At 38.6% G+C, this 116,563-nt stretch overlaps 7 protein-coding genes across 8 annotated transcripts; 6 read left to right on the forward strand and 1 right to left on the reverse strand.

Annotated features, from left to right (window-relative positions):
* Window positions 1-7,799: 7,799 nt before the first annotated feature.
* On the forward strand, window positions 7,800-18,938 carry notum1b (notum, palmitoleoyl-protein carboxylesterase b). The gene is made up of 11 exons (XM_038284774.1): window positions 7,800-8,456; window positions 9,754-9,806; window positions 9,885-9,980; window positions 10,355-10,415; window positions 11,590-11,648; window positions 13,628-13,730; window positions 13,812-14,003; window positions 14,085-14,182; window positions 14,266-14,413; window positions 14,499-14,546; window positions 17,368-18,938. The coding sequence occupies exons 1-11, from the start codon at window positions 8,101-8,103 to the stop codon at window positions 17,699-17,701; spliced, it is 1,548 nt and encodes a 515-aa protein (XP_038140702.1). The 5' UTR covers window positions 7,800-8,100; the 3' UTR covers window positions 17,702-18,938.
* A 154-nt stretch (window positions 18,939-19,092) lies between these two features.
* Window positions 19,093-42,282, reverse strand: tmc6b (transmembrane channel-like 6b). Of its 2 annotated transcripts, XM_038284773.1 has the most exons (21): window positions 42,215-42,282; window positions 34,869-35,146; window positions 34,221-34,348; window positions 32,350-32,511; window positions 31,009-31,164; window positions 30,797-30,905; window positions 30,622-30,703; window positions 29,260-29,517; window positions 27,148-27,353; window positions 26,925-27,069; window positions 26,568-26,723; window positions 24,185-24,357; window positions 23,987-24,086; window positions 23,505-23,614; window positions 23,138-23,233; window positions 22,972-23,047; window positions 22,549-22,682; window positions 21,256-21,432; window positions 21,082-21,160; window positions 20,522-20,608; window positions 19,093-19,629 (listed from the first exon to the last, which is right to left on the reverse strand). In XM_038284773.1, the coding sequence occupies exons 2-21, from the start codon at window positions 34,922-34,924 to the stop codon at window positions 19,618-19,620; spliced, it is 2,502 nt and encodes an 833-aa protein (XP_038140701.1). In that variant the 5' UTR covers window positions 34,925-35,146; window positions 42,215-42,282; the 3' UTR covers window positions 19,093-19,617. The 2 variants fall into 2 exon arrangements, with proteins under 2 accessions (XP_038140701.1, XP_038140700.1); XM_038284772.1 differs by lacking the exon at window positions 42,215-42,282 and having other exon boundaries at window positions 24,185-24,354; window positions 34,869-34,939.
* Window positions 42,283-46,733: 4,451 nt separating this feature from the next.
* On the forward strand, window positions 46,734-67,836 carry tmc8 (transmembrane channel-like 8). The gene is made up of 16 exons (XM_038284689.1): window positions 46,734-47,021; window positions 48,610-48,838; window positions 49,831-49,979; window positions 50,074-50,205; window positions 50,293-50,345; window positions 50,484-50,623; window positions 52,748-52,895; window positions 53,239-53,403; window positions 53,493-53,644; window positions 53,730-53,808; window positions 59,225-59,328; window positions 59,501-59,687; window positions 62,119-62,270; window positions 62,414-62,563; window positions 64,624-64,702; window positions 67,414-67,836. Exons 1-16 carry the CDS (start codon window positions 46,979-46,981, stop codon window positions 67,543-67,545), a joined length of 2,094 nt encoding a protein of 697 aa, XP_038140617.1. The 5' UTR covers window positions 46,734-46,978; the 3' UTR covers window positions 67,546-67,836.
* Window positions 67,837-68,940: 1,104 nt separating this feature from the next.
* LOC119783258 (gastrula zinc finger protein XlCGF57.1-like) lies at window positions 68,941-72,536 on the forward strand. Its single transcript, XM_038284676.1, has 2 exons — window positions 68,941-69,183; window positions 70,444-72,536. The coding sequence occupies exons 1-2, from the start codon at window positions 69,153-69,155 to the stop codon at window positions 71,751-71,753; spliced, it is 1,341 nt and encodes a 446-aa protein (XP_038140604.1). The 5' UTR covers window positions 68,941-69,152; the 3' UTR covers window positions 71,754-72,536.
* Window positions 72,537-77,371: 4,835 nt separating this feature from the next.
* Window positions 77,372-89,146, forward strand: LOC119783315 (Fc receptor-like protein 5). Its single transcript, XM_038284768.1, has 11 exons — window positions 77,372-77,528; window positions 77,609-77,635; window positions 80,561-80,842; window positions 80,924-81,217; window positions 83,636-83,908; window positions 84,011-84,328; window positions 85,970-86,026; window positions 86,109-86,210; window positions 86,300-86,324; window positions 86,419-86,503; window positions 88,906-89,146. Exons 1-11 carry the CDS (start codon window positions 77,489-77,491, stop codon window positions 88,924-88,926), a joined length of 1,524 nt encoding a protein of 507 aa, XP_038140696.1. The 5' UTR covers window positions 77,372-77,488; the 3' UTR covers window positions 88,927-89,146.
* Window positions 89,147-89,293: 147 nt separating this feature from the next.
* si:dkey-93h22.7 (Fc receptor-like protein 5) lies at window positions 89,294-106,068 on the forward strand. The gene is made up of 15 exons (XM_038284767.1): window positions 89,294-89,423; window positions 89,506-89,532; window positions 89,610-89,736; window positions 89,824-90,002; window positions 91,196-91,376; window positions 93,380-93,483; window positions 98,796-98,979; window positions 100,024-100,130; window positions 102,278-102,550; window positions 103,999-104,304; window positions 104,378-104,479; window positions 104,576-104,603; window positions 105,246-105,300; window positions 105,429-105,494; window positions 105,584-106,068. Exons 1-15 carry the CDS (start codon window positions 89,393-89,395, stop codon window positions 105,647-105,649), a joined length of 1,836 nt encoding a protein of 611 aa, XP_038140695.1. The 5' UTR covers window positions 89,294-89,392; the 3' UTR covers window positions 105,650-106,068.
* Window positions 96,003-97,156, forward strand: LOC119783316. Its single transcript, XM_038284769.1, has 2 exons — window positions 96,003-96,764; window positions 96,963-97,156. The coding sequence occupies exons 1-2, from the start codon at window positions 96,217-96,219 to the stop codon at window positions 97,120-97,122; spliced, it is 708 nt and encodes a 235-aa protein (XP_038140697.1). The 5' UTR covers window positions 96,003-96,216; the 3' UTR covers window positions 97,123-97,156.
* Window positions 106,069-116,563: the final 10,495 nt, after the last annotated feature.

The raw sequence follows: 116,563 nt of genomic DNA on the forward strand, positions 1-116,563 counted from the left end.
TCTAGTTCTATAGGCTACACAATCATGGGGAAGACTGCTGACTTGACAGTTGTCCAAAAGACGACCATCGACACCTTGCACAAGGAGGGCAAGACACAAAAAGGTCATCGCTAAAGAGGCTGGCTGTTCACAGAGCTCAGTGTCCAAGCACATTAATAGAGAGGCGAAGGGAAGGAAAAGATGTGGTCGAAAAAAGTGTACAAGCAAGAGAGATAACCGCACCCTGGAGAGGATTGTGAAACAAAACCCATTCAAAAATGTGGGGGAGATTCACAAAGAGTGGACTGCAGCTGGAGTGAGTGCTTCAAGAACCACCACACACAGACGTATGAAAGACATGGGTTTCTGCTGTCGCATTCCTTGTGTCAAGCCACTCTTGAACCACAGACAGCGTCAGAAGCGTCTTGCCTGGGCTAAAGAGAAACAGGACTGGACTGCTGGTGAGTGGTCCAAAGTCATGTTCTCTGATGAAAGTAAATTTTGCATTTCCTTTGGAAATCAAGGTCCCAGAGTCTGGAGGAAAAGAAGAGAGGCACTTCATCCACGTTGCTTGAAGTCCAGTGTAAAGTTTCCACAGTCAGTGATGGTTTGGGGTGCCATGTCATCTGCTGGTGTTGGTCCATTGTGTTTTCTGAGGTCCAGGGTCAACGCAGCCACATACCAGGAAGTTTTAGAGCACTTCATGCTTCCTGCAGCTGACCAACTTTTTGGAGATGCAGATTTCATTTTCCAACAGGACTTGGCACCTGCACACAGTGCCAAAGCTACCAGTACCTGGATGAAGGACCATGGTATCCCTGTTCTTAATTGGCCAGCAAACTCTCCTGACCTTAACCCCATAGAAAATCTATGGGGTATTGTGAAGAAGAAGATGCAATACACCAGACCCAACAATTCAGAAGAGCTAAAAGCCACTATTAGAGCAACCTGGGCTATCATAACACCTGAGCAGTGCCACAGACTGATCGACTCCATGCCACGCCGCATTGCTGCAGTAATACAGGCCAAAGGAGGCCCAACTAAATACTGAGTGCTGTACATGCTCATACTTTTCATGTTCATACTTTTCAGTTGGCCAACATTTCTATAAATCCTTTGTTTTTATTGGTCTTCAGTAATATTCTAATTTTCTGATATGATGAATTTGAGATTTTCATTTGTTGTCATTTGTAATCATCAAAATTAAACAAAATAAACATCTGAAATATATGAGTTTGTATGTAATGTATGAATATAAAATATACAAGTTTCACTTTTTAAATGGAATTACTGAAATCAATCTACTTTTTCATGATATTCTCATTTTATGACCAGCACCTGTATATATATACAGAGATGGCAAAAGTACTCACTTTCCGTACTTGAGTAAAAGTACAGATACTTGTGTTAAAAAATACTCTAGTAAAAGTGTAAGTACTGATTAAACTTCTTTACTCAAGTAAAAGTAACAAAGTACAGGCTTGTAAATTTACCTAAAGTATAAAAGTAAAAGTAGAAACCACTTTTCATGCCGTTGCCTACATTTTAAATGGATGTCTGCCAGTAGGACTAGATCTCCGTTGTGTTCATTTTCAATCATCTCGTCGTCCATACTACTATACTAACGCCACCGCCACCAAGCTGCAATGATTTGCCGCGAACGAATACCGCCAAATCTGTCGATTCATCTTGTAGTGGTGCGTCAAATGCAACGTAGATTCCCATCCAATTAGATTGAATTTGGTATTGATGACGTGAAAAATAAAAATAAAGAAAAAATAGAAAAATAAAAACGGTAACTCCATTGAAATGATTCAAAACTAAAGTAACGAGCCAATTTTTCAAAACGTAAGGAGTAGAAAGTCCAGATATTTGTGTAAAAATGTAAGGAGTAGAAGTAAAAAGTCACCATAAAAATAAGTAGTAAAGTAAAGTAAAAATATCAGAAAAATCTACTTGAGTACAGTAACGAAGTATTTGTACTTCGTTATTTCCCATCTCTGTATATATATATATATATATATATATATATATACATCTATATGTATATATAGATGTATATATATATATATATATATAGATGTATATATATATATATATATACATCTATATGTATATATAGATGTATATATCTATATATCAGTTTATAGGTCTAAAAGGAGAAAAAATAATGACATGGCCCCCTCGTTCACCTGATCTGAACCCCATCGAGAACCTGTGGTCCTTCATGAAATGTTAGATCTACAGGGACGGAAAACAGTACACCTCTCTGAACAGTGTCTGGGAGGCTGTGGTGGCTGCTGCACGCAATGTGGATCCCAAACAGATCAAGACACTGACAGAATCTATGGATGGAGGGCTTTTGAATTTCATGGTGAAGAAAGGTGGCTATATTGGACACTGATTTGGTTATTTTTTGTTTTTGAATGTAGCAAATATTTATTTCTGAATTTTGAGTTGTTATGTTGGTTTACCTTGTTAAAATAAACAAGGAAGATGGGTATATATTTGTTTTTTTTATTATGTTCCCTAATAATTCTGCACAGTAATATTTACCTGCTGATGAAGCTCTGGTAGAAGATTGTTCTTCCTAAGTGGAAGAATCAGATGTCATCTGACACATTAGGAGTTCCTCAGATGGATCCACTGTGGTGAGGTCGTCTGTGAAGGGAGAGATGATGAGCAGGCAAAGAACAAACCATTGAGGGATCCAGGTGGTAATTGTTCCCCAAGCAGGAGTAGATGCTCCGCCGCCTCGCCTGCTTCTGCCAGACGGTCAGGAAGATGATGATGATGCTCTAACAAGTGGGGCTGACACTGTGTAGAATGCATTTTGAAATGCTATTTTCTTCACAATTTCATAGCTATCAATACACTGGCAAGTCCCAAACACGCTGTTTTGGTTTGTGGAAAACATTGATATTTCAATGTTTCTAGCACATTGCTGAATATACAGTATCTATAGACCAAAGGATTAGAATATAGAAAAAAAGGAGGATGAATGGACTTAACAATGAAATTAGTTCCATTATAAAATAGTATTGCTGATGGAAAGCCCCAAAGGTACAGTGCCATTGCTAAAGCACTCATACCACTTTCATAATTTAGGAGGTGAGATCCCGTCATCCATCAAGTCTTTAATCCCTTGTCTTCACTGAGCAAAAATCTACCTGGAAGTCATGTTTCTGGACTGTGGAGGAAGAATGGAGTGCACAAGCATGTACAGGGAGAATATGCTTCCTCCATGGAGAAAGATCCGGATACGCAACCAGGACTTTATTGCAGGGATTTAGCAGATGTACCAACTGCTCCACAGTACATCTCAACATTAGATCCACAGACTTCCATTCATTTTGAAGAGCTTTTCGGTGACAGACAGAAAGAAACAAGTGCATGACAGTAAAGTGGGTGGAAAATAATCCTTTTTCAATACTTTTAACAAACCAAAAATTTGACAATTTTGACTTGTATTGCATTCATCCCCATTTACTGTGTTCATTGTAAAAAAAAAATCAAATACATGGTTTTAGGCTATAAGATTAGCAGCTGTAATTACAGCAAAAGCTGTTTCAACTCAAAAGGGCTTATGAAGCACAACAATACGTCAACCTGGGGATTTTATGGCTTGGGGGGTTCTCCCGCATTTCAGCTTTTGGGCTCGTCTTGTTCTACAAATTTCTTTTGTCCCTTTATAAGACTGAAGGCAAAGTGAGAACCAGACTGCTTTAACCATGAAATGGATGTTTATTAAATATGTTATTGAGTAATCAGTCCATATTAAAGACCACCAACACAATGGAAGGGACTAATTTTGGTAGATTGATAACTTTTTCTCATTCGTATTGTGTTGAAAGCTGAAAATAAGGGTTTGATGTAAATCAAACAAAACAAAAAATTCTTTGATGGCTAAATGGCTGCAACAACTTCTTTAAAACTGCAGGTCTTTCAAGGTGTTGTTTGTCTGATCACATCAACACTGAACCGTCCAAGACTTTAATCAACCACCAAACCCTCATTCGTCTTCTATTTAGGAAAATTACAACAAAAGTCCCAAAGCTAGTAGAGTCCAACTGAATGTAATTTAGCAATATCATGACAGCTGTTTTCTGCACAATGTTTGCCTGCATTCTTAACTCATACCGCCCAAAAACACGTATGTTACATCAGTTGGCTACCTTAAAATACTCTGTGGAATGAGTGTGTGATTTCACAGTGCTCACCACAGTATTTGTGGACTAACAACCTGTCCAGGATGTGCTTATTGGACACTCACAAGAATTGCAGCTGTAATTGCAGCAAAAGCTGACTCAGCACACAAAGGGCTTGATAAAAATGCACCCCACACTTTCCAGATTGTTATGAATTTTGCTTTTTATTTGCACCTTTCATTATTCCTTTCCGCTTCATATTGAAGTATTACTTTAGCATTGATCTATTATATATTTCTATGACATAAAATCTCAATAAGATACTTTAAAGTTTGTGGTTGTGAAGTGACAAAATGTGTAAAGATTCAAAGGAGATGTTTACTTTTGCAAGGCACCATATAAGTCACCACATTAAAGCTGTTTAAAAACAGATTACTCAGAAACCATGAAGTTTCCCCCCTAACCAAGAGAAAATTGTCTTTCTAAATGTTGAACACATTTTGCAATGGCTTTAAGACACATGGGTCTTTTGAATATATAAAAAAGCCAAATGTTTGTTTAATTTATCTCTGTAAATGTAAACCCTCCACTTGCTGATTTATGACGCCACGATACTCTTTAAAAATGTCAACAACACTTAGAGCCATGTCGCTGATGTGAGGGTGCTAATATTTATCCTATTGTTTGGTTAATTCCCAAGTTCATCTGCAAGGCATTAGATCGTCAACAGTATAAAGCTCTTTTATATTTTCGAACATTTAAAAGCAAGATGAAAAAAAATGATAAAGAGGTTGGAAATTATTTGCAGTGGTCTTCTAAGAAGAGGAAGATTGATCCCGTCAGTGGACCGACCACAACACAGCCAATCTGTTACCCACATGACTTCATGTATGTTCCCCAAGAAGTCTGACAGAAGACCTGAGGAGATAATGGAGAATCAAGGCTATATTCTGTCAGCAAGGATCAAATCAGATCAAAGCTAAAGTCAGACCTAAAAGACAACAGGACACGTGGCACTGACAGATGGAGAGGTGTGAGGAGAAGGGCTTCAGAGCCCCTATGACTGGCTGACCGGCAGCTACACCCAAACACAAGGCCAACACAAGAAAGGGAGAAAATACTTCTTGTCGGAAACTGTCACCATCTGAATAAACAACTAAACAACTGGCTTCCTTCCTAACTCAACAGGACAGAGGCTTTAAAATTTACTGGATGGAGAAGGCTTTATTTTTTTCTGTATCAAGGTGCTTAAAAAAAAAAAGTAAAATTAATCAATTTAAGCTTCTTAGGTACTTTTCTACTTCCTCCTTTCAGCTAAACACATCATAATGTTAACAGTTTACAATCTTCACTCTAGTTATTTTCCTTTTGCAAATTCTTGAATGGCAGACACTGTCTTTGCAGAAACATTCCTCTCTTACAATCCTCATTTTGTGTTCTGTTTGGATTTTGAGAACCAGAGCAACACAAAGTAAAGCCTAAATGTTGAAAATATATTTGAAATGGTTTTTAAAATAAAACATAAAACTATGCGGTGACTCAATGCTTTATTGACAATAGAAGTTATATTATTTATTGGCAATGTTATCAACCATCTTTATAGATCAAGGAAGATACATTTTTAGCCCCTTTGTATTTTAAAAAATACCATAGATCATCTGACCATCTCTCCTGCTTCCTTTTGATGCTGCTTCTATCGTGCTTCAACCTGGGTTTTTAAGTACTTCATGTTTTAACCTTGTGTTGTTGTGTTGGAAAAATGAAAACCACACCGCTTTAACCATGAAAGGGATGTTTATTACATATGCTAGTTACTCATCAGGCTATACTAAAGACCGCCAAAAGAACATGAGGGAACGTTGGTTATGGATTTGATTTTTGCTCCAGTTTGTGGATTGAGTGTATTTGGCAGATTGATAACTTTTCCTTATTGGTATCGTGTTCAAAGCTGAAAATAAGGTGAAGTCTAAGAATTTTATGTGAATTTGAAAATCTGTAATTGGCTAATTGACTGTGACAGCTTCTCCAAAGCTGCAGCTCTTTCAAGGTGTTGCCTTTCTGATCATATCAACACTGAACCTCCCAATACTTTAATCAGCACCAAACCTTCATCCTTGCTCTATTAAGGAAAAATAATGATTAACATATTGTGTTTTTTTATAATGATAAATGAACACTTTAAAACATTTAACCTTTTAAAGGCATTTAAAAGATTTCACTTATGACAGGGATTAAATGTAGGGTAGTTTTTATGAAAACTTAAGTATTTTACAATCAGAAAATATGTGGAAGAAAATTTAGCTATTTGGATTTATTGTATTTTTGTGGTAAAATGACTCAGGGTGCCTCTCTGTTACAGGGCATCTCAAGCATTTAGGCTCAATCTGAACCCAACAAATCACTTGGAATTTTTTAGCAAGAGTGCCAAGTGCATCAGCATGATAAGTGCTGTCTGAATAGTGCTGGATGAAGAGAAGGAAATAGTTAAAATCACCTGTATCCTCCCTATTGCTACCTTTAGCAAAGGGAGCTCATCAGATTCCCACCTGGTGCCAAGGAGCTATACGGATTCCGAGTCCTTTGCTTGAGAGGGCGTATAAACACAGCCCCCTTCAAGGAAATTACATTAATGCTTCAAGTGTACTATGTGTGACACATGAAGATGAACAAACCATCATACAGTTTTGGTTTTATACAGTTTCAGCCTTTTGCTACTGTTGAATACCTTTATTTTTAGTTGTTCATGTCCTGAAGGTTGTAGTCCCAATTTGGCTGGCATGCTGCATGTGCGGTTCTGTTGATGTCTGACAAGCTAAAGGCTTATATGGCACAGCAGTCCAGAGTTCCTTTCCTACCCACATCATTCTACTGTTGACCCCATGAAAGGTGAAGGAACACCTACACCGTTTGCAGTTTTAAAACTGAACCTTGGAGATTATAGGTTAGTTGTCCCTGACTTTTCTCATGTTTATTGTCATAATTGTTTTTTTAGGGACTGGATGCTAGGGAAGGAAATGGAGAATCTAGTTTGAGATTCATTAAACTGTATGATTTTCATCGCAGTTTTTATTTTTAGGATCATGACTATAAAGTTAGATCAAGAACGACATAAAAACTAGAGTGAAGGCCTCACCCAGGAACCAACGTTGGTTTTAAATCTGCTTGCCTTTCCAGGAAAAATAAGACATTTTATTTTTAGTTTAAATGATTAGTAAGTCATGCAGGAATGACCGATTGAGTAGAGATCCATTCATGTCTCATATTCCCATGTTTGCACTTACTGACATGATTTAAACTCTATCAGTGACCTTTTAACCCCTAGAAGCACAAAGTCATCCTCACAAACAACTTGAAAAGTCAGGTTTTCGTTTCCAGCTCATATAAAGAGTAAAAACGTGTGCGTGAAGCTGCATAGCTATATGACCTTCTCCACCCCTCATACACAGCTCTCAATCAACACTTCAAAGGCTGGGTGGTCATGTGATGACACAACATCAAAGGGACGGAGTGCATGACTAAACCTAGCCGATGGGCGTGCCATGGCTATAGCTAGAGCGCGCTCAGGTTATGGGGACCGAATCCCCGCAAGGATCATCGGCCAACCACAACATAACCTGATTGGCCCACGGGAATGAGAGGAAGGAGCGGGTGGGAGGGAAGTCACTGATAAAAACCTTCTTATTCTGGGAATCAGGAGCGTTTAGAGCAGGAGGGCAAAAAGTGCGCAGAGGTTTTCCCTGCGCGCGTAACCGAATCTGTGCGTAAATCGGGTTATTCTAAAAAAACTGCTGTTTCCCTCCTAATGGAGAATGGAGATCCACGATCTGCCCTCATTCGGTCCACCGTGATTGATCGATCGCTTCCAGGAGGACTTCATGTGCTTTAACAAGACTTCCCATCTCTCCATATCCCATAAGGAATGCTGGGTTTGATTCGGGCCCGGCTCACCTAGACTCCCCTGTAACAGCAAGAGATGAGGAGCCGAGGGGGTTTAAGAAAGTCAGCCGGGCTGTCAGCGGTGCGCTCCTGCCTGCTGCTGCTCTTCATCCATATGGGCTCTCCGGTGGAAGCGCGCAGGGTGCGCGGCGGCCGTGCGCAGCCCAGGCGGGTGCAGCTGCAGCAAGCGGAGCAGCAGCAGCGGGCGGAGGGTCCGGAGAGCTTCCCATTAGACTTCACAGCCGTGGAGAGCAACATGGACAACTTTATGGTGCAGGTTAAGAATCTGGCGCAGTCCCTGTATCCGTGCTCTGCGCAGAAGCTGGAGCAAAACATGAAGCTGCACCTCCTGAATAATGCGTCTGTGACCTGTAACGACGGGTCACCTGCGGGGTAAGCGCGCTGCTGGAGCTTATCTTTCATTAATGATGAAAGGATTTTATATCCCATCTGTGGATGTGAGCAAAGTGAATCATCTGAACTAAAACTACATCTGAGAAAATCAAAGAAAATTAATTGAAATGTTTATATTTACTGGGATTTTATTTGATGGATCAACACAATTTGCAGTCTCGATTTCAGTTTTCCACCACATATACTACAATGAAAAAAATAATGCAACTGGTTTTGGCATTTACTTAATTATATTAAGTTACTTTAACACAATTGTAGGGCAAAAAATAATTGTGTTGAAGTAACTAGATATGATTAAGTAAAGGCCAAAAGCGGGTGCTTATTTTTTTTTCAGTGTATTTCAGTGTGGCAAATTTTTAATGAAGCTTTCTTCTTGTCAGTCATCCAGATCTGTGGAGTGCAGAACTAACAGGTGTCTGTTTAATATAAAGCACCTGAGATTTGGATCTCTGCATCTGTGTCTCTGCATCTGACTCTCTTTCCTGTCATTTTATGTTAACATTTTATTTTGCTGTACCCTGTGGGATGTTTAAAGGTTCCAATGTTTTTATTTTTAATCTAACACTGTTTCCACATATTTTGTCCCAAGCTGAATGCTCCTCCATTTGTTCCCTGATGTTCTCCAACAGAGCTTTAAGTCCCCCGTAAAGCGGCTGCATTCATAATCACATTAAATCAAACACTGACAGGCTCTGTCAATAATTAGGAGTCCCTGAAGGCACCAGATTTTATTTGGGGGATCAGATTAATTGGAGCTAAAATCAAATATATGCCATAATTTTAGATTATTCTTATTTGTAAACCATATATCAGTATTTCTCTGTGTTTTGTAATATTACATAAAATCCCAATAGAATTTATTAATACTTGAGCTTGCAAGTGCTGTATATAAATATATGACCATGTTGCTCTCCAAAATAACCATGGCAACGAGTTTCAATATGACAATCATTTTCACCTGCATAGGTTAGTCGTTTGCTGTCTAACATTTTGCATACTTAGTCCTGGTGCTTTGGATTGTTAGATAACTGTACACATATCAGGTGAATTTATTTATCTATTATTGAGTTTTGTAAGATGAATAACTTTGATTAATATATCAGTGAGGATGGTGATTAAGTTGCAGCTTTAGGTCATGCAAATGTTAAAAATGTGGCTATATTTAATTTCAATATAAAAAAAAAACAACTATTATTAACGCTGCAGTATCAATAGAAGGGGGGGCTCTATATGGCTAAAAAGGATTACATGGTTGACATTTAATGTTCATGTTCAGGTTCTACATCAAGGAATCCAAAGGCAGCAGGCGGTGGCTCCTGTTCCTGGAAGGTGAGGATGGACCCTTGAAATAATGTCAGCTTTGTGGAGTTTATTGAGGAGCTCATTGTGTTTATGTGTTTGGTGCAGGTGGATGGTACTGCTTCAACAAACAGACCTGCAACAGCAGATATGAGACCATGAGGAGTCTGATGAGCTCCACCCAGTGGCCTCAGAGCAGAAGAGGTACGATTCTGTCACTGCACATCAGTGCCTTACCCAGTTTGTTGTGTTTTATAAGCCCCTAAGCACTCGCATAGCTTTTCCCTTCAAAGAGAGGGAAGAAAAACTTCCTCGGCATGGTCAGGATTCATGCTGGTGTTAATCTTAAAAGCCAAACTCTAGACAAACTCCTTCTGTTTTTCGAGCTTTTTCCAGGAGCATAGTTCTCCAAACAGATACATCTTCCAACTCCTTCATGTTTTTATTAGCCCAAGCTTCAAAAATCTGTTGACTTACCTGCTGCAATAAAGATATATTCATAGGGTCCACAAAGATGAACATGATCAACGATATGAGCTTTATCCTCCTCCTACTAATGGTACTGTGTGTTTTCACAGGAACAGGTATTTTGTCTCCAGAGCCAGAGGAAAACCCTCACTGGTGGAATGCCAACATGGTGTAAGAATTTAACTTTTACTCATTTTGTCCATTTCCAAGTTCTCAAAAAAAAAAAAAAAAAAAAAAAAAGAACAAACAAACAAAACAAAACTTCATACACAAAAAATGACATCTAGCGAACAAAAAAAAACCTCCAGGAAGATATCTGCCTTAAAACAGAGACTAAGATTGTCAAGTCCATCTTTTCCTGCAAGATGATTTTTTTTTTATCATTAAAGCCATAAAAAATGCATTATGCATATTTAAAAAAGGCCTTTTGTTTTTATAATGAAAAACGTGTGATCATTTTAGGATCAAGGCAGATAAACATTATTTCAATTAACATATTTATCTCTTTGCAGCTGAGAAAAGCTTTCCTTTGGAAAGCAGAAGCTTAATCAGATTGAAAACATTTCAGAAAAGAAAATGACATAAAAGGCTAAAACCATAACATTTTATGATTAGTAGTAATGAGTTCCTACATTCTGGGGAGATGGAAGAAGGGGTCAGTCATAGATTGGAACTGGCTAACTTTCTATGACCGATTTGTAATCAGCACGTCAAAAACTACAAAACAACAACAAAAAATACGTTCATCCTACCAATTTTAGTCAATAAATACATCAACACCTGCATGCACTTTGTGTGATGTTAATTAAAATCAGATTAGACATGCTTTCATGCAAAAGATTAATCTGGATTTTTTTTTTTAAATCTTCTGTTAGATCTAAAAGCACCTTCCTCAATCCAAAATATGCAGCACTTGTTTTTTATCCCCTTCTATAAATTCTAGCTCATTGAAATAACACCCTGAAAGAGTCAAAATTGAAATTAGACCAGGAGAAGAGTAATTTGTGCATCTCACAATTATTGTTATAATGATGATGATTTTGCAGCTTTAACAAACAATATAGTGAGTCTGGTTGCCTTTACTGTGTCAGAGCAGATTTGCTCAACTAAAGGAGGGTTTAAGGTACAAAAGCAGTGAAGTGCAAAAGGTATAGAGATAAAAAAGACAAAGAAGTTTCCCATAACAAAATACAGCCCTTAGCTCTAAAATAAAAACATATTCTCTGTTCTTTATTCACTCTACTGTCATACAGCCACATTAGATTAAATTGAATATTTATCAGTATCAACAAACTGCTGTGAGTCTGGTTTTAACCTCGGCTGCCTTATTTACTGTTTCCTGCAGTTTTATTCCTTACTGCTCCAGCGATGTGTGGAGTGGAGCCACGCCAAAGACAGAGCAAAGTAAGGCTCACAAAATCAGATCAATCACCATGTTCTGAGGTATACCGTTTGATTTTTTTTTTTTTTTTTTTCATATGTGGGTTTTTGGAAGCCGCAACAAGAAACAAAAGTAGATCTAATTATTTTTGATCAGTTTCAGAGAGAGGGATGTTTGTACATATGTGAGACAGGATTCTGCAGAGGCACATATCTGGGAAAGGAAACTTCTGTTACTTTGAGGAAACGGGGAAGCATGAACACTGCAGTATTTAGGCCTTCATTGACCATATTGGAGACATTTTCTCATTAAAGCGGAAATTAAAGTCCTTTAAAAGACTGCCAAAAAGCAGCAGAGTGACTTGTAGACTATAAGATACAAAATCATGTGAGAGAAACTTGAACTTTTTAGCCCCTTATCCCAGCTGTGTGAAAGCCATCCAGAGGGAAGCGACCACCCACCTATTAATGCCATCCCTGCTGCTATGAAGCACAGCAGCGTTTTGCAGCAGTCTTTGTGTCTTTCACACAAGCCTCCCAACAGTTTTCAGGGTGAAGGCGATCATGGACGCAGATAAGTCAAGTACAAGCCAAAGTGAAAAGTTGTTTCAGCGTGCTTGGAAGCAAAACCTGGCGCTTTTCATTTTAACAAGATTACAATTTGAAGCAAGAAACTAGGAAAGAAATCAAAGAAGAATCTGCAAACAAACAGGAAAGACTAGACCGAGTAGAGGAATTTTGGAGGGATCTGAATCCTAATGATCAAATCTGGTTTGATTTAATCATTAAATAAACAACCATGGAAGAAAAAAAAACCTTTGAGGAAAGGCCTAAAAAACCTTTTGGCTCCTCTGTGAAGAAAGTTGCATTGCTGCCAAAGGTGCATTTCACCGATAGTGATTTAACAATGTATCACATGCAGTTTAGGTTTGAAGTTCACTTGGTCTCGTCACAGACAAGTTTCTTCAGTGGATTTTGCCATTTATCTTAACCATTATTTCAGATCAGTGCCAATTTAAACATTTTTTATTTATTTTTCTTTTTTTTCTGCTCCTTCGAGACTCAAATATATACATACACCTCCACTAATGTTTGGTTAAATGCAGATTCACTAGCGAGCACTACACCACAAAGATATAGTATGGAATTTAGGATTTACTGAAGGAAAAGGCAGAAAGGGGTTGGATTGGATGTGATTATGAGTCATCTGGGGAGACTTGGTGATGAAGGCTATTCCTGAGCCACATTAGAATAGAAAGTAGAGATAAAAGAAACAGGATGAGGAAGAGGAAGAAGAATGAGGTTGAAGGGTGAGGGAGTTTGGGGTTGAAAGAGCGTAATAGGCTGTGAAGGATTGCTGCACCGAGTTAAAGTACATTACTGAGTAGTTAGAGGTTTGGTTGATGCATTGACCTAATCTTGGACTGAAGATATTTTGTTAGCCTTTTTACAGAACAGACCACAGATAAATTTCTACCACCTATTTGAGACTGTCACCCTCACCTGAAAGAGATCTAGTTAAAGAGAGCAGAAGAAACCCGGGAACCATCAGGGGTTCAAGCTTCTTGTAGGCTAATCTAGAAACTGTAGGTACAGCGGAATCACAATCCTCAGCAAAACTTGTTTTATTTCCATGGACTGTGCGCTGACCAGGAATTAGAACTCAGTCCTACAGCAGATATCTGTTGAGGTTGCAAACTGAACTGATTGAAATCCCACATTCCCCCTGGAGATAACTCGAGTAAAAAAAAACAAAAAAAAAAACAATAACACTTTGAAGAGTCTTTAAACCTTAAAAATACCTTCATAAATGTCAAGCACAGTGGCGGTAGTGTCATGCTGAGGTTATGTTTCACTGACAGTGGATGCATTGAGCAGTGAAGTTGAAATCATGAAAGAGAACTACTTACTAGCGCCCCTACTGCCAGATGGTTCATGCTTGGACACAGTGTAATGTCCCAGGTTGCGTCTGACAGCCAGCAGATTAATATTTCTATTCTCAGGTGATTACGCCTTCATGGGCTCTCTGATCATCAAAGAAGTGGTGAAGGACCTGCTGACTAAAGGTCTGGACAAAGCCAAGGTTCTGCTCCTGGCAGGCAGCAGGTAAGTTGACCAGAAGCATGTTTTCTGTTTTTTCTTTCTTCCTCTAGTTTCTCCTTCTGAATGCACTCTTGGTGTCTCCAGCGCTGGTGGTACAGGCGTTCTGCTGAATGTGGACCACGTGGCAGAGCAGCTGCAGTTGGCTGGCCACAGGGGAGTGCAGGTCAGGGGCCTGGCCGACTCTGGATGGTTTTTGGACAACAAACAGTACAAATTCACTGACTGCTTGGACACCATCAGCTGTGCCCCCACTGAGGCCATTAAGAGAGGCATCAGGTCAGCCATTGACAGAGCTGGGAAAGAAAGAGTGTCTGAACAGAGGAAGTTTTAACATGCTGATAACTTTGGGTTTTTCAGGTACTGGGGTGGACTGGTACCAGAGAGCTGCAGACAGGCTCACGTGGGTGAGGAATGGAACTGTTTCTTTGGATATAAAGTGTACCCAACATTGAAAAGTGAGTCACAAACATTCCTAAAGCCTCTGTAGAAAACACTAGAAGGACATGCTGGGTTCTTATCCTTGGTCCGTACCGTTCAGGTCCAGTGTTTGTGGTGCAGTGGCTGTTTGACGAGGCACAGCTGACCGCTGATAATGTCCACCTGACCGGACAGCCTGTTCACGAGGGCCAGTGGAGGTACATACAGAACCTTGGTCAGGAGCTGAGGAGCACACTCCAGGACATACCGTAAGGTTTACTGATGTTCCCAAACCAACATACAGCCAAAGATAGTGACAGCTTTCTGATACGCTGCTGTGTCTTTGATTGGCAGAGCCATGTTTGCTCCAGCTTGTCTGTCACACGAACTCATAACCAGAACGTAAGTAAAAACATTGATTCCTTCAAGATCCAATGATATACTGACTCATAACTAATAGTCATCGGTGAAACATGAAACATCAGATATATTTTCCTTTTCAGTGCAAAAAAAAAACAGATTTCCCTAAAATGAAAAACTATTCATTTATTTTTTTTTATAAACTTAAGAGGCTTCTCTTTTGACAAAAACCCACAACTTGCATGGCTTGACAGTTCTGCCAAAGGTTCACATAAACCCATTGAGGGGTTCATTGTTTTACATTTACATACAGCCCCAACGATATCAGGTTTACTGCTACCTAAGCAAGCCGAGCCTCACACATCTTGTAGCCATTAGCAAGCTTCTTGCACATTTCTGGCTGGATATGGGACTGCTCTTCACAAATTCAGTTAAACTAGTTGGTTCCAGTCCAGACATTTCGCATGCTCTTAACGTTACCCAGCTTTTTCAGTTTTGGTGTAAGCTTAGTAACACTGCCCTGTTGGAAGATCAAGGTGTTTGTTTGCGGAGAGATTGAAGAACTTTGAGAAGATCATCTCCATTTATATTATTCCACCCTTTTGTGCAGTACAACCACCACCACTGGCAGTATACCAAAACCCTCAGCATGATGCTACCACCACCATGCTGGACAGTTGATTGAGTGTACTTTAGATTGAAGAAGCTCACCAGCTCTCCTCCAAACATTCCTCATGTCATTGTAAAAACCTGATAGTTTAATCGGATTTGTCCAACCATTAAACCTTTCCAGAGAAAGAGAAAATGTCTCTGATTGTAAGCACTCTCCCAGTTCACAACAATGCAAAATCTGCACTTGTGTTTCTACAGTTTCAAGTTTATAAGCACAAATCTTAGTTTTCCTTGAGTCGAAACTTAAAACCCTGACCTATTCCCATTACACCTAAGGGAGTCCAATTAGGATCATATGGTTGAAACCTGGACAACATGAGGATCTTACGGGAGGATGTCCCCAAACATTGGTTTTAAAATGGATGAAATGGGATAATATCAAGTTTCCAGGAAGGGCACGACTTCAACCCTTATGAAAAGATACAACGCTCATAAGCCAGCATATTGTTAGAAAGAAGCTCATTTTAAAATAACTTTCTCATAAGAACAGCTACCAAATATCAATGCAGAATTATGCCGGAAGCTTGGAGATGACCGATTAGAAGAAATTAATTCCCTGCACATTGCTAAGGGACACTTACTCAAATGATGTAAGCGTCTGTGTGGATAGATTGATAGATCAGCCTAACCATAAATAAAAAATATAAATTCCAATTGATGAATTCTTGTGTTTGAAATGACCCTGACAGAGAGGAACAGGGCGAATACAGATTGAAAGGCCACAGATGAGACATTAGCGCCCTCCTGTAGCAACACTTGGTAGAAGCACTAATGAGAGCAGAGACAAAAGACATGAGGAAAGATGGAAAGTTGTTTTTATTCATAGATGTGCAGACAAAAAATTGGTGAACTGTGAGGATTTACCACAAACACCCAATCACACATGAAGAATGGATTTATTAACCCTGTTCTGTGGTTGGATATCAGTAAAGAAGTATTTCAAATCTTTGTGTATCCAGAATGGCTGAGGTTAAATGAACGTGTTCTGAAGTATCGTGGATTACAGAAACACCAAGGTGGATGCATTCATATCGTCCTCAATCCCCAAACACAAAATCATAATTCCACTAAACTTGTTAAAAGGATTAGTCCTCACAATGAGGGATTTTTAAGCCTCTGACAAAAAAGTACCCATAAAACCAAACCTATTCACTGCAAAAATTGAAATCTAAGTAAGTTATTATTTCTTAAAATTAGTGCATTTTTTTCTTGAATTAAGGAGGTGAGACACTTTCCCAATGGAACAAAAAAAATTTACCTTCAAAATTAGAAAAAACAATTACATTGTCTTATTTCAAGTACGTATTATCTAATTATCTCATTTTAAGAGTAAAAATTCTCATTCCATTGGCAAATCATCTTATTTACCTACTTAAATTAAGGCTAAATATACCAATTTTTAACATATTTCTAGATTGTTTTTGCAGTGTTGACCTTTGATGTTGCAAACAAACCCTGTAGCAGCAAATGCAGACCCATCCACTGATAAAAGTTGTCCCTGGATAAGTCTTTGGAGCTTGAATACAGCTGGAGTTGGATTTATTTAATCTGTTCAGTGGGGCTGGGCGATATGGCTATAAAACCCATCTCTGATTGTTTTCATACATAATCAGATTGGGGAGTTTTTTCCTCACTTAAGTTCCACAATAAAAACTACAAATCACATATAATGCTTTCTAAAACTAGCTTTAATTTCAATCATCCCCACCTAGTGGTAATAATTCAAAGTGCTAACAGGAAAACAACATACATTTTTTTTTTTTTTTGATTTTGATATACTCTAATAATCCCAGAGGGAAATTACTTCTCTGCATTTAACCCATCCCCTTGGGGAGCAGTGAGCTGCCATTGTGAGGCGCCCGGGGAGCAGTGTGAGGTTAAGGGTCTTGCTCAGGGACCCAGAGTGGCAGTCTGTGGGAGTGGGGGATCGAACTCACAATCTCAGGATTGAAAGCCCTATACCCTAACCACTAGGCTGCCACTCCCCAACATACATACAATACTCTTTGGTGATCTGTTGAGGTTATGGTCCCTCATGTTGTTTACTAACTAAAGTTTCATTTGTCATGTCCTCCTATTTTTGTAAAATAACACTTCAGGGCACACTTTGTTAATGTAAAGATTTTAAAGGGTTAATATAAGAGTTGATGACATCTTGGACAATGTTTTCACCTCATATATCAATGTGCAGGTACTGGATGGACGTCCAGGTGAAAGGCACCTCTTTGCCCAGAGCACTCCACTGCTGGGACCGCAGCCTGCAGAGCAACCTGCACCTCAACAGCAGCCACAGCCTTAAAAAACCCAGGACCCCTCCGCTGAGGGGATGCCCCCTGCATCTGATCGACAGCTGCCCATGGCCGCACTGCAACCCGTCCTGTCCGACCATCAGAGATCAGCTGACCGGACAGGAGATGAGCGTGGTCCAGTTCCTGAAGCACATGGGCTTTGACGTGCAGAAGATGGCTGAGCAGCAGGGATTGGACCCCAAAAGGCTGCTGGACATGCTAAGTAATGGGAGTTGAGCTGCTTCTGTTTACCGACATGAGTCCTGTTGTAGTTTCCAGTCTTTAAAAGCAAATGGACGACATGAAGAGGAAAACCCTTTTAACCCTGATGGTTCAGTAACTTAACTATGTGAACATGAAATGCCTCATATATTTGAAAGACTGAATTATATACAACCAAACCAGAAAGTTAGAGCTGGTTAAAAGCTTTATATGGGATCAACATAGATATACTATAAGTGAGGAGGTGGCTACAGACAGTATAACACAGGAGCATCTCAGTATGATGGAATGTAAAGTTAATTTATTTCAATAAGTCAAAACTGAAAGATTTTTCTTTTCTTTCTTAAGTTTGATTACAGTTAGTAGATAATAAAAAAAAACTAAAGATCAGTATCTTCTAGAATGTGAAAAATACATAACGTTTTTTTTTGCATGAGCTGCTGTATCAGTGGAGGTTTGAATGGAGGATATCAGCCTATGGTTTTGCTAAGGTGTAATGGCCAAATTAGTTTACTGGTACATCGGACATGGTGGCACCATGGTCACTGATCCAGCTTCTGGAAGATTCAGCAGGTACCAAGTTCTGCTGAAAAATGTCTGTAAAGTTTGCCAGCTGCAGTAAGAGTTCTAAAACAGGGAAGACACCTGATTAGAGATTATGTGTCTCTAGTCTTCCTCCAGAGTCAAACCTTGATTTTCTAATTAAATGCACAACAAACTTTCACCCCAAAGGGCTTCAGACCACTGAGAAACGGCTCAGTTATTTTCTTCTTATCCCTGATAAGACACTTCTAATACTATAACCCATCCCCAGGTTAATTCTGGGTTGGGTATATAACTCTTGAACAGGCTTAGCTTCATCAGAAATACAAAGCTGCAGTTTGGTCTTCCAGTAAACTTTTCATGAAATCTGAATGGAGCACTCCAGCACATTTTTCTAGTAATTTTGTGGCTCCTTGTGAAGTTAAGAAGTTCCGTCATTGGTTCACCACAATGATTCAAACAGTCTATATTTATGCCTCAATAAGCAAAACGAAAACAAATCTATGCTTGGAATACAGCCCTTTGTATGATAACTCCATATAGGCAAATTTCACTTTTTTTTATGATATTAATTTTTTACAATTGAGTGGATGGATAAAAGTCTCATCTATGGTGCTGAATTATCTATTCACCACATATGCTGCTTTTTAAACCAATTATATGGGTGTTTACTAAAAAAATAAAATGCAACTCTGTTCTAGTGCCTACAGTTCAGTGTTTTATTTATTTTCAAGACCAGTTGTACTTTTTACTTGCATGCTTGTAATAAATACCTGTATGCTTGTGGAACCATTTGTGTTTATAGAATTTTCATATACCAAATGGTTCTCATCTTATTAAACAAAATAAGTACAGAGACCGGGTGATATAGTAAAATGTAATTTACTTACAAAAGAATAGTGATGATTTCACTATTTAAAAAAAAACAAATATTTACACTATACATTTACACCAACACACCCCGGAAAATAAAAAGTTTTACCTATGGTGCAACTAATGAAATATTTAATTTACACAATTTGTAAAACTTCACAGTTAGCATCAAAGTGCTCATTTGAGAAATAAAATCAAAACAGATCAACCATACATACAGACTGATCTGCTTGATACTTGTTTAGCTTCTAAAAAAATATCACATTTAATCCTATGATGCTTAATTTTGTTGTTCTTTGATCTTAAGCAGAAGCTTAACGTAGTTGAGTCATTAAAAAATAAAAACACACATGTATAAAAGCTTTTTATATTGCTGTATAGAAAAACAGACAAGCACCTCAACCGCTTCAAGTTCATGATGGCTTTACTCTGAGCTTTTCCAGTTACAAACCAAGTGGTGGAAGACTTCTCAGACAATTGAGGAGGTTTATTTTCCAGAAGCTGCAGCTGCCTCATCATCCAGAGTCCTGCAGCAATAAAAACAGAAGAAATGTTTAAAAACTACAGAGAAATAAAAGGCTTGTTTCTTTTTCCAGCAGAATCTCTGCAAGCAGATAGTAGGACAGTAGGTATTACAGTATGCAGCTGTTTAATCCTCGCAAATAAATATATCGAAATTCCATTAAAACATTAAATTGTATCCTTCAATCATATTTACTCTGCTACAGCACTCACTAAATTTGTGAAAAGGACAAACCCAACATGACACCATCACAGCACAGATTTAATATCACAATAAAAAAACCTAAAGCATATCTTAAACATTTATATTACTACAAACGTTTTGAAGTATGTGGCCATTTTAATAGCCTACTTATTAAAAAAATTAATTAACAGCCACATTTTAGCAGTGCTGCTTTTGGGTTCTGACAGCTATCGGACCCAGATCAGATCATCACGCAGCAAAAACCCAAATTAAATCCAACAGTCCAGCTTAATAATATGCAGAACTACATGCCAAAATGAAGAAAAACTCATTCTGTAGAGTTTTTAAGGCTCATCCAAATCAAATATCTCTCTTTAGTGGCAGCAGATTGAATCCATACATCACCTGTGTATGAATGTACTCCCCCCTTATCGTCTTGTGCTTAGTTCTGCCCTTTTCAGGTTAAGGAATGCAGGATTTCCCTGATTGACTAATAAAACATCCTTGATTAATTCTATAAACAGATTCTACAACTGCAGAAGATAGGGTTAAGAAAGGGAAAAGCTAATAGACGATGACGTAGATACTTCTTCCTAGAATCTGCCTTCCTAAGCTTCTAGGAAACTTACAGCTAAACACTCAGGAACCCAGTCAAAAAGTGCCCAAATTCAGCAACAATAACAATAACTAAATTTATTTGGATTAAGACTGACCTGACTTGTGAGCCTTCTTGCTGGAGTCCGTTTCTTCTCATGGATGGACTGAAGTTTAGAAATTAGGAACTTTTTATCCTCTCCCTCCTACAAGGAGAAATGAAATGTCAGTTTGGGAAATGTGACAATCTTGCTGAGGCCCGGCGTACGCGTTTTTTTCTGGGCAATTTCCTGCGATTAGTCGTACAGTGTGAACAGTAGCTGCGTGCAACGACTGAAAAAAAAAATTGCACAGTGTACGTACGGCTTAATGAATTAGACTGGGGACACAGGTGCGTGTGCATTTTTGTTTATCTCAGGACCATTTTTTGTATATTTACTAAACCTGAGGATCAGAGGGGACTAAAAGCCTGTTGGTCATGTCTATATAGGTCTATCTAATGTGGAGAAGCCCCATTTTTAATGTTAAGGAGTCAATTTGTAGGTGTAGTGTGAAATATAATGGTAATGATTGAGGTAAATGTTAGGCATAAATGCAGTAACTAAAATGGATATAAGTCAATGTAAATTCCTAATATGGATAGAAATAAAACATGTGTACAGCCAAAGCAATGTCTTACATTTTCTATCTGCTCCTGCAGCAAAGTGATAATCTTCCGTTGACCGTCAACAACCTGACTTTGGAAGTAGATGACTATCCTGAGGAAAATAATAAAAACAGAATGGTCAAAGCCTGCAGGGTGTAATTAGACAAGCTGCAATTTGAGGGTGTTTCTGTATGAGTGTTTGCTCACAGAAAGATGCCTGCCCCCACAAAAAGGAAGAAAGGATTCTCCACTAGATAGGTGTGAGCCCTGGCCAGCAGGGACAAGTGGGGGTTTTCTTTTTCCAGTTTATCCATCCAGTTTTTTCCAGCCTTGAACATGGATTCATTGCCTCGGAAGGGGCCGCACGATCCTGAGGGCTTGATACTGTAAACCACAAAACAATGCAAATGTTTACAAAAAGAAATGGCCAAAAAGAAATATCAGAACTGGTAAACTTTGGGCAGTAGGCTGTTTATTTGACCAGAGGCCTTTTCCCTCCAGCCAAGTAGAGAAATAAGGCCACTTTACCTGGTTCGTCTACTTTAAGCCTTTTCTAATTATTAGAGTAAAGGGCCTATTTCAGGCATAAATGCATTTTTTGAGCTTTAAACCATTTTATGATATTACTCCATTAAAATCCTGCTCAAAGTTGTATTTTTCTTGAACCATGAATTAATCCTGGCGAGTTCTGGTCTCTGAGCAGAACCACCTATCTTCTCCTGAAAAACCAGGTGACCATCATCGCCCTCAGTACAGCAGTGATGAACTGCTTTCTCCTCGTAGATTGACTGTGCCGCCCCTGCCCTATAAACACTCCCCATTTCTCTGATCAGCAGGAGGGACGACAGGCAGAGGGCTATCATTTCTGCACTAAGTGAAGACGAATTGGCCTATTTAGCAGCTAATCTGCAAAGTCACACCAGCTGCTTTTTATTTAGCTAATGTCTGTCTTAAAATTGTGTTTAATGGCCGTAAGAGGTCCTAGACTTTGTTAAGCCTTCATAAAGAAGAGCCTAAAAGCTAGAACTGGAGTGATACACCGACATCCTGAACTAGGCCACACCCACATGGCCAGAGGTGCATCTTTCTCACAGGTTGGAAGAAAACAACAAATATTTTATAACAAATGAATATCTTTGAAATTTAATCAATCTTTGAAAACTAAAGAATATCACTTCATCATACATATACACATACACACACACATATATCTTTAACACTTTCCCCTGATGTAACCTTAACATCCAACTGGGAGATCCAACATTTTGTGGCAACTAATTGTCTTTTAAATGCATTTTCAACTGCCTGGCAACCAGGACCTTAATAAAATACCTGCATCAGATTTGAAAGCTCTCAGTGACTCTCAGTGTTTACTTAGATAATCATTAGTAGGTAAATAAGTAGAAATCATATTGTCAGGTTACTCGCCTCCTTATTGGTGTTACTGTGTGTCAGACTATACATGCTATTGACAAGGATGACTGAGATGTATTGAAGTACCTCCACATGGTGTATGTGACGCAGACAGAGGCACCGAGGAAGGAGGGGAAGCACAGGAGGGTGATGAAGATGGTGGTCATCTGACTGACTCTGTATGGCCTCCTGGGGGCCTGACAGTTCATCATTACACTGCTCTGAAAAAGGGAAACACACACACATGGCTAAAGGGGTCGGAGGTCATTGCATCTGCAAAACTGAGAAAGGAAACCCCAGAGTGCTTCGAGGGGTGCGAAAATACCTGATTTTTGTTTTAAGATGACAAAATAAACAAATATTTATCACACAGGCTAGAGATTTCAATGCTTAGAAGCTGCATCAAGTCAAAGGAAAAACGATTCTGTCAGTGGAAACATGGAGGCTATAATGCCCAACAAACATGAAAAGTATCAAAGGTGTAAAAGAGATGGAGTTGAATTTAAATACCGTCTTAATATAGAAGAGCAGCAGCAGTTTCAGAATCTGCACAGCAGGCAGGAGAGGAGTGAAAAGGACCCCTAACCTGAAGAGAATAAAACACATAATCATCATGGTTTCTCCCATTATGGCTGTGTGTATATATATATATACAAACTAAAAACATGGCACACACCAGGCTAACGTCTGTCCATAGATGAGGTGCAGGACATTCTTGGCAATATCAAACCCTGGTCTTCTTTTTCGCCTCAGCACTTTGTCAGAAAATAACCTGCAGAATGGTCAAGACACAATAAAGTGAAGGGAAGGAGTATTTTCTTCAGTTGTGATAGATTTAACGTGAGAATCAGGGGTTGAGATTCCAACCAGGGCCTAGGTTGGTTCTGGCAGCCCAAAGCTACACTGGAAGCTTTGGGCTGGATTGAGACAAAGGCCACCGGTTTTTTAAACTTTGCAATTTAAGACAAAAAGCATACTGAGTGGTATTAAAACAAGTTTAAAAAGAACCATTTTAAAATACTGACACTACACGAGGGACCCACCTCCACAGCAGCTCCCCAAACAAAGTATCCAGCAGAGTGAAGATGAAGTCGATGATTAGGAAGCGATAAAGCTCCTGACCAACAAAACTCTCCCAGCACTCACATGTTGGCTGCAAGAACAAAACACGTGATGATGGGCAATGGACGCACCTGCATGAAGGAACATCCTGCAGTACATATATACACAAATACATAGACAAATATCTATCCATCTACCTATAGATATGTTTATAGATATTCATAAATGCAAACAGCTCATTCTGAAACGGAGCCAGCCATTTGTGGATCCTTTCAAATCTCCATATGACCACGCCCCCTGCCTCTAAAGGCGTTTTTTTTTCTTCAGGTTTGGGGTTTCAACAAAGAGAAAGTAGATGAGCAACCATGTACGAGTCACCACGGGATACAAATAATCAAGATGCGATCTGATATTATCTAAAGATACTTATAAAAGCAATTTACAGTGAAAGAATAATAATTACGTCTTGGTCTTTGGATGATGGGCAGTCAGACTCAGCAGGCACCCGACTCAACCAATGGTAGCAGAGGATTCCAAGCACGCTCACTTTTAACATCAGGTTTCTATAAAATAAAGACAAAAGAGCAAACAAGGGATACTTCATGGTCTCTTAATGGAACAGTTTTCACATGAGCTTTAAAAAGCATCCTGCTGCTCTTACCGACTCAGTGCTACATATGTCCGTATAGATGGAGAGTTGTAATTCTCCATATCGGCCACAAGGTTAAACAGGCCCGGCAACACCAGGTTGATAAAGGAGACGAGCACAGGCAGAGCCAAGAGGCTGGCTTCTTTCAGCAGTCGACCCTTGGAGACATCATGCAGTCTTTCCTGCTGGTTTTGTAGAACCCCCCAAAAAAGAGACAAAATGAAAGCTGCTGCTAGGGATTTGTTTCATGAATATTTCAGATGCATTCAGCATCTTCTGTTGAAAACAGCGAAAAAAAAATAGATTTATAAATTTTTTTTAAATGTTAACAGTCCTTTAGTTCCATTTTTAATTATACATTTCATTCTTTTTTTGTGCATGTTTTTGCCACGGTGTTAACTACAATGACAATAATGACTATTTTATTCTAGATTAAATGGAAACACATAACTTTAAATATTTTATGCCTCATAACCTTGTTCACGTTTGTTACATTGAAACTTATTGAAAAATATTTTTGTTGTGGTGTTTCCTGAAAAAAATAAACATTAATTTGGTGCATAAAAGGAAAAAAAATCGTTCTGTTTTGCTCCCACCAATAATTTGAAAGTTTGACAAGTATAAACGTAGGGATGTCCTTCTTTAAAGGCAATGATCTGTAAACACAATCCTCCTGTAAATCATTTATTCTCATTAAAGATCTGTGAACAGACAGCATCATAAAAAAAGTCAAAGAGAAAGATATGGTGAAGTTCAAACAGGGTTAAATTATAAACAATATTAAAAGCTTCAATCATCTCCCATTGTTCAATCCATCGTCTGACAATGGAAGAGAACGGAACAACTAGTAACCCAACAAACTATTTGTTTGTACACTCCACAAATCTATATATACCTTGCAAGCAAGATGTACTATTGCCAATATGTGAATTCAAAAACTCCTTGTTTTCTTTTTCGAAAAAAACAAAAAGACGCATTTTGCTTCTTTGTGGATGGAAAAAGATGTTTGTGCGCTCCTCCCAACCGGATTTGTTAAGAGTTTGATTTATCAGCTGCAGAGGGATCCTATTGTTATAATCGTGTCTCCTTTAATTGCTCTCATTGACGACTAAGTTGCTGAAGCTGAAAAGCTGTGCATTACTGCTGTAACATGAAAAAGTTCTCAGTGGTGATTACCAGCCGTTATTTGGAAGCCCGGAGTCATGGCTGCTTAACTAATTGGAAAAACATTCTTTTATAAGAGCGGTTCCAGGAAAACATAGTTGGAATTGTCATGGATGAAGTACACACCACAGACAAATGTAAGTGATGCTAAAACACACATATGTTTCACAGGTGCTACGACATAGGTGCCATTTGGTGATTTACCCGATCAGCTTGAAGAATTAACATGAACGTCCCTCCCTTTTGTGAACATTTTCTACAGGAGCCTTTCCAGTTGGATACTGTGTAAAATTCAAACTGAACTCCAGGTATCAATCTGGCTTATGCCAGGTTAACAATTCTAGGTCTTTATAGACAAAGAGGATAAAAGAAAGTTTATTGGAAGCTTTCTTTAGAAGTTTCCACAAGCCATTAAGGAGAAACAACAAACCTGTGGTGATCAGGTCAGATGAGACAAAACTGGACTTCTTATTCTTCACATGTTAAATTATTTGTAGAAGCTAACTAGTATTGAACAGATCAACCAGATGTTGGCAGCATTATCTGTGGGGACGCTGTTCCTTAGCACGGACAATGAAGATAGTAAGACTTAACGGGGAGATGGACAGAGCTAAAAAATAAAACACTAATAATGAGACATGAGGCAACCGGTTAGACTCTGCTTTAGAGGCGGGACTGGAGCTGAGGTTTTCCTTCCAGCAGAGAACGTCCCTGTCAAAGGCCTTAATATCAGCTTGAAAGCTTAAAAAGTAAAGAAAATAAACATTTACAGATTTGCTTTATCAGTCTGATGGAGTTCAGGATATTCTACAGGGAAAAAAGTTCAGATGCAACAGAGACAAACACCAAAAGAGTTGCACCTGTAGCTGAAATCAAAAGCAGTTGAATAAATCAGCTCAAATTAATGCCAAACTTCAGAATTGTATCTTTAAAGGAAATCAAAAATTGATTTCCTCTAGTTTGTGTTGGCCTATCACTTAAAACCTCGAAGAAACATATCAGAAACTGTTATGCAACAAAATGTGAACATTATGTTCAGTTTAACAGTCTTGGTAAACCACTGGGGACATCTTCATTAAGACTGCTTTAAATGATTTAAGATAATTATCAGGGTTGTGTGCAAAGTTGCTACTTTGCCAAGTGGCAAAGTGAAAAAAAAACATAAACAAACTAAACATCCTGTTTGTAAGACCAAGTGCAAAAAATAAAAGAACAAACCACTCAGCCTTACTTCGTGCATATAATCTGAAAAGTAGTAAATGCCGACCAGGCATCCCGTGGTAGCGGCAATGCAGATCGTCCAAGCCAGGCCATGAACCAACAGTTTGTGCAACTTCTGCTTCAGGGTATTCTGAAATTTCCTGTGATTTACTTCAGCCAAAAGCTCCTAGACAGAGTGAAAGGATAGAAATGGTGAAATACGTCAAAGAAAACAGAAAAACCAAACATGATGGAAGACTAAGCAAGGAATGCAGAGGGACAGGAATGCATCAGATCATCACATTCCTGGCTTCTCTAAACACGACAGAGTGGGAAAGGAGGACCAAGGAGGGTGGGGAATTTTTAGGCTATGCGAGTTTACACCTACCTTGAGCTGGGTACAGATGTTTTCTGACATGAGCTTGACTGGGTTTTTCTTGATGACCTTAAAGTCCCATGAGCAAAAAGCCTTCATGGCCAGCATAGCATGAGACTTATCTATCCTGAAGCTCTGGCCGAACGATTTCGACATGCTTTAAGAAAATAACATGTAAATATTTGACTTTTTTGGGTTAATCTAAGATTCTACATTTCATTTAAAAACAATTCACCTGTACACAAGGATGATGCATGTGATGAAGAAGGCCATTCCTATTGTGAAGAAATATGCAAGAGGCATGTTGTAGGAGGGGTAGTTGGAGTCACACTGCGGACTGGCTGAACTAGAGATGTTTCCCTCTATGCAGTTCTCCCTGTTTCTTTGCAGTGTGTCATTACTGTAGTACCCATAGTACATCAGCGTATCAGAGAAGTAGCCCTGAGACAGAAACAATGTATTGGAGAAGAAGATCTATGTTTGCACAGATTGTTTAAGCTCATTAAACCCTACAACAGGGGTCTTCAATGTTTCGCAGTTTGAGACTGGCAGATTGCTAGAGACAGAGTATGGACCCATATCGTTGGTTTAAAAGCACCAATCACCATTTAAGGTGCTGTTTTATGAACAATTGTCCAAGAAAATATGCAAATACTTTACAAATTAGGTAGGGCCTACTTTTTTACTAAAGTATACCCTTAGATGTAGCTACCCGTCTCTAGCGGAGCAACATTGCTCTAGCTGTTTTGTTTTAAAAACATTATCTTGATAGCACTTTTCTCCATGTACCGGTCCTAATTCTCTTCCTGTTGGAGGTGAGCACTAAGGGGCACTGGCATTAACATACAAAGGCTGTCATTAATTAAAAATGCACAATGATGCCCAAGCAAAGATTAAATTGATCAAAATGCCACTCATTCTATGACCCAATGGTTTGTTAGATTTGTTGTTGGTCTGTAATAAAGAGTTGCCATGGCAGCAACAAAAAACTTTTTCATGCCCAGTAAAATTAGTAATGGTGTTAAAGGCATAGTAGGATATCTTTTCTGACTCATTTCTTACCATGTGGCTTAAAGATCTCCCCACAGCCGCTTGGCAAGCAGTGAAATAGAAGGTCTGGAAGGGAAACCAAAATAAATGGTCCCTGCTACAGTGAGAAATCAATTAATAACCCCAACCAATCACAAAAGACGGTCCCTAGTACACGATTGGTTCCTGACACGTCAATCATGGTCGTCTGCTTGTCCCTCCCCCCTGTGCGCGCACCCTGACACATGAACGAATCGACTCCCCAATGCTCGTGCAGAACGCCATGGCTGGAAGCTAGCCACTGTTATGCTACGTTCACACTTAGAGCAGCAAGATCAGCAAAAACTGCTGCTTCCTTTTTGATGCTTTTACAAGTTTAGTTCTGATGCACGGCTGAAGCATCTTAGTTGCTCTGGCTGCGCAATGGAAAAAGTGGGTCTGATGCGCGGAACTATCCTTTCTTTGCCTGTAACAATGGCAGCTATACTGCTCTGATCAGGGGGTAAAAAGTAGTTTTGAATTTATTTTGAAGTGAGAAAGTCCACTTGAAAACATTGTCAGTTTAGTCAGTTCATCCAGATTAGGATCCTGCCTTCAAATATTATTTCTGTCGGAGCCGCTCAGACCTCCGTACACCGGCAGTGCGCTGTCACTGGGAATCCCATTCAACAGCAGCCTCTGGCCCGGTCGCCTCCTCATGGTTTGCAGCTGTGGCTGGGAGGCGTTTTTCATATACATAATCCAAACTGCAGGCACCAGGATAATAAAAGCGAACATGTTTTGCCGCTAGATTTCAGCATTTTAAGTCAATTTAGGCGTTAATAAACTGTTTCAGAGGAGTGATCATAGCGCTCTGCATCATCAGTGCTGCCTGTCTCCCTGCCAGCTCCCAGATCAGTGATGCGGTGCTTCAGCTGCTCAGACGCACTGTTCCTGCTGCTTTAGACGCGCTGCAGACAGCATGCACGATCATGTGTTTTGAGGCGTGGTCTGAAGGGAGAGGCATGGTTGTGTATGTTTAAAAATATAGCTTGCTAGAACCGTTTAGCACCTTTAATTAAAAGCTGTGCTTTTGCTGGGGTGCTGAACTCCTAAGCGTGAGTATTTTATTTATTTATTTAACCCGTCAAGCAGAGAGAGAGTTTTAGAGCATTTCCACCTGAAAAATTTTTTAATAACCCCTAAGCTATAACGGTCTCAAAGCATATTTACCACCCCCATGCTGTACCTCTGCACAAGGGAGTCAACAAGGGGGAACTTTGCTGATCCTGAATCAGTGAACCTATTGATGGTTTAGTCAGCATCATTAGCTGCTTACCGCTCCAGTCAGGAGTTCAAGCCCAGTGAAGGACCTCCTCATTGCATGCAGCTTTGGCGGATACAGGGCCTGAGGAAGCACTAAGAATGCACCGGTGACCAGCAGCAAAAAGACATTGAAGAAAAGAAGATACTTGAGGAACAAGAAGTATGAGAGGACCCCGCTGCCGAAGCGCCCGCTGATCTTCTTGAGCCGTGTTTGCCACAGATGGAGGGAGTGCAAGAAGGATAACAAGCTGTACCAGCTATGCCTCAAAGCCTGAAAAGATAAGGATAGACAGAACAAATAATACAATCACTGTTGTAATTGAAGACAGAGGACAAGCCTCTGTGGGTTTTTATGAGTCAAAGATCATAACTGTTCAAGCAGCAGAGCAAATGAACTAGTGTTATAACAACTACAGGAAACTGAGGTCTAATTGCAAACAACAGAACAGAGTGCTGCAAAGCCCCAGAGGGATAGATGACTGGAAGTTCATTTATTAACTATGGTGTAGTTTTTAAGAGCAGCTCGCAGCTGAATTTTTTTAAACATTTTACTTCATTTAGGCCTTGAAAGAGCAAGATGGAGAAACGTGTTCTACAAATATATTCTGTAATCTAAAAATTGTTGCAGTGTGCGGAGGAGGCAGCTGGAGAGCAGCAACTCATTTTGTGCTGTTAGAGATGGTGCTGTGGTTGAACTAACTCTTCAAAGAGAATTATCCCCTGTGGGTGTAAACAGCACCATTTCTGCAGCAGCTCTTTCACAAACATCCTTTTAGAATGCCCATATTGTTTATTTAGTCATTTTTAAAATTAATTATTAAGATCTCCATGCTATGCTTGGATTAGTCCTACTGTGCATTATTCATGTATAGGTATGCGAATCATCTTTGAGAGTTTTACTCTAAACGTCTGTCGTTGATAAGAAAACTTTGGTTGACAAACACAACCCTTAGTGTAGCAGAAAACAACCACTTCACATCCATCGCCACAGTAAACACTGCTGGCAGCATGAAGCTGCTGTCGCTTTAGCAGACAGGAAAGCTGCTCAAGCTTAATGGGAAGAGGACCCTTTTAACATTTTAACCTTAAAATTACAGTCATTTCCAATCATTTTGCAAAGCCAAAAGGATAAAATGTCCATCTCCAGATGTGCAAGGTTCCTACAGACATGTCAAAAACACTTACAGCTGTAACTGGAGGGAAATAGGTAAAACCTTTACATACATTCTATTTTCACAATGATACCCTACAATAGGTTAGTGAGACAAAGTAAGGTTTGTGGATAGCTAAAAAATGTGATAGAGGCTGTTTGTGCTCCGTCATGGATTAATGAAGTGAATGAAGTTTGAACTATTACATTCTATGCGTTACTTACTATGATGATGTAAAATTTCAGACGACTGCAGCAGGTGAGCTTACTGCTGGAGTGTGTTTTAGTCTTTTTCAGCGTCAAGCTCCTGATGATGAGAGACACAAACAGAATTACCAACAATATTTGCTTTTTCCAAATGTAGTAATAAAACATAAAAACTAACCACAAAGAAATTTACCTTAGTTCTTTTTTCTCTGACAAATTCAGCGGCATTGCTCGGAGCATCCTCTCTCTGTCACCCACTGAAAGGATCTGCAGGTTGTTTACCAGGCGCTCCTTCTTACTTTCTATAAAACATCCAGTTTACATTACAAAGCTGTCTGAAAATATTAGCTTGTATTTCTGTCATTTTATTCAGCAATGTCTTTTTTTCCGCCTTGCTTTCTGCACCTGCTGAGTCTGTAGTGTCTACCTCCACGCCATAACCCCGGATGCTGGGTCTGGCAGAGCGAGAGAAGTCTTTGATAGCCGGTCTGCTCTGCCGGCGCCTCCGTAGCTGCATGGTCTTGTTGTAGTACTGAGAGATGATGGCTCCTCTGCTACGGCCTGGATCGCAGAAATCATAAGATTGGTCAGCGTAGGTATAAATCTGAATCTGAACCAAAGCTGTCTCCCATCCGCATACAAAGCCTATTTGGTACCCCACTTGATTGTTTGGTTAAAATAATTTAAAGCATTAGAATGGAAGCAATAGCCTTGACGTCCATAGACATGCACCCATCTAGTGTTTTCCTATCCATTTCCTACTGTTGAATGAATGAACCGTATACCATACCATGTGAGTGAAGACGATATCATAGTATATCGGATCTGGTTTATTAGTCAGTATCAGTTGATATCTGATTTGGTTATCAGAACCTACCGATGCACCTCAATAAATCTGAATGTTATTGAAAAGCAACCCAATTCACTAAGTTATCTGTTTTCTGTTTATGATACTTCAAGACACTCAAGGTTAAATAACCACAGCAGAACACTGATGAAAAAATTATAATAATGGTCCACACAACGATCAGATATTAATGCTAGAAATATAACTCTTAACAAATTTATGCTGATAATCTAAGTTCAACATTTTCGGTGAAATTCCTGAACTTCTGATTTATTGAGATGTAGATGTAGAACGCTATGCTGGAGAAACCAAACAATTGAGTAACTCAACAGTGACACAAGGAGGTTTTTATATTTGGTTGGTTTTTGGGGAAAAAAAAACAAACAAAACAAAAAGAAAAACAGATCAACACATTTAATCAAGGCATTCATAACTGCATGCTGTACCACCCAAATTTTCTCAGAGAGGAAGATGATGAAAAGCTTCCTCCTGAAACCCTGATCAGTTGCAACACATCCGTCTTTATGTAACATGACGCTAGGTTTAGTGCTTACATCCAACTGGGTTAAACAGCGATTCTTATCACATGTTGGGTTGGGCAATAAATACAGCACTCCGTGTATGTTTACAAATTGTAGCCATTTGATCGCCACCAGGTTTACCACAGTGAGGCTGGGTGTGGTGACAAACTACAATAGGAAACAGATGTTTTACAGCATTTAAATGCTGCAGATGGGAGAAGTTTTCAGAAAGGTTATTTAAATCAGCAATGTAGGGAACAGTGTGTTCTCATTTTCTTAGAGGAACTAAATGTCAAGCAACACAGGACCAAATATGAAATAAATCCACCTCTATCATTAGCTTTTGGTCTATTCCAAAGAGATCTAAGCAGTACTAACCAATAGTACGGCTAGGCATGGAGGAGAGGATCCTCAGGGTGGCTGAAGACAACTTATCCTGGAGAAGGCGGTCTGTTTGTCTTTCATTGTCGTCCTCTTCTGTCTCATCACTGCCTAACCTCCATCCTCGATACGCAGGGCCTGACAGACCTGCAAGGCTGTCTGTCAAAGTAAACAACAAATCAACATACAGTACAGCTAGATAAGGAAACTTTTCTTTAAAGTCTGTGTAGGAGCAGATTATGAATTTCTGTATTCCAAATGGTTTGGATCACATGATCTGTCAGCTGTCTATATAGGTAGGATCCGGTGTTGATGAGGACAGGTGCGTTCCACCCGAAAGGGGGAACAAATTTTTGACCGCAACGCAATACTAACGTGACGCAATGCTACCGCTATTCAAGTGAATGCTATGTGGATCGCTAAAACTATGTATGCGGTGTTATTGTCAACATGTTAGAGGAATGACTTGTGGTACAAAGGAAATATGACAATTATTGCCGAGTCATGGAAATAAATGGATTACCGGCACTAACATCAAAGAAGGCTCTCATTTCAATTAAGCTACTAAGTAAATGGCGTGTCAACTTTACCCCGGTGTACCACCTCAGGGGCTTAAAGCTTTGGCTTAGCCTCTTCAGTCTGAATTCAGCCTTTTTTAGTCAGATAACCTTTAAATACTGAAAGCGTGAAATGCAAATCTGAATGATGGAAAAGTAATTAAAACAAAAACCTTTTTTCTTCGCATCACATCCTAAAAAACAGGTATCCTATGCAGAGGAGTAAATTTATATCAGCATTTATAAATCTGACAAGCTCAACAACAAAAGATTATTTCATTTCTGCTTAAAAAGAAAATTTTTTTTTACTAACATTTGTTGAATGGATGCTTTTTTGCAACAGAAAAAAAAGATGGGATGGTTTGGAAAACATCATGGATTGATAAAACAAGGCGAACAGGTAAGAAGGATTAAACTCTGCTTATCAAAAACTGTCGAAAAGGAAACTCTTTGTGTATCAAGCATGTAAAACAATTACAATCCTGGATTTAACAACACAAATTCCAAGGGGCTATGACAGATAAATTAAGCAGAAGGTCAACAGGCAGAACATTTTTGTCTGTCAATCTGCTCGATCCACAACTCCAAGAGGAAAAGTTTTAGTTTCACCTGGTATCATTTTGTTAAAACTGTTCTTTAAAGAACCTTTTTCTATCCGATTACTAATCAATTAATTAAAAACAATTATCGAAAGATTAATCAATTTGCAAATTGTTAGTTGCAGACCTACTTATCAGAAACTACAAGTAAGTCAATTCTTCCAGATCTTTTAATTTGGTTTTTTGGTTGCTCTTTTTATCACATGCAAAAAACTAGTTTCTGTTTATGTTGCGGGAGAGCAAACATACCCTTACAATGAGTGAACATGGAGCTAAACGCGGAGCTGAAGGTTGCGAAACTGATGCCAGGCAGGATTTGGAAAGATCATGTCATCTTTAGTGGATCCACAGTGTATGTACAGCATTTCCAGAGGAGATAAAATACCACATAAACACAGTTGCCTTTTGTCTGACACAACCGATAAACCCTGTTGAGAAAGATGGATTTAAGCCTTAAAATATTGAGGTAATCTCTAGTTTCTTTAGTTTTCATTACAGATGCTCTTAAACTGAAGATGGAGAACAAATAAATTTTTTTTTAAAATTTGATCAAAATCAGAATTGGATGAAATGGGAAAATAAAGGATGATAATTTTTTCTGCCATCTTGCTAGACCCTAATACAGATCACTGGATTTTTTGGACAAACTGAAACGCATTAAAGCCTCTTTTCATCGCTTTCATTCCCATCCATAGATCTCAAAGGGGAGTACCTCGTCCTTCTTCATCAAGGTCCTGCTGCAGATCCTGCAGCTCGATAGCAGACAGTCGGTTGTTCTCACTCTGTTCTTCGATCAGCCGGCTGAACGAATCATGAACAACATCTTCATCCGCTGGGCTTCTAACAGAGGAATACATAGACATGACAGTAGATCAGTACAAGCCAGAAGTTTCAGGAAACACCAAGGGTTCCTTTGAGAGAGAAGGAACCAACCAGCAGACTAAAAACAATGAATCAGAAACCCCATGAATCATAATTGCAACCTGTGGTTAAAGTTGGATTAGTTTGCATGATTCTTCTTCCAAGCATGCAGGGTTTTACTATATGTTGTCACAGCAGACAATAAGTCGATTCCGTCTTGACCCCTATACAGATACCACAGGAAGGAAATGCTCAAGCATTTTTAAAAGACAATGACCTACATGTTAACAGCAGGTCAACTGATGTAAAAACATAAGCACAGACATAAAAAGAGACAGACAGAGTTCAATATATTCCACCTTTCCATTTAGGCTTTCCCTCCTCCTCTCCCTCTGACAGCAGGCATGAACAAGACCAGACATGAGAAACCAGAATAAAAAACAAAACAAAACAGAAACTCATTGATAAACTCTACAAAAACTGAAACATTTAGACTTACTCCAGTCCAATCTCCACGTCAGGTTGACTCAGGTCAAAGTTAACACTCCGGGCCATTCTGACCAGCTCTCCCCCTCATGGAGCGATCACACCCTCACCTGCTAAGGCCTGCGCTCCACTCCCACCATGATGTTGATTCCTTCCTAACTCGCAGAAGGAGGAGAGCAGCTAGAGGAGGCGGTGCAATGAGGGCGAAGTGAGGTGGAGGGGAAAATGCCAACAGTTTCCTCTCTGATCCACTGCTTCTGTCGTGTCTCTGCTTGTCCTGAACTGTTCTCACTAAAAAACACACAGAAAGAGACTGAATGTACATCAACCAGCTGAGGCTTTCTGGGTTTCTGTGTAATTTATACTGTACGTCCGTATGGAAGAACACTAACAACAAATAATTAGGAAGTAGTTATCAGTTTAAAGCTTTAAATATGATCATTCCTTTGTCCAAAGTCAGACATCCCTGCAATAAGCATAACATGACAATGACTCATGTTGTTGCCTTGTCATGAGGGAATACGTCATTTTTCCCTGAGCTATAAGAGCTCTATTGTGACAATGGAAGGGGGTGAGAGTCAGCTGTCACCACTGAAGTGAATATTCATGAGACACAGCATGATAACGAGTAATTGTAAAGAAAAGTTGGACAAAATGATTTTTTTTCTGCTCTAAATATGCTTTTATTGATGTGCTACAGCTGGATAAAGTGAGCAATAAAACTTTTTTTTTTTTTTTTTTTTTTTTTAAGAAACATCCAGAAATGCTTTTAAAAATATGAAAAAAGGCTTGGATGGATCTGCATAACTGATGAGTAACCATTAAAGTTTCTGATTACTTCTTTGGTCTTAATGAAGATGTTTGAAGGTAGATTTTAACTTGCACGGGACTTTATGCAGGGGTATCAGAGTAAAGACGTAGAAAATGTTGACGTGCATTTATTGTGGAGGATTTCTTACAATAATAGTTATTTATTGTGACGGTAGAACAAATGAAAACCGTCTAACCAAAAACTGATGGTTTTGTCAGGATTATTATTGAAACTGTTTTCTTCAGTTTGTTCCATGTGAGCACCAGTTAATGCAGCTTAGTGATGGGAATCAAACTTTTCCATGTTACTTGTGTACTGAAGAGGTCCAAATGGATGTTTTTTATGAGCCGTATTTGTGCTTGTGGGGCTTGGGCAGCGGTGATATGCAGAAATGCACGTGTGTACAAATATACAAGTGCCCTAAACGGACTGGAGTTTTCTATCACACTGAAATTTTACATCCTCCCCTATTCCGTAAAAATTCAAAAAATATCCACTGGACTTGGTTTTCAAGATTTGAAGACGTTTCGCCACCTCTCCAGGAAGCTTTCTCAATTCAAATGTCATTTGAATTGAGAAAGCTTGAGAAAGCTTCCTGGAGAGGTGGCGAAACGTCTTCAAATCTTGAAAACCAAGTCCAGCAGTGGCGGCTGGTGAAAAATATTTTTGGTGGGGCTGATATAGCCTAGTGTATGTCTCCAACTAATCCGGAATAAGAATTCGATTAAACAATTGGACAATACATACAATTTAACAGTAATGATTTAATTTACTATATAATAACAGTAACAGTGATGATTTTGGTCACTGTGACGGGGTTCTTTGGCCTCCAAGAATCCAGGCTCAGTCGGGTCACCGGTGTTGGTGATTTATTGAGCTCAAAAACTCAAAACAGGGTGCAAAAGAAACTAAACATGTACAAGATACTCTGGGCCTCAGCCTCCCTCCAGTTACCAGCAATGTAACAAAGAAACAGACAACAAAAATTGCCGCTTTTCTTCCCACAGCCCTCATTAAATAGTTTAAGCCCCTCACCTCAGGCTCTCTTATTTCTGATTTCTTCTCATTAATCAGTTTTGTCCATATATTACCTCCACAAACAATTGATTTACAAAAACAAATAATTTTTACAACTTAATTCTTTTACACAGATTCATTGACTTATTCAATTACACCAAACTGGATTTGAACCCAGCAAAGACGCAGCCAGACTGAAGATGACAAGTCCCCATAGCATAAACACGTACACACACACACCCACCACACACACACACACACACACCCCACACACACACACGGCTAACCCCACTGAAATATTAAGTGTGCACCCTCAATACGCCAGCAGGTAACCAGGAACAGCTTGTGTGTTTTAAGTTCATGGAGCTACTGGTCTCAGCGCGAGTGTATTGGTCCTCACAAACACAGTATAACAGGAATGTGTGTGTGGCGCGCAAAGTTAGAGAGGTTGTTTTAAGCGACGAGGTGGATTCGTCACAGTCACAATAACCATGACAGGAAATGTTCATATCCTACAACAGGGATGTTCTTCTGGCAAACGGGTAGATAAATAAGGATCTCACCGAATTTGGTGGAAGCTGCATCTCGTTCGTTACATTCGCCATCGTCCCTCTCATTGTCTGTACCTGCGCTTGGGTTCAGAAGCCTGTAAAAGTGCAGTATTTTCAGAGCCCCAAGACCATAAAGTTCCGAGACGCTGATTGGCCATTAAATTCACCTAGCAAAAGTACATGATTGACAGATTCTCTGCAAATGTGGGGCTGTCTGATAGGCGCCCCCAGAACAGAGACGGTAGGAGTCTGTCTGTGGAAATCCACAAATTAATGACAGTAGGTAGGGAAATGTAGTTTATATAATTTGTTTTGCTTATAGGTACACAGTCTAGAGAGTAAAACTGACATTTATGATTTAATTTCTAAAAATATATTTTACGTTTCTCTCTTCTTATCAGGGAGGGCGGTGCCCCAGCGCCCCCTATGGGCCGGCCGCCACTGAAGTCCAGTGGATATTTATTTAACTTTTACGGAATGACTTTGACCTGGATGACTGAGAACCTTCATCAGCATCCTCCCCTATTAGCATACAAACTTATTATTACATATAAAAAATAGATTTTTATAAATATAGTAGATAATTTTCCTTCTACATCACAATGAAATATTTTGTACACTTTTAAGACTTTTAAGTTTGTAGCTGTACAATTACAAAATGTATTGGTGTATAAAAGAGCTTCTTGATGCTTTGAATGAGCATTAGAAATACAGTCTTTTTTGAAAAGTTGAAAAGTTTAGTATCGTGACAACCCTACCTCTGGCATGTATGTGTCCTTCTCCGTGTCTTAAAGTGTGCATGAGTCAGGGGTTATGGGATGGACTCTGTGATGATAGGATGTGGCTACATGACCGGGCGGGTCCAGCTGTACAGTTGCAGCCGGTAATCCAACTCTTCATCGGCTGTAACTACCACCCCAGCATCATAGCAAGAATCATTCAGACACTGGTTGAACAAATGTATGCGTTCGTGTATCAGCACACAGCTAAATTTGACTCTATGGAAGTATTGACAAGCTTTCAAGCTATTAAGATTGTCCTGGTGTTTGTCTACCACCGTGAAGTCAATAAACAACAAAAATATTGGTCTTTTACAGAAATGGTGGTGAAGCCTGCAGTTGAGAAACTCCAGTTGCATACAGAGATTTTCAGAGAAAATACCACATTATGCTAAAAAGGCATTCATTGCTTTCTGTTTTGTTTGTTTTTTAATGGGCGCTCAGGAGCGCTGTGAGGCCGAGCAAGAAAAATTTTGCAATTCTAGCTATATCTATGGCACCTTTTTGGTAAATACAGCAAAGCAAGAATGCTGCAGGACCTGCCCGTACGGGAAGCATAAATTGCAGGAGTTAAAAAATCTGAACTTGTATTTGCATTAACATCCTAAAAAAAAAAACAATCAGGGCCTAGATGTGACTGACGTAGAGTGAAGGAGCACAACAGACAACATTTTTTCAATCAAAAGAGGAACATAAAGTTGGTTAAGGATAATGTAGGGAATGCTCTTAGGATATTTGTAGGTGTCTTTTATAAAAGCTGCTTTAAGTTAGCCCTAGAGACTGTTCATTATCCTTCCTTAGCTCCAGCACAGACACCAGCATCTCCCCGCTCTGGCGCTCTCTACCTGCCAGACTTCTCTAATGTACATTTGTCCTTCTTCAATCTCCCACTGTTAGCCTACAGATCAAGTCTCAGCCATTTACCACCTCTCCCACATCCTGACTGGCCGGTGGGTTTTTCTGAGGTTCCTTAGCTCTGGTGCTCTTTCTGCTGGGGGTCTTGCTCCAATTTCACTCCCTCTCTTGTCTGAACTCAAGAATACCTTCTCTACTTAGCTCTGCAGTGATCCAGCGGCTCCTGGACTCCCTAAACTGGGAGCCTCTCTGTAGGATCTGCTTGCCCGAGGGATGTTGACGGCTTGGCTTTCCACAGGAAATATGGTAAAACAACTCGCTGCATAAAATCTTTGTCTGGTACCAAACTGAGCATGTGTGCAATGGGTAAACAATAAAGTAGTGGCTAAGCAAGTTTACACCTCCCAGCAAAGTTGTGAAAATAATGATGAAAATCCCAGAATCCAGCGGGAGAAAGCACCAAAAAATGTTTAATTCCCAGAGGGATAAGACTCCAATAGCTTTTGGAATACAGCATGAAAGTTGGCGTTCTCTGAAGTGGGAGCTAAAGCTGCAGAAGCATTTAGATGTGGCTGCCGAATTGATGGATGCGCGAGTAAAAGTCCTGATATGAACAATTAGTACTGATAGCTATGCTATTCTTGTTCTCTGCAGTATAAGTGCAAATGATTATTATAAAGAGATTGACATGTTTTTTTGGTGTGGGGAATTTCAGGGCAATTTTCTGTAACAGCAGCTAAAATCAGAGATATCCTCAAGATCAGATTAAATTCTAGCTCTGTAGCATTTTATTGTGTTAAACTTGTGTTCATTCCAAATAAAAGGTTTTAGCCTTTGACCTTTTTGTTTTTCCATGAGGCATTGCAGGACAGTAGGGCTCTATTAAGTAGCTGCCTCAGTTGTTTGGCTTTCTGATAGTTTTGTGGTGCTCTTAGCAGATAGCGCCACATCTGTTTATGTCTGTTAATAAGCACCAAGGTGTTAGAACACTATTTAGGGCCAAAGAGGAATATCTTATTTTATCAAGACCAAATGGTTTTAGGTATTTTTAAGAACTAGATAATGATAAGCATATTACCTAGTGATGGAACCAGCATATCTTAGCTGGAAAAGGGCCAGCTTCCGCCTTAAGAGTTAGTCTAACCACAAACAGAATGAAAGTATCTCTTTCTACAGAACTCCCTGGCAAAATAGTTACATCAAATAACACCTCTACATCCTGTTTACGTGCATTACCAACAAGGCATATAGCTTCAGACCCAGGGACATCCTTGTAAGAAATGAATCTTAAAAAAAAAAAACTCATCCTATGGATTTTGGAGGCATCTGTTGTCCACAGTTAATATTTGTCATTATGTCTAAACTTCTGAAGGAGGTTATAGTTTTAAGCTATTTAGTTCTTGTCCAGTCAAACCTCAGAACAACATTCAAAAGAAAAAGATTCATAAGAAAGGGTAGGGTACCAAATAAAAGACACCAATCATATGATAGATATGGTGTCCAATATAAGGCAGAGTTGATGTGACCTGTATACAACAACTGGCTTCCACACCACTAAAGCAAACAAAACTATTTTATACAATGAAAAAACTTTTTCAAAGTCTAATCACATGCTGTTTCGTAAAAATAAACAAACAGTGTCATTTTTCCAAAATAAAAACACACACACAGAACTTAGTTAGGTCCATGCATGGGAAGTATGTTCCAAAACAGGAGATAAGACAAAGACCCCTACCCTTTTCTAAGGGCGGAGGTATTTCTAGTCTTATTCCCAAGTGAATACAGTTCCAGCAAGACACATATATGGATGGAGCTCTGACTATCAGCCAGAAAACTGAGAGTTTGAACATGTATTTCTATATGCTGTCTTCTTCTCCTCAGTGAAAACAACCTTCTCCTCACAGATTTTCCTTTCTCATTACAAGACATTTCCAGGATCGTGTTACACTGGTTTCATCATCTGCTCTCTTCATATTCTGCGTGTTGTGTTTTCTTAATGTGCAGCTTTAGTACTTTATACATAACAATCCCCTGAGAATCTAAAGATGAGGGAGGAAATGCTGGGAGGGGGACATGGAGAGTAGATCAGAGCTGAGTTGTTCTGCTGCCAAATAAAATATACTTGAAAAAATAAAGAGGATCGTCTCCACCATACAGATTTGTTGCATTTGAGGATGGATTCAGACCAAGCTGATCAAAAAGAAACCCTTTCAGGAAGTTGCAAAACATCCATGACAACAGATTAACTATACAGAAAAGACCAAAGATCAAACACTAGGATGACAAACATGGGCGTTTATGATCCAGAACAGAAACCAAAGGAGTTCAATCAGCAGACATAAAATTATAGCTGTAAAGAAGAGGAAGGGGACTGATTTTTGCTCTCCTGTTCAGTAACTTCAGACAACTGGAAGGCATTATTGCCTTCCATTATTGCCTAGTGCTGAGAAAAATCCCATAAGAGCTGCAGAAGCAAAAGTCCTTTAGCTCACGTCACAACCCTAAAGCAGGGCATTTAAATCCATCCAGTGCTTTATATAAAAGCAACTTCTTTTAGTCAAAGCCCTCAACAAGCTAAAACCTGCAACTGATTCTGTATGAGGGCTAGTATTACTGTTGGAATGGCTCCCACCCACCATTCAGCTGATAACACAAAGAAAACGTGTAGATTATAAAAAGGGAAGATCTGAAAACAGAACAGTGACATTTGCATAACTACTGTGCATCCTCTAAATTAGGCCATAGATTACATTTTCAAACTAAATGTAAATGAAAGCATTAACACCTTCTGTATTCTACAGTGATAGGAACCAGTGACTATCAATTGAAGCTCCAGCAGATTGATTTTCTACTAAGCTGAGACCATATGAGAAAAATATCTCTTAGTGAGCTCTCATTCTGAGGAAGCATGTGTTGACACCACAAAACAAAGCTTTTCATGACTGTGCAGGAATCCAGCTACAGTGTAATCTCATTCTGAAGTCTGCCCCCTTGTGCTGCTCATGGAGCAAATTAACCTGCATTCAGAGCAGGAAAACTCCCTGTTCACCCCTCTAATCGTGATTCCGACCCCCTCTCCTCCGCTAATGAGCTCCAGGCTGTGAGCAACAACATTAACCTCCTTCAGTTTAAACTTTCCTCTAACCTGCTTGTTAAAGTTGCCGACTAGCTTAATCTTTAACTGACCAACAAAGGCGAGTTACAAGTCAACACGTTAAAGAGGCATTGTTAAAGTGACGCGGGTTTTATTTAGCAGAATGTATCTCTTCTATAAGTAAGCTAATCAATAAGCTATTAATTAATAGGCGGAGATAATATTTCCACCTTATTTACGTAGTTTACTTACCCCGCCGCTAACTTGGCAAACCAGTTTAACCTCTCCGTCTGTCAGTCAAATCAGCAGTATGTGCAGGCAGCGGGGAGAAACCATTAACACGTTTTCTTTAAAATATTAAAATAACGAATAAGTTTTAATCCCAGCCTGAAATCCACGGCTTTTATTTAACTGTATAATTTAGTCAGTAGGGGGTTCAATTCAAATTTTTTTTATTGATGTCTTATTTTGTTAACATATCAATTTAATGTAAAGTTGACCCCCACAGAGCTGGCGTTGTTGGTTCGGTCCAGCTCTGACAAGTCAGTCTTTTTGATGAAACAATGGAAATCACAGGCTCGTAAGATAGCGCACATAGGACATAAAATAGAAACACTTCTAGGAAATATAAACGTATTTTAAAGACACCTAGTAAAAATACATTAAAAACAACCTGAAAGTGAGGCGAAATTAAGGTTTTCACAGACTGAAAAACAGTGATAGCACTGTTGTGATATTAGGTTCAATGTCTATCCAGGTAAGATGCCACATTAATGTTGTGATTTTATTTTCTATCCAGCCAGCTGGGAATTTATATTTCTGATACTTTAAGATGTTTATTTTTTATTATCTTTTCATTAATTTAGAGAAATTGTAATGTTTTCAGGCCAACTCACAATGCAAATAATGAATAAAATATTATTTTGCCAAATAATGTGTTATTAATTAATTTGCTTAATCAGGAACCAATAACCTTTAGTTAAGGATTCTTTACTCTCTTTGAAATAGCTAGCAGCAAATAGACATCAGGATTCCATTAAATGACTCTTGGTCATACTTGGTAATCAAAATCTAATGAGCATATGAGGAACATGATAACACTAATGTTATATCAGTGTTTAAACCCTTAGTAAAATAAAGCTTGTCCAAGCTTCAACAACAGCTCAAAGCATATTAAAATAGCATAGCATGCAGTCCATCCTGTTAGCTTGTCTCTACTCATCATAAAAAGACATACAGTATTGTTTGTTCTGTCCCTAATCATGCCAGGCCTGCAAACCTTTTTGTCCATGTCCGTTTGTTGGGTTTAGTTTCATCTAGCTGCAGCTCAGCAATCAGGCCAGCAACAACCAGGGGTTCTTTGTCTCACAGCAGTGGTCCTCTTTTGTCTCAGTGGTTTATCAAGGCAGGTTTCTCATCCAGTCTGGCTGTATAAGTTCTGAAACTCAAGAGAAATGTGCTGCAAAAGATCTGTTTTAAGTTACCACAATGACCCATCCTTCATGATTCTGGAGATAAAGGTCCCCTTGGGCCTTGGATCTCCATCCTGGCCGTGACCCTTCCGAAGAGGAATCCAGCTTCATTGGCAAGAGAGTAGGAAAAGAGGAAGAATGTCTGTGCTTTTCTTGTCCTGACAGATAGCGGGTTGGTTCATCACACCTCTGTGGGAGTTCCTGTGACAGGAAAAGTGGGGGCCCCAGCAGAGGTCCCCCAGCTGTTATTCACCAAAGCTGCGTCCTCTTCTCTGGTCATCATGTCAAGATGAAATATGGACACTGGTTCCCAATGTCCAAAAACCATGATCATGGTATATGGCACAACAGCACGCAAATAATATTAGTAACAACCCAAGGTTGTGGGGCCTTAGAGTATGATTTGAGCCCTCCTTTAGATAGAAGATCACATCTATCAGAGTTTTAAAAAAATGAAATCGTTTTGGAAAAGGGGAAAAGTTTAACTCACTTAATTTCAAAGTGAACAAAGATTATTTGAGAGACTGCTGTTTAATCCTTATTTAAATGGTCCCTCATGCCTCCACCTGTAACTGGTGGGACCACTGGGAGATGACCTTGGGTCACTCCTTTGGGGTCCTGCAACGAGGAACCCAACCACCAGGAGTACTATGAGGAACAGTGGGGTCTCAGCTCTGTTGTACTGTCTGACGTCACATGCCTCAATTACCGGTAATCTCAAAAAGCATTCTTTATTAATGTTTTTTTGTGAAATCTAAGCATTTGTGTAAGGCCCTGATGATCTGAGGGCCTTAAGCAACAGCTTGGTTTGTTCATCCCTAAAGGGTCAGCTCTGAAATAAACTAACATCTACCACTGTAACTTTACCAATACTAAGATACACACACACACAAAAAAAATCATACATCTCAACATGTTTGTACATTTATATATTCTTGTTCAATAACTTTCACCATTATCTTCATATAAAACTTGCATTCTACAAGTGATTTTAATCCTGAATTTATTTATGGCAACTACATGTTTGCTCGTCTATGTGTAGCAACTAATTACCAAAATAAATTTCTTTGTAAAACACTAATTACAATAAAGTGCAAATAAGATCAAATGATCATAGGTAGATCACAAATTCAGTAAACAATTCCTTATCTGATCTGCTCTGACTTTCAAGCAGAACCTTCCTGTTCCTGTTTCCTGTTCCTGGCTGAATTATTTTAACTGCTGGGTTTTTGCTCTCAGTTTATTGTAAATCATCATTGTTGTCTTTTACCTTATTGACTCAGTTGAGAAACTTGGTTTGCAACAGATTTTATTTTTTAGACATACCCACCAATAAAAGAAGAGGAGAAATTCAACTTTAGCTTTCCAGGGAGCAGTGGGCTGCCATTGTGTGGCCCCCGGGGCGCAGTGTGGGGCAAGGGTCTTGCTCAGGGACCCAGAGTGGCAGTCTGTGGGAATATGTGAGGCTTAAACCCAACCGCAATGCTCTCACCACTAGGCCACCACTCCCCCCTAAAAGACCCAGCTCACATCCAAAATCCCATATAATTCAAAGTCATTACACGATATCAAAAAAATATATATATTGAAAAGATGAGTTAGATCACATGCAGTTATCCTAAACAGGGAACAAAGAGACGTTCCATGATATTTCTCCTCACCTGCATGATTCTGTTTCCAGAGCGTAAGGGAAGCAGTTCCAACTAGTTGTACTGAGCATTCTCTGGCCTCTGGTGATTAAAACCTGCATTCAATCACCAGATTGAAAGCTTCATACATAGCTGATAGTGTGTTTCTGTAACAGAGCTTACTTTTACCAACCAATGTAGTTTAATCCTTAGCACAAGATAAAAAATAAAATTAAAAAAATTACCCCGTCAAAGCCCCAATAACATAAAGTAAAGCATAATAAGGAGGAAGATTGATAGATAAATTTTTTTAATAGGATTTGGCAAATGTGGGATGTATATGTTTAAAAGTATTCATTTATTATTGAACAATAGGTCTAGAACAGCCAAAATGGACGAAAAAAATCAATATGTATGTGTTTTGGATAAATATTGATTTTAAAGTTTTGCCACAGATATTTAGCTATATTCAGCTACTTACACACAATTATGCTATGATCTAAACCATATTTGCTCTGGCTCTCAGGGTCGTTATCTATTCTAAAGCTAACCCATACTGCAGTATGATGTCTCTTGCAGCATCTAACAGATTTTCGTCCAATATCACCCTATATTCAGCTGACTCCATCTGCCATAAAGTCTGACTAGCTACCCTGTTGCTACAAACAAAACCATTCACCCAGGTGATGCAACCATCACTATGTTTTCCAAGCTGTACTGACATGTTTTAAATTTGATGGGCAATATGAAAGGAGATGGTTGTCATTTTATTGTAAACACACTAATGTAAATATTGTTGACTTAGCCTGGAACAAATTCATAGATGCGTTTTTGGGTTTAGATTTATTTCAGAAATGTTTTTGAAGGGTTGAAACAGCTTGCAGTGGGTTGAAATGACAAGTAACTCCTTTCCACAAATTTAAAATGAAGTTTTCAATCTTCTTTTTTAAATGCAAAAACATTCAAAATCTTTCTTTGCCAACTCTCTGCACCTGGGTTTGGTGTTTCTGTTCGCTCTGATCTGATCTTTAGCATTCCTCTCTTTCTGATTGAGTGTATTGCTAAACGCTTCTGCTGAATGGAAACAAATCATGTTTAAACAGCCCCTAAGAAATGACGTTGCTCTTTAAACTTCCATGTAAAAAGTCACTGACTGGAAGCCTCAGATGTCTTTGTGGTCTCCTGAGTGTGGGTGTAAAAGGTCTTCTAGTTTCATCATCTTCTTCATTTCAAACACTTATTGGTTTAAAATGCAAGCGAGCTTCCCTATGATGATAAAGTAACTAAGTAGCCTGGATTTAAACTATTCAGCATGACAGTACCTTTCTAGGACTAATGCTGAATAACTTAGGTCAAGGTAAATAATTGAAATCACATTTTGATGGATTTAACTTGAATTGCAAAGTAGGGTCAAGGTACTTTAAAAGCAAAATAAGACAAAAAAATTTAATGGAACTGATGTTTTATCTTTTTTAAAAGAAGGAGAAAATAAATCCACCCATCCATGTCAGAGTTTATGCATTTTTAACCAATTACTTTTTTGATTAGTGTTACAATTTGTTTATCATCCCTGCTGTGTTTGTACATTTCTTATCAAATGTAACCATTGCCCATGTCTGCATCCTGTCATATGACTTCCTGCAATCAGTCAAACTTCAGATGTCATGTATGCTCCACCTTCCGAAACAAAGAAGAAAATGTCCAACAGCGTCAAGCAGAAGTGGTCCGCCACTGCATGGCCTCTGATGTGTGATGCCAGGTGTTAGGCAGGGTATTTTGGTGCAGCACTCGGAAGTGACTCTTCCCCTTTTCATAACTTTAAGTTGCAGCTCAAGTGGAGAGGGCATCGATATGTGTTACATATGAAGACAGAAGACGAACAACTCAGTTAATAAAAGAGGAAGCGCAGGAAGAAAATGGAGGACCACAAAACGGTGCAGTTCATGAGACTCTTGTCAGGTATTGAAAATCAGAATTACTAATTTTTCAACTCCCTGTATGTCAAAGTTAGAGTTCAGTTTTTTTATTTAACAGGAACCTTGTATCTTCTATAAATGCATGTCAGGAAAGCAGAAATATTAACTCACAGCCCTAATTTAGAGTAAACCTGTCTTTTTTTTAATGAATAAAAAGGTATGCTTTTTGATCTCCATAAGCTGATTAATCCGTGTTAACATGACTTACCTCTAAATGGGGACTTCTAATTAATTACCCATAGAATGTTTTTATCATTAAGGGAACATTTTAGATTACTTTTTTTTTTTTACCAAACTTCAGCTTGTGGACAGAGAGAGACTGGCATTAGAACTCGTATACAGAGAAGTTTGTTGTTTATTTAGTGAATAAAGAGTGGTCAGCAACTTAGCACAGCATCTCATATTATTAGACTCCCAGCACCTTGCTCAACGTCCAGATGTGTGTTTGCCGATTGTTTTGTCACGGATTGGTACTTTCCATCACACACAACTTTGTCCACTTTGGAACACTTGTGCATTCATTTAACATGAAAACTGAGGGCTGTTTTTTTGTTTTATTTATTTGTAAGTAGTCTGTAAACATTAAAGAGGTGGATAATTCAGATAACATTTCTGTGCCATTTCTGGGGAAACTCTGAAATATAAGCCACAGCATATTTTGGTTGTTTTCTGTTTTGGGGAATAATTAAACATATTTCAGTGCATTTGATTATTTTTTAGGTTTACAACATTACAACCACATGGTTTAATACATTTTTAAACAATCGATGTAATGAATCAACACACAGATGATCCATGGATGTGGAGAAAATGGACAGAGACATCATACTGTACCTATGCTTGGTTCAATAATCTGTAGGATCTCCTTTTGCTTGAATTAAATCTGCCTTGTTTTTCTTTTTCCACTCCCCTCTCAACTCCAGCCTTATGTATGGAGAAGCATTCGTGCAACATGATACTACCACCACCATGTTTGCTGGTGTACTGTTTTCACCACACATGCTGATTTTTATGAAGGTCTAAAAATCAAACGTTGGTCTAATCTGAACGGCACCCTTACCTCCACACCTTTAAGAACGGGACTTTAAATGACTTTTGATACATAGATATGTTTTAACAGTTTATTTGTAAAGTGCACTGCTACTACAGTAGCTTTACTTTCAATGTATTTTCTTACCTGTGCTGTGAATCTCTGCCCTGCAATGCACTTTGATCAGTTTAGCGTCTTTCTTTTTGTGATTGTATTCTTACCATTTTTAGGTGAAATAATGTTTTAAGTGAATAAACAAGACCCTCCAAGATGTGCAAAGTTTAATATATTATTTCATGACACAGCACTGTTTTCATATTCTCCTTCCACCTCACAATCATGGTCGTCTTCGTGTTGGTCTTCATAGAACATGACTGAAAAGTATGCAGAGGTTTTGGTTTTAATGTAAAGTATTTGGAAGGGGTTTTAAATAACTTTATATTTTCAACATGACATAAAGGAAAAGGAGTCCTTATCGGTTTAAAAAACAGTGAAGTCAAGGAACATATGTTGTGCTGATTCCATTTTACTCTCCCAACAGAAGACAGCATTGGATCTACCTTGTCCTCAGACTCATGTGAGTACTATCAGAACGAGATATATGACCTGCTGCCCAGTGTCCAGGCTGTACGGTCCCTGCATGGCGGCTATGATACACAGGAAAGCCATGGTGGTCCAGAGCCTGAGGAGTCAAGAGGACCAAGAGATAAGATGTCTCAACATCCCCTCAGGAACCTGGCCATGTCTATGCACGGAAAGAGAGATGCAAGGTGGGAAATTTTATAAAATATAAAAATATTTAATATTTGTCTGATATTTAAGCAAAAAAAAAAAAACTAAAGAAGAATAAACTCTCCTAAATGGGGATCTTCTATGTAAAATATTTCGCAAAAACAGGGGTCAGGATTGACAGGTTTTTTTGACCAATTATATCAATTGTTTGTATATATGGAAAGAAAGAAAGAAAGAAACAAACAAACAACAAAAAATAAGAAATATCTGATAGAGTGTTTTGAAGTAAAAGAAAGTTATTATTTTTTGGAAAATATTTAATCACTGGTACATCAGAGATGCAAAACTTATCTGAATCTGTTTTTTTTTGTTTTTTCGTCACTGTGATGGATGAGATCTGGAAATTGCCCTTATGAAAAGTTTGGGAAAACAACCCGTAGACCCTTTAGCTCCCTGTAGACAGTTTGACTTGGATCATAGATTTGGGGTTTGGCTTTAATGTCTTGGCTGATGACCTGTGATCTTGCTTCAGCATTTTTACATGTTGACATTCATTTTCTGAAAATGTACCATGTCCTCCTTATGCAAAACAGTCACGCCATATGTAGCTGCCAATTTGCCGAGTTTTAATGATGCTATCATGCTTGCAAAGTTCCTCCTTTTACCTCCATGTGTTATGATGGCCAGTATGGTTAAACACCTTAGCTTTACTATAATACAATTATAAACACAATGTAGTCAAAACTTTCTGTCTTTGTACTTTAAAGCATCTGCAGGTTTTATGATGCTTTTTAGATATCTATGTTCTAGTCTAACTTATGGTTGTTATTTATGGATCATAACTGAAAGAACAAGAATCCAGAGACAAGCTGCTGAAACTCATCTTTAGGCTCAGTTGTTTAAATCTAACCAGCTTTAATCTCTTTAGTAAAACCATACATTTTTTAAACCTTAATTTGTGTCTGTTTAGATCTTGATTAATGACACGTTGAGTGTGTGAATAATAATATATGTATTTGCTGCTGTTTAGGGAAAGGAGGAAAATGCAGATTAGTAATAATGGTTTTATAAAGTCATGGAGTCGGAGCCAGAGCATCAACTGGAAGAGGATCCAAGCTCAGGTGCGAGAGATGGGGTTCAGCCTGTTGCCATGGCGACACATACTCCTCAAGATTCAAGGTAACACAGAAGAACAGAAATGTTTCTGCGTTCAAAGCCGTAGACAACTTTCATAATTTCAACTATAATTCCATTTCTTTTTCTTGTTTCTCAGCGAGGTTTGGGGTCGGAGTCAAGTCCTACTTTGTTTTCCTCAGATATCTGATCTGCCTGAATCTGCTACACTGTGCTCTAATCGGAGGCTTCATTCTGGGGCCCACAGCATTTTATGGCAGAAACAGGACTGGTGTGTTCAATCTAACAACAAAAAGTATTACATTTAATTGAAATCCAATTGAGCTACGTGTAAAGGAAAATCTCTTCTGTTTTACAGAATCGTTGAGGTTTAACAAAAATGACTCAGTGTTAGATTTCTTCCTGGGATCGGTAGGAGTTTATATTCATTTTATCAGTAATAGTTGTCTGTATGCATGAAGCAAAGCTACGGTTTGTTCAAAATGCAACAACACAGATTTGTTCTAAAACAATACTTGGCATAAGATGGATAAATCTTCTTATAAACAGGGATTTCTTGATCGTTCTCCTGTTTTCATTGGTTTTTACACCCCTGGCTCTCTGGATCTAAGCTGCCTGAACACTCCCCTGCTGTACCTTGCCGGGATCCTCAGTATCTTTGCCTTTAGTCTCATCATAGCGGCCCGCAGGTTAGTGATCAACTCCAATACACCATAAGAGATTAGTCATCCTCTGTTTACAAGGGATCACAAAAGTGTATCTGTCAATCAAAAATGCAGTTGTTTAATCTAGCAGAAATGGGACTCTGAAAATTCAGATCATCTAAATAGTCTCACTGTTCAAAAGTATTACACAGGAGAAGATAGCAAAAAAAAAAAATCAATGCAAAATCAATCTTAACATGAGTACAAAAATTCTTAAACCAGGTGTGTTTACCATTGGTTTGAGCAGGTAAATAATATGATCTGCCAATGGACTGAGTATGTTCAGTCTTAAAGTAATATAATTATATATTTTTCACTTGAAATAAGAGATTACAGTTGCTTTGTGTTGTTTTAAATGTAAATCGTCTTGTTCCATTGTCTCCCACCTGCTCAATCAAGAAAAAATGCAACCAATTTAAGAAAAATGAATTTACCTAGATTTTAATGTTTTGGAGTGTAATGCTGCTGAGAGGAGGCAGTCATCAATAATAATTTGACAAAATATAGGAGAACAGCAAGACAAGTAAGACATTTATCCCCAAAAAAAAATCCCCAAAAGAACAGGAACCAGAGAGAGAAGCTGAGAAGATAATAAGGCTTCCTACAGTAAAGATGCTGCAAGAATAATGGAACACTGAATAGTTGTGTTTTATATGACGTGGCAAAAATCTCCAGTGTGTCCCTTCTTGCTTGACTAAAGGGCAGTAATAAAGACAGAAGTCTTCCTTCCAAATAAAATATCCATTGTTGGATTATTTTAAACCAATTAAGTAAATGTATTATCTGAGAGCCTACAGTGCCAGAAGTTTCTGTGTGGCAAGAAAACAATAGTACACTTGAGTTAGGCCCCTTTCCCACTGGCTTCCTAACATGTTGCTCTCCATCTTCTGTATTTCTGTCACGCTGGTGACATCATCAACACCAACCATAGTGTTGGACCTAGTTAGACCCAGCTATTTTTGCCAGTGGGAAGGGAGCCAAATGCGGATTGTCAGCAGGTCAACCCATGTTTGAAAAACATGCTTTGGTATTTTCAGTGGGAAAGGGGCTGTGACAATTTGGCTTAAAGGTGGAAATATCATGCTTTGGGTTATATCTCTTTAGATAGAACTAAAGAACAAGGCAAAGAAGCCATTTTCAAAGACTTGTTAGTTTGACCCAAGACCTTCAATGTTCTTCAAGAAAGCTGCCAATAATGGAATGAGCATACATCAAAATCAACATAATAATGTCCTCAACAGAAGGTTTATTTTTCAAAATCTTGTTTATCCAAGTAAAGAATACAAAAGTACAACAACTATATACAAATAACAAATATGCCAGGTGGTATGCCACAATAAGTAATTATATATTAAGGGGAAAGAAATAACAAAATGATAAACATGTGCTGAGGAGTGTCAGATATATATATTCTACTAAACATGTATTCTACAACATGAAGAATTTTGAGTTGGGAACAGATTGATATGTTGTGCTTTTTTGCCTTTTGGTGAGTGGAGGATCAAATATTTCACATATTACAAAAATATTTCTTAAGTTCAATTAAATAATCATTAAAGTCAGCCTTTTTCTTTAGACATTTTAAATTATGCAAGTAAAATTTGGCTAATTATAATTCAGAGATTGATAAGGAAAATTTTGGGATACATTTTACTTTGCAACTGAAAACCAAAGAGAATTTTTTTTCCCATAGAAGTTGAAAATCTTTTAAAATAGTTACTAAGGTGTTGCCAGAAAGTCTTAGAAAGATTACTTAGGTAGTCTTGGGCAGGATAGATCCTGTGAATTGCTTTGTATGAAACTTCCTTCACCTTGTAAGTGAGTAGAAAGTGATTAGGTAACAACCAAGTATGTTTCCAGGACACATCAGTTGAAGAGAGGAAATTAATTGTTTTCAAATGTCTAACTTTTCCCAGGTTGAGTGGTCAAACATTGTCAGGCGGAGCTTCTTTGTTTATCATTTGTCTGCAAAGAATATATGCAGCTTTGAAGGTTGTGAAGTTACCTGTAATGGCGTCATTTTACCACATCATAGAAACGTTTTAGATATTTATTTATTCCAGGGTGTGAATACTTTTTAGACCCATTACATCTGCTCTGCTGTTACAGAACAACTGTTGGCTACAAGCACACATGGATGCTTGAGAAGCGTACTAGTGTGAATGTAAGCTTTAAGATCTTCTGTGGCTGGGACTTTAACATCCAGGATCCAGCAGCTGCAATGCTCAAGCACAGCTTCATTAGAAACGATCTCAAGGTGAGAAAGATACTCTATACCTGAAGATTGCAGCTTAGTTTTCTGCCATATTGGATCATGAGTTTGTTACAGTAGATGGCCTAACCAAATGTATCTGGGGCAATGAAACAGTATATTAAAACATTATTTTTTTCTTGAAAAAAAAAAAGAAGCTAAAAATGCAGGCAAAATTAGGTAAAATGATCTATAGGTCCCTTAAGATATTGTACAATAAGCAGAAAAGATAGACATGAGTATTATTTTGAAGAATGTATTATCACATATATAAAAAAATGATTAAAATTGTTTGGATTATATCCATTTAGTTTGCTAAAAATGCTGTGTTGTAAAATCTGTCTCTCAGCTTTTTCTGGAGGAGCAGAGCTTCTCCTTGAGGAAAGCTCAGAGGACTCTTGGGCAAAAGGTGCGTCTCTACCTGCTTAGGTTCATCCTAAACCTGGTTGTTTTATCACTGCTCGGTGGAGCTTTTTACCTCATCTACTTTTCCACAATGCTATCACTCACTGAGGTAAGGTGTGGGCCTGAAGTTTTTTTTTTTTTTTCCAGTGCAAACATGATTAATTATTCATTTGTTTCATTTGTGACTGTTTTCCTTAGAGTTCAGACGGATGGTTTCTTAACCTGGTCCTTCAGTATCTTTCACCCATAACCATCACTTTTGTGAACCTAATCCTCCCTCACATGTTCCGTAAGGTCTCGTCTTTTGAGGACTATTCTTTAACTGTTCAAGTAAATGCAACACTTGTAAGGTATGAAGCAGAAGGAGACGTTTAGCTTCTGCAGATTACACACAAATAAGCATTACTGATAGAACTTAATCTGTGTTTTACTCAGGAGCATCTTCTTGAAGCTGGCTTCCCTTGGAATTTATTTGTTTTTCGTCTTCAAAACGCGACAAACACAGCAAGAAAAAGTAAGTGAGAGGAATTATAGCACTTTATTTTTATTTAAGATCTATAAATGTTGCTATCATGAGGTGATTTCACCCAAGTTCCAGGTTCCCATCCATCTGAAAAGTAGACATTATTTTCCAATGTCAGTGTTAAAACAAAATTTTTAATTGTCTATTCTTTATTCCTGCTCATGTCTTTGTCTTTAAAGGCACACCGTGTAACTTTTGGCCACTACGGGCACTATACCTGTAACTGCCAGTATTTTGCTTTTACTAAACATCGAAAATAATAAAAAAGATATAGGACTGTATACTAGGAGCAAAATGTTAACTTACCATTCTAATAATAATGTTGAGAAAAGAGAATCGGTTTTACATCCAGCTTCTTCTTTCAGCCTGCGCCAACGAACAAACAGCTTTCTAAGATCGACTCCTTTTTCCTCGCTCATGATGCCTTTCACGCTTTCTCCTTTCAGCCTGCTCAGAAGGTTTAAACTTTTCCTTGCCTCAGCCATGACTAGTAGTCCAACAGGCAAAAATAGTAGAGCTCCATGACTATATAAGAGCCTGTGGATATAAAGAGATACGTTCTTCCAGGTCATTGACGGTCCGTCATCTCCCAACTTACTTAGTTGGTATTTCAAGAGGGCAGCGTCCGTTCTGCAAATGCGCCATCAGCTCATTTGCGCATGCGCATCCAGATATACATCCTGGTCGTATTGTTAAAAATACCTAAATGATGTTTTCCCTCCCCCAAAATAGTAAACGTACTAAAATATAATGTTTTAAAGGTTAATAATGTATTTCCTGAGAAAATAAATGCCATAAAATCCTTTCTGTTTTATCACTTGTCTGTACCCGATCTGCACTGGAAATGGGATCCTTCGCTACTTCAGGTGGCTAACTTTTTCAGCTTTGGATTTAAACATAAATCTGGTCTTCTTGAGTTTTATGTTTTTGTTTCTTTTTAACCTCATGCTATATAGTATGTAATGTAAAGAAAGAAACAACTAAAATGCATTTAAACATGCTTTAATCATATTTTGCCAGACTGCTCTGAGCATGTCCGAATTCTACTTATCAACCACAACTGAAAGTCTCAATGACCCTAAAAAGTTTTGGAAAACAATTAAAACTTTGACTGTTGAAAATAATTCACAGACTTTGCCAAATTTTATTGTTCATAAGTCAACAAATAAAAAAAGTCGAAATGTTAAATTGTTTTAATCAACACTTTATATCCTCCAAACCCTCTAACACAGGGGTGTCAAAGTGGTTCCAGAAAGGGCCGTGTGGCTGCAGGTTTTCTTTCCAGCCAAGCAATAGCACATCAGACTCATTCATCTCATGAAGTCATCATGTTCACATTGGACTCACTTGATTAGATGACTGGAGTCTGGTGTGATATTGCTTGGTTGGAAAGAAAACCTGCAGCCACACGGCCCTTTCTGGAACCACTTTGACACCCCTGCTCGTGTCAACCACACGTGTAACAACACCTGCACCAGTTTCTGATGTGTCAAAATTCAGTTTTCAGCCTTTTACGTTGTGTCAAGTCTATAATGCATTGAAATCATTAGATGCTCGAAAATCTCAAGGACCTGACCTAATTGATTCCTACTTTTTAAAAATATCAGCAGATTACATAGCTCAACCCTTGACTTACATTTTTAAATTAAGTCTGAGCACTATGCAAATTCCCAAAATTTGGAAGTCTGCTTTTGTCACTCCACTATTCAAAGGTGGTGATCCAGCAATCTTAAATAGCTATCTGCCTATATCAAAGCTCTGCATCCTATCAAAGGTTTTAGAATCTTTAATCAATGAACAGTTGAAAGAATATCTGTACTCTAATAATCTGTTGTGTAAATTTCAGTTAGGTTTTAGAAAAGGTCATGGTACCATCACAGCGACTTTGAAAGTGATTAACGATAGCCCCATTTACACTACCCTTGAAAAACCGATCCAGGCCGAGACCGGTCCGAGCTTGGATCGGTAACCAGGCCAAGCTCAGTTTTGACGACCGTTCACACGTCACACTTATCTCGGTTATCTCGACTCCTCGACTCCTCGCCTCCTAGTGACGATGTGCGGTATTACTGCTAGGATTGAAGGAGGGACTCAAGCAGCTGGTGGCGGTAATGCACCAAACGCTGTTTGTCAACCGCCGTAAAACCCAAGAAGAAGAAGACGAAGGAGGAGGGAATCAAGCAAATCAAAATGGCGGCGCCCGTCACATTCAGAAAGTTATGCTTGATTATTATTGCTGTACTTCCGTGTTTGCGGTGGGACAGGCGAAGACGGCAACCTTGCGCGGATGTACTTGAGTACTCTGGAATGGAGTGTGAATCGGCATGTTCAGCCAGTCGGCGATGACGCGTTCTGCTCATGCGCTCTTGTTATCAGAGAACCGAGCCAGGAAAAAACCGAGCCGAACCCACCTCGGGAACTGGTCTGCAGTTAGCGCGGTCCGGTTATGTCTATCTCGGTTCAGTTCAGGTTGTTTCCGTTCACACACGACAAGTTATCTCAGTTACTGAGCTCGGACCGGTCTCGGCTCAGTTTTTTAAGGGTAGTGTAAACGGGGTAAATGTTGGCCAGGATCTTATAGACACTAACTACCATTTTTATGCTGATGACATGGTTTTTTACAGTTTTAGAAAAAACCCTAGTGCGTGTCTCTCTACTTTACAAATTGCTTTTAATTCAGTTCAGCACAGGCTTTTAAAACTAGATCTTTCTTTAAATTCAAATAAAACTAAAATTATGTTATTTTCAAAAACAAAGACAAAATTGCAAAATAGCTATCCTCTTATCACCTTGGATGGGTCAGAAATTGAAAGGGTTCAATCTTTTAAATATTTAGGAATTTTAATTGATGAAAGTCTAAATTTTAAACCTCATGTTGAACAATTGATTAAGAAACTCAGACTGAAAATTGGCTTCTTCTTTAGGAATAGGCCTTTTTTCTCTTTTAATTCGAAGAAGAGACTGGTAGCTGCAACGTTTTACCCATTCTGGACTATGGTGACCCAATCTATATCAATGCCCCAGATCAAGTTCTAAAAATTTTTGACTCAGTTTACCATGCCTCCCTACGATTTATCAGAAATTGTAAGCCTCGCACACACCACTGTGAACTTAACATACGTGTGGGCTGGCTAGCATGAGAGACTCGTAGACTCACTCACTGGTATATGATCATTTATGAGGGTATTCTGCGTCTGCTCCCCTCATACCTCTGTGAGTACATTCAACCAAGAGCAGCTGGACTGTATTCTCTACGTTCTCAAGAGTCTTTGCTTCTGTCTGTACCTAGTGTCTGCACTGAAGCTGGAAAGACAGCTTTTCAGTACTCTGCCCCCACAGCATGGAACAATCTCCAGAAAGACTGGAAGTTGAAGGATTTGATCCCATTCGGACATTTTAAACGATTGCTCAAAGGTTTGGAAATGAGATCTATGGTTTGTAACTGTTTTATGAATTTCTAATTATAGATAGATGTAATTTTAAACTGTAATGTAATTTGTAATGTAATCTTTTGCCGCTGTCTTGGCCAGGACTCCCTTGAAAAAGAGATTGTTGATCTCAATGGGACTTTGCCTGGTTAAATAAAGGAATAAAAAAAATAAAAATGTCTGATGATGATGTCAGAAAAGCAGTTTAGCGAAGAAAATGTAAAAAGCTTAAAAATTGTCTCACAAATGTCATGAAACATTTTTACAGATGTTTATTAGTATTCTTTATTGAGTTAAGGATAGAAATAAGTAGTTTTAGTACCACAATTACATTATTTATGGACACCCGGATGTATATCTATTCACACATGCGCAGAACGGATCATACTTCTGGGACGGATTGCATAGTGACAGGCAGCCCCGCTCTTAGCATTGATAGTGTCAAGCGCTGTATATTTGCTTGAGGAATCATTTAAAACAACTCATATGTGTCAACTCTTTAGGTCACAAAGTCTGCGGTGTGCCTTTAAATCGTTTCTATTAACCTTTTTGTAATGTAAACTTTTTAAAGAGAAAATTACAATTTACCACATTATCTCACATGTTATAATGATTCCTTGTATTTCCCTTTTTCTGTGCATGTTAATTTTTTTCTTTCCTTCGGCCTGTATAGATTCAATAAATACAACCAAGCCACTGTAGAAAAGTCTTTAGAAATAAAATTAGAGATCTGATGGCTGAATCTTAGAAAAAAATCTCAGATTTCTACCCAAACCCACTGTTGGGGAAAAAAGTCTGCGATTTAAACTTTATTTTCACATACACTACCGTTTAAGTGTTTTGGGTCACATTGAAATGTCCTTATTTTTGAAGGAAAAGCACTGTACATGTGCTAATGTGATAAACGACTATTCTAGCTGCAAATGTCTGGTTTTTGGTGCAATATTTACATAGGTGTATAGAGGCCCATTTCCAGCAACTATCACTCGTGTTCCAATGGTACAATGTGTTTGCTCATTGGCTCAGAAGACTAATTGATGATTAGAAAACCCTTGTGCAATCATGTTCACAAATTTGAAAACAGTTTAGCTCATTACAGAAGCTACAAAAACGACCTTCCTTTGAGTAGATTGAGTTTCTGGAACATCACACTTGTGGGGTCAAATAAACGCTAAAATGGCCAGAAAAAGAGAAATTTAATCTGAAACTCGACAGTCTATTCTTGTTCTTAGAAATGAAGGCTATTCCATGCGAGAAATTAATAGGAAATTTAAGGTTTCCTAGAACGGTGTGTACTACTCCCTTCAGAGGACAGCACAAACAAGCTACTGCGGGTACTATTTAATGAAGATGCCAGTTGGGGACCTGTGAGGCGTCTGTTTCTTAAACCAGAGACTCTAATGTACTTATCTACTTGTTCAGTTGTGCAACGTGGCTTCCCACTTCTTTTTCTACTCTGGTTAGAGCCTGTTTGTGCTGTCCTCTGAAGGGAGTAGTGTATTTCTTTAAAGTTAAGACTAGTTTAAAGTTATCTTCATTGAAATGCACAGTGCTTTTCCTTAAAAACTAAGGACATACGGTAGTGTATTTAATCAAGTCTGCTGCTTCTGTCTGTTTGATGCACATCTTTTTGAAACTATTTACAGTAATTAAAAAAAGCACTTATTTCCTCTTTTTTTTTAAGTGTTGCACTTAGCTGCCAGAGCAAACGAGTCAGTCAGAGAAAGGACTTTGTCTGTTTAATTCTGGACCAACTCTGCTCTGACTAAAGTTTTAAATCATGACACAAATTCCTTATACAAATTTCACATAATTGGAGATGCAGTGCACATGAAAGTTAGGATAGACATTTTGCCTGATTAAAGCGTAACAATGGTTCAAGGTTCCTAAAGGGTTTGTATCAACCACATAAATTTTTTTATATTAAACATTAGCCGTTTTTGACATGTTTTTTTGTTGTTGTCTGTGTTTCTTTTTAGTCTGGGTGCAGAGAAAACCAGCTTGGCAGAGAAATGTACAAACTGTGTATCTTCAACTTCATCGCCACTTTCTGCAGCACTTTCTTTGTGAACTACCCGAGGAAGTGGGTGTAGTTGAGATAACCACTCTACTTCTTTTTTTGAAGTGTTGTTTTTGAGACCCTTAGTGAAAGATTATACCTGTTTTTTTTATCCTGAATACATTCTATAGCTATAATTATGATACTGTTATTATATAAAGTTGGTAAATATGCTTGTGTTCCTGCTATTTCACAGGCTTTTGCAGGAGATGTATCCAACATCCTTGCTTGCACGTCTATTAGGCAAACAGAGATTCCTGATTCCTTTTAATGTGCTGGATCTGGTTTATGTGCAAACTGTATCTTGGGTGGGAGTCTACTACTGCCCTCTGCTGCCGCTGATTGGAGTAGTCACGCTGGTGGCCACATTCTACATCAAAAAGGTTGTACACTGGAACGGAGATCAATGTTCACTCCCACCTGTATTTATGAGCTTTGATGACTTATGTATCCAGGGGAGGATTTAGGAAATTAGGGGCCCTAGGCAAAGACAGGGGCCACTGAACTGAGAAGACAACACATTATACAGATACAGAAATTTTAATACAATGGACTATAATTATTTATTTTACGTTTTGTTCCTCTCTTCTTGTCCCTTTTCTTGTTGTTTTCCTGTCTATGATTTGCACTAAGCTTACTTTTCATGCTGTCTCAAAATGAATGAAAATATTTTCCTTTCACTAAGCTCACTTAGCTCCTTCCTGTGTTTCCAAAAAAGCGACGGCAAAAGTAAATAACAGTCCTTTTCACTGTAGACAAGACATGATCTGCTTATCTGTTCTCCATTTTTCTTTTATATGAAATAATAGCTGCATGAATCATGACAGTAGACAAAATAAAGGAGATCAGGAGGCAGGGTTACGAATCTACTTGCTCTGGAGAGCAGAGTCCTGTGCTTTTTATGTTGTCGCCAAAGTCTTCAGTAACAGAAAAAAGTTGCTAGATCAGGCGCTTTTTTGAAATAAAAGTCCCAAAGGGGTCTAAAAAGTCACTAAATACAGCAACATAAGCGCTAAGTTAGAGACACTTCTCCTTGCACTTTTTGTTTTCAAATTGTTTGCTGCTGTCGGTTTGGACCTTTATAAACATGTGCAGCAAATGGACTGATCCAATTTGGTGGACACAGAAGGGCCTGAGACACACTTAATGTTATAAGGATTCTGATGGCATTTTAGAGAAAGGATTTTTTTTCAAAAACATAATTAATGTACACAAAAAGGAAAAGCTGTATCAACCATACATGTAAACAGAGTTTTATGCCCCCCCCCCCCAAGAACTTGGGACCATAGGCAACTGCCTAGTATTGCCTAATGTTAATCCCCCCCTGTATGGCTCTATCCCTGTTTGCCAGTTGTGGACCACTTTTAAGTGACCACTGGAGACAGGGAACTGCTCACAGAGCATCATCTGAGAAGAGAGGCTGACATAAGGGCTGGTCATTGATGATTTATCATATTTGATCTAATCCTTGTTGTTTCCCTTTATTCTGCTTTTCCAACATGTAAAAAAGTGTTAATTTGCTGCCCAACTCATCCAAACTACTAACATAATTCCATCATTAATAGATATTGAATGATACCACTGTTCTGATTTCTCTCATTATAACTCTTAGTGGTTATAATCTTATGCCTGATTGATGTTTTCTACTATTTCATTAATGTTCCTTTTTGAAGTTTTTAAATCTAAAATAATGAGCAGATGGCATGGCAGGTAACTAGATTATAGTCAATATTTTCATTAATATAGAGATGTTATTCATCAATTCAATGAAAATAATTACAACTCAATAAAGATTATATTATTAATGATGATAATGATTAAAAATCAATATTTTTTAACCAGTTTTTTATCAGCTCCAAAGCTGCCTGATTAGTTCCATAAAATTAGCAACCAGTTAGTCTTCATTAACATTAGAGAGGGATTTTTAATTCTGTTGCTCTTTTTTTTTAAATTATTTATAGAACATTTCATCATTTTAATCATACAGAGTTTAAGCATTTATAGAGATTTCAAAATGGCAAAATCATAAAGAAAATTAAAAGAAACAATAGAAATATGTTTATTAAGTATGAAGTTAAGGTGAACGCTGATCTTCCTTCCTTCCTTCCTTCCTTCCTTCCTTCCTTCCTTCCTTCCTTCCTTCCTTCCTTCCTTCCTTCCTTCCTTCCTTCCTTCCTTCCTTCCTTCCTTCCTTCCTTCCTTCCTCTTTCCTCTTTGCTTCCTTCTGCCCTCCCAATAAAAATATGTGTGTTATGTATGAAGTTAAGGGGAACGCTGATCTGTCCACTTCATAACTCAGTATTGGTAGTCCTTCCTATGACTCAGTACCCATGAAGTGGCCCTCGGCCTTAAAAAGGTTGGCAACCCCTGATATAAGGCATCCAGAATTCATGTTGTCACCATGAAGTGTAAACATAAATGAGTTAAAATGCGTAAATGTGATATTTACGGGGAAATACGTGATTTAGCTTAAATTTTTCCAATGTGTTCTTACTGCTGTTGTTCTTATTGCTAATGTAAGCTAAGCTTAGCTAAGCTAGCTACCTCCAAAGCAGCTGGGTTTACATGCATTAAGTAAATTATACTCTATCGTTTGTACTATCCACACAGATGTGTTCAAATGAATCTTAACATTCAGCAAAAGTATTTAAAAGTCCGTTTTGTAGTTGAATTCCAACATTTTCATTGGGAGCATTAAAGTTTGAACTCATTTTTGGCACAAATAGGACCTCGTATTAAAGCACAGGCAGCTATGAAATTAGCCTTAAATTGGTTCAATAGTGTTTATATCGCTGTCTGATTGTGTGTCTTCAGTTCAGTGTCCTGCGGTGTTGTGTGGCAGAACAGCGGATGTTTCGAGCCTCCAACTCTTCAGTTTTATTCCATTTCATGTTGCTGTTGGGTCTCCTAATGGCTGCAGCCGCACCAGTCTTGGACTATTACCAGTCTAAGCAACCAAACACCATGTACGTATTTTCCACGTTACTCTTTCACTCAGCATTTACAATCCAGATATTTTTAAGTCAAATATTTTTAATAGCTGGATGTCTGGTTAACCCTTTGTTGCAATTAATCACATTTATGAAGCTCTTCCTTTTTTGTTTTATAGCTCTAGGATCTCCTGTGGTCCATTTTTAAATCAAGAAAGTGTGTTTAATGTGACCAACAAATGTGTGAAAAGACTTCCCAGTTCAGCCCAGACTGCTATACGCTACCTGTCTTCTGAAGCCTTTGCTCTGCCTCTCCTGCTAGCCGAAATGTAAGTTATATTGGGTTAAATCACAAAGAGAACATCACTTTTACCTGTTTTAAAATTGGCTTGAGGGGGATAGAATCAATAAATACCACCTGTACCTCTTAATGTTTTTTTTTTCCCTCCACACATTTTTTATAATATAACCACAAACTTCAATTCAATTTAAATTCAGTTTATTTATATAGCGCCAATTCACAACACTTGTCATTTCATGGCACTTTACAGTTCACCAGATCATAAAGTCAAACTGGTTCAAAGTTTTCTGTCTAAGGAAAACCAGTTGATTGCATCGACTCATTGACTCGAAGGCAATCACTCACACTAAGCATGCTTGTAGTGACAGTGGAGAGGAAACACTCTGTTTTAACAGGAAGAACCCCCCAGCAGAACCAGGCTCAGTGTGAGCGGGGTTCAAGGAGATAGGAGCAGACATAAAGAAAGAAGCAGAGATACAAAAGGCAGCTGTAAAAGGCGGCCCCATCCAGGAAACACACAGCAAGGCAAATGAGCTCCGAGCCAGCTGCCATTTCAGAGGATGAAGAGAGCCAATCCAGTTAGTCACAGTCAGAGAAACAGGACTACACTGAAAAACAGGCCGATTTCCAACATCTATAAAGAAATTTGTTGATGGCAGTACTCAGATTATCTGCAGTCATTGGGTGGATCAAAGATGGACAAGAAGCTGAGTACAGAAAGATGGTGAGCTGGTTTGTGGCATAGTGTGGAATCAGTCCTCTCATTCTGAATATCAACAAAATAAAGGACATGATTGTAGATTTCAGAAAAAACATGAATAAGTTGAAACCTATTAACATCAAAGGAGAAGAAGTGGAGGTGGTGGAGGAGTGTAAATACCTTGGTGTTCACTTGCACAACAAGCTAGACTGGAGACAACTGTGAAGCCATCTACAAGAAGGGACAGAGCAGATTGTACTTCCTATGTAAGCTTAGGTTCTTCGGCATTTGCTACAAAATGCTACATATCTTCTGTAAGTCTGTTACGGAGAGTGTGATCTCTTCTTCCATGGGGTAGCAGCATCAGGGCTAATGACAAAAATAACAACTCAGCAAGCTAATTAAGAAGGCCAGCTTTGGAACTCCTCTATAACCTCTGGAGAATATTTCAGAAGAATTCCTTATAAAGTTAAGGAAATTATGGAAAACAGTGAGCGTCCTCTTAGGATGAACAACAACAGAGTGTCTTCAGTAAGAAGCTTCTCCAGATCCGGGGCAAGACAGATCGCAACCGAAGATCCTTCCCGCCAACAGCTATCATACAACACTTGTTTAAAAAAGAAAAACGTATGAGTTACTGCAACATTTGATTTCCCTTTGGGATTAATAAAGTATTTTTGAATTGAATTGAATTGGAAAAAAAACAAAAAGCCCATGGTAAGTCTAGAGCAACGTTATTTATCCAAACATCAGGCTGGAGATTTGTCAACCCGAAAACAACTGTCCTCCTGTGTAAGGAATACTGAATTATGTTCTTTTTACATTTCCGCACAAGTGAGGCGGTATACATGGCAAACGTGACAGAAACAGCTCTAGTCAGATAACACCAGAACTAAACCTTTGGGCTACATATATTATGCATTGTATGGAAGCAAGCTAATACTACACAGCTGCCAGATTAAAATATAGAGGTGGGATTATCAGGGAAAATCACCCATCATAGATGCTCTGCATCCAATCTGGGCTTGAAATGTTTTTGCAAAGAATAAAAAAAAACAGTTGTTGTATGAAGGCAGTGGACACATGTACTCCAATAGATCTGCAGCTCTACTAGCAGAGAAAGTGTATTCCGCAAAGTATTGCCAGTGGTCACACTTTGATGATCATATGCAAAGAATTTTGAAAACCCTTTTTCTTTTTCCTTGTACTTCCAAAGTAGGTGCTACTTTATGGTTATCAGATAAAATCACAATCCTATACAAAAAAGTTTAAGGCTCCAAAGGCACCTCCTTTGTTTATAAAGATGAATAAGGCCTGTGCAACAGCTATTCTCTATTCTGACTGGATCCACTAGTAAATAACCATGAAATGATGTTGTGTGTCCTCAGCATTCTCCTAACGTCATACGTGTCACGGGGACGCGCCAACCAGAGGGCAATTGAACGGCTTAAAGACATGCTGGTTATGGTAAGCACATAAATGGTGCTCTTTAGTTTGTTTAGCAATATCAAGGTTCCTACAGAGTCTTTAAATGTTAGAAGTGCATAGCATTGGACGTCATTTTACATTTTCAAACAAAATTGTGTTTTGAGCACGGATTTAAGAGTCTAGACAGTCTGTGGTCCATATATGAAAAGGTAAACTGTTCCCAACTATAGGGGGAGAAATACAAACGCCTCTGCATTTATTTTCAATCTACAGCAGGAACAGCTAAGATAAACTAGCTGGTTGTGGATGTAAAGAAGATTTATGATAGGGTCAGACATTTTAATAATTTAAAAGCAAGCAGTGAAATCCAAATATCAGTCTAGAATATAGAAAGTGCGGGACAGAAACTGGAACTAGAGATACAGCATTTGTTAATGTTTTTTAGTTCTTGGTAAAAGAAGAGCTGCTGCCTTCTGCGCAATTTGTAAATCACAAAAAAAGACGTTATACATGCATATCAAATAAGGTAATCGTGGTTATGTATTTATTGAGTTATTAAAGGAAAACAAATGTGCTTGATGCTTTCTTTTATTTGTATTAATTATGAATTAAAGCAGCCAGCTCATCAGCTTTCAATGTTCTGAGAACCTTTCCAATGCCTTCGTGTGTTGCCCAAAAACCTTCTTTATTTTTCACCTCCTTAGACAATCATATGAATCAGATCACACCCATCGCACACCTGTTCATGTTGATCTATTTATAAAAATGGCCAAAACACAGTCACATGGTGTTTCATTTACATGGCTTTCAAAATGTCTAAAACATATTTCAAAATTATTTTTTCACAAATACTTTTTGTTTTATTGCTGTGAAAACAAATAAAAATAGATTTAAAATTCCACCTGACATGTCTGACTCTGCGGGAGTAATGCAACAGCAGCTATTCAGTTTTAGCCACACTCCCTAATGGCTGTCCTCATTGGAAACTCGAGGCTCAAACCTTTTCAAGGAGGAGTCGGAGGTAATTCTGCGACCATTTCAGGTGATGTAACCACTGTGCCAAAATCACATTTCCTCCTTGCACACTGCCCACTAAAACCTTTTTGAAACAAACATGCTTCAACTTATTTAGTCCAAATTTGATTGTGTTATAGCCAAGATACGGATCTATACAGTCCGAGGGTTCATCCGGAGTTTTAAATAGGGTTTCATGGTGCTTTGCAGTGTTTATTTTGGAAAAAACTTTGGTGAGACAAAAAAAAATTTCTCTTTTTTTTTGTGTCAACTATAAATCAGACATGGTGATATTTAAAATGGTGATTCCACCAGAAAAAAAAGCCCCTAATGCCTTTCTGACATACAAATACAAAAAATTGTATTTCAAATGTGTAGTTTGGAAGCTGTACTTGCTTTAGTTCATATGCTCCTAAGAGCTCTGGTTGTTTTAAAAGGATAGCTCTGAAAAATTCCTAAAGTAAGGTTCTCAGTTATGAACGTCTTACTGGACGGAAGCTAACTTTCTTGCGTTTCCAGTAGCTATTATCCACATAAGCATCAGTTGTAAATAAAAGTCCTGTTTTCTTCGAAAAAAAAAATACATTTAAAGGTGCTGTAGGAGATCTTGGAAAAATGGTTCCAGCAAGCTATATTTTTGAACATACACAACCCTGCCTCTCCCTTCAGACCACCCTTTGAAACCACACCTTCAAAACACATGAAGGCGCATGCTTTCTGCAGCGCGTCTAGAGCAGCAGGAGCAGCGCTGATGACAGTTTATTAACACCTAAATTAATGTAAAATGCCGAAATGCCAATATGTGTTCGCTTTTATTATCCTGGTGCCTACAGTTTGGATTATGTATATGAAAAACGCCTTCCAGTCGGGCCAGAGGCTGCTGTTGAACGGGATTCCTAGTGACAATGCACCGCCAATGTACGGAGATCTGAGTGGCTTCGACAGAAATTATATTTGAAGGCAGGATGGTAATCTGGATGAACTGACTGCACTGACAATGTTTTCAGGTGGACTTTCTCACTTCAAAATAGATTCAAACTGCTTTTTACCCACTGATCACAGCGAATATAGCTGCCATTGTTACAGGCAAAGAAAGGATCGGGTCACCCTAGCAAAGATGCTTCAGAACTAAACTTGTAAAAGCATCAAAAAGGAAGCAGCACACGCGTTTTTGCTGCTCTTGCTGCTTTAGGTGTGAACGTAGCATAACAGTGGCTAGCTTCTAGCCACGGCGTTCTGCACGAGCATTGGGGTGTCGATTCGTTCATGTGTCAGGGTACGCGCACAGGGGGGAGGAACAAGTAGGCGACCATGATTTACGTGTCAGGAACCAATCGTGTACAACGGACCGTCTTTTGTGATTGGTTGGGGTTATTGATTGATTTCTCACTGTAGCGGGACCTTTTATTTTAATTTTACTTCCAGACCTTCTATTTCACTGGTTGCTAAGCGGCTGGGGAAAAATGCCTCAGAAAAGATCTCCTACTGCACCTTTAACTATGCTTTGGTTTTACAACACATTGTAAAGCTGTTTTAAGTTTATTTTAAAGAGGTGATTACCATTGCCAGCATATGCTCTGAAAAACTACTTACCAAAATTGGACAATGAAAAAGGCAAGTTACACCGATCTCATTCATCTCCTGTCATTATTAAAGAAGTTATATAGATCCTATTTTATGAGGTTCTGCCCTGTTTGTGTTAATGCTGTGTTTGTATTCATGTTATCGTCCTACAGTGCAGCTCAGATAAGCGATACCTGGTGAAGCAGCACGCCACCATGCTGAGAGGTCAGAAGAACGCAAAGCGGGGCCGTCCTGTAGCCGTGGAGCAAAAGACGCCCCTCCTGTCTCACCTGGCAGCAGACTGACAGATGGATAATCAAACGACCTATTTTGTGAAATATTCAGAAAGAAAAAAAAGTGAACAATTGAAACCTGTAACCTTATTGTGTAAATCAGCATTCCCATCATTACTACCACTTACCTAACAATCATTTTATAAATCAGTGTCTATGATAAGTTAATTTGTACACTGCTTAAAAACCTTTTTTTATGTATGTAAACATAGTTTATATTTGCATTCATTTATTTTATGTCTGAAATATATTTCTATATATCCTTTAAATGTTCTTGATTCATTAAACTCTGCATTAAATATATGTTTTAATGCTTCTAGGATGGCATAATTGGATTAAACCAAACATTTCTCTCTTACGCTACAACAACATGTGTCCCAGGACTTTGCCCTGACATATTACAACTCATGCAGAAAAAATGCAACTCAAACTTTTCTTAAATTTATATTAGATAGTTTTAAGTTGGAGTTAAGATTAAACTAAGGAAAGAAAGGTAGAAAACCTAGGATGAGAAAGGGAAGGAGGGTGGTGTTATGTATGTTTAAAAGTTATATAAAGGTCATCCTATTTAAAAGAAAGGCAGTAAGAGGAAAAAATAACTTAAAGAAGGAGCAGAGAAGGAGGGATGAATAAAAGATTAAGATATGGACACACGGGATCTTATTCCAAACTGGTGACATAAAAAAGCAGGAATACATTCACTGTAAGAGGAAATAAAAATTTGGGGATATGAACGAAGAAAAGAATTTTTTTTAAATACAGTTGCCAAACTCACCAAGAGCCATAGCTAAGTTGAACCGTCCACCTGCTCTTAGAAGTCATGATTTTATGGGATTCTTTATAAATAAGATTGATCTTATTAAAAATAAGTTTATTAGCACTCCTCTATCCGCGTTTGTTTTGTCTCTGGAGGGTGGAGCAGCATCTGAGGTAGTCATGGAATCTGAAAGGGGTTTAGACTGCTTTGATCCAGTTGAACTTTCAGAGTTAGCAAAATTATTGTCTTCATCTAAGCCTTCAACTTGTATTTTAGATTCAGTTTCAACCAGGTTATTTAAGGAGGTATTCCCTTTGATCTCCTCCATTTTAGACGTGATTAATCTATCTCTGTTACAGGGATATGTACCAAAGGCTTTTAAGGTTGCTGTAATTAAACCTCTGCTTAAGAAAAATATGGGTTTGATATATATATATATATATATATATATATATATATATATATATATATATATATATATATATATATATATATATATATATATATATATATATATATATATATATATATATATATGCATGTATGTATTTTGTTTTTTATATTTATATGTTTATTAGTAGATAGACCATCACGAACCACACTCCATGCCAGTAGGTGGCGGTAATGCTACTTAAAAGTTTGTTGCCAACCGCCAATAAATCCAAGAAGAATATCGCCTCACTATCTGTGATAAACAAAACAAAAACATAACGTTATTTCGCTTAGTTTGGACGTGAGTTGAGCTCTAACTGCTCTGAAACTGTTAAAGGAACATCAGCAGATAATTAACAGCAGAGACGTAGGACATCAGGCAGGGAGCAGCTGAGAGATTTGAAACGGTTTTCAGCAGCGTCCGAACATCATGGAGGCTGGAGTTCTGCTGCACAGTTTAGGTATGTATGTCTTCTTCAATTTAACAAAATTTTGAAGGTGTCTACTGCATTAGTTGCTTGACCCCTCGTGCTTTTCTAATCAGAAATCAAACCATTACGTTCCCGGAATGACCTTTATACAAAGACCGACCGTAAAATTCTAGACGGTGGACAACCACAGGTGATTGTGGAGGTGACTGGGTTCCATTCAGAGGCATCTTTACCGGTTAATTAGCTCAGATTGGTGTTAAGGCTGAATGTTATACAACTCAGCAGCAGCTAAGAACCGCTAATTGACTCAACCCAATTTAAGAATCCTCTATTAAGGTAGAGGATTATTCATCCTCCACAGAAAAAAGGTTGAGGGATACTACTATGAAGGCGTGGAGTGGCAGCCTAGTGGTTAGGGCATAGAGCTTCCTGAGGCTCTGAGATTGAGCGCCACTCCCACAGACTGCCACTCTGGGTCCCTGAGCAAGACCCTTAACCCCACACTGCTCCCCGGGCGCGGCAGGATGGCAGCCCACTGCTCCCCAAGAGGATGGGCTAAATGCAGAGGTAAATTTCTCCAATGTGAGATCAATAAGGTTCTATTTAATTATTCTACCTGCATGTATGGGTGTGATGATGCTTTTAAAATATCTGCAATAGCCATACATCTATTTAGAGTATTTCTATAGCACCACTTAACAACACATCTTCTCGAGGCTCTTTACAGAGACGATCCTGTTAAATCCTACGGTCAGATTTGTTCAAAGTAAGGCTGCAACTGAAGATTATTTTGCAAATCGATCAATCTATTGATTTTTTTTTTCCGATTGATCCATTAATAAGTGGATAGCAAATGATTCCTTAAAGGAGATTTTTTACGAAATTAAACCAGGTGAAACTCAAACGTTTCCACTTGAGGTTGTTCTGGATAGAGCATACTGAGAGACGGAAATGTTTTTTTTAAACCTTAAATGCAAAATGTTTACATATATTTACAATGTTTAATTACTGCTCTAAGTGGGTTGCTCTGTCAGCTACAGGCCTGTTTTACACTCTCTATACTCCAGTTAACGATTACTAAATTAGTTGGCGATTATTTCAATAATAATTTAATCTGATTAATCGATTATTTGATTTAGTCCTAGTTTTTAGTTTTCCATCTACTAAAATCCAGCTGATTGCATTGAATCACTAGCTCAGAAATATTTGTTTCTTTCTCTACAAAGCAACCAATTTCATTTTGAGGTCAATCTAATTTCTAATTTGCATGTATTTCAATGTTTCCTGCAGATGTTAAACCAATACGGATGGTTAAAAAAGAAAACCCTGAAGGACACAGACCTTGTGCTGACCTGCACAAGCCAAAGCCCCAGCACATAAAGGAGGAAGTGGAAGAGGTCCGTATCAGTATGGGGAAAGTTGAAGAGATTACAGACATCAAGTTTCCTGTCACTTCTGCTCTGACGAGTGTAGATGAAAAACTGCCTCCTGTCCAACAGCTTTATCAAGAAGAGATTAACGACAGAGATGTTCCCGATGAGAAAAATGGAGAAGAAAAAGAATCCATCAGGATGCAAAATCATGGAGATGTTTCTATTTCCTTAAAGATTGAAGATGGTAAGACAGATGGAGAGGACAGTGATATCAAGCACTCTGTCTCTGGGCTGAAACACCTAAAAACTAAGAATATGGACAATGAGTTAGTTGGAAACATTGAAAAACCGTTAGCCTCTTCTGAGTTTGCTGTGTCAGATTCCGAAACAGGATCCTCAGGCTCAATGGACAAGAAATGTTTTACAGATGTTTTACGCATCAAAATCCATTCAGAAGAGAAGCGGTTCTGTTGTGATGTCTGTGGGAAAAGATTTAGCCAAAAAGGAAATTTAAACAATCACATCAAAACCCATACTGGGGAGATGCCATTCTGTTGTGATGTCTGTGGGAAAAGATTTAGCCAAAAGGGGATGTTAAACACACACATGAGAATCCACACAGGAGAGAAGCCATTCTGTTGTGATGTTTGTGGTCAAAGATTTGGTGATAAAACAACTTTTAGAAGACACATTATAATCCACACTGGACTGAAACCTTTCTGTTGTGATGTATGTGGGCAAAGACTTAGTTGTAAAGCAACTTTGAATACACACATAAGACGCCACACAGGACAGAAACCTTTCCGTTGTGACATCTGTGGACAAAAATTTATCCAAAAGCAACATTTAAACAGCCACAGAAGAATCCACACAGGACAGAAACCTTTTTGTTGTGGTCCATGTGGACTAAAATTTGCTCGTAAAGAAGCTTTGAACAGACACTTGAGAATCCATACAGGACAGAAACCTTTCAGTTGTGATCTTTGTGAAAAAAAATTTAGCCAAAAAACGAATTTAAACACACACATGAGAATCCACACAGGAGAGAAGCCATTCTGTTGTGATCTTTGTGGACATGGATTTACTACAAAGCAAAGTTTAAACAATCACATAAGAATCCACACAGGGGAGAAGCCATTTTGCTGTGATCTTTGCACAAAAAGATTTACTACAAAACAAAGTTTAAACATACACATGAAAATCCACGCTGGGGAGAAAACGACATAGGTATTAAAACATCCTTTTTAGCATACCTGCTATGTGCTGTGCAGCTGACGGTAAAACTTGTAGCATAAGTTGTTTCCTCAGTCTGCAAATTCTTAAATGTGATTACATAATTGAGACACATGGAATAAACCATGAAAAAAACCGTAGTTCCCTGTAGGGTTGGATATCAGATAAATTTAAACAATTCAAGTTTTAATAATTTTCAGTTTCTATTGATTCTCAGTTCCGATTATTTTAAGAAGATTCATAAAGGTTTACATGTTATAAATGAGCTGGATAGCCAGAGCTCTGTGTCGATGAAATAGTCTGAAATTCTCAAATTTAATTCTTTGCACATCTAACTTTGTATGAACATTACTAAAAATTATTGCAGAGTTACCTTTATCTAGTTCATAAATATATCTATGAACTCTAGAAATCTTAAAGATTTTCACACAGCTACTCTTTCACATGGGCCTTTATTGTTTAAAACCTTGTTAAATCACATATCCAATTTTTGATGCTTTCATATCTCGCACCTCAGCTCCAATCAATTAGATGGGGAAGTAATGATGTTTTACATTTGTGGACAGGATGGATCCAGTTTCTTATTCTGTTGCTCAGTTGGTGGTTTTAAGCATATAAAACAGATCCCAAATTAACTAAAGTAAACAATAGATGACTTAACCCCTAGAACCCTACAGACCCACCGGTGGGTCCAGCTGCTACATGACCTCGTAATTTTAACAAACCCCCAGTATTGATGTAAAAGACACATTTGGCACAGTTTGGTGACATTTATGGATAAATGTGCCAAAATGGCCCCTCCGCCTAAGAAATTTCTCACTAATACCATTCTAAAATAAATATTATTCATCTGATTGAGTCCAAATTTGGTATATTTTTACACAACATTTAGATTTAAAAGTCTGTACTACTTTTTTGTGCTATAAATAATATTTTGGTAGTGTTTTGCAATGTTTATTTCAAAGAAAATTTTGGCGAGGTTCAAAAAATGCAAAATATTTTGTCCCTAATATTTCAGGCAGGGTCAAAGCTACAATGGTGCTGACACCAGAAAACCATTCTATGACATCTTGCCTTTACAGAGGTACCAAAAGTTTCTTCTTAAATCTAATAGCTGTGAGGCTATAAGTGATTTACTTTTGTGTGTTTTTGTCAGGCAGAAATTTATTTATACCCCTGAGGGTGTAAGAGGTTAAGGTTAAAACCGGATCTGATCAATAAGTGATGCATTTTTTAAAACATCTCTATAAATAAGAGCCCCCCAATATTCATGGGTGTTGCTGGACAAGTTTTCTAGGGACTGATGCCCTTATTCAAAAGCAAAATATTTCAATCGACAATTTAAAAAATCCTACCACAAAAAAATGTTTCTTAGCTACTGTCGTATCATCAGCCCAGTAAAGCTCAATGTATGCTATGTTTTGCAATATTTTTTTTTTCAAAGCCACAGTTTAAAAGACCATAAAAAAAAAAAATCCTACCTGAAATGAAAGTCAAAAGCGTTATGGTTTCTAGAGACTTGGGATAGTTATGGTTTTTAGGGGGATGGGTATTGTGCTAGTGTTTTTATCCCCAGTATCTCTAACAACAAAAAAATAAGCATACTTTAAATCGCATTGAATTTTACATCAGTTTGGAACTGTTTTTGGCACTGCAAACAGCCGTTTGTATGTCAATAAAGCTTCTCTCTTCTGCTACTTTTCCGTTAGTCATGCAGTTTATTGTCCCCTGTTATTTCAGACAACATTGCATCAATTCCACCACATCCACCTTATGATGTTGGAAAACCCATTGATCAGATCTAGATTGGCCCTGGAATATTGTAAGAACTTACTTTTAGAGGACCTTCCAAAGCCATTCTTTACACATGGCACTTTTCTTAGATTAAAGTTCTTAGACAAAACCTTCATTGGGTCTAACCTCACATGCAGAGCGGCATGTAGCAAAATGATTCCGTGAGGAAATCCCACTGACTTTTGCTCATCATGAAGCCTAAACAGCACAGCAGCACCATCCCCACCGCCCCCACCTCCCGAAGTTCTTGATGATCTATATATCATGTTAAGTGCTTTCATGAGGATTGCTTTAGGATTACTGGAGGATTACTGGAGACAGTAGGCAGTTTGAATAAAAAGGTAGATCCAGATAATATCACAAATGCTCTAAAAAAATCTATATATAAATACAGTATTAGCGAGCTGTTGCTACTAAGGCTGCTATGTCAACAAAGAGGGAGATGAATGCATGCATTTGGAAACCATTGTTAGCAATGGTTTAAATTCTCTCTCTTTACTCTTTAAATTGATGGTTTCAGCTAAACTTTTTTACTGCTCTGTGACAACATTGCATCAATTCCACCATCAAGGTTTACTGTTGTCCTGCGCAACACACTGAAGGGTCTGTATAACTGAGCTTTAATGTGAGAAAATAGGTTTTGGTGCCAGACTGAGCCTGAGGAGTAGAGCAGAAGGTTTGCAACCCTGCTGCTATAATCAATGACCTCCATTGAGAGTATAATCCTAAATAACCTTAAAGGCAGAATTTATATGGGGCTGCCTCTAATTATCATTGCATAGAGCCAAATCCAAGTTTGTTTTTAAACAATCCTTTAATATAAAATGATTTCCCCTCCTTGGATTTGTTGTGTTAAAAATGCTAACAGTTAGAAAAAAAAACATTCCCGTTAAGCTTGATTTTTGTTTGAATACTAATAGATGCAATAAAAATAGTTGAGTGGCAAATGTCCTTGTTAATATTTTCAACCTAGAAACATATCTACTGTAGTTGAAAGATTCTAGTAATCTAAGAAACCTTGGATATTTCAACATATCAGTGTCTTTGTGTAATAACTAGTAAAAAGTTGTTATATTGTTAAATCAATTATTTCTTATTCTTACACAAATATTTTTCTAATCCTGTGCTGTGTACTTTATACTTTCTGTAGTAGTGTTTAAGTGTTTTTAATGCTTTATTGCCTCAAGGGATGTAAACAGTTGACTTACTATTAACTTTTAATTCATGGTTTTTTAAAGTATGTTTTCTATCTGATTAACTGATAATGTAATCTAGTAGGAATCTTTTTTAGTGCTGTAGTGTTACTCTAGTCCAGTGTTTTTCAACCCTGGTCCTCAAGGCACACTCTTCTGCATGTTTTGGATGTTTCTGAGATTCATTACACCTGATTCAGATGATTGCAGTTCAGCAAAGCCTGATAATCTGCTATCAATTGATAACAGGTGTGTGAAAGTTGGAAAACATCTAAAACATGCAGGGCAGTGTGCCTCAAGGACCAGGGTTGAAAAACTCATCTGTAGTCCACTGGATGGCGCTACTGTTCACTCTGTGGCAGGGCATCACTGTTATTTGCAAAAGAAGAAATCCCAAGGCAAGGCATGCTTGATCAAAAAAATTAATGCACTTTATAGAAATACGTTTGAACAACCCTCAGTAAAAAAATCAAAACCCTGTTTTAAAGAGCTGCTAACGGTCTCTCCAAGCACTGAATGCCAGATTACAAAAGAAAAAGACATGATTTTCATCTCTTGATGTAAAAAAACAGAAATATTACAATGAATCGTTTTAGGGTTGCAATGATACGTCATTTCCCTTGTTAACTTTGGATGTTAATGCAGCATTCATTCTGTAGAATCAAAGTTTTATTAAAATTTAGCTAAACAACCCCAGACTTTTGGCCTTAGGGCTGCCCCACTGATCTCTAATAAAACACTGGATTGCTGATTACCCGTTGGTAGTACAGAGTTGAAGTGAAGCCACCGACCACCATATTGATACTCCCTAGTTAGACCGGTTTCAGTATAAACAATACGTGCGCTACAGCATCGATAACAATGATGTTCTCATTTTCAGGGGGACTAAAGTCTTTTAAAATGAAAATAATTAATCACTTTGACACATACTTGGTGTTTCATAGCATAGTTACTTAACTTACAATAAAAAAATAAGCGCATCACATTGCATAGTCATTATGAAGTCAATGAAGTCTATAAATCACGTAATATATCATACAGGTCCATCACAACAACATGGATGTGTTAATGGAGCATAATACAGATGTGCCAAAAGTACTAAATTGATTATATACATGTAATATACATACAGTCATTACATCTTACATGTCTGATCATGCATGGTATATATCCATCCATCCATCTATTTTTTTCACTCATCCCAAGCGGGGTTCTGAGGGGTACTTCTCTAGCTGTCTACAGGCTTGAGGCAGGGTACACCCTAAACAGATCGCCAGAGACAAACAGGACAAACAACCATTCACGCACACACTCACACCTAACCAATTAACCTAACAGTCATGTTATATATATATATATATATATATATATATATACACAAAAATAAAACTCTTCCTCACCCATCGCGGGTCGTCTTCCCCACTTTTCCCTCCAAGATCAGGTCCTCTACCAGAGGCCTGGGAGCTTGAGGGTCCTGCGCAGTATCTTTGCTGTTCCTAGAACCGCACTCTTCTGGAGCGAGATGTCTGATGTATTTCCAGGGATCTGCTGTAACCACTCCTCCAGTTTGGGGATCACTGCCCCAAGTGCCCCAGTGACCAAGCTCTTCTCTGAGCTCCTGGTATTTCTCTAGTTTCTCATGTTCCTTTTTCCTGATGTTACAGTCACTTGATATTGCTATTTAAACCACAGCTTTCCTCTGCTTTTTGTCCACCACCACAATGTGCGGTTGGTTTGCCATCACCATTCTGTCCGTCTGTATCTGGAAGTCCCACAGGATCTTGGCTTGATCATTCTCTACCACCTTTGGAGATGTTTACCACTTTGACCTTGGGGTTTTCGGCCCCTAATATATATATATATATATATATATATATATATATATATATATTTTTTTTTTTTTTTTTAAATCAGGTGTTTTCTGTGATGTTCAGGAAATGTTCAGTCAGACATCTGCACTTGTTGACAAGTATGTTGCTTCAATGAACATCAGCAAGGTACTTTAAATGAAAACTAAAAGATGAATATTTTATTTTACTAAATTATCATTTAGTATATGTGTATTTAATTGTTTTGTTTTATTTGAATTACTAGTGTGAATTTATCATTATCTTTAATGGGAAGGTATGTAAACTTTCAAGCACAACAATATATACAGACATTTACAGCACACACAAACTACTCTCACTATCTTTGACTTCCATTCATCTCTACAGCCTAACCCAGAACCCTTTTCCCTAAACTTAACCATTACATGTTCAATCCTAACCCTAACCTCAACCAAAACTCGATCCACACCTTATTACTAAACATGATCCCTGACACAGAAACTTGCACTTTTTTTAAAATCAGGGTAAACACAGATTATATGCACATTAATTGGGTGAGTTGTCATAGATTTAAACCAAAATCAACATCTTCTGTGATAAAGGGAAATAAAGATGAAAGGATATGAGTTAAATGATATCAGTTCATATCCCATACATGTTAATCTAACATTATTCAATAGGCTTTGAGTACTTACTGTATGTGCTTGTTTATTGAACTGTTCGCTCCAAATGTATGTAAAGCCTCCTTGGATAACATCAATGCAATGCAGCAAAACATCCCCTCTGTTCTGTTATCTATCCACAACATATGTGTCTCAGCACCTTGCCATGACCCACTTCCACTCTTGCACAAACACTGAGACACAGACATGTATGTAGAAGGAACCGTGCAAAAGAAATTCATAGCCCTGTTATGAAGAACCATCAAGCATTATATCTTTTGCCAATTTTGGGTGAGTTAATTGAACTATATTGAACATTAAAAAAAATGTATTTGCTAGTCTAATACTATTCCTTCCTTCTGTTGATTTAGCTCTTGCATTTTTGCCCATCACTATAGGTAAGTGACCTATATGAAGCTCTGTTTACTAGTAACTAGGAAAAAAGGTAATACTTTAATATAGTTGATCTAAGCAATAAAAAGTTGTAGTAAGAATATGTTAAAGTGGGATATTATATGTGGGGTTATATATTTGACTTCTTATATGCTAATATGGTGTACTTGTGTAAAACAGTAATATTTTGAAGCATTTTATAGGCAAATATTAATTTTGAAAATACTAAATATCAACTTCTTGGCCAAATCCTGACTTAAAAAGGCCCTTTCTTTTCTCTGTTTTGTTTTTATTTTCTCAAGTTTTGTTTATCCTCCTCCTACATGACATCTAACTGCAGGTTCTTTGCGGGGTAAAGAAGCAGGATGATTCCACACCATAGATCCAAAATGTCTCACTTATGATCTTTGAGGAAAGTCATTACTACATCCACCTTATGATGTTGGAAAACCCATTGATCAGATCTAGATTGGCCCTGGAATATTGTAAGAACTTACTTTTAGAGGACCTTCCAAAGCCATTCTTTACACATGGCACTTTTCTTAGATTAAAGTTCTTAGACAAAACCTTCATTGGGTCTAACCTCACATGCAGAGCGGCATGTAGCAAAATGATTCCGTGAGGAAATCCCACTGACTTTTGCTCATCATGAAGCCTAAACAGCACAGCAGCACCATCCCCACCGCCCCCACCTCCCGAAGTTCTTGATGATCTATATATCATGTTAAGTGCTTTCATGAGGATTGCTTTAGGATTACTGGAGGATTACTGGAGACAGTAGGCAGTTTGAATAAAAAGGTAGATCCAGATAATATCACAAATGCTCTAAAAAATCTATATATAAATACAGTATTAGCGAGCTGTTGCTACTAAGGCTGCTATGTCAACAAAGAGGGAGATGAATGCATGCATTTGGAAACCATTGTTAGCAATGGTTTAAATTCTCTCTCTTTACTCTTTAAATTGATGGTTTCAGCTAAACTTTTTTACTGCTCTGTGTTAATTCGCAAAAAAGCTACGAAAGCTCATTTTGTACAATTATTACAGTAAAAACTGTCTCTTTTTTACTTTTTTAAAAGTAATTAATGGAGCCAATTATTGATTGTAAAATAAGATGGCATCGTTGCAGGCAGTCTTTTGCTGTCAATTTTATCTTGTTTATTCTGGCCCTTTGCGCGAGTGAAATCAGGTCTTTCTTGGTGTATTTCCAGACATTACTATTTTTAAGTCTGTTCGTAAACAATTTGGCTTCCGTTGATATAAGGGAACATACTGTTTTCCTCCAGTTCTCGTCCAAATCCCAGTTTATGTAAACCAAGTTTTGCAAAGCACTTACCACATGAACGATATTTGACCTGGCAAAGTGATAGAAGCTGAAGCTGGTATCCATTTCGGCCCGTTTTGTCTTGGCTTTTTCTGAAACCAGTTGATACTTTCCTGGGTTATGTTATTGAAACCCCCCTGCTTCTCTTCCAGCTAGAATCTGCTTGGTAAATGCCAGACTACATTAACGCCGCATGCGATGCAAAATTGTACTTTTGCTGCTAGGCACGCCACATAAACCAATCAAAGAAGCTGATCTAGGAGCGAGTAGGGAGACAAATACAGCTCTGCTGAAGCAGAGAATAATAGTCAGTCCTCTGAAACAGTTTATTAACGTCTAAATTAACTTAAAATGTCGAAACCTGCTGGCAAAATATGTTTGCTTTTATTATTCTGGTGCCTGCAGTTTGTAGCACATACATGAAAAACGCAAACATCTACTTCCAGCTGCCAAGAACAGTAGCTGAAAACCCCTAGCTGCTTATGGGAATACCCAGTGACAGCACACCGCTGGAATGTGGGGATCTGATCAGCTCTGACAGCATGATAAACTGACTGCATAGACAATTTTGAGGTGGACTTTCTCACTTAAAAATATATTAAAACTACTTTTTTACCAGTTACCACAGCAAATATACCAAAGCCACCATCTTAGACTCCTTGTGTTCATTTTTAAGGTCTTAAAAAACCTAGCCTTGTTTAACTTGACAGAAGAGGATAGTTATGAGACTTTCTACTTTTTTACATTTGATAGGCTGCTTTCCTATATCTTATTAAAACTCATTAGAAAACTTACTTTTGTCTACTGGCCTTCAACCCAAGTTATATTTGCTCTGATTTCATTTCTACTGGTATTATTTTTGTCTGTCTCCTAAGTGTAATAAGCTCAGAACTGGGACAGAGAATTCAGGCGAGACAGACAGTGGATTACTTAAAGCCGTTTATTTTAAACACAGGAGCAGGCCGTAGGTCTGCGGGATCAGCACCTAGAGCGTCTATGACTGAAGCTTTGTTGGATAGAAACACAGGTTTAGTGACTGCGAATAATCTGACGGAGGATGATTATGTACGTGTGAGTCACTAACTTGGTTTAACAGTTCAGTCCTGTGTCCAAAGAACGGAGATGGTTCCAGCAGGTCTACTGAACAGAAGCAGAGGGCGCTGTCAGAGATTTCCAGACGTGAAAAGCTGCAGAGCTGACAGGAGACAGGCAGGCAAATTGATAAGACAGAGGCAGGTGGGATCAGAGGTCCAAAACAAAAATGGATCAGGATCGGACAATCAAAACACTAAAGTACGCTAGAAAACTCTCGTCACCAAAGGCTCAAGAATAATCTGCCGATATTGGCTGGGAAACGGGGAGCTTTAAATAGGAAACCGGAACAGGTGGATCTGATGAGGAACAGGGCAAAGCTAGACAGGTGAAGGAGATGAGCAATCAGGACCAAAATGGTGACACTAGGTTGTGTATAGTGTTTCAAGTTTCTTAATTTATTATAATTTCTTAATTTATTATAGAGTGTTGAGTTTTTAATAATTTTATCATACATATTAAATATATTTTATTGTCTTGATTGTTCACCTAAAAATAACTGCACTTATTCCAGGTGAATCCGGTTCTCTTCGCCCAGTGTTGTCTGGTCCTGACAGAGCCTACCTCAATACCCGGGTAGTCTTCCGCTGTTCTGTCCCCAACCTGTCCTCTATGGCCAGCTACATGCTGATAAGGGATCGACGTTTCGTTGTTGGCAGAAATGTTGGCCGTCAAAGGAACAACACTGCAATGTTTCCTCTAAAAGTCAATGCAGCTTCAGATGGGTCATATCACTGCAAAGCTTCAACTGAAGAAAGCCGAGGATTGAGCAACAGGATCAAACTGACCATAGTCAGTAAGTAATAAGCTGGTGGATTATTTTACAGAATATTAATCCTGTCTAATCACAGTCTGATGCGGTTTACCTTCTTTCTAGCCCCACCATCTAATATCAGAGTGACCTCTGACCCCTACCCTCCGGTTGCATTCGAGGGGTCTCAGATTGTCCTAAGCTGTGATGCTCAACGTGGTTCTCACCTTAACTACACCTGGTATTTTAACAGGACCACAATAATGTCATCAACATCTGGCTTCAGCATTGTGGGGAACAAGCTAGTGATGGAGAAGGTGACTTTGGAGAGGGAGGGAAATTATAACTGCATTGCTTGGTCTATGGTGCAGCAAATCACCAGGTATTCAACCTGCACAGAAGTCAAAGTGACAGTCAAAGGTAAATACTGACAAAAACATGTAACGTAACAGAAACATACAGGTAAGGAAAGTGTCCAAATGAGGCTATGAATAGAGATAATCCAAAGAAAACTTACAACTAAAAGTTGGAAAATCATGAAAATGCTTTAAGGGACGGGGATGAAGGAAGGGGTTTCCAGGACTCTACTTCTTCTGGCTTCTTTCATACAACTTTTGGCTTTTTCAAAGTCTTCCATACACTGGTTTAATACCTCATCAAGCACTCAAATAAGGCAGACCTGACCCTAATTGAACACTAGTTAAATTTATCCGGTCAAATAAAGTTAATTTAAAGATGAAATTTTTTTCTTTTCTAACATATACAGTAGTTTTCTCTCGATGTGACAAAGATGAAGCAAACTAGCGCAGCTTACATTTAAATGCAAGTGTTTCTTCCACATTTTAGGCCACCGTTACACCCGCTGCCAAATTCATGTGAACCTGCACTGATGCAGACTGACTTTTTAAGGGATGAACTGTCCACTCGCCCTACACACTATGTGCTTTGGACCAGCCCTAAATATGCCAGACTGGCTGAAACGTACAAATGCGGGGTTTAGTGGCACGGGGTAGTGTTTCGGGGCCAGTTTGCAGTTGGGCCCCTAAGAGGTTTAGCCTCAATTGAAATGACAGAATTTTGTGTGTAATCCAGTCAGGGGCCTACTTTCTTGATGGTTGCCTCAGTGCACAGAGATTCAAGCCTTAACCAGTTTTTCACATAAAGACTGCGAGGCAGCATCCTGCTGCTCCAGTGTGGAGGGGTTATCGTATTGGAGCATGGGCTCAACATCAAGTCATGAAATCAAGCGTATTTTAACACACTTTTAATTAATTTTAATGACTACATTTGAAGTTTAACTATGTATATTTGACCACTTATTTACGATGATCCATGGTCAGACAGATGGTCAGAACTGTAAAGACAACAGTAGGAAGGAGGAACAGGAGGACAAACCAGGGTCCAGGGTCAGAGCCGGGTGATCAGACCTCTAATTAAGCACCGGAGGGAAATCCAGAGGTCGAGAAACACATCCAGGTTAGGCAACGGACAGGCAGACAAAGAGATCAGGGTCAGTCTGAACACTCAGGAAGTCAGGAATCAGAATGGAGGAAAATATCTCACCAATGGCTTGAAATAATCTGGCACTGATGTTTGGTGTGAAGGCTGGTTATATGGTTGCAGTTGGATGAGATGAGTAGTAATGAGAATGGGGCAAAGCAAAGCAGGTGTGTCTTGCAAGGAATCAGACCAACATGACACAAACTGCCTTTTTGACAAAAGTGGGAATGCTGCTGTGTGCCGAGGGACAGCTCATGACCCATATACCAGTTGCCACAGGTAGGAGTCCAGGGACCACTACACTACTGCGGGGCCTGGCCCTGCTGATCTTTGCCAAATATCTCTCCCCTCTCTTAACGCACTTTCCTTTCTACATACTTTCAAATTATAACAAAAATAAAGGCCACTAGAGCCTAAAAATATTCTTAACAAACACAGAATTTATTTAGTGGATGAATAAATGTTAACTGATTCTCCTTCCTGACTGGAGGATGTATGCAGCACCTCTAGATTTACCAAGGGCCTCTAGTGTGTTTCCCAGACTTATGGTCACTTGCTTAGTCTGTCAGATTAGTTTGTGATGTTTTGATATTTCTTTTTTTTTATCTGTGGTATATGGTTTATAACCTAACATAGGTTTAAACAACTGCATCATTTTCTCCCTGACATAACTGCTGTCCCTTATTAATAAAACTGAGAGCCATTCAGAGAACAGATGGTTTTATATTGAGATATAATCACACCCAGTTGAACACTTTTTACTAAATAATGTAGTATTTTGTTTAGAGCCATTGCAATAATCTGTCTGAAAAAAAAAATGCAACAACTTTAAAGTTTTTTTTTGTTGTCTTCCTTCCAATTCAATGTTACGCAATTCATGACGTGGCTGTAAGCTGAGAAACCTACACAATCTTAACAGCTTTGGAATAAAAAGGCTTGTTGATCAGATTAAAAGTACCTTTTGAAACAACCTTTAAGCAGGTATTAAACAATTAAACCTTCCTGTTACAAGTGAGCTTTTCTCTCTACTGTTGCTGCATGCATTGTCACTGTGAGGGATTGCTGTCGAGTCAATGGCAAAGTGCAATGAGCTGGTTTTCCTAGATGGAACATTTTTAACCAATCAACTCTTTTATCTGGTTAAATTGTCTCTGTAATGTGCCTTGAGCTGACATGTGTTGTGAATTGGCGCTATATCAATAAACTGTACTGAAATTGAAGCACATTTTCCAGAAAGCCCACATTCCAGTGATGGTTGGATAAAATGGGGATTTATTTGAGTCCTTTCCAAGACACACTTTTTTCTTTTTACCTTCTCTTCTCTTTTCTTTTTTACAGTTAAGATCTCAAAACCAGAAATCTCCCTTTTCATTTTCAAAGAGGGGGATACTTACCTTGGAAATGTAACCTGCTCGTCTTCAAAAGGGACTCCACCAGTAAACTTCTCTCTTTTACTGGATGACACAGAGGTCATAACTGCCACAGCTGCCAAATCACTGGCTGCATGGTTTAAGATTCCTGTTGCCATTGGGCTGAACATGGGAGAGGCCCGATGTCGAGGGAGAAATGAGGCGCAGGACTTGAAGAGTGAGGCCCTCACTCTGGAAGTAGGTGAGGTGCACATTGAAGGTGTTTGCTTTTTTGTGACCCACACTCTTGGTTTCCTCTTTCAGCTCAATGCTCTTCTGTACTCCATTTCCATTTTGTTTCAAGTCCCGGTTGGAGGAGATGTAAGGTTGGAAGTTGACTATCTGTACACTGCTGAAGCCAAGCTGGACGCTGTGAAGCTTAGCTGTCACATCAGCAGAGGGACGTTCCCACACTTCTCCTGGCTAGTAAACAACACTATACTTCCGACTGAGTCCCAAAAGGATTTCAAACCTCAAACGTTTCTGTCCCACCAAAAACAAGGCCTCATCCTCTCTGAATTCAGCGCAGAGTATGCTGGGTATTACCGCTGTAGGGCCAGAGACAGCTATGAAGACTCTGGGCCATGGGCAGAAAGTGCAGCTGTGCTGGTCCAAATCACCGGTGAGATGGGATATTATTTAGAATATTACCTGATTTTCAATCAGTTTCATTCCTATTTCTGTGCAGTTTTGGCTAGAATACCCACCAGACTTCTACATTATAGATGTTTTCAATACTTAAGTTGAAGAGATACAAAAGAAAATAACTTTTGTAACATTCTCAATGTAGGCCAACTTCTTATTGAAAGGTAAATGCTTTGAACTTTTGGACAAAACAGGAAATATTAAAGAATGATTTGGCAATATATGCTGTGTTCCGGGCTCTGGAACCTATTGTATTACTTTAACTTCAATAAACTTTAACTATATTGCAGTGTTTTTGTCTCAACCCCAATTCAAAGCATTTTAAGAGCACCAGCCATGATGCATGAGCTAATCCCTCACCCTTTTAGATGGAAAAGCTCAAGTTGGGAGTGGCGGCCTAGTGGTATGGCATAGAGCTTGGTATCCTGAGTTTCTGAGTTTGAGTCCATCTCCCACAGACTGACACTCTGGGTCTCTAAGCAAGACCCTTAAACCCACACTGCTCCCCAGGTGCTGCACAATGGATGGGTTAAATGCAGAGAGTTCATTTTGTTGCTCTGTACTTGTGACAGTGTAATGACAATAAAAGCTGGGAAAAACAATACAATTGGCAGGAAATGTTAAACTATCTTTTAATCAGTACAGAAAAATTTTAAATATACATGAGAACGCTTGATCCTTTTAAAATGAATATTTTTTGTATCCAAGTTACACAAAAAGTTCAAATTTAACAATGAAATCTTGGGGTGGCATAGTTTTAACCTTTGTAGTTGCAGTGAAAGAAAGAGAAACAAAAATCTAAATAATTTCTGTTTATTTATCCTTTGCGAATTTAAAAACAAACACTTTACAATGAAAAAGCCTATTTAACTGAATCATACAGATGTATTCCAATTCAACAACAATCATTAATAAATTATTTAATTTTTAAACAACCCACTACTTTTCTACAATTCCACTACAATCCACAACTATTAAGCTGTTCCAGTCATCCACATACAGCGAAGATTAAGACTTTTTTAAGACTTTTCATAACAGTTTTATTTCAGATGTAGCTTTGAGTTAAATATTGGAATAAATAGATATTGGAAGAAGAAAAAAAAGTAGAAGAATACACCATCCCCTATGTTAAACATGGTGGTGGTAGCATTATGGTTTGGGAAAGCGTTTATTTAGCAGGCTCAAGGAAGCCTATTTAGTTGAAAGGAGAATGAAGGAGATAAATACAGGACAATCTTAAAACAAATGTTAAAACAAATGCTTAATAATATGTTAGAATTAAAGATTGAAGATTAAAATGGTAAGTGGACATATGGACTTGAAAACTCATGTAACAGATGATTTCTGTGCAATATAGCTTTAGTTTGGGCTAGTTTACAAAAAAAACAAAACAAAAAAACAAAGCAATTAAGTTTTTTTGACAATCAAAAGCACACCACACTTTTCATATTTTTATTTAAAAACATATCGAAGACCTTGGATATTTCCCCCCACTACAGGTTCATGCAAATTTCTTTGTGAACTATCACATCAATAAAATAAAATGAATCCAATTTTATGGTTGAAATATAATCTTTGGGTTTTCCTTTTTTCCTACCCTCGTTTTCTCTTCCATCAGAAGAAAACCTGAACTCAATGGCTCAAGCATCGTCCTGCACATCCACAATGTCTCAAAGTAAAAATTACATGATGCACTATTAATACACTTGGATGATATGCAGAGTTACATTAATGACTTGGTATCTTCTGATCCACAGAGCTTTTTTCAGATGTTATCACCATAGTCTTCTGCTGCTTCTTTCTCTTGATGCTGGCAGTGGCTTCAGTCTGCGTTTACAAGATGTTTGACCAACCCCAAGGTCTGTGTGTCAACATTTGCAAAATCTGTCTTTGTGAAATGTGGAGTTGAATATTTTTCTTCTCTATGTGTGTCTTTTTTTTTTTACAGCTTTTACCAATGTTTCTGCAACTAAGTAAGCTTTCCACTTTCTCTAAAATAGATTAATCTATGAATTAACGAGTCAGCAAGTTAATGCATCTGTAATGCGTATTTTTTCATTATTTCAGCACAATATCATTTCATCTCTCTGGACCCCAGTCTCAGTCTGTGGGTCTGCAAGCAGACACATTATCCTGTGATGTCCACAACCAGGTAAACACAGCACCAGAATTAAAATACTTTGTTTTTGGTGCCAAAAAGAACCCATTCAAGACAGAATATTGAGTATTGCTAAAGACTGTTTTTTTTTTTTTTTTTTTTTTTTTTTTGAAAAACAAACTGAGGTTGTCTGTTGTTTTAATAGTGTGTCAAGCTAATAAAGATAGAGTAACAATAAAGTGGACATAAACTCTAGCTGTATGTGTAACAGTGTTCAGAATATTTTCTTATCACACCTTGTTCATGCTCTCAGAACTGTTAATAATTCTAGTATTGTTTAGTTTATCTTGTTTGCATTTTATTTATTTATTTAGTCAGGACGGAGCACATTAATGAACAATCTTATACTTCTGTACAGATTGTAAATGAGCCAGATTATAGCATAGTTGCTAATTTACATCTGTCGTCCTGAGGCAGGAAGACAAAACAACACAAGATCACATAATACAATATCAGGCAAAACACATAGACACACGTTCAGACAATGACATTTTGATAATACTCTTAGCTTGCATTGATTTTGAATGAAATTACTTGGATATACTTTATTTGAAACATTGTTGCTTCAAAATATCTCCACAATTGTTATCAACCAGGCTTGATATGAAGATGCTAAAACCACAGGATGATTTTACACAAAAATTGAAACTACACAAGTAGCAGCATTAACTTATTGTTTCTTATTTAAACCTGGATGCAGCAAATATCTCGCCTGGTGAGCCAGACTGAGTTAATCATTATATAGTGCATATCAGTCCGGAAGGGAGCGGGTAGAGTCTCATTTCAAAGGCGGGACCAGGGTAGGACTTACAGAGCAGAAACAGATTAGTCGTTCCAATCTTCACAGATATAACAATTTTAAAAAGAATATAGCTGATATAGGTAGTTTTATTAGCCAACTGTCAGATGGATTAATGATCCTGCAGTCAGCTGCTATCATGATAGCAGTTTACCAGCTGTAGGTTTTAAGCAGGGCGATTGATTTCAGTCCTTTAGTTTCTACATCACGACTCTACAATTTTCAAAATTAGAGATATTTCCAAATGCATATTTTTTGTAGCAGCTCTCTTTTAGCCAGCTGAACAGAGTCATGGTCTGAGACAAGAATGGGGGTGCTACAGTATGGTACTCTTTGCTCTGTGCAGCTGGAGATTATAATAGTCGTCCCAGCCCTTCTCTCAATCCTCTTAAAAATTTAGTTACATTAAACATCCATTGCATCTATACATAAAAACAATAAAAAAAATCTATTTCTGAATGATAGTGCTATTCATGTCTGCATAGCATAGTGAGCAGAAGTAAGTACTTTTGTAAACTCACCTCTGTCCGCAAAAATACAAATAGCTTCCTTTTAAAGCTGCATTCAGAACCATGATAGCTTGTCTATTTTCATTTTCTTTGTTTTTAGTCGTTGTTGACATATTTTGAAATTATTATTTTTATCTCTTTTAAATGGTTGAATGGCTTTACATTGTTTTAGTTCTTGATCAAACTTCTTCCATTTCTTTACTCCTATAACAGTATTACAAAAGCTTGTTGGGATAGGAAGCATTCTGCTTCCTCTTCCTAGCTCCTTTTCTACTCTCGGGGCTATCCTCATAGCATTTATCATGGCGACCGCGGACGCTTATCCACCTTAGCTTAAGTCTCCTTATCGATTTCATATATTCAGAAAGAGCCCTTTGTTTACCTTGCAGGAAATTCGTACACACCGCAAGTATTTTTGTTATTGGCTCCGGTGTAATTTTGCAGCAGTGTCACAGTGCCACTGGAGGCATGGCATATGTCCTGATATCTACTTTTGATAAAACTTCTACTTCTTTTTAATCACCTCATTAAGTGGATATGTTAAACATAGCCAAATCTGTATTTTTATACTTAATCTTCACTAGCTGCAATAGATTTATAAGCCACTTTTGGTCATTTTGTTTTTTACAGTTCTCCTTTACATGTGATTTTTAGTCCTCTATTATACCTGAACATATTTACATTAAGGTTTATCTACTTTGGACCTCATCAACTTCTCGATATCACATTTTTTAAATGTCCTATTTATAGTGATATTTTTGTATTTATCAGTTATATCTTAGATAGACAATTTCTAATACATTTTTCATGACACCATTTTCAGTTTGCAATTACACTTTTTACATAAACACCATTAAAGGATATTTCTTGAATTATTTCATTGTTCAAAACATTAAGAAAGAAAGAATTATAGAAAGATGCAAAATACTTTAAAATATCTTTACACGATTAGACTGCTTTGGGGTTTTTTAATGTATCAGATCTATTTGATTTTTATCATTTTACTCATTTAATCTAAACTTTGCATTGTGTTTAACAGAAAAACAATAAGCAAAAAATACATGATTGTCTCTCTGTCTCCTTTTCAGACTGTTGAATTCACATTATGAAGACATCCAAGAATATCCTGATCCTTCTTAATCATTGTTTGTTTAAAATGTTTTAAATTATTTATCACATATGTATTCAATAATATTCTAAGATTCTGCTATTCCTGTCTAAAGAGCGAGAAATGGTATCTAACAACTACTGTATATTGCCATTTTTCAAATGAACATATTTTAAAGATGTAAATGTGTTTTTCCATTAAATAAGTGAAAGAAAAGAAAATCGTTTTGCTTCACTGTGTGTCTAATTTCTTTAGATTCAAATTTGATGTTTTCAGTCCAGCTTACCTGATGAGAAGGGCGTACTAGTTCAGGAGGCGTTGCGTGCTGCAGCCCTATCAGTTGCTTGCACATTTTTCTGACTGTGACTGTGGTGTCATCAGACACAGTTTCCACCCAGTTAAAACTGTCAGTTATTCTGCCCTGTTTTACATAAAGTGAAACCGCTTACAGTGTAAAAGACTCCAGCATGTTTGCTTCCACATGTTTGATCATCCTGGGTAAGCCAACCATCATAAACACTATCAGGCATCAAGTTTTTTTATTAGATGACTTAAGTTGAATTCTTCCTCCCTCGTGTAGTGCTGTGGTGTTGCACAAACGAGAGCAGTGAGTAGAAATCTATCACTGTGTGCTTTCAGGTAATGTTAGCTTCAGGTTCTTTAAGTTCAGATTTTTATTTACAGATGGGTTCCAGCTGGACAGACCACGTCTCCAGGGCCCTTCAGTGGCTTCGCTGAAAGAAATCGTTGTCTTTACGTGTGAGATTAAAAATCAACTAACTAATGAAACGATCCTTCTGAGATTATTCAAGTACGTACTGTCAGGTTACACTTTGAGGTAAATGCATTTGGTTTTTAAAAAAAGTTAAAAGGAGATATGTTATATTTCTGATCTCAGAAAGGATGACCGTGAAGAGATATTGGGAGAGTACTCCCTCCCACCCGATGAGGAAATCGGTGTCTTTCCCAGGGAAATCAAGGATTACTATGAGGGCTACCTTGAGTGTGAGGCCAGCATACAAAACAACACTGAGATAAATGCTACTGTGAGCCAAGGACACTTCTTTAGGGTTTTTGGTAAGTTCTGTTTGGAATTTAGATTGTTTTTCTCATAAAAAAATATTTCATTTACATATAAGGTCTGACAAATATGACAATATAGGGTTACATAATATTATTAAATCATGTTATACAGTATAGTGCTGCTCAGTTTCGCAGTGGGTAGCTCTGTTGCCTTGCAGCAAGAAGGCTCCGGGTTCGATTCCCGGCCCGGGGTCTTTCTGCATGGAGTTTGCATCTTCTCCCTGAGCATGCGGTGGTTCTCTCTGCGTACTCCGGCTTCCTCCCACAGAGCAAAAACATGACTGTTAGGTTGGATTCTCTAATCTCTCCTAAGGTGTGAGAATGTGTGTGAATGGTTGTTTGTCCTGTTTGTCTCTGTGTTGCCCTGTGGTGGTCTGGCAACCTGTCCATGGTGTAACATGCCTCTGCCCTGTAGGTAGATGGAGATAGGCACCAGCACCCCTTCCGACCCCACTTGGGAGAAGCGTATACGGAAGATGGATGGATATTCAATATGATAGTGGATAACTCCCTTAATCTAATGACTGGTTGGGTTACAGCAACAACTGCAACCAAGCATTTGTGATAAATGTTAGATAATCTTTTACTGTGGAGGAGTTTTGGCACAGTCATCCTTGATGAAATGTTTTAATTACATAATAGTCACATATATACATTGTAACAAATCGAGACTCCGCATCACACTGATAACATCATACCTAAAATAACTCAACTCAAATGTATTCTACTGCATTTTTGCACCATATATTTATTTACTTTTGCACTGCTCCGAACTTCCACATCAATGCCTTTTTGCACCAAGTCTCTCCTACACTGTTTACATTTGATCACTGCTGGACTATATGAATGGACATGTTATTTACTGCTAAGATGCTGCTCATTCATTTTCAGAAAGCCGTATAAAGAAAACTGCATACACAGAGTGTATGCAAAATGACAATTAAAGTTGTCCAAGTCTAACTCTAACTAATTAGGTCACATTAGAGGGTTTTTCTACATGAATAAAATCAAATAGGGAGTAGGTACATGTCATCATTTAGGAAGCATTAACATCTCCAAAATAAACACAAAACATGGTATCAAAACATAGCCATCTTAAAAAATAATTTTAACAGAAAACAATATTTTGATTTTCTCTGTCCTGACAGCAGATTTTTAAAACCTATTTTGTTTTCACTTTTTTGTAGAGCCTGTCAGAGGTGCAGAAATTCTTCACGAGGGTCCAACAGAGATCTTTGAAGGAGACAAACTAGAGCTACAATGTAAAGCTGCAGCTGGAAGTAATGTGTACTATAAATTTTTTCTCAATAAGTATTCCATCACTAAACATCGCCAAGGAATGAATGACAGCTGGCTGATAATCCCAAGGTTAGTGCAAAATCCACGAAGAAGGTGCCACTACATCAGGAGATGCTTACCTTGGACAATATATGACAGATTTATGTCTACGATGTTTATTAACATGTTCTGATTATAACCATAAGAAAAGAATAGTACACTATTGCTATAAGTTCATATTTTACTATGTTGTAAACACAGTAATTGAATAAGCCAACAAGCCAACATCCAAACTGTTGCTCACACAAGACCCTAGCAGATACATTTAGTTTAACATAGACGTATTCAGCCCTGGACCTTTTCTCTGTCATCACTGTAATGTAAACATGAAAACAAAAAGTCATCTTAACAAACTGTTTGGGAGATGTTTGTTTTCAGGTCCTTGATGGTTGAAACACTCAAAAAGGGGTTTCAAAATGCATTAAATTATTGCAACAAGATTTGCGCTGGGCTATTTCCTTTGCCTGTCTTTTATGACACTTTAAATTTAATCTTGTTCAAATCAAAGCACAACAAGGTCTTAGAGGTCAAAATAGAATTTAAAGTCTCCATTTTAGTTGATAAGTGTTTGTATGCAGTGTTGTTTTCGTCAACGATGACGATGATGATGATGATGATGATGATGATGATGATGATGATGATGATGATGATGATGATGATGATGAAATTGATGCTTCTTTTTTCCATGACAATACCAAAAACTGAGCTAAAGCTAAATCTGCTGCGTCGGTATGGTCATAACGCCCACCTGACGTACAGCACTGAACATTCTGCATAACCACAGATGGACCATGGCAGCAGCGGCAGGGGTGAAAAAGCCTGAATGGTCTATTACCGCATGCTCAACGCTGACAAATTCTGCTCTTCCAGCTGTGTTAATGCAGAAATGCGTATTTGCACTCACATAGCTCAGAGTCTGCGCTTCTCTCCCTCCACACTGACGGTTCGCTCTCAGCATGATGGCTCTTCCAGCCCTCGCTACTGAATAAAAACTTTTTGGCCGATCATCTATCATCTAAGACAAGCATAAAAATTTACTTTGACTATCAACTATCAAGATTGAATTTTTTCCAACTCACAAGAGGTGATTCAAAACCCTCTTTAATTTCTACCAAAAAGAACCCCTAAGTTATATCCAAAGCAAATATTTCATTGCATACCGTTTATTTTTGGATAAAATCCCAGGTGAAAAAGTACATAGATCTTTTAATATTTCTTTCTTATAGTTCTTGTTTCTATATTTCAAAATTTTTGTTAACATATTGAAATTTACATAATTTTCAATTTCAATTTTCAGTCCCCTAAGAATTTAAATCTACTTTGACCCCTGAGCAGTGGTAATCAAGGGACAAATTCTTAGAAATAAAGCCAAAATTGCCAAAGTAGAAAGAAGAATGTTTTTGGTTCTTTGCTTTTTTTTGGAGGTATGAAGATTTTATTGATCTGTGTGTAATGCATAATTAATTGCATATTACCAAGTGTTTGCTTTTGGATGGAAACTTCGTATGTCTAAAACCATTCCTTTATTGTACATTTTGCTAGCTTGTCTTTCTGCTATATTAACCAATATGATGTGTTGAACTAGTTTTGCTATTTTCACAGCTTTTGTGAGACACTATTTCATAAAGTAGGGCATTGATTCATGAAAAAAGTTTATTTGGATTCTATAAATCACAGTTTTCTGCTCAACAGCAATGATGAACTGCAGGGCAGCATTCTATACCCAGCAATCTGGGCAAAACTGTCAGTCTGGTAAAGACTCTGGTTGGTAGTCGGAATTGTAAAGGTTAACTGTTATATGAAGTGCAACATATATCTGACTAATACTAGACTAACATCTTGGGTTTTAGTCTAGACTAAAACTATCACATATAGTAATGACTAAAATATGTCTAAAACTTATAACAGTTTTCATTCTGAAGACTATAACTAAGACTAAATCTAAGATGGCTGTTAAAAACAATACTGTTTTTACGAGTAGTAAAACTAGAGGTATGAGACTAGAGAAATGTAATAATCTTTGTCTTTCACAGAGTGTCCTCTAAAGACGGCGGCACCTACAGCTGTATGGCTTTAAACCAGTTCAATGACACGATCTTCCATTCCAACAGCTCGGGCATTGTTATCACCATTAAAGGTTAGAATCCATCTATATTAAGTGTTGGATTACACAAAGACTTGTAGAGGTATCTAAACCCCTTGAAAGTTTACTCATTTTTGCATGTTCTACCCACAAAATTAAATGTTTGTTCATACCAAACTAGTGCACTCCCTTACCCATCAATAACTTTTAGCCAATCAGTTTTCACATTGTACAGTAATGTTATTATAGATTATCCATTCTGTATGTCTCCTCACTGCAGTCTGGACCTATTTTATGGATGATTTCAATCAGATTGACAAACACAGGACAGACTTAATGAAGGAAAGTTTAGAAGATTACCAGCAGCTCAATTCCAATTCTGTTTATTACAGTATACAGCACCAATTAGATTCAGAAATCTATCAAACCGACCATGCATGCAGCAACAATAGAGAGGAAAACTCCCTTTGAACAGGAAGATATCTCCAGCAGAACCAGAATCTGACTCAGTGTGAACGGCCATCTGCTGAGGCCAACTGGGGTTCGAGGAGACAGAAGCAGACAGAAAGATAAGCAGAGATACAAAAGGTAACTGTAAACCAGCTCCACAGGCGGCCCCATCCAGGAAACACACAGCCAGGCAGACAAACTCCGATGATGAAAGAGAGCACATCCAGCCAGTCACAGTCAGAGAAACAGGAATACACTGAAAAACAGGCTGATCTCCAACATCTATAAAAAAAAAGGTGTTGATGGCAGCTGCACAGCTGATATTTCTCTCCAGGATGGAGTCACAGTCAAACAGGAACAGACCAGATGATGCCACTATGAGAAAAAGCAGAGAGAGCATAACGGATACTGCAGAGTGGGTGAATAGAGATAGAATGAAGCACAATGATGAAAAGGGGTCCCTATGTTCTCCAGCAGTCTAAGCCTATAGCAGCATAACTATAGAGTTAGCTCAGGATAACCTTAGCCACTCTAACTATAAGCTTTATCAAAAGGAAAGTTGTAAGCCTATCCTTAAAAGTAGACAGGGTGTCTGCCTCATTGACTGGTAGTTGGTTCCACAGGACAGAATATTTCCAATATGAATCTATAATACAATACGACTTCTGCTAGCACCACCAATGGTCTGGCCTGTTACCAGGGCTGGGTTGAAAAAAATCAATTAATCAATTTGAATTTATTTTCCTTTCCATATCCATATTGATTCATAACACCATTCAATCTTTTAAATATGTCTTTTCCCCAAACCACCATGTGAGTTATCAGGAGACAATGTGAGTTCTCGTTACCAACAGTGTGAGTAGTGTAAAAAAAAAAAAACAGGATTGAAAAAAACCCTTGAAAGCACCACCAACAAAATCGGAAATGTTTCCGATTTTTAAAAGATGACAGCAGCAATGAACTGGATAAGAGCCGAATGGTATGCAAGAGTGGTCAAGTATGTGGCAACACAACGAACCTTTTAACGAGACACCACCCGCAAACCCTATCTGCCCCGAAGCAAATGCAGCTTGAGAAGTCATTTGTGTGCAAGTTACCGGCAATCTCTCTGTGAGCCCAGAAAATTACGAAGGCTGTCACTACATTTATCTGTAAGGAAATTTAACCCCACAGCGTGGTTGAAGATAACAGCTTCTGTGGCCTTGTGAGAATTCTGGAGCTACTCTATATTTTACTCACGTGCAGACAGTTACGTGAAGCATCAATCCCAACTCGGGGGGAGTATGGCATCAGTATCACTTAAATCAGCAGCAAGAATAGCCCTGACCTTTGATCCTGATCATTACATATTATATCATTATGATAAATATTGGTTTTGCAATCACTCACATCTGCACAAAAACTTTGTGAGACAGTAAACGGAAATTAAGAGAGTTTTTTAAGTTTGCAATGTTTTGTAGGCGCTTTATCTATGCAGCCTTTGCTGTGGTATGAATTTATTTACATTTTTTTGTATTTTTGTTTTGTTGAATAAAAGGTAGGCTACATGATGAATGTGGATGCATGAGGTGAAAGTTTAATTTTAATATTCATAATTTTACTAAAGGTAGTTTCATTAGTTCTTTAGCTAATGCCTTCCATATCCAAGTAAAATTGTCCTTAACTGATTCAAAAATCGGACTGATTCTAGTTTCGAATCAAATCGATTTGACTCCCATTGCTATTTATTATTAGAATTTTAGTATTATCATTAATATAGTTGTATTATTTTATACAAAAACTATAGTCCAAAAAAAAAAAAACATAATTCAGGTTCAAATAGTTATAGAATTGTTATAAAAATTTACATTTCAGTTTTGTTCCCTCTGTCATCAAATGCATGATTGGACTCATTTCAATCAGTGTTCTTTCCATCTCTTCAAAAGATGACTGTTGTGAACTCAATTCCTGACAGAGACATTTATCGCCATAAAAAGACAAAAAAAAAAAACTCTTAAGAGCATAAACTGATATAAAACTATAGCCAATATATTATATATTGGTAAACTTTATAGCTTGAATACGACCACAACCTGCTCTTATTTTACCTCTGTTGAGACAGAGGTGAACGCATAAAGAATGAACAAAGCATTTAATAATCAGTCAAATTCTCCTGTTTAGACAGAGGCTGCCAATAGAATACCCTCTGAGAGGCAACGTAGGTGTTCGTGTCCCAAAGTTTTATTTCCTAAATGTTCCTTCCTTCAAGGGAAGCACACGTTTCTTCATGTTTTCTGCTCATTCAGACCAGCCTTGGACATTCTTAGGTCAAGTCGCAGTTTTTTTCTGTATTTAAGGATGGGGAATAAACTTTACACCGATCTGGCATGTGTAAGCCCTGGAAATCAAGACAAGGTAAACGCTCTGTTCTCTGTCTTGGTTTTCAGAAACATGATAAACTGCCCCAAAAGAGTTCAGAATGAAATCCCTCAAAGCTCTTTTGAGAAAATGAGAAGTCGTCACTCCAATCTGATAATGAGTACAAAAGAGCCTTGTGTGGATATGATTCTAAAGGTTAATCTATCAGACATAGTAACTGCAGTTTCTCAGGACTTGTTTAGAATATTTGGCTCAACTAAACACTTGCTTCAGGCCGCCATAGACCGGAAACACACTTTTGATTCCTGTCTTATCAAAAGTCTGGAAAAAGACCTGGGACTCAAAAACACAAAACAAGTGAATGCGTTCGATTTGATCAACCCGATGAAGGAGCCTCCGAACCCCAACGCTGTTTTTCTGGCTCTACTAATTAGGAATGTGATCAACAGCTCCAAGACAGCGGGCAAGTCCCTCCCGTCAGGTTCTCTTCAAACCATAGTAGAACGTCTGTACCAGTTAATAACTTTCTGCCCCGATAAAACCAAATCTCACCCTCAGCCGCAGATCCAACAGCTGGAATTGGTTGTCAAAAGGATTTCCAAGGACATCTTTAATGAACATGGGAGTATTCTAACATTTATGAATGCAGGCCTGAATTTAAACACATCATTTGATGTTTTATTACTGGATTATCTTAAAACCAGCTTAAAAATCAAAGCACCCCAAAAAAACAGGATAGTCTCTGCCATCAACAGCGCCTTGGACAGAATCTCCAGAGATTTCCTTAACCTGAGTGCTCGGTGGCAGTGGGACTTCCTCCCAACCGTGGTTCAGAGAGAAAACACGACATTTGGGAACAACCAGGAAGTTGGTAACAAGACTTAAACTGCTCGCCTTGTCTCGCCTCCTCTCCCCTCTCCTCTCCTCTCCTCTCCCCCATCCCCTCACCTCCAATGGGTTTTCTGCAGGTACGCTGGGTTTCCCGCATAGTCAAAAACCAAGTTTTCCAATATTTTCCTTTTACTTCATGTGCTGAATATGTATTTCTTCTTCTCTCTCTGCTTGTTTTTGCCACTGTTGCACCCAAATTTCCTCAGTCTCATCATCTTATCAGCCCAGACACATAGGGCCTCTTGCAAGATGTACAAAAAAAATTTTTTAAATCATTTGCATGAGTTTTTTAGGAGAAAAAGGATACATTCACCATTTTCTAATCTCTCAGGAATAAACATTTACATAGTCCGTCAGACTGACGTAGGACTAAAGTTCAATCAGTCAGCTGTTATCAAAAACCTTAATTTAGTTGTTCACTAAATTCAGTTTCAATTTATTTCTATAGCTCCAATTCACATCATGTCATCTCAGGTCACTTTATAGAGACAATTTAACCAGATCATCAAGTCAGATTGATTTAAAGTTTTCTATTCAAGGTAAACCAGTTGAATGCATCGACTCGAACGCTGGATATGTTGAATGTTGGACAGAACATTTAATTTTTTCCAGTTTTAGACATGACATGAGGTCCAATAACCACTGTTTGTGAGTTGTAGGAGCCGCACTCTTCCACCTGGTTAGAACTGTGCGCCTCGCTAACAGTAAGCAGAATGCCAGTTCTGCCGTTTAGAGGCCAGTAAAGGCGACCCCTCACCACTAAAACCAAACAGAGCCAGAAGAGGGCCAGGTGTTATCACCACTCCCGCCAACCCAGATATTGTATGAAAAACATCTGTCCAGAAATGTCCAAGAGCGGGGCAGGACCAGTACATACTGTATAATATTTAGTGCACAGAATTTTTAAAACTGTACACCATTAGTTTCATAATTTTCTTGAAAAACTCAAGTCAGATCAATGTAGTACACATATAATCCACAAGTGGCCAGTAATTATTTGCAGCAGAACATGTGCATCAAAGTGATATATAAGGTAGATCAGGTCTTTTAATTGCATACCTCTCAATTTTCCTGTTATGCAGTTTATGCAGTATGCATTTTGCAAAGCAACAGGCAGTCTGCATATTTAGTGAACATATTTCTTGTATCTGAATTACAAGATAGTAAATTAAATCAATTTCTAATGAAACTGAACCAGTCAGAAGAGTAACAGACAGTAATTTGCTTTGTATATAAACGTTTAGAGTGCAAAAATATCTAGTGTTGACGACAGGTTTAGGATTATGGCCGACCAATTTATGTGACATAGAGTTGTTAGAGGAAGGTGATGAGGAGATATATGTGAAATAGACTAATTCTGAAGCACATGTAAAAGAAAAAAAGGTACTGGTGATGAGGAGGATATATTAGATGAAATCTTGACATGGAAGGTACAATGACTTGCATTAATATGTTTAGAATGACACATGGATTCATGGGGAGGAGCCTGGGTTTCACACATAAATATTATCCACAATATTGTCAGATGACTCATTTTTTTAAAGTGGAGCTTGAAATAAATCATATTCTTCTTTATATATATATATATATATATATATATATATATATATTTATTTATTTTCTCCATAGCATTTTCTTAAGTGTTTTATTTTGTCTTTGTTTTGTAGAGTCAGTCGAAGGTGCAAAGATCGTTTACACCGGTCCAACAGAGATCTTTGAGGGAAACTACCTAGATCTACAATGTAAAGTTGAACCTGGAAAGCATGTGTCCTACAAATGGTTTCTTAATGACCGCCTCATCACTGCATCTCCTTTTCACTTGATTGGAGATAACCGCTTGAGGATCTCCAGGTCAGTGCAAAACAAACAAACAAAAAAAAAAGATTTTGCAGGAGCTACTACTACATTGGTGTATTTGTATAAAGTGTACTTGCGGGGGGTTAGAGAAAAGTTCATTGGACGGTGGACATCTACTGCAGTGGAGCTCAAAAGAAACCTTGAGGGTGCTGATTGTGTTAGTAGAGAGGGAATCCAGTAATCTCTCCAGAAGGAAAACCATGGAAGAAATATGTTGCAAGTCCATTTAAACTACACTACAAGAGATAAGCAACAAAACAAGGCATGGAGGGCTAGAGATATCACTGTACTGAGGTACACTAAGATACTGAAGCAACCATTTAGTTAACTCTGCAGCTCTGCTTTGCCCACCAAATTAATATGTAGCTCCAAGAAAAATAAAGATAAAACAATTCAGACAGATCTGAAATGTAGGATAGTGCATTTTTGATTCTCTATTAGTGAAACACTCATGCAGCTCTGCCTTGAAATAATGTCTAGAAAGTTCTGTGTAAAAGCAAACCACGACAACTGAAGATGGGCATTTCCTCACTTTTCCCTCAACCCAAAATAGCAGTTTCAATGTATTTTTCAAAACAAAAGCAGTTAACTGATGAATAGGGGAGGGTGGCACAGCCAGCATGGATTGATTTAAACCATTGACCCTTTTTTACGGCACAACTGCCAGAGTTAAAGCAGTCATAACTTCTTTAGAAATTGTACAGGCCAACATCTACACTGTTACTGACATACAGCTGAACTTTAACAGATTGACTGAGCTGAACGTGGGCATGCTTAGCCCTGTACCTTTGTCATAACTGCAGATCTCCAAATATGAAGACATTATGTCATCTACGTGGGCTGTTTTGGTGATCATTTTACATCAGCCTGTCTTCATGTTTTTCAGAAAAACACAGTAAGGTCTTAGGAACAAAAAATTATTTCAAAGTTTTGTTGGTAAAAAAAAATGTTTGCATGAGTGCTTGAAGTAAACCTAACAACATTGCTTGCACTATTCTAAAGAAAGGCTAGAGTTGTAATTATCTGTTTCATTCCCAGAGTTTCCTCTAAAGACAGCGGCTCCTACATGTGTCAGGCTATATACGTCCTCAATGAAACAATGATGTCCACCTTCAACAGCCCGGAAGTTTTGATCACCATTAAAGGTTGGAACACATCAGAAGCAACTGTCAGATTATACAATCACTGCCAGAAGCACCCTGACCCCTTGAACTTTTAACGCTTTTCATCATGCTAAACCGCAAACATGAATGTACTTTTTTGGAGGGTTTTGTGGAATCAAGTTGTTCTGTGAGGCCTCCAAGATTTGCTCAATAACTTAAGTAAATAAAAAGCATCACCAAGATCAAGGAACACTGAGCTATTGTGGAGATTAAAGCAGGTTTAGGTTATAAAATATTGTTCTCGAGCTCTAAAAAGTCCAACAGAGCTCTGATCAATCCATCATCTGAAAATGGAAAGGCAATGCAAATCTACCAAAACATGCCTGTCTTCTTGGCTGGAAAAGGGAAGCATTAATCATAGAAGCAGCTAAAAGGACTTTAGTAGATCCTGTGGAAGCTGTAAATATCTGCAACTAGGAACGGCAGAGTAGAACGACTAGTGGTAAACACAAATAAGTTAAAATATCCGCAAAACAGGCTTAAATCAGACGCAACCAGACTTTGGCTCAGTTTTTCTAAAAATGTTTCGAAACACATCGACAAAATTGTTGTTATCCCTCTTTTAGTAAAAAAAAACATAATGGTCAAGGATAACCTGACAAGATAATCTGATGAGATAATCTGACAAAAGTAATACTAAATAAAGAAATATCTATAAAAATTATAATATTTTGGGTCATTGGCTCTTTTGGGTCATTATCCTGTTGAAGACCTGTGGCCTGTGACTTTCTGACATTGGGCAGCATGTCTCTCTAGAATCCAATAATAGTCTTCATATTTCATTGAACCCTGTAGAGATTCAGACACCCTGAGTCAGATGAAGCTAAGCAGCTCTAGAGCATAACAGAGCCTCCACTGTGTTTGACAGTAGGACCATTGTTCTTTAATTGATATGTTTCATTTTCCCATCTGTTAATATAGAGCTTATGTGCCTTAGCAACAAGTTACATTATTGTCTGATCTGTCAATATTACATTTTCCCAAAAGCTGTGTTTGGCAAAAGATGAACTCAAGAATTACTTTTTTCAGATCCTGCAGAGACATTAGGCAAAAAAAAGCATTACGTCAATCATTGATTGTACACTTCTCCTACTTAGAACGATTAGAGAAGTCTGTAATTTTCATCAAAGGTTTCCCTATGAGAGAATGAATGAAAATAAAATCACACTGTAGGACAGCGATCACCAACGTAGAGTCCACGGCCACCCAAGCGAACCAAGGTCGCCATAGGGTGCCTTCAATGTCTTCTAAAAACAGCACAACTTACCAGTGGGCTAAGTTTGACATTTTATTTTATTCTGTTACTCTTATTTTTTTTTTATCACACTTACACTTATAGAGATTTCAAATTATCAAAAATAAAAACTAGAATGAAAAGAGACATTAAAAATATATTTATTATGCATGAAAGTTAGGTGAATGCTGACTCCTCCACTTTATAGGTCAGTATTGGTAGCCCTTCCTTTGGTTTAGAACCCATGATGTAGCTCTAATTTTAAAATGGTTGTTGATCCCTGTTGTAGGATTTATGAATAATTTATTCATAACTTATGCTGAGAAATAAGTATTTGGTCAAAATTAGCAAGATGTCATCCAGTGGGGTCAAAATAGTTATGAGAACTATGAGCATGAATCCCAGAACTACAGGGATAGACCTGATGAATGAACTGCAAAGAGCCAAGACCAGAGAAATAAAAGATTCCATCAGTAATACATTATGCTGGGAAAGAACCAATTATCCTGACATGTTGGGCCAAAACCCCCTTCTATCAATATGCTTGGGTCTTCCAGCATGACAATGAGTAGCACTGTAGAAAAAAGGAGCAACAGCCCCAAACCATAAATCCTGTAGAGAAGATCTGCATGAAGGAATGGACTACAGCAAACCTGATTAAGACTTACGGGAAATATTTGATCTCTGTCATTGACACAAAATATTGTCAAATTGGGTTACTCAATAAATACTTATTTTTTTCGCCAACATTTTAAAATCCTATATTTTGATTTCCTGGATGTTTGTTTCTCATTTTGTCTCCCACAGTTCCCATCACAGTCCCGGTTCCAATTACTGTAAGATGCTTTATTTCATATCAGCAGAACAAACCTTCTCCTTGTTTCTGTTTCCTCAGACTTGGTGTCTGCTCTTGACATTTCCTTTACTGTAGTGAAGGAGGATGATCACAATTATTCAGCCATCGTTTCTTGTGAGTCTGCGCGGGGAGATCCACCTATAATCTTTTCCCTTTACCATGGCGAAGAGCTGATTGGCACTGTGAATCAGTCAGTGAGAAACGTCACCTTCAAGATCCCAGCTGTTATTGATCAACACTCTGGATGGTTGCAGTGTCAGGCCAACAACGGGGGTCAGACTACATACAGTTTATGGTTGCCCTTTGAAATTGGTAGGTAAAAGTATACATATAAAAATAGTGCCACCTTAAAACTTTATTTACTTTTTAGTCTCCAGACCAGAGGTGTCCAAAATGCCACTCAGGAATAATCTTGTGTGGTTCCTGAATGGTACAAATCCAGCCGTCCATTAATTGATGCTGATGCAGATAGGCCTTTCATGTTTTAAAAATGTCATTCTAGTTTATAACTTAATTACTCATTGTAGTTGCAGAACAACTGTTTGGAAACCTTGATTTTTATTAAGAACCCCTTTTTGACACCATTTCAGACTCACAATAATTGGTTACTTTCTACTTTGCTTATCTAAAATACTTTATTTTAAATGTATTGCTGTATTGCCGTTTTGCTCTTTTAATTGAAAATTACATAACATATATATGATATACCCTCTTAGGGCTTTCAACTTGCCAATTTTTACAGATGGTGCAAAGAGCTTAAGCCCAAACCTCTAGAACGAGAATAGATATCTATTAAAATAGTTGTTGCATTCCAAAAAAACCCATCAAGATACCTTACTTATAAATCGTTTTCTAGTTTGTTGCAGTTACTAGATGTGCTGAAGCACTAATGCTACAGACAATAGCAGATTATAACATGGTTAATGTTTACCTTCACAGTGAAAAATGTTATTCTGCTAATCTCTGAAGATGAAAAGAACCTTTCTTTTATCAGATTTTTTGTCTTACAACGATCCATGTGTGCTAATGATTTGCTCAGTTAAAACTGGTATATAAATGCTTGCATGATAAGGCCCCTAAGGTTTTGAGTGACTGTGTAGTTCCTCTCAGAGCTGTGGGCTCAGTCACAAGAGGAGCCCACAGTGGAAACTGTCAAGTTCCCAGACGCAAAACCTCTTTCGGTCAATCAGCTTTCATTGTACAAGGCACCAAAAAATTACCTGCAGAACTGAAGGGAGAGTCAAACTGGGTCCTTTTTAAACATAAACTTAAAGACTTTTTATTGAGAGGTCAGTCATGTGAACATTAATAACCTAACTGACCTGATTTTATTTCTGTGATGTTTTAATGTGTAATTTGCTCTGTTGTTCTTGTGTACAGTCACTGTGTTTGTGTAAAAGCCTAACTGGGGACAGACATTGAGAATTAGCCTTAGCTAAAATGTTGTAGTGTGTGACATGATGCATGAAACATACTTGTCCCTATCAAATAAACGAATAAATAAATAAATAAATAAAAATGATTTTATCATTACATACGTCAATTCAAGAATGTATTTTCTGTACTCACTTATGTTGTGTTAAAGATTGCAGCTAAGTCATACCTGAAGCCAAGCAGAGTGTTTAACAGTCAATACTGTAATAACTGAGAACATAGTTAAGGTCAAACTGAGACAATAAACATGTGTAGACCAGCATAGGGTCTTTAAAAGCTGAAACTTCTATCCGTCTGACTTTAAACTTCTTATAATCTGTCCCCAGTCCCAGTTTCTGGCCCAGTCATGATCGATTCTGACCATATCATGGCAGAAAACTATGCTATCATCGGTCTTATACTCTACTGCAAGGTAGCAAGGGGAACTCACCCACGATTCCAGTGGTACCACAACCAGACCCTTCTACAAGATCAAGGAAGTTTCTACTATGTGGTCCATCAGCCACCAGAACAATCCCTACTGGTGATGTCAGTGGACACACGCAGCTCTGGGATGTACCGCTGTAAAGTGTGGGACAGCTTCGATGACACTAAGTTTATAAGCAGCAAGAGGCTCTATGTAGACAAAGAAGGTAAACGGTGGACATTGCTTAAATAATGACTCTTTAAGACATATCTTTAATTGCTTTAACTTTTTTTTTTTAGTGCTGAACCACCTTCCCATTGCAGTGGTGGCTGTTGTCCTCAGTTGTTTCGTGCTTCTGATTCTCCTTGTAATGTTTTGTTGCATTTCAGGAATCATGTTCAGTAAGTTCAGTCAATATCATTTCTTTATTATTGGGAACACTGGGTTTGTGTTCCCCAGCTGTAAAAGGGAATTACATTTGTCTATTTCTCTTTCAGCGAGGAAGCAGTATCAATCAAAATTAAAGTGAGTGTTCTCTTCTTTTAAGTTCAAATATGTATCTTATATGATATAAAACGTAAAGATTCAGTTGTTTCTGTCAGATGAAAAGACTAATTGACTATAGGAAAAGCAAGATTACAATAAAGTATAGCTATATTTATTTTCCTGTTGAAAGAATAAAAAAGGAAGGAAGGAAGGAAGGAAGGAAGGAAGGAAGGAAGGAAGGAAGGAAGGAAGGAAGGAAGGAAGGAAGGAAGGAAGGAAGGAAGGAAGGAAGGAAGGAAGGAAGGAAGGAAGGAAGGAAGGAAGGAAGGAAGGAAGGAAGGGATCTCATTAAAATTTTTTTATAGATTTTAATGTTTACAGAAAAGATATTGCAGAAATTTATTTTTTATTTTAAACTTAATTTTTTTTAGTATTTTCACGCCACCTGCACACCCCATAAAACCCCTCTTCTACAGTATTTACAGACATGTCCTTCCTTATAAGCCCACGTCACAATCTAAATTTGCTTTGCTGTAAATACCCGACTGCTTGGATATGTTGGGGCTGTCAATAGCAGCATTTATATAGACAAAAATAAACTATTTAAAAAAATCTAACAAGATTGTTTACACTGACTTTGGTTGTCAAAACCCAGTATTTTGGTGTTTTTTCCCCTTTTAGCGCAAGTCTTAAAATGGACCGAATAAGTGTTGTATCTGTATCTGAGGATGACCTGGTAAGTCAGTTTTCCACTGTTCTTACCATTGAACTATATCCATTATCTATATCCGGTGTGAACGCAGCATTACATTAGATCACCATATTAGATCACCTTAAATATCTGACACCAATCCCCTCTTGCAGAACCTGGCAGAATACGGGGAGGACCCTGATGTGGGAAGAGCACCCAGAGAGCATGCATTTTATCAGGTGAGAGAACATTTTTATTTCTTTCATCATTCAGCTCAATATAAAACCCTTAAAAAATATTTAAAGTACTCTTATCACGTCCTGGTCAGGAATCTGAATCCTCTGAAGAGGAGTGGTCTCTACACGAGGAGGAAAGAAGAACACTGGAGTTTTAAGCTGATTGAAAGGATTTTTTTATTGATGTATTTACTGTGGGTAATCTGTCCCGTGATTCTGTTCTAGTGTGAAAATTTGATAGTTTCTAACAAAATAAAGAGAGCCTTCCAAAATTGAACTTTTTTTTTTTTTTTTTTTTACACTTTGTAATATTTTGAACCAAAACATCAAGTTATTTCACTTGGATTCTGTCTGATAGTCTTTTCAGGAAAAATGTCATGTTGCTTCACTTTCACCAATTGAACGTTTCTTTCAATATGCATGTAACACATCTAAGGGTTACACTATGTCTTATTTGTGAACTTTGCATAGGTTCTGTTCTAAATAAAAATTTGTATTTGCCAAAGATGTGGAATGAGTTGATGATTGTGAAATAAAAGCAAGTATCTTCCATGTTTGGGTTAGAAAATAAACTATTTGGGACAAATATTTTTGTCTGTAGCACTTCTAATTATTTTGATAAATTATTAGTGAAGAAAGTTCCCCTGATTTAGGGTGAATCCTTTAGTTAACTATACCCTCCAAATCACCCCTTTAAAGTTAAAATGAAAACTCTTTCTAGATGCTGATCAGTCATCAGTTCTCACTGATTCTTTCATTTAATATCTATATGTCATGCAAAGCTCTATAAGCTCAGCTGCACACATTCATATACAGCATTTTAAAAGTTTATTTAAAAAATGTAATACTCTTATCCTACAGCGTGTTTATTTTGAACAAGCTCAATATGTAAGAAGAGTTTCTCTTCTTACATTGAAAAACTTTTCCTCCTGAAAAAGAAATAACACCATCAGGCCTAGATTTCCGAGGAGCTGGATGGACCACCATCTACCCTAACCCTACCTGGACATTTGTTAACCTCAGAGGCCTGCAGGAGGTGACTACAGGGGACAGAGTCTGACTCTGACTGCAGACTTCTCAGCTAACTCACCTGCACACCAGCTTCAGAGCTTCTTATGCTACGTTCATAGCGGACGCAGCAGGCGCAGCAAAATCGCGTCTGCTGCTTCATTTTTGCTGCTTGTACCATTTAGTTCTGACACGCGGCTGAAGCAGCTTTGCTGCTCTGGCTGCGCGGTGCAAAAGTGGGTCTGACGCGCGTTGGGCGGAGCTACTCTATCCTTTCTTTACCTTGCAGTTATATTTGCTGTGATCAGTGGGAATAAAGTAGTTTTAATATGTTTTTAAGTGGGAAAATCCACCTGAAAACTTAATCAGTGCAGTCAGTTCATCCAGATTACCATCCTGCATTCAAATATTATTTCTGTTGGAGCCGCTCAGACCCCCACATACCAGCGGTGCACTGTCAGTAGGAATCCCTTTCATCAGCAGCCTCTGGCCGGGTCGCCTCCTAGCGGTTCACCGCGGCAGCTGGTAGGTGTATTTCATTAAAATAATCCAAACTGCAGGCACCTGAATAATAAAAGCGAACATATTCTGTCGGCAGGTTTCAGCATTTTAAAGCTACAGTGTGTAATTTTCAGCGACATCTAACATCCAGACTGCAGACCGCAGCAACATGAACATCTCCCCCCCACCGCTTCTCCCCCCCAACAGTACGGCGAGCGTTACGGGACAAAATGTCTTCCACGACGTCAGCATCACCTACCTTCTAAAGTGATGAGGTTTGTTTACATAGATAATTTTACAGATAGTATTTCATTAGTCTGTGTGTTCAGTACCGTCTCAGTTCATCTCTCTCAACTTGCCATAGTTACTTTCGAGCGTAATGGGCGATCTCGCAATCGCTAGTTTGTTGGCTCTGCGCTGTCGTAGCGCAAAGATGTCTGCCTCCATGGCTGCGAGACCCGCTCCTATGTAATTATAGATAACGAATTCTAAGGCAACGGAAATATTAAGGTTAAGAGGCTGAGCTCGTAGATGATGATAAATAACATAGTTATGTATAATATATTACATTTCTGACTGTATATCCCTGTAATTATTACACACTGTACCTTTAAGTTAATTTAGGCGTTGATAAACTGTTTCAGAGTAGCGATCACAGCACTCTGTATCATCAGCGATGTGTCTGTCTCACGGCCAGCTCCCAGATCAGCTTCTCTGATTGGTTGATGCGGCGCGTCGAGCAGCAAAAGTTCAATTCTTCCATCTCAAGCAGCAGCGCGTTTGCGGCGCGTCACACGCGTCAGATGCTTAAACGCTCTCGGTGCGCTGCTTCAGCTGCTCAGACGCGCTGCGCCTGCTGCTCAAAACGCGCTGCGGGACCTTTTGCTGCGCCTTGACGTGCGTCAACCATTGACTTTGCATGTAAACTCGCTGCTTCTGCAGCGCCTGCTGCTCAAAACGCGCTGCGGAACCTTTTGCTGCGCCTTGACGCGCGTTAACCATTGATTTTGCATGTAAACTCACTGCTTCTGCAGTGCCTGCTGCTCAAAATGCGCTGCGGGACCTTTTGCTGCGCCTTGACGCGCATCAACCATTGACTTTGCATGTAAACTCACTGCTTCTGCAGCGCCTGCTGCGTCCGGTGTGAACGCAGCATTAGATAATTCTGCCATAGTTGGCCTTGTCACATGTAAGTGGACCGGTTCTTCGCCTGTGACACAGTTTGCATTTTTAAGATGCATGTTTTCTTTGTTTATTCTGACAAGAGCAATGAACAGAAAACAATTGTGTTATGCTCCAAATCCTATAAAAAGCAAATGTCAGGGCTCAGAAAATAGGACCCAGAATTCAGGCAGACAGAACAGGTTTGTTTTGAAGTAAAACGCTTTATCGATTGTCCTGGATTGTGTGGCTCGTCAGCAGGGACCAGATTGCTGGATTTTCTGTAGAGATAAATGCACAAGTTAGTGACCACTAGACTCAGACAGTGAACAAGCATGTGAGTCACTAACCTGGCTCTTAGTTATGTGTGTGTTCAGAGGAAGGAGTAGGAACCAGTCAGATGTTTTCTCCACAGCCTGTGGCGGGAACCGTACAGAGAGTTCCAGGAGTGAGGCAGAGCAGACTGTCGACCGGAAGCCAGGAAATGCTAGGAAAGAGCAGGAGAGTCCAGAGCAGGGGACGAAGCAGATGTCCAGACCAGAAGATCAGAGAGACGCAGAGGTACCAAAGGTAAAATCCAAGTCGGGGTCAGGGGACAGATCAAACAGCAGTCCGAGCACAGGGACAGGCAGGAACAGACCGAAATAGGGGCAAGCCAAAACTCAGGAATCCAGAGACATAAACTGGTCAGGATCAGGCAGTAAAAACACAACAGGGTACGTTAGATGACTCTCACACTCAGCTCAAATAATCTGGCCCTGATTGCTGGAAACAGGCAGCATACATAGGAGCTGCAACAGATAAAAATGATGAGGGCAGATCAAAACTGGATGTAGGATTTGTGGACCAGGGCCAGTGCTACCACCTCATGAACAATGTGGAGAAAACCAAGCAGCTGGAGTTGCATTTCGGCAGGAGAAGACCTACCACATTAACAGCAGTGAACTCTTTATTAACATATAAATGTAATATGAAGGGGGAACCTGGATGTTCCCTTTTATAATAAATGACACTATTGTAACAACTCTTATTCTCTTTATAGGAAGGGACAAAGCGGAATAAGGAGGCAGAAATATTTTGTAGTGCAGGAGGTAGTCTAATCCTTGATACCTTTTTGACTCTTTGGTGACTTCAGTCATCTTCTAATGTGTAGGTTGTGGAGCAGCAGCTTATCTACAACTGAGAGCAGGGGCGGACTTAGGAAATTTGGGGCCCTAGGCAAAGACAGGCATGGGGCCCTCTGAATTGAGAAGACAACATATAGAACAGACCCAGTATATAGATACAGAAATTATAATAGAATAGACTTAGATTATTTGTTCTACCTTTTGTCCCTCTCTTCTTATCCTTTTTGTTGTGGTTTTCTTCTGTGTTCTTTTGTCCCTTTCTGTAGTAGTCTAGGCAAAGGCAGGCACGGGGCCATCTGAAATGAGAAAACAACACACAAAACAACAGGTCAATTATACAAATTGACATTTTAAGAGAATAAACATGCATCGTTTTACCTTTTATCCCTCTCTTCCTGTCCTTTTTTCATGTCTGTTTCATTTTACTCTTTTTTTCTTTTCTTTTTCTTGTTTTATTCTCTTCCTGTCTTTTTCTCAGTCTGAACTTATCTCCCTTTTGTCCTTGTCTTTCTTATTCTTTTGTTTCTTTTACTCATATTCCTCCTTGTTTCCACCTTTTCTCTTCCTGTCCCCTTTTCTTGTTGTTTTCCTCTTAATGTTTTGTCCCTTTTTCCTAGTAGTTGTATTCTCTTTCTCCCTAAAATTTCATTTTTCGAGCCTTGGCCTCAGCAAATCTTGCAATGAGAAGATCCATATCCACTGACTTCCTGCTCAATGGAGAGAACAGCGAGTGCAGACAGCCTTTCCTGTGACATTGTTGACCTTAGATATGTTTTAATTAGCTTCAGCTTTGAGAAACTTCTCTCACCTGAAGCGACTGTCACAGGTAGAGTGAGCAGAAGTCTGAGAGCTATACTCATATTTGGATAAAGGTCTAGGATATTCTCCTTATAGATATAATCAAGCATCTCAGATGGTGATGAGATATGTATGGGGAAGGATCTAACTGCTCCCTTTACCTCAAGTTTCATATCCTCTGCATCAATGTCATCCATCGTCTGCTCAAGTCTCTGGCAACATTCATCCAGCTTCCCTTCCTTCTCAGTGCTTCTCATGACATCAGTGGAGTAGAGAAATCCATAGAGCTCATAAAAGGTTTCCATGTGTGAAAATCTCTCCTTTAATGTCATAAGAGCTGTATCAATTAGAGGCAAGAAAAACTCTCTTTTGTAGGTCTCTTCTGCAGTGGATTGAGTTTGCTCTCTTCCTTCATATTCAAATAGTCGGGTTGTTTTTTTCTGACGCACCTCTGGCCAACTCATCTCCACATTTAGCCTCTCTGCGATTTCCCTGGCTTCTGTTTTGGCACTGTTGAACCCATCATCCCGAAACCCCTGAAGGAATTCTGCCACTGCCCTGATTTCTTTCCTCGCTGTTTCAATTGAAACTTTTTGGTTCTGCAAGATCTTGCTGGCTTTATTTATCTGGAGCAACACATTGTACCAAACAATGGTACTTACCACAAAAGGCCACCTCTGCATCTCCTGGCAGATGCTTTCAGCTGTTGAAACAACCTCTGCATCCCTTTTCTCCGTGGCATAGTCCTTTAGAGCAGTCAATGCCCCCACAATTTCAGGAAGCTGGTAGCGAACAGCTTTGATGGCTTCAATCCTGGACTCCCACCTGGTTGTTGACAATGCCTTCAGTGTAAAGTTCTTGACATGCTCTGTGAGAATGGACCAGCGGTGAACTGAAGAGCTGAACAGAGTGTAGAGTCGCTGTAGCAGACCAAAGAAGCTGATGGATGTCACAGATGACTTGGCAGCATCACCAACCACAAGGTTTAAAGTGTGACTTCCACAAGGAACACACAAAGCCTTGCTGTTTATTTCCAACACTCTTTTTTGGACCCCCTGTTTTTTACCCTGCATGTTACTGCCGTTGTCGTAAGACTGGCCACGACAGTTGGAGAGGTCTAAGCCTAGTGCTTGTAGGTGCCCTAAAAATGACTCACACAAGCCTCTTCCTGTTGTGTCAAGTGCCTGAAGAAAACCAACAAAGTGCTCATGAATGGAAATACCTTTTGAGGTTTCACAATTCACAATCCGTAGCACCACTGAAAGCTGCTCATTGTGACTGAGGTCTGGAGTGCAGTCCATAATAACGGCATACTATTTGGCTTTCTTTACTTTCTCCACAATTGAATCAATTGTGCACTTTGCCACGAGGGAGATGAGTTCATTTTGAATGCGTTTGCTTAAGTAATTGTCACTTAGCTCTTTGGCCTGACTTCTCCTCAGATGCTCTCTCATAATTGGGTCAAATTGAGCCATGAGTTCAACTTGCCCAAGGAAATTTCCATTTCCTGTCTCAAACAGTCTGTCAGAGTGACCACGAAATGCTAGATTGCGCTCTGCCAGATGGTTAACAATCGCAATTAGTCTGGTTAGAACTTCTTTCCAGCGATTTACTTCAAGAGAAAGAAGATTTTGGTTCACCTGATCAATAGCCGTGTGTGTCTGGAGTTTCTGTGATAGGGTGCGCCAAGCATCCATATTGGTAATGTGCTCAGCTGACTTTTCATGCTGTCTCAAAAGGGATGAAAGATTTTTCCAATCACTAAGCCCATTCTCACTTAGCTGATTGCTCCTTCCTGGGTTTCCGAAAAGGCAAAAGCAAAAAACACAGTCATTTCTTTCACTATAAACAAGCCAAGATCTGCTTATTTGTTCACCATTTTTCATTTGAATGAAATAATAGTTTGAAGTAAATCTCCGCCCGTCTCCATTTTTTGGAAAGATCCTGTCCTTCACCTGGAGTGGTCCTCTGCGTACTATCGAGCAGCGTGCTCGATCAGACAGCTGCTTTGGCCAGAGTGCTGGGTCATCTTCGAGAAGTACAGTGCTTACTAGCTGAGTGGTTGATGCTGGATTCTCTGGTTGAACAACATCATCATGAAAGTCTGGCTGGATAATATTGGAATTCTCTCCATCACAGCCCGTCCCCGTCTCATGCTGCAAACAAACACACATAAAACACAGTATAAGGCTTTTACCCAATGGTTAAATATAAGTATATTTACTCAATTGCTAAAGTAGAAATTTGATATCATGTATCTTCAAGTTTGTCTATGTCACTGTAACTCGGAAAGAATCTCTGTCTCATACACTATATTGCCAAAAGTATTTGCTCACCTGCCTTGACTCACATATGAGCTTAAGTGACATCCCGTTCCTAATCCATAGGGTTCAATATGACGTCGGTCCACCCTTTGCAGCTAGAACAGCTTCAACTCTTCTGGGAAGGCTGTCCACAAGGTTTAGGAGTGTGTTTATGGGAATTTTTGACCATTCTTCCAGAAGCGCATTTGTGAGGTCGCACACTGATGTTGGACGAGAAGGCCTGGCTCTCAGTCTCCGCTCTAATTCATCCCAAAGGTGTTCTATCGGGTTGAGGTCAGGACTCTGTGCAGGCCAGTCAAGTTCATCCACACCAGACTCTGTCATCCATGTCTTTATGGACCTTGCTTTGTGCACTGGTGCACAGTCATGTTGGAAGAGGAAGGGGCCAGCTCCAAACTGTTCCCACAAAGTTGGGAGCATGGAATTGTCCAAAATGTCTTGGTATGCTGAAGCATTCAGAGTTCCTTTCACTGGAACTAAGGGGCCAAGCCCAGCTCCTGAAAAACAACCCCACACCATAATCCCCCCTCCACCAAACTTTACACTTGGCACAATGCAGTCAGACAAGTACCGTTCTCCTGGCAACCGCCAAACCCAGACCCGTCCATCAGATTGCCAGATGGAGAAGCACGATTCGTCACTCCAGAGAACGCGTCTCCACTGCTCTAGAGTCCAGTGGCGGCGTGCTTTACACCACCGCATCCGACGCTTTGCATTGCACTTGGTGATGTATGGCTTGGATGCAGCTGCTCGACCATGGAAACCCATTCCATGAAGCTCTCTGCGCACTGTTCTTGAGCTAATCTGAAGGCCACATGAAGTTTCGAGGTCTGTAGTGATTGACTCTGCAGAAAGTTGGCGACCTCTTCGCACTATGCGCGTCAGCATCCGCTGACCCCGCTCCGTCAGTTTACGTGGCCTACCACTTCGTGGCTGAGTTGCTGTCGTTCCCAAACACTTCCATTTTCTTATAATACAGCTGACAGTTGACTGTGGAATATTTAGGAGCGAGGAAATTTCACGACTGGATTTGTTGCACAGGTGGCATCCTATCACAGTTCCACGCTGGAATTCACTGAGCTCCTGAGAGCGACCCATTCTTTCACAAATGTTTGTAAAAACAGTCTGCATGCCTAGGTGCTTGAATTTATACACCTGTGGCCATGGAAGTGATTGGAACACCTGATTCCAATAATCTGGATGGGTGAGCAAATACTTTTGGCAATATAGTGTATATATGTATTTATCTTTTATATATATATAATAGTGCTGTCAAAATTATCGCGTTATTAACGCGTTAACGCGAGGCCATTTTAACGGCGATAATTTTTTTAACGTGAGATTAACGCTATGTGGTTTTATGGTACAATTTTCCAAGTACATCCCGCTGCAGCCTGCGGGAAGGCGGGGCTATTTTCCCCCAGTCTATGCATTTCTCATAGGCTTCGAGAGCGGAGATCCTCAAGGAAAAAAGACGCTCATACACTGGGTGACGCTAGTGCCTTTTCTTTAAGCCCCACCACCAACAAACAAGCTGAGTGTCTGGTAACTAGTAGCAACCTGAAATACGCTGAGAAAACTGATTACTGAGGTGAAATGGAATCTGCTACGGCACTCTTGTCGGTATCGTGTGTGTGTGTGTGTGTTGGTGGGTGTGTCTGTGTGTGGGTGAGTGGGTGTGTGTGTGTTCTCATTTTTGTTAAGAGGCTGAAAAGTAACTTTCTAGAGCATAGACTACCTTCATCTAGTGATGTCGGTCTATTGATTTTGATGTATTGATTGAAAATTGTTCATTATTATCTTGGTTAGTTAACATCTAATGTTAACTCTACTAAATTTTATAGCAGTAGGGTAAAATGCTTGTCTTTGTTCAAAAGACTGTATTAACTGTAAAGACTGTCTTTTACATCAGCCTGTTTTCAGGGCCTTTTTTTTGGCTACATATTTGTTATTTTTTGCTACATGCCTCCCCATCTTCTTGCCATATGTTTCTATGGCATAAATCAGTATCTGTGACCTGTTTTCATTTAAAAAAAAGAACATTGGCACAAACCTAGCCTGTATGTATTTTTTTGTATGTCATCGAGAGTATTTAAATGATTTTCAATCAGGAAAAAAATGTGCGATTAAAATGCGATTAATCGCGAGTTAACTCAGGCATTGGTGCGATTAATCGCGATTAAAAAATTTAATCGATTGACAGCACTAATATATATATATATATATATATATATATATCTCTGTCTCATATATATGTATTTATCTTTTATGTATATATATATATATATATATATATATATATATATATATATATATATATATATATACACTATATTGCCAAAAGTATTTGCTCACCCATCCAAATTATTGGAATCAGGTGTTCCAATCACTTCCATGGCCACAGGTGTATAAATTCAAGCACCTAGGCATGCAGACTGTTTTTACAAACATTTGTGAAAGAATGGGTCGCTCTCAGGAGCTCAGTGAATTCCAGCGTGGAACTGTGATAGGATGCCACCTGTGCAACAAATCCAGTCGTGAAATTTCCTCGCTCCTAAATATTCCACAGTCAACTGTCAGCTGTATTATAAGAAAATGGAAGTGTTTGGGAACGACAGCAACTCAGCCACGAAGTGGTAGGCCACGTAAACTGACGGAGCGGGGTCAGCGGATGCTGACGCGCATAGTGCGAAGAGGTCGCCAACTTTCTGCAGAGTCAATCACTACAGACCTCCAAACTTCATGTAGCTCAAGAACAGTGCGCAGAGAGCTTCATGGAATGGGTTTCCATGGGCGAGCAGCTGCATCCAAGCCATACATCACCAAGTGCAATGCAAAGCGTCGGATGCGGTGGTGTAAAGCACGCCGCCACTGGACTCTAGAGCAGTGGAGACGCGTTCTCTGGAGTGACGAATCGCGCTTCTCCATCTGGCAATCTGATGGACGGGTCTGGGTTTGGCGGTTGCCAGGAGAACGGTACTTGTCTGACTGCATTGTGCCAAGTGTAAAGTTTGGTGGAGGGGGGATTATGGTGTGGGGTTGTTTTTCAGGAGCTGGGCTTGGCCCCTTAGTTCCAGTGAAAGGAACTCTGAATGCTTCAGCATACCAAGACATTTTGGACAATTCCATGCTCCCAACTTTGTGGGAACAGTTTGGAGCTGGCCCCTTCCTCTTCCAACATGACTGTGCACCAGTGCACAAAGCAAGGTCCATAAAGACATGGATGACAGAGTCTGGTGTGGATGAACTTGACTGGCCTGCACAGAGTCCTGACCTCAACCCGATAGAACACCTTTGGGATGAATTAGAGCGGAGACTGAGAGCCAGGCCTTCTCGTCCAACATCAGTGTGCGACCTCACAAATGCGCTTCTGGAAGAATGGTCAAAAATTCCCATAAACACACTCCTAAACCTTGTGGACAGCCTTCCCAGAAGAGTTGAAGCTGTTCTAGCTGCAAAGGGTGGACCGACGTCATATTGAACCCTATGGATTAGGAACGGGATGTCACTTAAGCTCATATGTGAGTCAAGGCAGGTGAGCAAATACTTTTGGCAATATAGTGTATGTACATAATACCCATATCTCTCATGAATCAAAGTGTTCACATAAGTTTGTATACTAAACATGTTATTTCTTGAATTTATCTTCTTTAATAAAGAAAGATCAACATTAGGTTGAGGTAGTAACCATGATGGTATAGCTGGCATTAAGACAGTTAGACTAACGTCCCAATTATTGATTTCTAACTCCTGGATTATCTGAATAATTCCCTTACTAAATACCTCCTGTTTAATTTTACTGCTTTCCCAACTTTCACTTAATATTCTTTTTGTTGGATGCATTTCTTTTTGACTTTGTAAATTAGTCCAATAATTTGCCCTCAGCTGTTTCCTTCTAAGGCTTAATGGCATTTCTCCAACCTCCACCTGAAGCGCAGATATTGGAGTTGATTTTACTGCTCCACAACATATTCTCAACGCTTGAGCCTGAATTATGTCCAACCTTTTTAAAGATGAACTAGCAGCTGAATCAAAAACAATACAACCATAATCTAGAACTGATCTAATTAATGCAATATATACATTTTTCAACGCCATACGATCAGCTCCCCATATACTTCCTGATAAACACCTCATAATATTCAGTACTTTC

The sequence above is a fragment of the Cyprinodon tularosa genome, unplaced genomic scaffold (genome assembly GCF_016077235.1).
Source record: "Cyprinodon tularosa strain WSP-4 unplaced genomic scaffold, ASM1607723v1 ctg201, whole genome shotgun sequence".
Lineage (NCBI taxonomy): Eukaryota > Metazoa > Chordata > Actinopteri > Cyprinodontiformes > Cyprinodontidae > Cyprinodon > Cyprinodon tularosa.

Bases quoted from the DNA above. Each gene is read 5' to 3' on its own strand.
- notum1b (XM_038284774.1), top strand. From the start codon at position 8,101: ATGAGGAGCCGAGGGGGTTTAAGAAAGTCAGCCGGGCTGTCAGCGGTG. The intron at 8,457-9,753 runs GTAAGCGCGCTG...GTTCATGTTCAG, and splicing joins AACGACGGGTCACCTGCGGG to GTTCTACATCAAGGAATCCA. The intron at 14,004-14,084 runs GTCAGCCATTGA...TGGGTTTTTCAG, and splicing joins GCCATTAAGAGAGGCATCAG to GTACTGGGGTGGACTGGTAC.
- si:dkey-93h22.7 (XM_038284767.1), top strand. From the start codon at position 89,393: ATGTTTGCTTCCACATGTTTGATCATCCTGG. The intron at 89,533-89,609 runs GTGAGTAGAAAT...TTTTATTTACAG, and splicing joins GTGTTGCACAAACGAGAGCA to ATGGGTTCCAGCTGGACAGA. The intron at 102,551-103,998 runs GTAGGTAAAAGT...ATCTGTCCCCAG, and splicing joins ATGGTTGCCCTTTGAAATTG to TCCCAGTTTCTGGCCCAGTC.
- tmc8 (XM_038284689.1), top strand. From the start codon at position 46,979: ATGGAGGACCACAAAACGGTGCAGTTCATGAGACTCTTGTCAG. The intron at 52,896-53,238 runs GTGAGAAAGATA...TCTGTCTCTCAG, and splicing joins TCATTAGAAACGATCTCAAG to CTTTTTCTGGAGGAGCAGAG. The intron at 59,688-62,118 runs GTTGTACACTGG...GTGTGTCTTCAG, and splicing joins CCACATTCTACATCAAAAAG to TTCAGTGTCCTGCGGTGTTG.
- LOC119783315 (XM_038284768.1), top strand. From the start codon at position 77,489: ATGAAGAACCATCAAGCATTATATCTTTTGCCAATTTTGG. The intron at 77,636-80,560 runs GTAAGTGACCTA...CACTTATTCCAG, and splicing joins ATTTTTGCCCATCACTATAG to GTGAATCCGGTTCTCTTCGC. The intron at 86,027-86,108 runs GTAAAAATTACA...TCTGATCCACAG, and splicing joins CACATCCACAATGTCTCAAA to AGCTTTTTTCAGATGTTATC.
- LOC119783258 (XM_038284676.1), top strand. From the start codon at position 69,153: ATGGAGGCTGGAGTTCTGCTGCACAGTTTAG. The intron at 69,184-70,443 runs GTATGTATGTCT...TGTTTCCTGCAG, and splicing joins AGTTCTGCTGCACAGTTTAG to ATGTTAAACCAATACGGATG.
- tmc6b (XM_038284773.1), bottom strand. From the start codon at position 34,924: ATGGCCCGGAGTGTTAACTTTGACCTGAGTCAACCTGACGTGGAGATT. The intron at 32,512-34,220 runs GTACTCCCCTTT...TTACTTTGACAG, and splicing joins CCTTGATGAAGAAGGACGAG to ACAGCCTTGCAGGTCTGTCA. The intron at 20,609-21,081 runs GTAAGACATTGC...TTCTCCTTGTAG, and splicing joins TGCAGGAGCAGATAGAAAAT to GAGGGAGAGGATAAAAAGTT.
- LOC119783316 (XM_038284769.1), top strand. From the start codon at position 96,217: ATGGGGAATAAACTTTACACCGATCTGGCATGTGTAAGCCCTGGAAAT. The intron at 96,765-96,962 runs CTGCCCCGATAA...CAAAGCACCCCA, and splicing joins CTGTACCAGTTAATAACTTT to AAAAAACAGGATAGTCTCTG.